The 143,351-nt window shown below is 47.2% G+C and overlaps 1 protein-coding gene across 1 annotated transcript; it reads left to right on the top strand.

The window, feature by feature from the left end:
* Window positions 1-23,565: 23,565 nt before the first annotated feature.
* On the top strand, window positions 23,566-138,362 carry LOC104054810 (protoheme IX farnesyltransferase, mitochondrial). Its single transcript, XM_054083314.1, has 7 exons — window positions 23,566-23,689; window positions 24,725-24,849; window positions 26,371-26,695; window positions 33,846-33,970; window positions 99,533-99,603; window positions 120,640-120,872; window positions 136,094-138,362. Exons 1-7 carry the CDS (start codon window positions 23,647-23,649, stop codon window positions 136,534-136,536), a joined length of 1,365 nt encoding a protein of 454 aa, XP_053939289.1. The 5' UTR covers window positions 23,566-23,646; the 3' UTR covers window positions 136,537-138,362.
* Window positions 138,363-143,351: the final 4,989 nt, after the last annotated feature.

Below are 143,351 nucleotides of genomic sequence, written 5' to 3'. Positions count from 1 at the left end.
GATGTCTAGCCTGGCCACTGAAAAGGCACAGGCAGGGAAGCAGAGTCTGTCTGTGCAGGTGAATGCTTTGGGATGTCTTTATGCCTCTGACATTCCAGTATGAAAACAGGAAAATTGGGGCTGTGAATGATGCTCAGTGTCTTTTTAGGGAGCTCTTTCGTTAGGGGGGACTACATACCCCCGTGGTAGGGATGATCAGAGTGTCTCCGTTTAACCTGCTTGTCTCCATTACAGGAATTGCAGTGGGTTTTTTGGAGAGACACAAGGGACCTAGTGCTGCTACACAGGGGAATCGCTCCAGGATTTCTTGAGTTTCCACCAAAAAGTATCACAATAGATAAATACTGGCAACAAATGCACTACATGGGTGGTTCTGGAAATACTAGTTCTTCATAATGAAAAGCAAAAGGCATCTCATCTACTTACTCAAGCATAGTGTGCATTTCTTCTGATGCTCAAATCATTTACTCACACAGGTGGAGGGACCCTCTGTGTCCACACTGTGCATCAACTGCTGGGTGACTTCAGTTCTTGTTCCCATCTCCAAACGGGTGAAAGGCTGCAAGTGACCTCTAGCATCTACGGCCAAGCGATCTATGAAAAAGGCCAACAAGATAGCATATCTTGTGAAATACATCCTAAAAACCTGAGCTGCAAATACTTGCAAGAACAGAACAGAGATGAATTTTCAGTTGATTATAAGAGTCTCATTCAGTCAGAAATGGATTTCATTAATCAAATGCATTTTTCACATAGCTTGGGACCTGGCTGAAAATGTTCTTTCTTTTTTTATTATATGGCATTTATTAACACAGCTATTAGTTATGTTAATGCAACCTCAGTGGTATTTTCATTGACTCCTAACAGACACTTCTTGTGTATACTACACAGCAAATGTGACCAGAAGGAATCTGACGCAACCAACCCTTCCTTTGCAATCAATGTTGGGTCCAAAACAAACCTCTGGGGCTTCTGGCATCACTGCCCAAGGAACCAGGCATCCTCCAAATAAATACTGAATTGCAAATCTGTGGCAAGTTGAGAATAAATCTGCTCCACCTGAAGCGGAAGAGAAAGCAGAGTTCAAGGCCACTACTGAATTGGTGGCCAAGTGCCAATACCATTCACTTCAGGGCAGTATAAAATGATTCATCTGACAGGATGGGCCAGTAGGCTAGGAAAATAAGCCCATATAACTTTCTCCTCTGCATCCCACAGCAGCGGTCCTATGCCCTTCTGAATGGCATCCATATCCCTCCACAGGCATTTCACTCACGCAGAGTGGTGCAGGACCCCAGCCACGCTTCCCAAATGCCATTATTATTCAGTGTTGTTGGTAGTTTGTACCTCCATTCTTCATTTGGGCATATCTCCCAGGGCTTATTCATTTGCAGTCTCCGAGTTCCTTCGCTTGCCTTTCCCATTTACATATTTTGCTTCACTCGGGTGCTTTTCAGTCTGCTTTGGGGCTGCTTTTTAAGTCTTTCTCCTCACCCTGTGTGTGTGCAATAGCACACCGTGCTTAGCCCCACAGCAGCAGCACGCCTGTTAGTTGCAGCTCTCAAACAGTGAATGAACTGGGTCATAAAATACACATGGGGAAGAAACTCATTACCAAATTGCATGCCAAAACATTTCAGATCTAGATATTTTTCAGAAGACACCCCCCCCCCCCATGCACTGGTGTGCCATCTTTGCGTGTAATTGCTTTTTGCCCCCTATTTTGTCCTTGTGGTAGAACATCTGTTGTCTTGTCACTAACTGTCACCACATGGCTTTGGTGTTTCTCAAGAGGATCCTGCACTGTGCTGATGTTGCAGTCTCTGGTATCCTCTGTGATCTTCCAGTGTCCCCCAGTTTGCCACTGATCACTAGGGTACCTCTTTCTGTGCCATTTCAACATCTTCATCTGATCCATTCTCCACCAGTCCAATAAAGGTGACAGCTTAAAGACAAGGTGTTGTCTTCTGGTAAAAACATCGACATTGCAGTCAGGACACCTACCTACGCTTCTGGGATGGGCTCTTGATCAGGGAGTGCAGGGATAGGACCGGGGGGATGGTTTTCAGCTGAAAGAAAGGACATTGAAATGAGATCTTAGGAAGAAATGTTTTGCTGTGAGGGTGGGGAGGCCCTGGCCCAGGTTGCCCAGAGCAGTGGTGGCTGCCCCATCCCTGGAGGGGTTCGAGGCCAGGTTGGATGGGGCTTGGAGCAATCTGATCCAGTGACAGATGTCCAGGGGGTGGAACTGGATGGGCTTTAAGGTCCCTTCCAATCGAGACCATTTTATTATTCTATGATTCAACAACCCACACGTTCAGCTAGAGACACTATGTGATTTCCCTGGGCAACCTGGGCCAGGGCCTCACCAGCTTTATAGCGAAGAATTTCTTCCTAATGTCTAATCCTGATGCCTAATGCCCTATTGCATCCCGTGATGCCAGGACAGCCTGTCCCTCTGCAGTTCCCAGGGCCTGATTTTATCATTTTACCTCTGAAGTACTTCCCACATTTCTATGTTCTCAGCCTACACCACAACCCCCCTCTGATTCTGCATCTGTCTATAAAGCTGGAGGTTCTGCTGTTTGTTTTTTGCAGGCACCTGGTCAGATTCATCCTGAACAGAGAGTGACTGTTCCCAATCTGTCCTCAGGGCTCCTCTGTGCATGGTCTGGCTTCAGGGCTTTACTTGCTGCTTTCCAAAACTGCAAAAGTTACTATGTTGGGTCAGACTGGGATCTGTCTGGCCCAGTATCCTGCCTGGCACTGGAGGTTTTGGAGTGACAAGAAACCTCATATCTCCATTTATAGGCTAGAACCCCCCTCTTCCCAAGTCTTGCCAGCAATGCGCACCAATTGGGTGGCTCTGTCCTGCTGCACGGCTATTTTTGCTCTGCAGTTCTTGCTGGAACTAGTTCAATTTTCAGTTTTAATCCTTGGATACTACGGATGCCGTAGTTCTCTTTGAAAAGATTTACTACTAATCTCTCCAGTGTCTGTGACAAAGGACAGTTTCTCAGCATCACCTCCAATGTTAAAATATTAATGAGGAGCGAGTTTGGTGGCTGGCAAAGGGCTGTCTTTGGGAGTTCTGGAGATAGACTTAATGATCTCTGTGCCTCTGCTACTGCAAAACGAACATCGTACACAGGAGAGATTAGACAGACCTGACACCTTTAATAAAATATAGCCTGTATTTCTACAGATGTATTTAAAGCCATTTAAATCCTTTAATGTTTTATGAAATAGCAAAGCTTTGTGTGAATCTGTTTGGAATAGTCTCTAAGTACCGCAATAGGTTTTATTTTGACCCAGCTCCCATTTGTATCGTGCTCACTCCTTATATCATGTTTATATATACATAATTTTTTTCCACACAGATGGCTTTTTGGAAGGAATAAAATGCTCATAAAAGGTGCATGGATGACAGCGCTATAGACTATAGCCAAGGGTTTCAAAATGGGCTGCCTGGGAGAACCCTAAATCTCCACTAATGGACTGGAACAAGCAGTGTGACTTCCCTCTGTGCTTGGCACCACTGAGCCCTGTCTCACCCAGGACATTACCTTGCACCAGGACATGGCCACCACGGGCATGGATGTCTTTGAAGAGAGAGTGGCCACCACCAAGCAGCAGTTGATGGCCACTTTGCCTGGGTCAGCAGCAGAAATGCTACCTAGGAGAGCCTGGGGGTCGTATCTGAACATCTATCTGTCTGTGTGTTGGCTCCTCTTGGTTTGGATGAGGACAACGGCGCTGTTATTTAAAACTCTGAATACTGTTTGTCTCCAATGTTCCCTTCAAAGTGGGAAGGTAAGGCAAGGCAAACATCCAGCGCCCTTCCGGCACCTCTCTGGCTTGCCCTGGAGTCAGGACTGTTTGGTGGGACATTATTTCTACCATAGCATGAAATCCTAGTAAGGTGGATCCCTGCCCCTCAGCTAATACTGGCAATCTGTTCTTGAACAAAATACCCACATTTCAGCTGCCCACATTGAAAATTATGGCTCTCCAAAGCACCAACAGAGAGCAGCAGGCTGCTCAAGGCAGCAGATGAGCCCTCCTTGTCACAGGCATGACCCGCTTTGACTCAGCCACCTCTGCCTCCATGGGTCACCCATTATCACCAGACTGCAGCAGGAGAGCAGGGAATGCCTGTGGGAACAGGAGTTTCAAAGTGGGCTGCAGAGAGGCAACGGCTTTTGAATTCAAGGATTTTTCTCGTTGCTGCCTGTGACAGGGTCCTGGTGCAGTTCTCAGCTGCAGAAGCGGAAAGGGAATGGAAAGGAAAGGGGCGGCATTTCCCTAGCAGGGCATTAAGGAGGGGAGAGGTAGGATGGATCTTCTCACCCAGGAGACAGCTCTACCCCTCACCCAAGGACCTGGGTTCATTGTCCCCACAGCGCTGAGCAGCCCTGCATCATCACCTGGGGCTCAGCTCCTCAGCCCGGTTCTGTGCCTTCTACTCTGTTCCCACAACACAAATAATCCTGCTTGCAAAAGGAATATCAAGTGCCCTAAAACCTGTGTAAAGGACAGGGAATCTCCCATTTCCCTACAGCAGATTAGGAACGTGGGAAGTCAGATTCAGTTCCCACGACTGCCTGGTTGCAATTAGAACCCTCTTCTCCCACAGAAGGCCTCCAAACAGAAGACCATTAATGCGTGCTTAGACAAGCTCCATCCAAGCCATCAGTGGAACCAGGTCCATTTATTGCAAAGTATTTACTGAGTTGCTGAGACAGGGACCAAAAGGATGTGACGGACCCTGCAGCCCGGTAGGTAGGGACTGCCCTAGGAAGGGAGTTATGCAGTGCAGATCCCACAGGGATAGGAGACCTGAGCTGGGGCTGCCCACATCCCTTGTAGGCAGTATAAACTCTTGAGATGTTGGGAAACCAACTCTCTATTTCCCACATACCTTTGAAACTCAATTTACATTCCATTTGCTTTTGTTACTGTGGCTAAACCCAGCCTTTTCATTCATAGAGGGAGCTGAACAGGGCTTTGCCCTACCACACATTTTTGGTGGATTGGCTCAGAAGAGCAAGCTCTAAATTCAACCTTCGGTTACCGCAGCCAAGAGCTGGGTTTCGAGTCCTAAGGGCCAGAGCTATGCCTGCGCATAGCCATACAGGCACATGGAGTGCCAGGATCTAATGCTGGAAAGAAGCTGAGGTCTCCTTTGCATATGGGCATACGAATGGGTCAAACCTTCAGAATTCTCACCCAAAAGCTTGTGTGATGGCTCATCACCAGCCGCAGAGGGCTTGACTAAAAAGAGCCCCTCCTGCCAGATATGCCACTCTTGTTTCTACATTTCCTGCAACGTCTTACGATAAAAATGAATATAGATATTTGCAGTTGGGCTCATAGAGAGCTGCTTTATGTAGGAGCAGTCTCTTTGCCGGCCGCAGTCTTCCAGACCAGTTACAGCACAGCCCGTGTGTTCCAAACGCCAGTGGTGTGGGGTAGCAGCTCTCCCTGTAAAACCAGCTCAAAGCCTTTCACTGTTGCTGTGCATTTAATTTCCTCGTTCAGAGCCCAGCGAGAGCAAAGGCGCCCTGTGTATGGAAACTTTTAATTAAACTACTAATATAGAGCAGAGTCATTTCTGGTGGAGCTTTAAGTAGTCTGTGGGAGAAGTGCTGAGTTGTGGGAGAGGAAGGCAGTGCTTGTCTCCAGCCCTGGAATTTGTCCATTCATCAAACCGTTGTCCCAGGAGTTGAAGCTGATCCAATTGCATGTCAACAGCATTGGCCATGCCTCATTAGAAATCAGTTGTAAAAAGTTTTTTAAAAGAGCTTTAATTCATCTTGTTTCTTTTTTTCCCCTTTTTGCTGTGGATTTTCATCACCCATAGTGAGAATTTTTGGGGAAATTGTTTCTGAATGGCTCTTTTCCAGGGCAGACAATTTCTTTTTTTCCCTGCCTCTGGTGGAAATTCAGGCCAGCCTTTTTGAAAATGAGTATCTAACATCAGGCTTCCAAACCACAGTCTGATTCTCAAGTTAAGCAACAAAAGGACATCAAAGGATCTCAGCTAGGCCAACTATCATACACTTTCCAAGGCATATCATCATGAACTCCAAATTCTTCCATTTTTATAGCTCTAGCCCAGCCTTGACAATGCAATAAACCATCAATAAATGGCTCAGTCTAGATTTCCTGAATTTCCTTTGTGACACTGACTCTTCATGGAATCATGGCTGGTTTGGGTTGGAGGGGACCTCAAAGCCCATCCAGTTCCACCCCATGCCATAGGCAGGGACACCTCCCACTGGATCAGGGGGCTTAGAGCCCCATCCAACCTGGCCTTGAACATCTCCATCTATGGGGCAGCCACGACTTCCCTGGGCAACCTGGGCTGGGTCCTCACCACCCTCATTGTGAAGAATTTTTTTCCTAATGTCCAATCTAAATCATCTCCCTTCCAATTTAAAGTCATTCCCCCTCATCCTGTCACAACATGCCCTAGAAAAAAGTCCCTCCTCAGCTTCCTTGTAGCCCCGGTCAGGTTAGGTTACCACTCGAGATGGTGCCGTTTCACTTTATCCTCCTTACGCAAGTATAAACGGATATGCCGACCATAAGGCCCTACAGGATGTGTTTGCAGGGCAATCTTTTGTATACCTTCTCACCTCTGTGCAAATGACTATTATGGGCTTTACACTAGCGTCTTTTCCCCACTGAAGATCTACTGACCACAGCAAAAGGGTCTTCTAACTTACACTATGGAGATCAGATCCAGCCCAAATTCATTGACATTTTATATCCCTCTATTAGCAGCTTATATTCATCCAAGGGGAAATGAATCCTCCTTGCATATGAGGAGGTCAGAGAACCTCATACTCCCCTGGCCAAGTCAAGGCACTGCAAGTGGCTGGAGGTGCCATCCAGCAGCATTTGTCTTGTCCAGCACTTTCTGAGGCTTATTATTTTATGTTTCATTCGTACTAGGATGAAATGGAAGCTTTCCTAATGCCTTGTATGGAAGGGGAAGTACAGCATGGAAGTTTTCCAGCCAGCAGGCTGGACCTCTATCTGTCCCGCCACAGAAGTACCACCAGAAAGAAATCGCTTTCACAAAGATGTGGAAGAAATCAAATGCCACCAAAATCTCCCAGTCCTGGCTCTGGGACATAGGCATCCACCTGGGGACATGCTGTGTCAGACCGCGAGCACTGCCGAGGCACTTCCCTACAGCTGAATTATGATTTACCATTCTTTGTTCCTGTTTATATCCCAGACCCAATGGTGTGGTTTTGTTAAATGGATAGTTGCTGCTTCTTAAAGAAAATATTTAAGTGCCTATAGCGAGTGTGTGCTCCTAGCACACCCAGCCCATCTGGCCACACACCCACATGTTTGAACCAATTTTTACTCAGCTAAGAAAAAGCCTCCTGTTCTTTCTGGAGCAGGTATTAATATTCTCTGGCTCTGGCTTACAGCTTATCTTCCTGCAGCAAAGAGGAGTTCAGCTGCTATCAGTTTGTTACTGGGATTTCTGAACCAGCCATGGGACACCTTGGCCTAATTGAAGGTCATCACGCCGAAAGTCAATTTGATTAGGAAGGGACAAACTAATTTTCAGCAGGATGGGGAGTGGATCCAAAAGAGAAATCTTAAACTTAAACAAACTGAAACCTTCCTGGAATTTCTGACATTCACAAAGTAGAAAAGAAGGGCTGGATCTGCTGCGAGAGTCAGGGCTGGCAGAGGTGGAGCAGAGGCAGCTCTCGCTATGCCGTATCGGGGTGCAGGCAGGAGGGCTCTGCGGGTCCCTCTGTGACCCAGGACAACTCACTTAAGGGGGATTTACTAAAGCTAAAGATTTATGTGAACTGTGCACGGGAGCTCAGCCATTAGAGGTGATTTTGAACTCCCCCGCAAATGTCTTCTTGTTTCACTTCCCTTGGTCTAACGGGAAAAGATATTTCTCTCTTGGCTCATCTGCAGAGTGTAAATGCTCTGGGACAGGCGCTGGCTGGCTGTGCCTTCTGTACCAGAACTGGGCCACCACGAGGTCCACAAGGACTGAACTAAATTGCAGTCATGCTAATTAATACTGAACAACTGCAACTGTTACAATACTGGTGTAGGAGAAGTTAGACCTCAGAGAAGGTGTTTGGGGGAGTCTGCTGAACACAGCGGGCTAGGAAGGACAATCTTTTCAAAAAGAAGGGTGAGCGATGGTTCAGGAGGAAGTAGGACGGAGGCAGAGCCCCACTCCGGTAGCCCAGAGCCCTGCCAGGGAAAGGGGCTTTGTGTCAATCCGCTCCCATTCTTAAGGATGTTTTTATATGGAAACAGGAAAACGCAATGACCAAAGAGCAGCAAACAAGGCAGAAAAGGGAGATGGTGAGAAAGTCTGAAACAGCACAAAGTTCTCTGGCAGGAAGGAGTAGTGGGTGAAGAAGCAAGCGTGTGTCTTGCTGAGGAGGGGAGGCTTTCAGGGAGACGAAGCCGAATGAGGCGACTGTTCCCGGAGGCCTTGGGAAGGCTTTTAGAAATATATCATGGGGACACAGAAGGCAAGAGAGAAAGTGGCTCTACCAATATATAAGAAGGAAGATTAAATTAATGGCGACTCCAAAATGGCTGAGCTGCTTATCCCCCCTTTTAAAAATCAGTCATTAACAAGAAAAATAAGGGAAAAAGGTACTGTAAGGGCAATCAATTAGGAGTTCCTGCTAGAGGAGCCCGGTGAGCTGTGGCACCTCACAATCCTCCCTCCTGTGCTCAGCCCCAGCTTAAAGAGCAGTCGTGCCACCTGCACTGCCCTGGGCTGGCCCTGCCCTCAGCAGATGGCTCAGGTGAGCTCTTTAACAGAGAAAATACCTCTGAGCCACCAAACAAACCAAGAGAGACGAGTGGCAGCCAGGATGAGAGACACCAAGCCAGAGCCGCGGGTGGTCAGGGCAAGTGACCTGCACTGCCCTCCAAGAGCTGCTCGCAGGCACCAGTGCTGATGGAGAGATGGTGCATGTGGCGCAGGGACAGCCCTGTGTCACCCGACACCCACGGCAGCGCCTGGAGGGAGAAGGGACGACCGACCGATGGCTGCAGAGCCTGGAGATGTAGTCTGTGAATAAACTCACACTCTTTGACTTTGCAAAGTATAAACAGAGGCGTCCTCTGAGGCTACTGTATTGGTAAATAAGTGGCTACCCTTACACATATTGAATATTGTACAAAACTCCGCATGTCCAGCTGACGGCTTTTACTCATAATATCTAGAAGAGAGAAACAATTACAAATGTGTGTAAAGACAAGAGATGAAGAAATGAACAGAAAGCGGTGTTTAAACTGCAAGGGCAGGACAGATCAGAAAGGTTTGTCCTCCCCTGCCAGCTGATTGAGCAACCCGATCCAATAGGAGGTGTCCCTGCCCATGGCAAGAGCATTGGAACTAGATGGGCTTTAAGGTCCTTTCCAACCCAAATCATTCTATGATTCTATGATTTGCTGTCCTGTCCTGATGTCTTTTTTTTTTGAGCATTCTTTGCACCCATGTTTGTGCAGGATGGTGAATCTGCGTTTGTATCCTCCAGCAGAGATGCACCTTGCAGAGGTTTTCCCTCCAAGATCCTCCTACATGGTGCAGTAATTTGCTCTGACACTGCATTTCTCCTTGAAGTCTTTTAGATATCCTCCCAGGCCTCCTTCCCCTTGGAGCAGCAATTACTCCCTCATTACAGAGACTGGTCTGCCTTCAATTGTAGTAGAGATCGTTTCACTATCTTGGAGATGCAGATATTTCAGGCTAATGTCATCTCCTGAGCTAGCCTGGCTAATTAACAACTCCTTGCCTCAACAAACTCCATCTTCCCAGGGCTCATGGGCATATGTGTGCATGAAGCACGTCTTACACTGGACCTTGTGCTCTGCAACCACCTCTACACTACACTAACACACAGAATTGGCATGTCTTAATGAGATAAATTATTATTTATTGCTGGTTCATTATTGGCTCTTGATGGAGTCCAACACAATGATGATTAAGCCTTTGGAGGTGTCAGGAGGTTGGTGGGGGTAAGCAGCCGGAATGGTGGGCTTCCTCCTGCCACCATTGCCACTCGCAGTCTTCTGGACTCCAGCGAGGTGCCGAGTCAGACCCTGACTGGAGGTCCTGCTCTCACATCCCCTCCCTCAGGTTCCCCACCATCGCAACACATGTTCCCCCTCTGACTGATGCAAACAGCCCCACTAATGAGGGAGGAAATCTGTCCTCTGAGCTTGGGCTTCTATCTTTGGTGCCTGAGGTTAATTAGTGTGAATGCTCCTTTCTCTGTGTCCTGGCTCCCCATCTGTAAAGCAATGATAACAGCGCTTCCCTTTTCCCTTGGTTTTATCTTCTTGATTTTACTTATCTATGGCCTGGGCTGCATCTTCTGCTGTATTTATACAGCACTGAGTGCCAAATGATCTTGATCTTGGCTAGAAGAGGTGGTAAGCTTTATTCAAGTAATATGTAAGAAGAATAAAATGAAGCCCCAGACAAAATCAGAACTTTAACTCCCAGATAGAGCCCACAGATCCCAAACTTGGATCTGCAGTGCATTTCATGAGTATTAAATTGTATTTTACTGTCATGAGATGGAGTGAAATAAGTGGAGAAGATTTTTTTTATTTAGAAAAGGAAAGTTTATGATAGAAAGCTGAATTTATAGTATAGTTCTGAACAAAACATTTATGAGGATTTTAAAAACTCAGAAAGCTTCCTTAATGCCGTAGAAACAAAGCTCCCCTAAGGGATTTAAACTATGCAGTAGCCAAATTCAGGTCAGATAAAGTTGTTGTTAATGACGCAACTCCTTCAAGTTTCCCCGTGTAACAAAATCAGTCTTAAACTTCCCTCATTTTTGTAGAAATAAGAAAGAGTTTGTTTGAAACTACCAACATCAAACTGCTTGGACTTCGTGGAAAATTACAAAGGTCTCCTGAAGGTGAATGTGACCAAAAAAGACCTGGACTGTCACAATGTATAAATAAGTCCCCTTGGTCTGTTTTAAAAACAAACAGTGCCTTTATAAACCAATGCAGGACCAGGTAATAGGCGATGCTGACCAGGCTGATCGGACTCAGTTTCCATATTTGCTACAGACAAATAGAAAATAGAATCATAGGATCATGGAATGATTCGGGTTGGAAAGGACCTCAAAGCCCATCCAGTTCCATCCCCTGCCATGGGCGGGGACACCTCCCACTGGATGAGGTTGCTCCAAGCCCCATCCAACCCGGCCTTGAACCCCTCCAGGGATGGGACAGCCACCACTGCCCTGGGCAGCCTGGGCCAGGGCCTCCTCACCCTCACAGCAAAATATTTCTTCCTAAGATTTCATCTCAATGTCCCTTCTTTCAGCTGAAAACTGTTCCCCATTGTCCTATCCCTGTGCTCCCTGATAATAAATAGATCTTTCCCTGTCCCTCTCTGTGGGACAGGGCTTAGGCCACGGATCTTCTGAGCACTCCGAGAGGCATGGGCTATTCCAAAGGTTGGTTTTACTTGTCACACAATCACCAGTTTCTCCACATCATCCAGGTACATCATGACGTGGTCATATTGACTCAGCCCTGGTTTCAGCAGGCTTAGGACATTTTGGCTTTATTTGGCACTGACCCTCTTCGCATCCAATCTACATTTTTCTTCAAATAATTTGCAAATCTATCCAACAAACCTCTGAATCTTTTTTTCTCTCTCTCTTTTCTTTTCTTCTTTTGTCCCTTTACCCTTAGAGGGTATGGAGGGTAGTTCTGAGCTGTCTTCAGTAGCTTCCTACACTCAGACTCTTTGTTTTATGCTTCATGCAACTGTAAAGCAGCGCTACGAAAACATTGTGCTCCATTAAGCCGCTGATCAAGGCTGCCTCAGCTCCCTCAGCTCCCTCCTCCCAGACTGTGGAGAGTGATTCCCCTTGAGAAAACAGCTCTCACAAACCAACTTCTGCAGGCCCTTACTTTGTTTCATGGCCACACAAATCTATCGTCCCCCTGTTCGGGTGGGGATTTGGCTAGACCCCTTTAAGCGAACAAGGACTGGACGTCCAATATTGCTTGTCACAGCACTAATCACAGCTCTTTACACCTCAGCAGAATCCTTAAATTATGGACTGATAGAGCAGCCGGGGAGAAACGTCAGCCTCTATCAGTGAATCAAAGCATTCATCTGTGTCCACTGTCTTACGTTTCTTTCCACTGGGTCAGGCCAAGCAAAGCCAATGCTAATCAGCTGAGAGGGCTGCAAATGTTTTGAAATACTGTGGATTAGGGCAAGTCCATGATTTGGGCAGACATGAATTATTGTGTGTAGATATAAATAAATATTGTTCCCGGCTCAGCCTCTGGCTCGTGTCCAACGTGCCACAGATTCATCGAAAAATGAATGGGTTAGTGTGTTAACAAGTGCCTGACAGAAAACAAGAACTGCCCGGGGGGTGCACATGCTCCACTTGACCAACTACCCTTGTCTGTCAAAATTAACCCTTCAAATATGGGAGAATATTTGGAGAAGAGAAGGCTGAGGGGCCATCTTATTGCTCTCTACAAATACCTAAAAGAAGGTTGTGGTGAGGCGGGTGCTGGTCTCTTCTCCCAGGTAACAACTGATAGGATGAGAGGAAATGGCCTCAAGTTGTGCCAGGGGAGGTTTAGATTTGGCTATTAGGGAAAATTGCTTTACTGACTGAGTGGTGAAGCACTGGCAGAGGCTGCCCGGGGCAGTGGGGGAGTCCCCATCCCTGGAGCGGTTAAAAGAACATGTAGATGTGGCACTTTGGGTCATGGTTTAGTAGGTATGGTGGGATTGGGCTGATGGTTAGATGGATGACCTTTGAGTTCTTTTCCAACCCTAACAGTTCCATGATTCTACTATTAATACAGCAGCACAGAGCAGAGCCATCCCACAGAAAAGAAGGCTGAAGTTGATGTGTGCTCAGGCTTGTCTCTTGGCAGAGTGCAGGAGATGGAAGGTGGGTGTAAGTTACAGAGAACTTTTCAATATCTGTGCGATTGCTGCCAGAGCGAAATAAAGAGTCCTAGGTGGAAATGAGCTCTCACCCTGATCAGAACAGCCTACCTTGTTATCTGCAGAGCAGAAGGGACAGAGCTGTGATAGCTAAAACTTGACTTTTAAAAACAGTGTTCTACATTACTGAGGATCTCAAAATGGCTTATCTGTAGGCTGCCTCTTTCATGTCTTGCTACTTTTAATAGCGTATTATGAATCATTTTGATGTGTTTATAAATGTTATCCTTTCTGCAAGTTCTTTGCTATGGTTGTCAACTGCTGAGGCCAATATGAACATGGATAGTTGGGCTGGGATACAAGGGCTTCAAGAAATGCCTGCTTGGCTGTGTGATTTATAATAACTCTGACCGCCCCAAAGGTCCATAAATAAGGAAAATGTGTATTCTGCTCTTCTATAATCTAGACATCTTCAGTCTCTGTTGTTTCATTGAAGCTCAGGAGGTTGCTCTGGGCCTGGTTTGTCTTTCAGGATGATGTACACCATGTGCTAAACATTCTCCAGTTGAAATCAATAACACAGCAACACTCATTTTAGAGGGATGAGGACCCACTGCAGCAGCTGGGAACCAGTACAGGCAGCCTTTGACGAACAGAACTTGTCTGTCACATAAAACCCCTTCCCTGTTGAGGGGTTTCTGCACAGTCCACCAGCCTCTCCATGAGATATGCTTCCACAGAGGCTCAAAGCAATGAAGGTGACCGGCATCGCTCTGCTGCTCATTCTTCACCCCTGCAGCCTCCCCCATGTCTCATTCCAACCACAGACCTGGTGGGATGAGCCTGCAGGCCAATGAATTATCCTGCCCAGGACAATCTTCTCCTAGAACCAGCTTGCTTAGGGCTTTGGATCTGCAGCCTGGAGGCCACAAACAGCTTGTGGAGTTTGCAGTCAGCAGCACACGTATGGTATTTCTCTAAAAAAGAGACTTGATGTGTCATGGATGTATTTTGTGATGTAAAGATTGACTGGAAACACAAGAAAGGCATTCATTTATTTTGGCCACCCAGCACCCCAGGCTGCAAGACTCTGGGGAAGGACATAGATTACTGCTAAGCACAGCAGGGTTGAGAGGTCTCTCCTACACCTCCTGTTGCCAGCTCTGGTATGGTTCTCCTAGATGACATTTTTTTCCTCAGAAACTAAATTGATTCATGGAACCATTAGAAAAATGCAAAACATTCCTCCTTTCACAGGGAGGGGGAAGACTGGAGATTCCCACTCTTCTCCCATGACGGACTTGTCTACCTTGATGACCAGGAGAAGGAGGGAAACCAGACAGCCCTTCCATCTCCTGGCCAGGGAGGGCTGTGCTCACCGGTGAAGAAATTACTGCAAGGAAGTGCTCCTTTCCAGGAGATCCAGAGCTCAACCGGGCAGCAACTAACCAGTGAGGATGGGAAGGCACAAGGGTAATAAGATGATGAGTGGTTATGACTGCAGTTATGTTCCACACCCAAAAGGCAAAGACTTCTGCCATACTGTGTCCCTGTTCCACGCTTGTGCATGGGCTCAGCGCTGACTCAGAAGGAAATGTGCCAGAGCTTGAGTCACCAGGACCACTTCTTGCAGTGCTGTGGGTTTTCCTTAGGGATCAATCTAAGTAATAACAAGACAAAGTTTTACTTAATCAGTGCGATGTGAGAACATGGAACCCCAGGCAGCTGGACCAGCTTGGCCACCTGCCATGGACTGCAGGTCAAGGCAGTAAGATCAAGGGCAAAGTGATGGGGATAAAGCCTGAGCAACCCTTGCCTGCAGCACATCCTGTCTCACCACCATCCTCTCCTTCTGTGATGGTGGTCAGTCTCACAGAAGTTGCCGAGAAGTCGCTAAGGACTGTGTTATTTACACCAGGATCTGCTGTCCCCGCACTCACTGTTTTTCAGGTGAGGCTAAGGCAGGCAGAGGAGCAGGCAGAACTCCTGCAGTCAGACAGAGCACGGCTGCTCCCACACCCAACAGGTCACAAAATAAACCAATATCATTTCAGCATGGAAAGTGGGCATTCAAGCTCTCCCTAACCTGACTTTGGGTGTTCTCAGAACTCTCCAAACTATAAAAAGGATAATTGATGAAATCCCTAGATCACAATACATAGCATCCCTGTGCATAATTGCAGAGCTCAGGAGTGTTGTTACCCTTGTGAGTCAGCCATTCGCACTGATGCGCTTGGTACTGCTATGACAGCAGAAGGAATTTTTGCTGAATCCAAGAAATTCTGCTACAGACCAACTGCCCAAACAACCCAGAGTTAAGGGGCTTGTGATGCTTCTTACATAAAAGCCTGAAATAAAAAGCACAGGGCAAGAGGAATTAGCACAGAATGGGAAATGTGCTGGAAAGCTGTTAAGTCTGTGAGACAACCAACATGAGGCTCTGAGCAAACTGTGCTGGTGGCACCAGAGCTACAGCTCCCATAGGAGAGGACATCTTGCACAAACCCAAGTGTGAGCAAGCACACGGTTGCCACTGGGGCTTCAGTCACAGTTTCCGCTGGGATGGCTGAGAAGCCACCTCCCCTCACCTCAACGATGCAGCAAACCATTAACTACGGATGTGGGAACGTTGGCAGGGGGTCTGGTTCAACTTCCATTTAAGCCAATGAAAGTATTTATTAATTAGGTTAAGTGATTGAAGGTTTGGGGCTTAAGTTTCAAGGTGGAGCGTAAGGATGAGCAAAAACTTGACAGGTTCTCTGAAGTTCAGCTGAATTATCTAAAAGTCCAGAATTCACAAATGACATGTAATTATTTGGCATAATTTGTAAATACCGAGGCGTGGTTGCACTGCTTTCTCACATACTGGTTTGGGCAGAAATTCAGTGCAAAGTGTCCTTCCCTGACTTGGGCAATGTCAGCAGGACCTACAGCAGCGGGAAGACTTAGAGTGCTGGCAAAGTTGTCTTAGGACAACCATGCTCTTCCACCACTGGGTAAGGATGAAGAGCAGGCCACGCAGGTGCCAGGATGTGTAGGGACAAGGTTCACAGTCATGTTGCAGATCATTTCTCAAGTCCATGCTCATCTTGTGGTGGCCTCATCTGAGTCCTTCAAGCTCACAAAATCAGCACACAGGCAACAAAAATGAAGAAAATTTGCATCAAATGAGCAGTAGGGGATAGGGTCTGCACTGAGATACAGGGGACAAAATCCATTTTCTCCCTCTTAATTTCATTTTGGAGAATCACAGAACTACAGAATCACAGAATGGTCTGGGTTGGCAGGGTCCTCTGGAGCTCATCCAGTTCAACCCTCCGCTAAAGCAGGGTCACCTTAAGCAGATTGTACAGGAACGTGTCCAGGCAGACTTGAATATTTCCAGAGAAGGAGACTCCTCACCTCTCTGGACAGCTGGTTCTAGGGTTCTGTCATCCTCACAGGAAAGAAGTTATTCCTGACCTTCAGATGGAATTTCCTGTACTCCAGTTTGGGCTGCTTGTCCTGTTGCTGAAAACCACTGAAAAGCATCTAGACCCATCCTCCTGACACCTGCCCTTTAGATTTTGATATACATGGGTGAGATCCCTTCCCACTCTTCTCCAGGCTGAACAGATCCAAGGCTCTCAGCCTTTCTTCCTAAGAGAGTTGCTCCAATCCCCCCATCATCTTGTGGCCTCCGCTGGACTCTTTTCAGTCATTCCTTGTCTTTCTTAAGCTGGAGAGCCCAGACTGGACTCAAGACTCTGGATGGGGCCTCACAAGGGCAGAGCATAGGGAGAGGAGAATCTCCCTCATCCTGCTCCCCACACTCTTATCTATGCACCCCAAGATAGTATTGGTGGTCTTGTCCAAGAGGACATATTGCTGGCTCATTGTCACCTTGTTATTCATCAGGACTCCCAGGTCCCTCTCCACAGAGCTGCTTTCCAGCCCATCAGCCTCTCACCTGTACTGATGCAGGGGATGGCTCCTCTCTTTCCAACTCTCCATTCTGTCCAGGTCTCACTGAATGGCAGCACAGCTTTCTGATGGTTCAGCTGCTCCTCCCAGTTTTATGCCATCAGTAAAGTTGCTGAAAGCGCACTTTGCCCCCTCATGCAGGTCATGGGTGAAGATGCTGAACAAGACTGGGCTGAGTATTGACACCTGGGACCACCACTGGCCACAGGCTTCCAACTAGACTTTGTGTCACTGATCCCAGCCAGCTCACAATCCACCTCACTGTCCACCCATCTAACCCACAGTATTTAAGCTTCCCCATGAGGATGTTATGGGAGACGGTGTCAAAAACCTTGCTGAAACCGAGGTACACAACATCCACTGCTCTTTTTTTTAATGAAAGAAACCATAAGAAACCACAAATAAAGTGGAGTAGCTACCTCAGTGTAAGCAGAAGTAAAACACCAGTGCCATGCCTGGATTTAGCAAGGGATAAGCAGCAAGATGCCTGGAGAAGTTTAGTGGGGTCTGGTGGAGCTGCTCAGTCCAAAATCTGCATTTGAGGAGCAGAGGCAAAGGCATCCAAATGATCACAATAAAGAGTAAGAATTGCTTCCAGAAGCTGGGGCCCACAGCAACTGAATTCGGACTGTTCGGGCATCGTTTGAAATGAGGAGGATGCTGGAACTTTTTCCTGGAGCTTGGCACAGGGGATTCCATCATGCTCAGTCACCCCACAGAGGGATGGGAGACAGGGACAGATGGGTGCTGCCATGCCTGTCACGTCTCTCAGCACAAGAACTGCCAGGGCTGAGTGCTGCCAGCCTGGGCAAAAATGCTGCCAAGTAAGAAAAATATATCAGAACTGGAGTCCTGCCATCATAGGTGCTGCTGGGTGGGGTTTAAACCAAAGCAGCAGGGAGCTGGATAGGAGGATGGGCTGATAGGGCTAGCAAAACACGGCCTTGGGGTGAGAAGGCAGGAGGGATGGGGCAGAGGGAAAGGACCATCCTATAGGTCTCACAGCATGCACACATCGATCCCGCTGAGTGCTGATGGAGGGCAAGAAGCAGAGAGTGACTGGCTATGCTGGGGGATACTGGGCTGTGGAGCTTGTAGAGCCTTGGTGCCTGAAGCCCCTCCGAGCAGAGCGGTCTGTCCTTCCCGAGCAGTAGGCCAAATGAGTTGATGGTGGGTTAGCGAAACAGCTTTGCATCTGGTGCTGAAATGCTGTGAGCATGAGCACTGGTGGGCTTTGTGCAACTAATGGCCATGTCTGCAGAGAAGACACACTCTGCAGCCTGCTGCCTGCCCTTCCTGGCCACTGGGCTGAAAAGTGCTTCCACAAAACAGTTAATGCGTGCGTACCGAGCACTTCCTGAGTTGCTGAGTATAGGAGATCAGTTATGCAAGCTGTTTCTTCAGTTTTAATCTGATTTCCTCCCTCTGCTCTTAATAAATCTTATTTTTATTAGATCTTTTGAGTCCTAGGCAGCTTGGGAATTTCACATAGATTTTCCAGGAAAAGAAAAACCTCTGAGAGAAGGTATGAAAAAAGAGAGAGGGGGGCTCTGGGGAGATTCAGGCAGCAATTCTCAGCTGAAAGAGCACGGGACACAGGTCCTTTTCTTCAGAATGTTGTTTTCAGGGCAAAGGGCTGCTGGAAATAGCTGTTGTTGACTCTGGCTGAGAACTTTAGGGCATAAGAGGTATCACTGCTTGTCAGAAACAGTAATGTCAGGGTGAGTTAAAGGGATGACTTAACGTGATGTGGGTTGTAGGGGGTTATGGAACTCCTTTGTGAATCTGCATGCCTGGTGCTGCTGCCTTAAGGCAGGTTTTGCTATGTGTTTGGGGTGATTCCCCTCATGCTGCCTTTGATAGGGTTCATCCCCAGCCATCCCCCCAACCTCTACAAGTTTTCACCAGATGCAACTCCAAATCTGAGCAACAGCTGAATTTACACCAGACACTCGGCCAAGCTCTACCTAAGGAAAGGCTGGAAGTTGTGTACTTGGAGTAAGCTCGTTGTCCAACGCAGGTGGGGAGCAAGAAACACAGGGCTTGCCAAAAAATGGCATATGGCAAGGTCAGCACGAGGCCATCTCTGACAGCTGGGAAGAGGCAGCAGCTACCAGCTCTGGCTGATTTCCTATGGTTTACTTCAATTATGTTTTGGGAAAGAAATCAGTCTGGCACACTACTTCAGAAAGGCTACTGAGACCTGATCCACTAGAACTACTGTATCATTTGTTCTTGGAAGTTTTAACTGCCATGGGACACTGGAATCAGGATGGTAGGAAGGGTTTGAGATTTTTGTGGGTTTTTTTTCTAGCTATTTCATTCCACTTGGCCTTAAGCTGAAAGAGGGGAGATTGAGATGAGATCTTAGGAAGAAATGTTTTGCTGAGAGGGTGGGAGGCCCTGGCCCAGGTTGCCCAGAGCAGTGGTGGCTGCCCCATCCCTGGAGGGGTTCAAGGCCAGGTTGGATGGGGCTTGGGAGGTATCTCTGCCCATGGCAGAGGAGTAGAACTGGGTGAGCTTTAAGGTCCCTTCCAACCTAAACCATTCTATCATTCTATAACTTACTTGCTCAGGACAAATCTTTAACAGCTTGGAATCGGCATATTTCTGTCTCTCACTCAGTACCAGAAGATTTTGCTGCCGGTTTGGGGGTTTCTTTAAGACCCAAATATATCTATGCTTCCGTCTTGCCCCAATTTAAAGCCTGCACATAACCAGTGCTGGCTTGTAGAAAATGGCAGAACCCCCAAAACCCATTACCAGTGGCTCAAGAAACTATTTAACAAGTCTTCAGGGTCACTTGGAGTTTCTCAAACACTGAATCTGGGACAGGCCCAAGCTCAAGGGCATCTCAGGATCTAACTGCGGTGGCACCCAGGTATTTTTGCTCAGTGTAGGTGCCTTAAGGAAGTCAATCAACTTTCCATCACGGCAGTTTGCCTTGGCCTTTAATACTGTCTGTTCTTCTTATCTGTTACTGCTGTTTCCGATGTGTCCCAGTGCCCTTTACTTTGGACACCATTTCTTCTCTTACACACTAGAGGTGGGCGTCCAAAAAGCAAACGCAGTTGGGGTTCTGCTGCCCATGGCAGAAGTGCACTGAGCCCCAGCCTCCCCCATGGTGTATTACTGAACTACACCACAGTCCCAGTCTGAAATGATCTGGAAAGGTTATCACAATAGCAGCAGGATGCCATCTTATTTATTTTGCACTTGGCTTTTAGAGTTCCCTATCTGAAAGTACATCAGGTCTCTGCGGAGCTCTAACATCAATGCCACATTCTATGAAGCAAGGAAAATATAATATTTTTACAGTTGGTCCTTAGATCATTTTCTGACAACAAATCAATCTTACAAGAAGCCTTGTTGGTGTTACAAGTAAGAGAAGGAGAGATTTGGAGACTAAAGTATAATAATAGTTTGCTGTCTCCACAAATTTGCCCTTTCCTGTATCAAACCATTGCATTCTGCTGCTGAGAACTAATTAAGCCCCACCAATCAGATTTATGATAGTGCTAATAGCAAAGACGATCGTATAACGCTGTTAATATGTGCTCGATAATTAACATTAATGGGGGTCGTGTGGTTAAATGCCCCTTGCATCACCCTGTGAATGGACTGGTAGGTGCAGCATTTGCTTTCCAGCCGTGGGGCAGCAGCGATAGAACGGAGCCATTGCCCTTCCTAACAATTAGCAAAAGATGTGCAGGAACCACTCTGCCCCAAAGCTAGGTTTGACCTTGAAGCCCTGTGACAGGAGATGAGTCTTCTCCTGTGACGCTTGTCCTTGGTGGTGCTGGGAGATTAGTACCTAGTCCTTGCTTGGCTGGATTGTGGGAGCTGAGTGGGGAAGGAACCATGGGCTCCAGGCAGGGCCGTTCCCCGTTGCCGGAACCCCTTGAAGCACCCAGGTGCTCTCCAGAGTCTTCAGTATTTCATTGGAACCAGCTTCTGCAGAATCAGCACTTTGCAGACCCACGCCCTTGGGAACAGAAGCCAAAGCCCGCAGAGCCATTTCAGGCTGAAACACAACATTTGGATATTTGTGTCCACTATAAATCCTACAATTTTTTTTTTTTTCTCTCTAGAAGGAGCTTTAGTGGTTAAACCCAAACGGGTACATGACATTCTGTGCCCTAAATCATCATTATTGTTTCACAAGGAGGAACTGCTTTGTCTTGAGGCCTATGGATAACATTTTCCTTAATTAGAAAAGTAGTGTTTTACCCCCTCTCTCCAGGAGGGCAATTTATTGCCCAAGTGAAAGGCAATGAAAATCATTAAACCCTAAATCTCTGCCCTGACACAGAGCACTAGACTACCTCAGCCTTTTCCTCCATGACCCAAACTGCCCTCAAGCCAACCACCCATTCCAGTCCTCTGGGTAACCATTGTGTGTGTTTGCTACGAGACGTTTGCTTTATTTTTGCAGGTGTAAATCGAAGTTGAGGCCAAATCTGTGGAAGTTACAAAAAGAAGAGGTGCAAACAGGAACTGCAAAGTGATAAATGTTGAGTGACGGGAACTCCAAGCGAAATAGGACATTAATTGTACCAAATGTGAAGTCCTAATTTCTTCCCAGCTCCCCAAACAGAAAGAGTGGAAATAAATGCTGCCAAGTAGGATATTCTTGGTGAATTGGAGTGAGTGTTTTCATTTTATCTCCCTAATAATGATTTAAGATTACTTGCTTGAATTTCAGACCTATAAAGAAATGAAAGCCTGGGAGGAAGATGGTTCTGAGGAAGATTTCCATGTTAAAATATTGAGAATGATTTTCAAAAGCATTTAAGTGACTTACAGTCTACATCTCCTGAACTTAAACTCTTAAAAGAAAACATTTTAAAGGTGCCTAGGGGTACAATTACGCTTTACAGCTTAAGCACTCCTAATCATTCCCTTCCCTTCTTGTTCAGACTCCACTCAATGCCCCTTCCCCCGTGCCTTGCATCACCTGTCAGACCCCGTGCAGGGTGAGTTCCGAGTGACATCAGCAAAATAAACATTTTTTCCCCTTCAGGTCAACAAGTGGAGTCAGCTATTCAAAGGATCTGGCCATCCCAGGACCTGTCTGAGGTGAGATGTCAGCTCGGTCAGCTCTCCAACCTGACCTCCTGCAACACCCAACTTCATCCAAGGCGTACAGAAACTAAGCTTTCATTTCCAAAAATGATCTTAGGAACTAAACATAGACTTTATTTAATTTTTTTACCAAGTCTTTGACTCTTTAAAGCTCATGTCCTTTGGGGAATGGGACTCCATGTCTTCAAGAACTCATTTATTTTTAATTACAAGTCTTATGAGGAGTGGCTGAAGGAACTTGGGCTGTTTAGCCTGGAGAAGAGGAAGCTGAGGGGAGACCTCATCACTCTCTGAAGCTCCTGAAAGAAGGCTGAGGCAAGGTGAGTGTTGGTCTGTTCTCCCAAGTAACGAGTGATAGGATGAAAGGAAACGGCCTCAAGTTGTGCCAGGGGAGGTTTAGATTGGAGATTAGGAAAAAATTTCATGACTGAAAGAGTGTTGAAACCCTGACAGAGGCTGCCCAGGGCAGTAGTGGAGTATCCATCCCTGGGGGTGTACAAAAAGCATGAGGCTGTCGAACTTGGGGACATGGTTCACTGCTGGATGGACTGGATGAGCTGAGAGGTCTTTTCCAGCCTTAATGATTCTGTTGATTCTACGATTCTAATTACACGTCTCTCATTTGCTTTACGTGTATTTCACAATCTCCCACAAACTCCAGGCCCGTCTCTCTCTGTGTCACAGGCACCACATCAACTCTGCAGCCACTGACTGGAGACAAGCTGGGATGCTGATGATAGGACGGAAGCGCTGGCAGGAACAAGCAGCTGTGGGGATGCTCTCATCAGCTTCTTCATGGGAAAGGCAGCTGGAGTCTCCTGCTCAACCCCAACACCCACCTGATGTCTGAATCCACCAATTCACCCCAAACCCGCACTTGCCCGTGGCTCGGCCCGTGGCACTTGGCAGCGGCTCACAGTGGGAAGCTGCTCTGGCATCAGCTCTGCTGCCCAAGGCTCAGCTGTGTCGTCACTGCCACCGATCCACGCAGAACCCCCACTGGAGCCAGAAAGCACCTCTGCCCATTCCAAAGCCATGAGTAGTAGGAGGTGGAGGGGCCACGCTGTGCGAGCCCTGCTCTGCTGAGCCAGGAATGGTGAGGCCACAGGAGCCTCCGCAGAGCCCGACACGGCCTGATCCCCACGAATGCAGCCGGGGACAGCACTGGGACAGAACTGGGACAGCCTAGGATAGCACTGGGACAGACTGGGACAGCCTAGGACAGCACTGGGACAGCCTAGGACAGCACTGGGACAGAGTGGGACACCAGCACTGAGGCAGCACTGGGACAGCAGGGGGACAGAACTGGGACAGTAATGGGGTAGAATTGGGACACAACTGGGACAGACTAGGACAGAACCGAGAAAGCACTCGGACAGCAGTGGGACAGAATTGGGACAGCACTGGGACAGCACTGAAAGGGCACTGGGATAGCCTGGGTCAGCAATGGGACAGACTAGGGTAGAACTGGGACAGTACTCAAAGGGCACTGGGCTAGCTTTGGGACAGCCCTGGGACAGGCGACCCCAGCCTGGCCCCGCCCCCACGGAAGTGCCGACCCGGAAGCGTTTCCGGTCCCCGGCCAAGATGGCGGCGCCCGTACGGTGAGCGCGGAGGGCGCGGGGGCCGCCATGAGCTCCGCGCGCCGCTGCAGCGCGCCCCGGGCGCTCGCAGGTACCGGAGAGGGGGCGGGAGGGTCCGGAGCCATCGTGCCGAGCGGGGCCCGCGGCGGTAGCGCCTCGGCCTGCCACGATAGGCCGGGAGTCACATCGCGCTGGGGCTGGAAGGGACCTTAGAGCCCATCCTGTTCCACCCCTGCCACGGGCGGGGACACCTCCCACGGGATCAGGGGCTCCAAGCCCCCTCCAACCTGACCTTGGACACCTTCAGGGATGGGGCAGCCACCGCCTTATGTCTAGTCTAAATGTGCCTCACTGTTTAAAAGCATTCCCCCTTGCCCTGTCATTCCAGGCCGTTGTCAAAAGTCCCTCCTCAGCTTTCCTGGAGCCCCTTTCAGTCCTGGAAGCTGCTCTAAGGTCTTTTCGCAGCCTTCTCTTCTCCAGGCTGAACATCCCCAACTCTCTCAGCCTGTCCTCGAATGGGAGGCGAAGGTCACAGAAGGACAAAGTAAAAATGCATCTCTGGGGACATCTGGGCGATTTGGTAGAGCCTCCTCTTCAAACCATTAATCAAGGAGTGGATTAAGTTATTTGGTTTGTTCTGGAGAAGAGGAGACTCAGGGGAGACCTCATCCAGGTCCCCAGCTTCCTCACAGCGGGAGGAGGAAGAGCAGGCGCTGAGCTCTTCTCTTTGTTGACCAATGACAGGACCTGAGGGAATGGCAGGAGATGTAGCAGGGCAGGGTTAGGGTGGACATTGTGAACAGGTTCTTTCCTTAGGGGATGATGGAGCACTGGAACAGCCAGGGAAGCAGTCATGGCACCAGAAGCATTTGGCCACTGCCCTCAGCCACATAGTGTCCTGTGCAGGGGCAGGAGTTGGACTCGATGATCCTTGTGGGTTCCTTTCAGCTCAGGATGTTCTGTAATTCTTTCCCTTGGAGCCTGCCTGCAAACATCTCCCCATCTGGTTCCCATCTACCAGGGTGTCCTGTTCCAGCTGGGAATGCACATTGTGGTCAGGGCAGGAGGCAGACTTAGTGGCAGAGGTGGAGCTGGAATCTTATGTTCTCATTTTATCTTTGAATAGGCTTATTTGTCTGGCATCTGAAGAACACTGGAGTACGGCGGATACCATGCCACTCTGTGCCCCTGTGCCGTGCGGGTGGTGAGAGGCTGATCACGTTTCAGTACTTTAACTTTCTCAAACGAATGGTGAGTCAGGGAGCACTTTTATCCTATGTTTCTCATTCTTGAGTTCTTTTTATCCCATGTGATGAGTCCAAAGGGAGATTAGTTGGTAAAAATTATATTTTTCATATCTACCAAGCTCAGGCATTTCTAAGTGTCTCAATTTGTGCATTGCATCTGAGTTAAATGTGCAGCATGGAAAACATTTCATAGAATCATAGAATGGTTTGGGTTGGAAGGGACCTCAAAGCCCATCTAGTACCAGCCTCCTGCCAAGGGCAGGGACACCTCCCACTGGATCAGGGGGCTCAAAACCCCATCCAACCTGGCCTTGAACACTTCCAGGGATGGGGCAGCCACCACTGCTCTGGGCAGCCGGGGCCAAGGCCTCCCCACTCTCACCATGAAGAATTTCTTCCTAGTGTCTAAAACTAAATCTTCCCCCCTCGCTAATTTAAAGACATTTCCCCTTGTCCTGTCATTCCATGGCCTTGTAAAAAGTCCTTCCCCAGCTTTCCTGGAGCCCCTCTCAGTACTGGAATCTGCTCTAAGGTCTCCCCAGAGCCTTCTTTTCTGCAGGCTGGACAACCCCAACTCTTCAGCCTGTCCTCATAACAGAGGTGGTCCATTCCTCTGATCATCTTGGTGGCCTCCTCTGGACCTGCTCCAACTGATCCATGCCTTTCTTATGTTTGGGATTCCAGAACTGGACACACACTCCATGTGAGGTTGGAGGACATTCGCTCTGACAGTGTCTGCTGCAGTGAGCCCTCCGCCTGACAAGGTCTTGCTGGGCCTCTGGAGCGGAGTGCTTGTCTGCTGTTGGGAAACATGAAATTAGATTATTTTCTAAAGTATTATTAGGTTAGGAAGCAGAAGCCAGGGGAAGCAAAATGCTCTTTTGCTTGCTCTGTACTTTGTTCTATAAGAGTCCTAAAAGAGGGAACGACTCTCTCCTGACACTTTTCAATGCATGTTCATTTGAACTGGACTGAAAATGTTTAAGTCCAGTGCATGAGCATTAGGTTGAGATGAGCAGAAACAGCCTAACGGTGCAGGTGGTTTTGCAGCATAGGAGGTTAATGGCATATCCTGGCACTTTTCTGATTTTCTTTTATATCTCAAAGATAGGAAAAGGGCAGTGCTTGTGTTTGGAGTCATTATGAGCACCCTCGTTCCTCTCTGCTTAAAGGTAAACTGGTCGATTGTGAATCAAATGGTATTGCCTGGTAGTTTTGAATATGCCTAAACCAGTGTTCACTCTTCAGACTACAAGGAAATGGTTTGATGCATAAGCAATTCCTCAAGCTTAAGTAAGCTTTGTTGATGCAGTTATGAAGTGAGAAGCTGCCTTTGTAGTATCTTGTCCAGCTTCAGGTAGTTTTCTGTGTGTGCAATGAGTGTTTGAAATTCAGGTTAAATCCGTGCTGTCATCACAGGATGCTCCGAACAACATGTGTTACATAGCAGTAAGGTTGTTAATAACGTGAAATGGACAGAAATATTTTCTTAAGTATTCATCTCCATGTTTCTCGTTCTATTTAGTATGTAACACAATACAACAAAGACCTCAGCCAACGAGCCAAACCGAAGTCGGACTCAGTTGCATCTCCTTTTTGTGAGCTTCAGCAACTGGATCAAGAAAAAAGAGTTCTACACAAGATAAGACCGATTTCACCGGTTCAGCAGCCTTTGTCTGAGACACCAAGCCAAAGTGAATTGCGAGAAAGAGAGTCAGCTGCAGAAGCTGAAGACTTGGTCACACCACTAAGAGCAGAATCCAAAGATGACAGACAGTGGAAAGAAATGAAGTTGCAGCTGGAAGATTTGCCAGGAATTTTGGCACGCTTGTCTAAAATTAAGCTTACAGGTACTGCTGGTCATTTTTTTTCACTTCTGTGCATCTCATTTAATATCAGAGTTCTTTTACTGGGGGGCATTGTGACAATCACTGACATAAAGTACCTGGGCCAATTCCATCAACTTTCTGCAGGGAAAAATTGTTTTATGGAAGCATTGGATAGTTTTCCCATTAAATTTGTTTAAAAACACTGAGGAGAAGCTTGCATTCTATTGTCCACTGCATTTGGGAATTATAAGCAAGCGTGAGTACAAAAAATATGGTGGAACTGGTTTAGAAAGTGAATTTACAAGCAGTGTTTTAAGTATTTAGAGTCATCTTGCTTAAGTTTACCTATGTTCTGTCTTATTTCCTTACCTTTCACTTTAGTGCTGCTAATTGAAGAATTAGCATTGAAAGTGCTAACAAAAGACAATCTAAATAATTTTATATCCAGTAAAGGAAGATGTTTTTCTGACCAATTAAAGTTTCTCAAATAAGATATAATTTACTTTTCTAGTCAATGGCAGTGTTGTATCTTCGCACCAGCCATTTGTTAAGCAATTGTCTTGTAGCTTCGTTATGTTTTTCCATTAGCTGGGGAGGGGCTTTTGATCAGGGAATGCGGAGATAGGATGAGAGGAATGGTTTTAAGCTGAAAGAGGGGAGATTGAGGTGAGATTTTAAGAAGAAATATTCTGCTGTGAGGGTGGGGAGGCCCTGGCCCAGGCTGTCCAGAGAAATGTTGGCTGCTCCATCCCTGGAGGTGTTCAAGGCCAGGCTGGATGGGGCTTTGAGCCCTCTGATCCAGTGGGAGGTGTCCTTGCCCATGGCAGGGATTGGAACTGTATGGACTTTGAGGTTCCTTCCAACCAAACCCATTCCATTATTCTATGATCTCAATACTTACCCACTATAAATCAGTTTTCTGCCAGTCGGTAGTGCTATATATCCCTATATGTCTAAGGACACTCTTAATGATCTAATCAAAGCCCTGTGTATCATTGGCATCAGGGCCGAGAAGAGAAATATGATTTCCCAAGTCCCTGCTGTGGGAATTGTAGTCTTGTACCTGTTGAGAAGGCGTAGAGGTACAGAAAAACCTTCTTCTCTCTCCTCGTTGTGCTGTGTTGGGTAGGGAGGGTGATCTGGGATGGGGAGATTTTATTTGAAGTAAAAAGTGTAAAGGAATAAGCTGGATGGAGAGGGCTTAGTATGAGAGGAGTTGTGTTGTTGGTCTTTTTTGGTCACAGGCCGCTGTAGGAGACAGGAACAGCAGCAGTGTGTGGAGCAAGGAAGTTGTGGCTTCACCATCCTTGGAGATGTTCAAGGCCATGTTGGATGGGGCCTTGGGCAGCCTGATCCAGTGGGATGTGTCCCTGCCCCAAACAGCTAATTCTATGAATTAGCTATTTTCCAACTTGTGTAATCGTTCAGACAAATTAAATTTTCTGTGAAGAGTATGGGGCTGTAGTTCTTTGATTTTATTTTTTTCAAAAGAAAAATAAATCCTCTGAGGTTGGTTTTTGAGTTACAAATGACACTACTCAATTCCTGTCACCCATGAAGTTCTGATAGATCCCATATCCTGTGTATTTTTGTTGGCAGACACTTTATTTATACTTTTTAGAGTATGAAATAACAAAACCCCAAACTCTGCATTATGCTAAAATGGGACTTCCTTGTGCCCTCTTCTTTCCCCGCTGCTGAAGTGGAGAGAGTGTTTGTTTGCATTTTGAACTGTAATTCACCTTTGAAAGGAAATGGCTTTAGCTGTTACCATACCCTCCTGCTCCATGTAAACTGCGGCTCTTTTATGCCATTAGAGCTCTGTCTTACCAACAGCAAAAGGCTTGTGTTTATATTCTTTTGCCATAGAAAACAATTAGGGAACTCTTAATTACTTGTCGCATAATCTTTGTGTTTAATTTCCATTGGTTCCTTTCTCTGCAGTTTTCTTTCTTGGCTGCTGTGAACAGCCGTGTCCCACCACTGTCCCCCCATGTCCCACCACTGCTGTGTCCCACCATCCCAGCACTCAGGAAGCAAATGCTTCTCAGAATTGTAAATGTCGTTGTTTTCAGCTTTATCCCGAAGTTCATGTGTAGCTGAGAACAGGAGAGTGAAATGCGAAGGTGTAGCAATAGGAGGAAATTCTAATTGTTTATAATGTAAACACATTAAGAATTCCAGGTTGCCCTATTTTCTTAAATTTAACTTCAAGGTTACATTTAAGCGACATTTTTGGTAGCAGTCGTGGATGAAAGCTAAATTGTATGCCAAACCACAGGAAAATTAGCTCTCAGTATTTAATGTAGGGGAAGAGGGATGAAGGCATGCTATGAGAAGTGCTGAGTATTCCCATTAGATATTTCTCTACGGTTTGGGAATGTTTTCTCATTGTTGCTCATGTAGTAAAGGATGTCCTGCATGTCAGCCTTTTGGAGAGGCCACCCAGCCCGATGTACAGTGCCCATCTGGGGGGTGGGTGCATCAGCATGGCTTGGGTGGGAACTTAACTGCTGGTTTCTGACCAGCGGTAGAGATTTTAACCTCACTTGCAAGCTCATTGAGGGAGGGGCTGTCCTTCAGCTGTTCTCTATCCCTGCTATGCCTGGAGGAGCGCAGTCCTGGCTCCAGGCTTCTCTTACATGGGTCTCCTTTGGAAAGTCATGCTGGTGCCCAATCATTTCAAACATTCACCAGCCCTTCCATTATCCTGTCTCTCAATGTGTTGCAGTTACCACTTTGATTTGTCTGCACCAACGTGTTAATTTGTGCCTAGGGAGTTTTCATTCACAGTTGTGCACTCAATGGTGGTTGTTTACCTAGAGATACGGGCAAAGTCACTCACAGTCTCTTCCGCAAAGTCTTTGTATTCTTTTATGACATCTCATTGCAAAGCACTTTTACCTTCCAGCTTTTCAGAGGTGCTGTAGAGTTTTGGTGGCATTTTCTTCAGCACGCATTCTAATGGTCAGTCCATTGATGAACATGACTATGCTGTTCTGATTGCTGAAGGCTTTGTTTCAGATCTCACTGGAGTGGTTCCTGCTCTTGGCAGCTTGCTCTGGTTCCATGTGCGTGGTATCCATGCAGACAGCAATGCTGTAGCACAACAATGCTGAACTGGAAATCAGAAGCCTGAGGCGGTTTTCAGTGACTTGCGATGGAGTCACAACCATCCTACTTCATCTCTGCCTGCTGCATGTCCAGGAAATGAAAGTGAAGGTTCTCCAGCTTTTTGTAATGACACTGGGTTATCAAACTGCTGTGTTGTGGAGTAACAAGGACTGGATAAGGTGCCTATATTGTGTTCACAGACTGAAAGTATGGCAACAGCCACTCCTGTAGGGAGAAAATCCATTTGCCTTAGTGGAGTTCCAGTACGTTTCCACTTTATCCTGGAATAATGACATTTATTATGGCCTTTATTATTTAAATGGTAACTTAAATATAACCAGAGACATTGACAAAGATTTATCAGGGTTCATTGTTTAAGTTATTCCTAGTCTCCATGTATTCTCAGTTCTGAATGTCTGTCAAAGTAGCTCTCATTTTGTGATGATTAAAACAGAAACTTCTCTTATGAAAGAAACAAAGCATAAGAGTGGCAGCTTTCTGTCCTTCTATTTTCCATGCTACAAGGAAAAGTAATGAAATAAAAATAAACTCATACTGCAGTTTATTTTTCGCAAAGTATTTTCAAATTGTTTGCTGGCACAAAGAATTGTCTAGTGTTTATAATGTTGCCCTGTTTTGTGCAAAGTTTGGTTGAAGTTATTGTCCCAAATCCGAGTGCCTCGGGAGTTTGGCCATTCATGTGCGTGTTATCGCTTGTAACACCCAAACAAACTGAAGTCTCCAAAGGAGACCTGGGTCAGTTGTCGCACCAATATTGATGCTACATTTTGCTTCCCAGAAACCACGGTCTGAAGACTCTGGAAGGGAAATTCCATCAGCTCTTGAAAAGCTGGTTTCCTTTAAGGTGACCAGAAATATTTGTAGTAAAATGGTGACATTGTTTCTTAAATTACAGTTTAAGTGCCTTTGCTTCTGTCCTTCCGTAGGTACCAACGTGTCTCCAGTACAGGGGTAGAAACAACATCTGAAGCCGAATTGGTTCTCTCTGCCTTTCCACGCTTTTATTTAACTTGGCTACTTTTCTGCAGGAGGGAAATAAAATATGGGGAAAGTGATTTGTGTGCTATAAACACAAATATAGGGGTTTATAAAGGCAGAGCAGAGCGCAATGAAGCTGACGAGGAATGTAGAGAATACTGGACGCGACAGACTTCTTGAATGGTTTTCTGTTCTAGAACCATCGTAATTCAATCTGTTTGTCACCGGTCCATTAGCCTTTTCTTTTCCATATGCGTTGAAGTTGGGGACAAACTTCCTGTGTTAACTAAATGTGAAAGACCAAAAATTAGGTTTAGGCTGAGATCAGTTTAAAAAAGTTTAAATACTGGCTTCTTTTTGAAGAATATATCTAATGCCAACCCTCGTCAGCAAACCTGGGAAGGACCGATTCCATCTATCAGGCCATCAGGTGAAGTTAATTTGGCCCCTGAAGCACTAAACTAACAGGGATTAAAAACCAGAGTCAATGACCTCATTCCCTTGATGGGATCTCAGTTCAATAAACTTTTCCTCCATGAGGAAGGTAGAAGAGTAAATGATTGCTTCCACAGGAAAAGAAAATAAACTTTCCAATCCAAAGGGAACATTTTCTTATTTACTCATGCTATTTTGCACTGGTATTGCTGGACACTGGGACAGGCAGGGAATGCCTGGTGTCCAGAGCGCTGCCCTAACAACTGGAATACCTGGCACAGTGGATGAGGGAGGGGATGTACCGCAACCCTTTTTCATGAGACACTGATAAGTCACACTGAAATGACTGCCTGAAATTAATCTGCAGAAATCAATGGGGACTTTAATTAGTGCTGTAGCTGTACAGTGGTAGAATTTCTTTGAGGTCAGCGTGGTGGTAATGTTACACTGACTGGCTGCCAGTCTGTTCCACCTTTCTTCTTCCGTAAATGAGCTGGTGTTTTCAAATAATAAATTGGTGTAAAGAGCTCTCTAAGATAAGTTTTAATTAAATTCTTGTCTAGAAGTGAATGGGTGATTTATTATGCAAAAAAATGAATGTAATCACTCTTAGAAATGCAAATGCTGCTGTTTCACCGTCATCTTCTCAGTGTTTTTAACTTTATCAGTTGTAAAACAATGCATTCCATGTTTTCTTGTCTGCTCTAATAAGGAGGACGCAGGAATTTTGAACCCAAGATGCTGTTGTATTTGTATAACAGAGGGGTCCAGCCTTTCAGCAGTGGCAGTCCCTGTGTGTCTGTTTGTCTGTCTGGTGGGGTGACAGACTCGGTGGTTGCCTCAACTGCTCACGGGGGTGAGGCTGTGCCGTTGGTTCACTGTTTGTGGCAGCGAGTGCTGAGCGCTGCCCTGAGCAATGCTGTTGGGGTGAAGTGCTGGCAGGGATGTGCCTGGCTGTGGGGAGAGACCCCGACCCGCTCGCAGCCAGCCTGGGGGGCAGCCTCTGCGCAGCACCCTGTGAATCCTGACAGGGCTAAATAGGTCATGGTGATAGGAGCATTATGTATGTTATTGTAATAATATTCAGCTGCCAACAGAAGTTAATACTTAGAGGAAACTTGTGATGAGCAGCAAGTTTTCTTCACTGTCTTTTTAGGATTAAATTCTAAAGGTTCTTATGCTGGCATGGGTCTTAAAATCTGCGCCTTGTGTGTGCATCCATGCTGGCAGGTCTCTACCATGACATTTAGTTTTTCATCTCAAGTAACACTGCTTAGTAGATAATCCAGGCATTTTCAGTCAGCAAACGTTATTTATTTGTCATTTAATGTCAGACAAATAGGAGACTGTAGGAATCGGGAAGATAAGAATACTTTGAGGCTTTGATTTGAGCTGGCTGAGGTCTGGGACATGGAATTACATGTAAAATATTATTTAAATGCTTTCTATTTAATAACTTAATTTTAGATTGTGAGGCTTAAGGCCATGAGCAAAGTATGCAGTAAATGTGCTGATGTCTAAAGTATCAGATTTTTTTTTGTGTTTCATTATTTGTTGCCAAAAGTGAAGTTTGTAGGACCTGTTATGTGGTTAACGGCAATGTTAGCATGGCGATTTGTGGAACTTTCATTTTACAGATGTGACTTGCAATACTGTGCTACACTTATAATTTTGGGTGGTGAAACTGAAATGCATTTTGATTGATCCACTGAAATGTCGAGGCCTTTAAATGTTGCTGGGCCCATCTGCTGAGGGGATGGTACCTCCTGCCTGAAGTGGGGAGCAGTGTGAGCAGTACCTGTACAGCGACATTCCTGCCTCACCAGCTGTAGCCTCCATGCCCCGAGGCTCTGTTTGACTTTCTGCACTGCTTGCTTCCTGCTGTAATTCCATACAGGACTTATCCCTCTTTTCAGGGGCATTTTACTGTTTGTCTTCCATGTTAGGCTTTATGGTGGTGTTGGAGTCACTGGAACAAATCATGAAATGGGTTGGGTTGGAAGGGACCTCAAAGCCCATCCAGTTCCAGCCCCTACCATGGGCAGGGACGCCTCCCACTGGATGAGGTTGCTCAAAGTCTCATCCAGCCTGGCCTCAAACACCTCCAGGGATGGAGCAGCCACAACTTCTCTGGGCAGCCTGGGCCAGGGCCTCACCACCCTCACAGCAAAACATTTCTCCCTGAGATCTCATCTCAATCTCCCCTCTTTCAGCTGAAAGCCATTACCCCTCATCCTATCCCTGCACTCCTTGATGAAGAGCCCCTCCCCAGCTTTCCTGAAGCCTCATATCTCATGTACACGTTGCATGAGGCAGTGGATCTATAGCAGCAAATCCATAAAATAGGGAAAACAGAGGCATAAGTTTTGTTCTCACCTCTTCTACTAATGTGCTGGTGCTTTTGTGTTTCTCATTTCATCCCTGACAGCTCTCCTTCTCCCCTTTGCCTTATTTCTGTAGAGTATTTGTGTTAGTTGTACTCAGCTTCTGGACCTGCTTTCATCCATAAAAGTTGGTTTGCAGAGGAGTTCTTTTACGGCTTAAAACCCTTAACTCTAGTGATGTGTAAGAACGAGTTGGTTTCTTGTTGGTGCCTTGAACTGTGCTCTTACTTGTGTTGCAGCTCTGGTTGTCAGCACCACATCTGCTGGCTTTGCCATGGCCCCGGTCCCTTTTGACCTGACCTGTTTCCTGCTCGCCTCTCTCGGAACTGGACTGGCATCCTGTGCTGCCAACTCCATCAATCAGGTCAGTCCATCTCCTCATCAGTTCCACCAGCTTGTGCATCCTGGCTGCTGAGACGCTGACAGGGCGTGTAAACGGGTGGCTGGGAGCGCTGTGCCGTTGACTGCCGCTAAAACTGACAGCGCCAGAGTAATATATCCCTGAGAATTAAAGTGTAGTTGCTAGGTACAATGCATTTATTTGGAATGGAGTTGATGAGGTTTTAAGCCTCCCAATAATAATGTTTGTCTTAGTAATACCGAACGTGGGTCACTAAAAATGACACAGGATGAACTGTGAAATCGGGGTGTAAGAATAGCCATTGGGTGTCCTGTACCTTATGGGCCTGGTTCCTCGGCTGTGTTATTGTGCGACCTTGTCAAATCTGTCTAAAGAACGGCTTGGAGCACGTTTCTAAATGTCTGTAGTAGGACTTTGTTGAGGTTTGCGTGCTTCTGTTTAGGCTTGGATCAGGGAATCCCTACATCTGTAAACCACACCAAGTCTTTGTCACGTGGTAGCTGTTTCTTGCTGGAGGTGTTCCAGGTGCCTGCACCTGAGCTTCCTTGCGTGTGTGAAAGTACCTGTGGAACTTGATGCTGATCTCTCAGCTCTCTTGCAATCCAGCTGTGAAGCAAAGTTGCTGTTAGACTCATCCTAGGTCCCAAAGGAGAGCCTGACTAGCGAGCAGGGAACACCACTTGTGGGGTTGAAGGGAGTTACAAAGTGGAGCAGCCATGGTCACTGCCGGTTTTAATTATGGCCTGGAAAAAGAAGCGGCAGTAGCAGTGCCACCTTTGGAGGACTTTATGGTTCCAGTAATCCCCTGAGAGATGGTGAGGAGCTGAGTCCTGGGGCCCCTGCTGATGGGACAGAGCATGGAAGTTTCCTGTGATTGACATCACCTCGATCAGGTTGAGCACTCTGATGTTTGCACCTCATCACACCTCAGCTGGAGGCACCCACTGTGCTTGTAAGACTGCACCCCTGAGTGTGCGTCTTGTGCACGCTGAAGTGTGGCTTTACTGTTTGTTTTCACTGAGATTAAAACTGGGGGAGGCAGCTGACTTCATGTCTGTCATCAAGAAAGACATCGAGGGGCTGGAGCACATCCAGAGGAGGACAATGAAGCTGGAAAGGGGACTGGAGAACGAGTCTTGGGACCATCTTAGGAGCAGCGACTGAGGGACCTGGGGCTGTTTAGCCTGGAGGAGACGAGGCTGAGGCGAGATCTCATTGCTCACTGCAGTTCCCGGAAAGGAGGTTGTGGTGAGGTGTATGTTGGTCTCTTCCCAAGTAGCAAGTGATAGGATGAGAGGAAATGGCCTCAAGTTGCACCAGGAGAACTTTAGATTGGATTTTAGGAAACAGCTCTTCACAGAAGAGGTTCTCAGGCACTGGCAGAGGCTGCTCAGGGCAGTGGTGGAGTCCCCATCCCCAGACGGGTTTAAAAAAAAACGGATAGACAAGGCGCTCAGGGACCTGGTTTAGTAACGAACAGGTATGGTTGGACTCGGTGATCTGCAAGGTCTTTTCCAGCCAAGTGATTCTGTGATCTCTGCCGAATGGGAAAGATGCTGCAGGATTTTTAGTTGCTTGGAAATATTTAGGTAGCCTTGAAAAATAATTGTAAAGAAGTCACCCTATTTTCTGAGCTACACGATTTGTTATCATGTAGGTGTACTTTTCACAGAAGGTGTGGGTAGAAAAGCTGCCATAACTGAGGTGAAGGTCTCTTGGGTTTGATACAGTTTTAGAGGTGTACTTTTTTCCCTCCTTTTTTTTTTCTTTACTGCAGTTTTTTTTTAATATCAAGAATTAATTTTGTGACATACCAACTCTTCAAAATATTTACTGTTGTATTTGCTTTCACCTTTGCTGTGGATGCTACTGGACTAGGAGGAGAATTCATTATTTCTTGTTTAGAGACTTCTTAGCAACTTGTCTTCCATGAGATTTTGCCAGATCTCCCTAGAGATTATATTTGTGCACAAATCTCTGTTTTTCTTTCATCTTCAGCTGTCCTGTATTGCTCAGTGTTGTGTTTGGTCTCCAAAGGAGCTACTTCTTAAACTCTTAGAAGTCACTTTATAAAACCTTGCTTTTTAAAATCTTGAGATACTCAGGAGTCCCCAGAATCCCATGCTATAATTTGGAGTTTGATACCTTTGAGGGCTTGCTGGGATGGGCAAGGAAAGTGAGGAGTGTAGTGACTGTGCTTGGGCTCATCATTCACTCTTTTCTCACTGCTGTTTTGCAGTAGGAAGCGCGGTTAATGTGCTCTTAGACAGAGGAGGTTATCCCAGCCTTATGAAGGGTAAAAGTCTTTCACAATCTCAGCTGAATGCTCCAAGTTTGCACTCTGTCTCCCATTCAGCCACTCATCTCTGTGGACAGACCTTTGCAGTGACTGCTCTTGCTAAGGAGAGCAAAGCAGCAGAGTCAGTAATGGAGCACAAGGCGAGAGCTGTGGTCTGTGACCTTATTTACCAGTAGATCTTGGTGAGCTTCTCTTTCCCGGTGTTGCTGGTTTTGCTGTGTCAGAATTGGCTGGGAATTTAATTTCTGGTAAATACTGTGTGCTCAGGGATCTGTCTCAACCCCTGGGAATGAGCACATTTGACTTGGAACTTCCTTTATTGCTACTTTGCTCTGTCCATTGCTCTCTGTCCGCATCCTCCTCCCTGGCAGCTCATGACTCATGTTTCCCTTGCTGGTCCTTGCTGTCCCTTGAGAACCTGTTGAGATGACAACCGTCTTTCCGCTTCCCATATTGCCATAAATCTGTATGTCTTTTAGGGTAACTCGTCCTTCCCACCCCTAATTTCCCTGCTAAATCTGTGTTTGCGATTTACAGCCTGGAGGCTGTCATGGGAAGGTGAAGTGTTGATTGTGTATGATTCTTCCCCATGATTTAGGACAGGATGTGAGGAACCTGGGCCTGTGAAAGTGTCACAGCCATTCCCTAATATTTGTGGAAGTATTGATACAGACTTGTAACTGTTCAAATTCTCTGGTTTGGTTTTTTTTTTTCCTTCTCTCAACTGCTTCATTTTAGCAGTCTGAGAGCTGAGGGCAGTTCACCCCCATTGCATTCAGCTGAATTAACTCTTTAAACTGAATTAACTCCTGAGGAAGGAGCCAGGACCTTCCAAAATGATGCACAGAGACCAAAGTTTGTCTAGAATAGGCTTTTCGTTACCTCTCAACTTCAGATGGCTGTATCTCATAGTTTATTCCTAACTGCAGTAGTTATGAAGTTACAAAAACTTGCCAGAGTGGGGGTTCTCGCCCCATTTTCGCTGTCCTTAAAGGGAAATCAACTATAAAACCCGATGGGAGTTGGCAATGTAGTTTCCCACTGTTTACAGAGTGCAATCTGGCCCATCATCAACCAGAGGCAGGTGTTTACAAACAAATTTCACCACCCATAAATACTGGCTGTACTTTCTGAGTGGAAATAATGGATCTTGATGACAATTCTGTGAAACTGGTAACTATTTTTAAGAAGCCTATGATTTATTTGTTTGCAAAATGACAAAGACAAGGTTATGTTTGGAAATATCCTAGGAAATACGGACAGAAGGTACTCAAACGTGGGCTTGCACTGGAGGAAGAACGGTGCCTGCTCTGCAGGGAGGTAATTCTAGAAACATGTGGTTAGAAAATGCCAAGAGAAGTGTCTTGGAATAACTGATGTTGGGCAGTAGTTTGAGGAAGACGGAACTGCTCAGGCTGATAGGAAATGTTCTGAGTTCTGGGGATCTGGGTAAATATCAGGGGATCCTGGGTCTTTCCTGCAGAGTATGTTGTGTCCGTGGGCTGTGAGGGAGCGAACTCCTGCTGGAAGGTGCTGGAGAAGTGTGTTTGATTTCTCTTGTCCTCGACCAGCAGTTCTGCCTCCACTTCGCTCCTGTGTATCACAACACTTCAGAGTCATACATGGCACCTAATCCAGCATTTTAGTGGCATGCTGATCCCTGGGCTCTTTTTGGCATGCTGGCTCCCTGGGGCTCTTCCAAATTACCCAACACCATGTTCCATCCCCCAGCGCAGTGGTGCTGTACCACAACATGTCACCACTCCTCAGCCCCACCTCCTAAAACTGCCCTGCGCTCTTTTCCTCCTTTTCTAACAGCTCTTGTTTTTTTTCTATCACTGAAGTCCCTTCCAGTGATTTAGGACAGGTGTTCTCTGTCAGTGCGCTATCTTGTCAAAATAATCAACATTTTACGGTGGTTTTCAGTTAAAATTAGTTACTTTATGCATTTAGCAGGGAATACACTGAAACACATTTGTCCTCTAATGGTACTGAGTGAGCCCAAACCACAGGCAAACCCCGTTAGGAGACATCAGCCTTAACCACTGCAGTCATGGTAAGGAAATGAGTACATGTTCTGGGATTTCATCTTGTAAATCTGCATGAATTAAACAAAGAATTGTTCCTAGCACATCACTTCTTTGCGCTGTTGGTGTTGTGCATTGGTGTGGATATACGAGAAGGTATTTTACTTCAGTGTTGGTCCTTATAAGTGACACAGAACAGTGCAGCATTGGTTTCTGATTGGCAAAGACCACTTTTGTGACTTATTTTTACTGCCACTGTGCTCAGGCTGTTGTAGAAATGGAGTGGGAGAAAATATTAGGAAGTTAGTTGATAATCTTCTGCTTTCTTGTAGCTCTGATTTTTGATGGTCTTTGAAAGCTGACTCCGGTTTGAAGGAGCAGAATCTTACATTTATATTATGGAGACAACATGTCATTTTTGAGACTTGTGAGATACTTGCCTCTGATTTATGGGAAAGGAGATAAAACATAAAGAGATGTTTACAGCACAATACACGGCATTAAAATGTTAAAGGGATCACACACACGTTTTATATGTCAAGCACATTCTTCTGTAACTGCAGGACGGTGAAAAAGTGGGAGAGTGCTTTAAAGATGAAAGCAGAATGTTTGAAATGGTTTGAATTTAGTAACCGAGAGATAAAACGATGTGGTTGGGTTTGAGTGATGGTACCTTGAAAAGGAAGCGGACTGGGCTGAATAGAGGTGAAAATAAGAAAGATATACAAATATGTTAAACAGAATGAGAGAACAAATGTAAGAAGAGTTACCATCCCGTCCCTTCAGGGTCTGACCTGAGGGCTGTGTTTTGTTCTTATTGTCATCCTCTCCTGAAGGTGATGACCCCTGCAAAGTGTGGCTGTCATGGCTGGGAAGGACAGGTTTGGGGTTAAAATAACAGAGTGAAATTCAGGACCTGGTTTCAGTTCCCAGCCAGTGGGCCCGGTGTGTGATCTTTTGTATTAAGACAAGCTGTCAGTGGTCATTATGGACATTGCAGCGATGGGCACCAGGCTGAATAAAGTCAGAATGGAGCAGATGAAAGATGTAACGCAGTGTTGGGTCATGTGGAAGAGACCATGGGACTCCCATTTTTAACCCACATACTGTACACAGCCAGAAGGATACCTGCACTCTTTACCTTTTATGATATTTTTGTTAACTGGTACTCACAAAACAACTTCAAATATGTTACAAAAAAAAAAAAAAAAAAGGATAAACCGCCTTAGAGAAGCAAATATTCTGTGGTATGGCCCCATTATCTAGAGGAAGTTCAGCTGGAGCTCACAAATGCAGTAGCATTCTGCGGTCTTTATCACACCTCCACTGCCTGTTGATGAAGCTGTGGTTTGCAGCGCTCATGGTCTGAGCTCAGAATTTGTCCAGTTGTTTTTGCAAACATGGGTTATTCAGCAAAACTTGGAATAAAATGGGTACGTTGATCCCATTTGGATAAACACTTTGTACCTACGGCAAAGCAACAGCGTCATCAGCTGAAGTCACGCTCATGTGCTTGTGTTCCCACGTTCAGTCATTTCAAGGTGATGTTTGCTATGCTTCTGCAGTTTTCTGAGCTACCTCATGTTTAACGCTGTGTAACAGGATGGAAGGAGCAGGGAAAAGGAAGTTTGAGGGGATTTGTGTATTCTGAAGTAAATGTTATGAAAGAACGGGTGGTGCTGTCAGAAGTCCCACCCCTTGTTCCCCTCTCAGGGTACATCCTCAGTTAACTGTTTCAGCCTGCTGGGCCAGTAAAAAATGTAATTCATTTTTCAAAGCCATGAGGAATCAGTTACTGAGAACAACTGTGTTGTCTGGAGGAGTAGGGAAGCTGGGAGACATGCTGCCGGCTCCCATGGTGGAATGGACCCTTCGCATAAACTCCGCGTTTTGTTTCAGGGTTGTCAAGCAGCAACAATGATGATTTTATGTGAGTGAGGTGCAGCATCTGAAATACTTTTCAGTGTTCACTCAACCCTTCTTTCCCTTTTTGCCCCCTGCCCCATCAGGCTGCTTCTGAATGAGACCTCACCTGGAGCCCTGCGTTCAGTCCTGGAGTCCTCAGCACAGGAAAGACATATATCTGCAGGAGTCAGTCCAGAGGAGGCCACGAGGGCTGGAGCACCTCCTGTACGAGGACAGGTTGAGAGAGTTGGGGTTGTTCAGCCTGGAGAAGAGGATCCAGGGAGACTTTAGAGCAGCTTCCAGTACTGAAACGGTCTTCAAGAAAGCTGGGTAGGGGCTCTTGATCAGTGAGTGCAGGGATAGGATGAAGGGGATGATTTTAAGCTGAAAGAGGGGAGATTTAGGTGGGACATGAGGAAGAAATGTTTTGCTGTGAGGGCAGGGAGGCCCTGGTCCAGGCCATGGGCCATGGGCAGGGGCACCTCCCACTGGATCAGGTTGATCAAAGCCCCATCGAACCTGGCCTTGAACACCTCCAGGGGTGGGGCAGCCACCACTTCTCTGAGCAACCTGGGCCAGGGCATCATCACCCTCATCATGAAGAATTTCTTCCTAATGTCTAATCTAAAGCTTCCTCCCTCCTATTTAAAGCCATTCCCCCTTCTCCTATCACTCCATGCCCTTGTAAAATGTCCCTCCCCAGCTTTCCTGGAGCCCCTTTCAGTACTGGAAGCTACTCTAAGGTCTCAGAGCCTTCTCTTCTGCAGGCTGAACAACCCCAGAAAGCTGGAGGAGACAACCTCTGTACGATCATCCAACCTACCACCCCTTGATGCAGGAGGTTTACCCTGAGGAATCTCCTCAAAGTTTTGGTTTGTCCAGATTTTGAGAACTCTGAAAGTTTATTTTCTTTGCTTCCCTCACAGGTTGCTGTGCTGCCAGGTGGGATTGGGAGAATTTGGTTTAAATCCCAAAAGATTTGTTCCCTGCGGCATATTTGAAAAATTGGATAATTGAGTGATTGGTTTAAAATGATTTAGAAATGGGCTAAAATGATTCCCAAGGTTTTGAGTTTCTCAGTGTAAACACTTCATGCTAATGGCGCCTTTCCTTTCCAGCGTGCATCCTGGGCGAACCAGATGGCAGGCGCTTACCCTTTTTGGCCAGGAATGGTGAGCGTGTCCGTGAGCTCGTACTCCTGGTTGTTCCATTGGGATTAACACCTGATGCATCTCCGTCTCTCCTCAAGTCCCCTTTGTTCTGATGGAGCTGCAGGCGGCCCTTCCTTTCATCTGCCCCCCTCCGGCCCCGCGGCATCCCGAGGATGTCAGGAGGGGTGATTAAACCCCGGTGGTTCCCTCTGGAGCGTGGGGCTGTCGGTGTCGGAGGAGCCTGAGCTGTAATTTACAGTATATAATAAATATCAGAGCAGTGCAGCGCCGGGAGTCTATCTTGGGCTCTGAAGTGTGCTGATAGATGCTGCTTTGATATTTTAACTGCTAGGCAACCTTCATTAGCGGTCCTTGAACATCATAACTTACGGCTCCGTCAGATGATTCGTAATTGCAACAGTTAGATGCAGTTAGCGTGCAGAAATCCTTGATATCGAGTGGGAATGGCTCGGCTTGTGAAGATGTATTTCACAAGCAATGAAAATGATGAGCACTAATGAGAACCAACCTCTGAAGGGCCAATAAATTTTAAATGCAGAGATTATCTTTGCAAAGCATGAATTATTTGACCTACAACTGAAACAGGACAGAGTCTTGGAAAAGTGTTATCAATTAATGCATACCATTGTTGGAAGGAATTCTCTTTCCGATATCCATATGGTGTGGGTATTGTACATGAAGAGTCTGCAAAAGAAGGTGGGTGATTTCCCATGGCCCTGGAGCGGGAGGCATATAGTCCCTAGTCACCTATGTGTGATGTTCAACAAAGAAAACGAAAACAAATAAACCAGCCTCACTTTTAGTTCTTTGCCTCCCTCTGTGGCATTTTTTATTGTTGTGAAGCTTCAAACTTCAGAGGAGTCTAGATCCAAATGTTTTGGGTTGATTCTTTCTCCTGTGTTACGTTTTCTGTATATTGAAATCCAACAAAAATTGGATAAAATGGAGTGGGTGAAAAGTTATATTTAATGTTGTACCCTTTGTTTATGGATCCCTGATTTGGTAAAGAGTTGGATGCGCTCAAGCAGCACCTCCTGTTGTTTGTTATTCGGTTTTCAGGGCAATCAGTACAAGTGTTGGGTACACACGTTCTCTTCCTGCTTGCGTTTGTTGGTGAGCAGATTCTGTCCTCAAAGAACACCAGAAAGTGGGTAGAGTGGGAAGGAGGATTTTACTGACGAGATGTAGCGAGGGAGCTGCAGCCTCCTCTGTGCTGTCAGGACATGGCAAAGGAAACAGCCCTGGGGTCCTGTGTTTTCCTTCTCCTCAGCTGAAACTGTCCTTTCCTCCTCATTAGCTTTGGTGATGGGTGTGGTCTGAGAGAGAATATGGAGACAATTCCTGTTGTTCTGAAACATCAGTCTGACAGGCAGGAACTTTCAGGTGGGAACTGCAGAAACTGCTGAAGTTGCCTGTGGCGCGGAGGGTTTGGAACTGGATGAGCTTTAAGGTCCCTTCCAACCCAAACGATTCTGTGATTCTAACTTGTGTGCATGCGTGAATCCCCAAGATGCCGCGTTTTGATGCTATGGGAAGTTTTGTCTCATCAGCACTGCACTGAAAGGTGAGGGAGGGGAAAAAGAATGAAACAATTTGCCAGATGATTAATTGTCAGGAATACTTCAGTGGTGTGGGGTTCCCTTTAGATCCAATGCCAGATTTCCCCTGGAAACCCTAATCACAGGCAGAACAAAGGAATTTCAAAGGACTGAAATGATGGAAAGTGGAGAGAGCACCAGACAAAAGGGAAAAGCTGGTACTTAACAAGATTTATCTGCCCTTTTGATCCATGGAAGTATTGCCTTTCAGAGCTCAGGAAAGAAAAAGTGAAAATAACTGGTAGATATTTCTTTTGTCCTTCTTTAAATACAGGTTTTGATGTTTTCCAAAGCACTGAGAATTTCTTCAGCAATGCAAGTATTAAGTTCTAATCTTATTAGACAATTAGTGAAATGTCTATTTCTGTTTGGAATCTAAACGGTGTTATAATCATCTGTTCATCACCTTGAGTTGGATTCCTGACGGTGTCAAAACTGGTGATTCTGGACCTCGCAGTATAGGAAATCATGAGTCTGTGGGGAAGTCTCACACTCATAAGGGTTAAGGAAAATTATATCCTCCTTCCCTGAAACAGCCTCCCCATAATATTTCTTTAGGGAATAGCTCATTGAAACACAAACCCAGAGCATTCCGACAATCCCTTGCCTTTTCAGTTCTTTTAGGATTTCTCTTCAAATTTCCATTGTTAAAAAATACTGTGGAAATGCTGTGAGCTCAGGTTCTGCTTTGCCTTCATCACGTTGGATAGGATTTGTGTGCAGTAAAATGCAGTGGAAGTCATAGAATCACGGAATGGTTTGGATTGGAAGGGACCTTGAAGCACACCCAGCCCCACCCCTTGCCATGGGCAGGGACACCTCCCACTGGATCAGGGGCTCCAAGCCCCATCCAACCTGGCCTTGAACCCCTCCAGGGATGGGGCAGCCACCACTGCTCTGGGCAACCTGGGCCAGGGCCTCCCCACCCTCACAGCAAAACATTTCTTCCTGATATCAAACCTAAATCTCCCCTCTTTCAGCTTCAAACCTTTCCCCCTCATCCTATCCCTGCACTCCCTGTCAAAAGCCCCTCCCAGCTTTCTTGTAGGGAAGTAGTTTCTTGTAGAAGGTCCCCTTTCTTCAATTTTGCATGACTGTTGTTGCTGTTGATAGGAAGTTTTACTCTGCTTTGCCTTTGTTTCGTGCTCCGGTTCTCCACAGGTGTAGCTGTGAGGGGCAGACCTTGCTCACGGGTCGTTGGCTGTGCTTTGTGACTGGCGTGGGCAAAGGCAAGCAGGGCTGGAGCAAGCGCTCCTAATGTTCTCATTTGTACGGGCTGCGAGACATTTATTTACCTGATGTGGCGTTGGACTTCTTTTTTACCAACGCTGCAGGCTTTTATGGGATGCCCGGGGCACAGTTGGTTGTGCTGACCCGATCTGCCAGAGCTCAGCTGTGGGTTTGGGGCAGGCAGATGTCCTAGGGGAATCCTCTTGTTGTCTGTTGCGGCTGAGCAGGGAGGAGGAAGAGGAGATGAGGAAGAGGACGAGAAAGGTCTTGGCATACCTTTTCCCAGAAAAGAGTGAAGGAGCAATTGCTATGGATGTTTCCCACTGACAAGGGAAAGGACCTTTCTTGTGCAGCTGCTAGGATGGCTGCACCTGTGAGGTTGAAGATACACGCTGCTTTATTAACAGTGAACTTCTTTTCTAGGGCCTTTTCAAGTTGGGAAGCTCAGGGTAGCAGTATTTCAGGTTTCAGGGGTCTGATGGGAACAGATGCAGTGTTTGGGTGACTGTCTCTGCAGCCCATGCAGTAACTCATAGTAGAAAATCATATAAAAGTGTAGGATGAATGTTTTAATTGTTTCAACTCTTCTTTCTTTGGCCACATTGATTCTTTTTAGTTATCTTTATATAGAATTTAACTGTCCTGGTAGTTTGACGCAGATACCACAGTGACATAATTCTTTTGATTTTTCCTTCGGACTCTGTAAGTCATTTGTTGGAAAAGCACTGCTCGGATTGTCAGGGTAGCCAGTCACCGGGAGCGTGACAAAGTGCTCTCCGACAGAAGGAGTGCCCCAATAGGTGGGTTTGTTTCCATTTTAAGAACTCCCCGTCATGTGCAATAGTGCTCACCTACTCCAGTGTCAGTGCTGTGGCAGTTAAACGTTGTGTTTTGAAGGCACCGTAACAGGTCTGTGAAATAAAGTCTGCAGATCCTGGCGGATGTGACTTACGGAGGTTCCGGAACATGAACCAGCAGTGGCCCAGGTGGCCAAGAAGGCCAACAGCACCCTGGCTTGGATCAACCATGGGGTGGCCTGCAGGAAGAGGGAAGGGACCATCTCCCTGGACACTGGGGAGGCTGCACCTCGAATCCTGGGTTCGGTTTTGGGCTCTCACTCCAAAGGACACTGAGGTGCTGGAGCATGTGTGTCCAGAGAATGGAACAGAGCTGGGGAAGGGGCTGGAGCCCAGGGGTTCTGGGAGTGGCTGAGGGACCTGGGGCTGTTTAGTGTTTAGAAGAGGAGGCTGAGGGGAGACCTCATTCCTCTCTGCAGCTCCTGAAAAGCAGGTTGTGGTGAAGTGGGTGCTGGTCCTTCTCCCAAGTAACGAGCGATAGGATGAGACGAAATGGCCTCAAGTTGTGGAAGGTTTAGGTTTGGATATGAGGAAAACTTTCTTCACTGACAGAGTGGTGAAGCCCTGGCAGAGGTTGCTCAGGGCAGTGGTAAAGTCTCCATCCCTGGAGGTGTTCATAAAGCGTGTGGCCGTGGCACTTGGGGACATGACTTAGTAGGCATGGAAGTTGCACACTTCAGTCTTTCAGGGCAGCATGGACAGAGGATTAAGAAGTGAGTTGATGACTCTGTAGAAATCAAAGGAGGTGATTATTCTCATGTGAGATGTAGTCTTGAATGGCAACAAGCTGAACATAGCATGTGAAAACTCAAGGACCATCCACTTTCTTTCTGGACGTGGCTTAACAGAACCTTGGAAGTGCTGGAGGAAGCGTTAAGATTTGCCAAAGCTCCTGTGCTGGTAGGGCTGCTCATAGCGTCAGCCTGTAGTTTACTAAAAATCATACACATCACATCCAGGGAGAAACAAGAAAGTCATTGAGAGGTGATTTGTGCTGATTAAAATTCTTACTCATAAAATGCTTTGTCATTTCCCCTGTATTTCTGCTCACGGATGAGGTTGCACCTTGCTCTGGGCACTACCAAGGTGTGGTGCTTGGATTTTGGAGGTGTGTCTACACTGTGCAAGAGGCTTACCATGCGTGACCCATCTAATTGATGGTATGACAAACACACATGGGATGCACAATGTTGCCAATGCATGGGCGTTCGTCCGTTGTCCTGAAAGCTCTTTTCTACCCACAGTTGCTGGAAGTTGGATTTTTTTAATTTAAAATTTGTCCTGCTTGAAGTCGATAGGCACGTGGCAGATGGCTTGGGAAAGTGGAGAGTGTCTCTGAGAATTTATCTAGACGTTGCTCCACGATTCCTTGCATTCTGTTGGGAAACGCGGTCCAAATTGCACCAACACCTCTGCAGTGGGATTGTAATCCTAGATGAACAGAAAACTAGTGAATGCTTTTAACGTTTTTATTTGTCGTGTTGAATAGCTATTTACCACTGAGTGACTTTTTAAGAGGATTCAAAGCGTAAGCTGTTTAATGAATGTGTAAACTGCAGCTCTGGGCAGGAATCCATTTCTTCTGCATTTATGAGATCTGTGGTATTGAGAATGAACCTCCTTCAGCTTCCAAAATCATTTGGTGCATTATCCAGATGAAAAAGCATGAGGCACATGAGCTAGGACAAAAAAGGGCTGAGAAGAAAGCAGAGGGACTTTTTACCAGAGCATGTAGTGATAGGACAAGGGGGAATGGCTTTAAATTGGAAGGGGGAAGATCTAGACTAGACATTAGGAAGAAATTCTTCACAGTGAAGGTGGTGAGGCTCTGGCACAGGTTGGCCAGGGAAGTTGTAGATGTACGTGCATGAAAACAAGATGTGTTGTTCAAGGCCAGGTTGGATGGGGCTTTGAGCTCTCTGAACCAGTGGGAGGTGTCCCTGCCCATGGCAGGGGGTTGGAATTGGATAGCCTTTAAAGGTCCCTTCCTACCCAAACCATTCTATGATTGTATGATAAGAAATACAGTGTGACACATGGATGGAAAGGTAAGAGTTATGGCAGCTTGATAATATACACTTTGACTTTAAACTAAACCCATTTGCAAATCTCTGGGGTTTAGAATTCCTAGGTTGCTGAAGGCTGATGCTGCCTGGATCTCTGTGGGTTATGTAAATTTTTGAAGTAAACCAGACTTGTAGAAGATGAAAATCTGTCTCTGTAATCCTCCTTTTAAGACTTGTTTCTTATTACAGTCAAGATTTATGGTGATGCTTCGAACAGTGACCTGACAATCCCTTCTGACTTCAGAGAGGATCATAAAGGTGATCGCGTTTGAAAGCAGGCTGGAAGCTCAGCCTCAAACCCGTCTTTATGTTCTGAAAGGAGACACTTGTAAAAAATAATCTTTTACAAGATGCATTAAGACTTAAAATGTCTTGTGTTTATTAAAGGGCAGTAAAAGCAAAATACTGTCTCTGGAGGGCATCCTTTATAAAAATGTTTATGTGGAATGGTCTTAAGCCAGGGAGGGAATGGAATGGGAACAGCAAGCACAGTTGCAGTGGGGTGGAGGGCTCTGCCGTAGTTAACGTGCTGTCTGTGCTGCCTACGGCTCCATTCATAGGGTTTCCACCATCATTTTCGGCAGTTTCCCACCAGCAGGAGCAGCCCCAGGTTCACTCGGGCTGTCTCTGCTCAGTTGAGTTTTCCTTGCTCCGAGGAAATTTTCATGAGTTTGTGGATAAGAACAGAGCAGCGTCTGGGAAGGACAGATGTGGAAAATCACCTGGTAGGGTTTCAGCCTTAACGGGTAGACGTTAAACTGCGATCTGTGTGTTGTATTCCCATTCTTCATCCTTGATTAAAGTCTTCAGAGTGAGGAGCAGTCCTTGTGGAAATCATTTATGCCTCCCCTGCACGATGACAGTTGACTTCAACTCCCTCCAGATCTGGATGTTTCTTTTGAAGTGAGGCCAGAAGGTGATGCAGAGGCTGATGCGTGGGGCCAGTTTTGGAGGGAGGATTTGGATATTTTATTGGGACTCCTGCTAGAGTTAGAGAAGACAGAGAACCTGTAGAGCACAAACCTTCAAGTCATTATGCAGATGTGGTTCCGTTGCTCTGGTGATGCCCAAAGTCACCCTGGGCTCTGATAGCTGGTGGTGTGCCAGGGTTTTGTAAGAGTCATAGAATCATGGAATGGTTTGGTTTGGAAGGGACCTCAAAACTCATCCAGTTCCAATCCCCTGCCATGGGCAGGGACACCTCCCACTGGATCATAGTGCTCAAAGCCCCATGCAACCTGGCCTTCAGCACCTCCAGGGATGGGGCAGCCACCACTGCTCTGAGCAACCTGGGCCAGAGTCTCACCACCGTCATTATGAAGAATTTCTTCCTAATGCCCAATTTAGATCTTCTTCCTTCCAATTTAAAACAGTTCCACTTCATCTTATCCCTGCACTCCCTGATCATGGGTCCCTCCCCAGCTTTCCTGGAGCCCCTTTCAGTGTTGGAAGCTGCTCTATGGTCTTCCCAGAGCCTTCTCTTGTCCAAGCTGAACAACCCCAACTCTCTCAGCCTGTCCTGGTACGGGAGGTGCTCCATTCCTCTGATCATCTTCATGGCCTCTGCTGAACACACTCCAACTGATGCATGTCTTTCTTATGTTGGGGGTTCCAGAACTGAACACAGGGTTCTACATGGGGTCTCACCAGAGAGGAGCAGAGAGGCAGAATCCTCTCCCTCGCCCTGCTGGCTGCGTTGCTTTGGATGTGGCCCAGGACACGGTTGGCTCTTTGGACTGTGAGTGCACATAGAATCAATTAGCGGGGTTGACACAGTGCTGTAATTAGTTCCCAAATAGCATTGAGTAGGTGACAGTCAGGCAGAGTGTGATGAAGGGCTCAAAAAACACAACCAGGAGGGAGATGTTTGGGAAGTGGTGTTTTACTCAAGACTGAGAGCTTTTAGCAAAAGGTAAGTGAAAACTGAACAGAAGGAGCCTTGTCACGCCATGTGCAGTTACAGCGAGGTCCTCACTGCAGAAGGTTTGGGTGATGAAGGTTTTGGTGCTGATGCTCATGTCATCTTTTCCATCTTTGGGATTTGCTTTGATTCTTCAGTTTCATTTGAATTACTAACAAATGGACTGACACTGAGACATCAAGGCACAATACCTAAAACAACAAAAAACTCACACACCCTCAACATGTTGCTGTGCAACAAATTGCTTTTCTGGCTCCAAACCCACGCTTTGGCTTCATTTGACTCCCAAAAGCTGCTGCTGTCACAGCTAAAACCTTGCTTGAAGAGCTGTAACCTTCCTTTTTGAGGCTGGATTTCACTGCAAGTGCTGGGGTGGATTTCTATCTCTTCTGATGCAGTTTGGGCAACCTCTGGGGAGTTTTGTGGTTGAAAAAACAAAGGTAGGGAAGGCTGATTTTATGTATCTGTCCCAAAGAGAATAATAAAGGAAGCAGCCAAGTGCTTAATGGCTTTGGAATGAAGCGTATTTATAAGGAATGGCTCTTTGCGTTGCTAGACAAGGGGAAGAAGTGATGCTTGGAGATGCTCTTGAGAGGATCTGTCCTTATCAGTGGGATCTGGAGCAGAACTAGGAGCAGAAATGGTTGGTTACAACTGAAAGTAGGCTTTCTCCCTGTATTGTATTTAAACTGCTGTTTCTGACAAAAGTATTGGATTTAAACTGTGCTTCAGGCAGTCCTGGTAGAAGTTTCCCCCTCGCTGCCTTGCTGCTCTTTCCAGTGAGGTCCCTCCACAGACCAGAACTGCAGAACATTTCCATGAGCCACACTCTCTGCAGATCAGTGCCTGCTCTGGTTCTGCCTTGCTGACAGATATTCCCTTGTGTGATTGTGACTCCCCATGACTTCCAAAGGAACTCCTCACACAAGTTATCCCATGGCCCGCTCACTGTGTGCTTTCCCTGGCTGTGGGTTTGCAGCCCCGGCGCAGAAGACATTTGCTCCTGCAGCTCCTGCGGCTCCATGAGGAGTGGTTGGAGCTGCCCGCGAGCTGTGCGAGCGCTTCTGTGGGCAACAGTCATTGTGTTTCAGCGTAGCATTAGTGGCGATAATGCAGCGCACAGCTCCTCTCTGTGAAATCCAAGTCTTTTTAACATCACCACCTTCAAAGACAATAAAAATTCCAGTCTGCATTTATCTATTCCCATGTGAGGCGTTACTGCAGTGGATATTGTATCGTTCCATGTGAAATTCTTTTGCTTAACAGTCTTACTTATGCACAGTTGGCCGAGGTCAGTTTTCCATTTTGCAGTTGTCAAACAGCTGTCAAATTAAGAGACCAGATCCCAAAGTTCATTTACATTTTCTGCCATTCTTTGGGTGCCTGTTTCATATCTTAATATAACTAATGATTTATCTGCAGGGCTTCGCCTGCTTTTTGCACTTGTTTTTCACAGATGTTCACATCCTCACTCCTCAAGAGCAGCGCTTAAAATAAACCCTATAACTGTTTTTACTGTTGTGACTCTTTGTTATGTAGTGAAGGGAAGGTGGTGCTGTACCTTCCGTGCCGGCAATGTCAGTGGAAACGGGTTAAACTCATTACTTTGAAAAAAATGAAGAGTTAAAGCAGTTTTTGTAGAGCAAAAACTGGGTTGCCAGGGACCTTAAAGGCCATCCAGTTACTCAGGTTTAGCAATGGTGATGAATGGAGCAGGGCCAGGACCAGTGCTCCCCGGGGACTCTTGAGCAGAATTCCCTCCCTCACCCTGCCCATGTCCTGAGGTTGCAGAGGAAACAACCAGCTTTCCTGCTGAGGATGGATGATCAGGGTGGGAGAATACAGCCACCATTTGCACTGCTTGTGTGGTTCCCATCACCGGCCATGGATGCCTCTGTCATCCCTGTTTTCATAGAATCCTTGACTCATGGAATGGTTTGGGCTGGAGGGGGCCTGAAAGCCCATCCCATGGGCAGGAACACCTCACGCTGGACCAGGGGACTCCAAGTCCCATCCAACATGGTTTCAAATATGTTGCTAGAAATTACAAAGAAGAAAATCTCTGTTTTGTTCATTTATCACTGGGTTTGGTCAATCATTGGCCTGGCTGGTGATGCCACCCTTTGATATCTTGTTCTTCAATAGGAAACCAAAATTAAAAAGGACTTTGTTCACAAATCAGCTTTGTACTAAAATGTAATCATTTTCCGTCCTGGGAATATCAGAAGTTCACACCAGAGCGAGAACAGGGAGACTCTATCAAATGCTGTTTGTAGGATGAGGATCCTTAAGTTGCCATGTAAATTTGTACAGGGAAGATGTAGGGATTGTTTTCTTCTTTTTTTCCCGATGGCGTAAGAGTGAAAGAAATGGCTCTGTGTGTGCTGTTGCTGTCTCACTGCAAAGCCCTGCAACAGCCTGAGGAGCCATCTCACCAAAATTCCTCACAGACAGGTAGAGCTGTGGGTGTTGAATAGCGAGCGCTGCACCCGGGGGTGTGCGGAGGGGTCGGTGGGGCACGGTTACAGCCTCGGCCAGGCTCTGGGCGTCGAGCTTTAAAAGGCTCTTAGAAAAGGAGTCTTAAATTATGGTCGCTGAGGGAATTTTACCGAGTGTGCTGTACCAGAGGGGTCCTGTGCCATTTCAACTCCTGCATTAACTTCACTAAGTGTAACTTAATTAACCCTTTCCAGCTTTCCTTTGTACAGACATGTTTGGCGCCTCTGGCATCCTGGAAAGAGATGGTTTAAAGACTATCGATGCTCCTTTCTTCCAGTCACTCAAAGCCCCTTTGGTTTGCTAAGTGAAGGGAAATGATATCGTTGCTGTTCGCTGCGTTTCATAGGCAATTATTAGTCTTTTCGGTCAATGGGATCTGCATTGGGAATGTAATAAAACACAAGTCGATGTGAAATTGGATGCAGACGAGGAGAGCAGATAAAACCAAGTGAAAATTAATGACAGATGTAGAAGTTCTTGGCTATAACATAGTCATCTTTTTACAATCTTTTTCCAAACTATATTTCTATTTCAGCAGATGTCGCTTGAAATCTTCAGAGTAAATCATCGCTTTGATTCTGATTATGATCTCAAATACTGAAAGTAGCTTAATTGTGATGGGTTCTGACTTATTTATGGCTACATTTTCACATGTGAGGTCAGAAACAGGTCCTAGGCTGCTGTGTTGTTCAGTAGGGGTCAGTACTGTAGGACGCGGAGTGCTCCGGTAGAGGTTCGTGAGGCTGTTTTTATGTCACTGGCAGTAACTGCAGGGTCTGCAGAGCATCCCGGAGGCTGAGGCTCTGTCATCGTTGCATGTGGGGCACAGAGAGCAGAGGGACTGGTTTGTTCAGTGTTCTCTAAGAAAAATGTGGGAAAGTGCAACTTTTCACTGCATTTTCAGCATGGAGAATAAACGGTGCATCTGTACACAACTAGAGAAAACCTTCGCTGGTTTTAAAACAAATGCAAGTTTAGTTTTTTAGTTTCCCACACAGGTATTTTCATCAATGACATAGACAGCGAGATAAGAGTGCACCCTCAGCAAGTTTGCAGGTGACGCTAAGCTGAGTGGTGCAGTTGTCACACCAGGAGGCTGGGATGTCATCCAGAGGGACCTGGACAAGGAGAAGTGGGGCTGTGTGAACCTCATGAGGTCCAACAAGGCCAAGTGCAAGGTCCTACACCTGGGTCGGGGCAATCCATGGTTTCAGTACAGGATTGGGGACGACATGATTGAGAGCAGCCCTACGGAGAAGGGCTTGGGGTGCTAATTGATGAGAAGTTCAACATGAGCCGGCAATGCGTGCTCACAGCCCAGAAAACCAACTGTATCCTGGGCTGTAACAAAAGAAGCGTGGCCAGCAGGGTGAGGGAGGTGATTCTGCCCCTTTATTCCTCTCTTGTGAGACCTCAGCTGGAGTCTTGTGTCCAGTTCTGGAATCCTCAACGTAAGAAGGGAATGGAGCTGTTTGAACAGGTCCAGAGAATGCCACAAAAATGATCTGAGGGCTGGAGCACCTCTGCTATGTGCACAGGCTGAGAGTTGGTGTTGTTCACCCTGGAGAAGAGGAGGCTTTGAGGAGACCTTATAGTGACCTTCCAGTACCTGAAGAGCCTCTAAGAAAGCTGGGGAGGAACCTTTTCCAAGGTGGAACTAGACGGACTGTAAGGTCCCATCCAACACAAACCATTCCATCATTCTATTATGGAATAGTGAATAGTGAATATCATGAGTGGGCCAGGGCCTCCCCACCCTCACAGCAAAACACTTTTCCCTACGATCTCATCTCAATCTCCCCTCTTTCAGCTGAAAACCATGCTCCCTCATCCTGTCCCTGCACTCCCTAACCAAGACTCCTCTCCAGCTTTTCTGGAGCCCCTTTCAGTACTGGAATCTTCTCTAAGGTCTCCCTGGAGCCTTCTCTTCTCCAGGCAGAACAACTCCAACTCTCTCAGCCTGTCCTCGTACAGGAGGTGCTCCAGCCCTTGCATCATGTCTGTGGCCTCCTCTGGACACATTCCAACAGCTCCATGTCCTTCTTATGCTGGGGATTCCAGAACTGGACACAGGGCTCCGGGTTGCGTCTCACCAGGGCGGAGCGGAGAGGCAGAATCCCTTCCCTTGCCTTGCTGGTCCCACTGCTTTGGATGCAGCCAGGGCGCGGTCGGCTTTCTGGGCTGCAAGCACATGTTGTCAGCTCACGTGGAGCTTCTCAGTGATGCTGTCTGTGCTGGGGGCTTCCCTCCCTCAACAGGCAGGTGTGTGTGTACACACATACCCACATTCTGTCAGTGAGTACAACTTAGAACAGCAAATTTGATTAATCAAGTCCTTAACATAATTAAAACGAAACAAGACCTCTCCGGACAGTAATTGCTCGTAGCAATCAGCTGTCACCACTGTGGTCCCTTGAGCTTTTGGTTTTCTTTTCTTTTTAGAATAATTCCTGAGCAGTGGCTGCCTCTTTCCCAGTCCCATCTCTCCCTGCTCTGCGGTGGCCTTTCTAAGGGAAAACAGCTTGGAGCTGATTGCTTTCTTTTCCACAGGTAGCAGAACATTTACGTTTGTCTGTACTGGCCTCGGCCTCTCATTTGAGATCTGCTCATCTGGCATTTTAAGGTGCTTCTGCAATTCCTCACCATCAACTTCCACTGTAAAGGCCCAAACAACTCAATAGGAAGGCTGAGTGGTCTGTCTGCCTGCACACATCCTGTTCTTGGCTGGAATAAGATATTGAGAATGTATTGATGGGAAGTAGGTGAACCCTCTTTCCAAGGTGGAATTAATCTGGTGTTGGGCTGTTACGAAGGGATAATCACTGCAGCCATCACGGCCTCCTGTTCGTGCTAAGAAAAAGCAGCAGCATCTTTTGGAAGGGTTGTCGTCTGGGACGGGATTGCTGACAGTGCCCATCAGCCCCGTGCAGGTAGTACTTGTCATCCAGTGAGGCCCTTCAGTCCCTAACAGGAAGGAGTTCCCAGTAGCATCCCCATTTCCAGCCCTTCCTGTTGGTTTGCTCACTTAAGTCCCAGCAAACCAGGTTGGGAATCTCATTTGGAGGGCCTGGAATTTGTTACATATTGCAGGGGCATTTGGGAACTTTGTGCAAACCTACAGTTTTTGCACTAGGAGCCATCTCTGTCAGAATTGGAGAGGAGTCACACACTTGGATACCCTACATTCTCGGTTTGGGGGTGTCAGTGGGAGCCCTGATCGACGTGGGTGAAGCTTGTGCAGTTTGTGCTGAGCTGCCACAGAGCCACCAGGGAGGTGGGAGACCAGGCTGCTGCAGAGGACACAGGCAGCTTTGAGCAGCTTTGCTCTAACAAGAGTGCCCCATGCTTCTGCTGCTCAGATTACTGATGTGTTGGCTTTGACACATGGGAACATTGATTTTTAAACCGCTGTCGTGAATTCAGAAGACTTTCAGCTGCAGTGGGTTGGAGGGAGCCTCTGCAGACTTCAGTGCCATGATTTCAACGTTAATCCATCATCTGAGGGGTCCAAAGTTTGCTCTGTCTCTGGCTGGAAGGGTGGGTTCTGCTTCTGAAATCATATTTTCTCCATGTCACTGCTGTCTTTTCCTTTGTTGGTGCCCGTTCTGGGAAGCTGATTGCTTGGGTGGAGGAAATGCAGATCTGCTTTAGCTGCTGGGCAGGGAACCTCTGAGTTTGCCCCATCTTTCTTGCCAGCGAGCTGTTTTTTCTCATCAGGCTCAAAAGAAGAAGTGCCCCCTCCCCTGCCCCGGCTCAGCCGAGCGGCTGCCTCTGCTTCAGCTCTGCAGTATTGCTGGTGTGCTCAGAAACTTGAGCTTTTTTCCTTCCCCCCCCAGACTATGTCACTTGCTCTGATAAAATGTTTTCCATTGCCCAGCAAATTGTCTGCTGTTCTGTAGCAACCTAAAGGCATTTAGGAATGCACTGGAGGTACCTGTCTTCCATACCTCTGTGCCTCCAGCACTTTGTTTGCCAGGCTGGTGTCCACACTACCCTTTTATTGCTCTGTTTAGACCAAATGCTCAAAACTGGAGCTGAATCCGTGTCAGGCTAGCGTGTGAACTGAAGGGCTGGCTTTTTCTTAGGCAGAGGAAAAGCCCGTACATTGTGGACCAGAGGAAAAATAATGAATGCATTAAAAAGTTCATACATGTAGGGTGGGCTGGCTGTATTTGTTATGGGTAATTACTGAAATAAAAGTTGATAGAACATTTTCTCTCCTGCTTCATATGGTTTGGCCCTGGAAAACCTGAAAATACATCAGACAGATCGGAAGCTTATAAATTATTTTTGCGCAGATTGTAAAATATATAGTACAATGCATATAAAAAGGTATAAATTGGAGTATTTATATGTTGTTTTTATGGCATATTAGATGGAATTATTTTAATGTAAATGGTTTATTTCAAGGAAACTGTGAAATTGATAAATAAATCTACTCTGTTCCAGTGCTAAAGGTGTGAAACGTAATCCTCCTGAGTTTTCCATCTGCAGGCCGGCGTCCTTGAGTTTGCAGTCGAATGTAGGTGCTGCTAACACAAGCAGCAGGTGCAGATAATTCAGCTGCAGAACCAGTCAAAATACCTTTAATTAGTTCATGTTAAGTCAAACCATATGGATCCATGGCTGCTGTTCCCGTGATATCCAGTCGGGCATGGATGGTGCTTTTGTGGACCCAGCAGTGGGATGCAGAAACAACCGGGCTGCTGAAACGTTTATCGTTCTACTCCAGAGGAGCAGCTGTAGGAGTTGTTCAAATTTGTTGCTTTTCTGTATGGGTGGGTTTGGGAGATTACAGGGTTGGGGTGATGCCCCAAAAAGCACAAACCTAGAACAGAGAGTTTATGGGACTGGGGAAACTTTAGCAACAGCGTGTGCTGGGCACGTAACCCAGGCTGGAATGCGAAGAGAGCAGGGTGCTCGTCTGGTTGATAGCTTGCAGCACAGGATCTTCAGTGATGTTTTAAAACAGATGCAGTAGAAACAACGCCTGAATATCGTGGAGAGCTGGAAGTGCACGCTGCACAGGGCCTTCCTCCAGTGGCTGATGAAAAATATTTGGAAATGCGTAGCGACTAGAAAGCGCCTTCACTGTTTTCTGGGGCACAAAAATGTTTTCATGCATGTAAATGGCGAGTTCCTCTCTTGTTGGTGTTACCAAAGAGCCCTTGGACCAGGGCAGGAGCAGATCTGCTGGTAGACTGGAAGAGCACGAGCATCAGCCCCCCCGTGCCGTCCACTGAGCAGTAAGTGTTTGGTTTCTCTCTTTGCAGCATGTGCGTTTCTGCTTTACATCGTGGGCAGGTATTTCGGTTTTGGGCTGCTGTACTCAGCACTTCTGTGCTCTGTTTGCTGCTGGAGGAGAGTTCTTTGGTGATTCCGTGGGGCTGTCTGTCTGGGTGGTCCTCCCAAAGCCGTAACCCAGGGTCACAGGGCACATCTTGTCAGCGTGGGGCTCAGAGCTGCAGATTTATCCTGTAAGATCGCACCAGCCCAAGCGCGCAGCTGAGGATCTGTTCAAGGATCTGTTTATTAATTGTCTACAATTAATAAACTCACTTTTGAAGCTGTCTTTTTCTTTCATAGTGTTAAACCAGTTCAGGATGTCAGGTTTTCGCTTTGAAGTTTAATTTTGAGTCCATCATCTGTGCTAGTGGCCTACATTTCTGCAGCTCATAGCCTCAAAAATCAGACGATAAATTTACTCTTGAGGCAATTGTAGGATTTTCCTTCCTGAAAGCTAACCTTAAATAACATTTAACTTCATCTTTGGCAATGAATAGCAAGCAAAGGCACACAGATAAAAAGTCATATTTAGAATAGGTGTGGCAGTACGTACACCATTAAATACCAAAATACTGTTGCAATAACTTTCAAGGCAGGTTTTGTACATTTTTTAACCTTCTACTTAAATTAAATATCTTCGAATAATTAATTTAACGACTTATTCTTTCTTCTGCTAATATACTATAAGAAACAAATGTTGACTGCTGTTATTTTCAAGAGAACTAACTTGGGAAGCTGGAGAAGGTATCCCATCTGGGACACTCAGGAGCTGGGCAGAGTATAACAGACCCATCACTGTAACATCTTTTTCATCAAAAAAAATCACATTACAGGAAAATAGGTTTTGTTGTTGGTGATAATGGTAACGCAAAAACAAAACCCCAAAGCCCCCAACCCACTGAAAGAAGGCAGAGCTGTATGCAGGGAGTGCGAGCGAGAGCGTTGGCATTTCTTTTATGCCAGTTGTGAAAGGATTTCATCTTTTTTCTGTGCCCTCTGAGAAACCTTCAGATCCAATGTTCTGGGGAGCAGAAGACATCCGTGCCTCTCCCAGCCTTTAACAGACACGTCAGCACTTAAGTCGGGTAGACAGCAGCACTAATCATGTTAAGCCCCGGCTCCAGACGCCCGGCAAATGCAGAATTAATGCATTGTTCGGAGGTGCGGGAGGAGGTGGAAGGCAGGGCTGCGGGCTGGGAGACCAGGGCTCGGCCACTGGGACTCTGCTGTTCCCTGCGCTCCCGAAATCCTGTTGGTTCCACCCCGAGTGGGAGCCGAGCTCTCGAGCAGCCCCTATTCAAGCGTTTGCCGGGCTGTGCTCTCGCTGGGACATTCAATGCTGATTCTGTGTCAGCTAGAGACCTTCCCGTTCCGGGGGCTGCGGTCACTGAGAGCTGCGCCTGGGGATTCATTCTGGGGGATTTGTGCTCCCTGTGCCTCGGCACCTCTCACCACTTTCATTTTTATTCTCAGCAACTTGAGTTGCTGTTCCATCTCCATTTCAGATGTTACTCCACAGTTTACTTTATGCCAATGTGCCTTTTGACCACCGGACCCAGTAAATCACAGAATGCCTTCCATTTACCCATCGAACTGCAGCGTCACCTCTGAGTTTGAGCGTTTATGGGTTTTTTTTGAAATTAGAATTTAATATTGCAGGATTGAGTGTTAGAAATGTGTGGCAAACACTGCTACAGGAATATACAGGCACCGTACAGATAAATCTGCTCCAGTCTAATGTGAATCCTGGTTGCAACTTGCCATTTCAGGCTGTGTGAAATGCCTGCGGCAGCTCGTTTTCGATATTGTTTTTTTTAACATGCCTATGAAAACATTGTTTCTCCCCGTTAGCCATGTGTTAACCTCAGAAATGTTGGTTTTATGGGTAGCGTTGCCCTCATAAAACACAAATGAATGGATAACACTTTAAAGGAGTCTGCGTAGGGAAAGGAGTTTGAAATAACATTTTACTCTGGCTTTTTTGACTAATTTAAACTCCTATTATATTTTTGGGTAAAGGTTAATGTTCCTTTAATTGCCCTTTTAATCGCACATCTGTGCTCGGTTGTTGGGGTTCATCCCGTCCAACAACACGCCCTTAGCGATCCTGTTTTTCCTAGTAGCCCTGGGGATTCCTTGTCCCTTTCTGGACCGTCTGATCTGAAATCACTGCCTCCATGCCTTCAACAGCTTTCTGCTAACAGATATCATAGTGTTTTAGGTAAATTAGGTAAATTCTAGCATTCTGTGTTAGGTAAATCGGGTAAATTCTGGCACTGACCATTAAATACTGTGAACAGCAGCGTGTCTGAGCTTTCAGAAGCTCTTGAGAGTGATTTAGGGGGAGAAGGAACTGTTTTCATTGGCAAAATATGGTTTTAATAAAATAGTTAAACAATATATTTGATTATATTTTGTTAAAGTTCTGAGGAAATGATGGATTTCTTGATGTTTCAAGTTTTTTCTGCCCCGTGCAGTGCTATGCTCCGTTCTCTCCCTGTGTGTTAGTTCATTGTGTTCACATTTTCTTTTGCCAAAGTCTGCTCGGACAGAAATCAGTGGTGGATTTTATGCTGTCTATTGCAGGGGTAGGATTTACCCTGCAGAGCTGAATATGAGTATTGCTGCATACTGCTAGAAACCAGGAGGGCAGGGAACCTCAGAAGGAGCCATCTCAGAGTGAAAGTGAATTTAATTCATCACCCATTGACATGCCTGCTAACACAGGATTTCTTTGATTTTGTGATTGGAGCAATCAGAAGTTCAAGGAGAGAGTGAACGTAGTTTGATTTTCCCTCCTCCTTTTCACATCTCTGAACGCTGAAGTGCCTGGTGCGTGGCCAGACTCGGTTTCCCGATGAGAAGCACAGAACTGTGTTTTCCATTTAATCGGGGAGGTCTTTCTTACATGAGTGGGGGCCAGGGAAATGCTGGAAAAGAAAGGAGCCGTGTTAGCAGGGAGTCGCAATGACTTCGTAATGCCTGAAATAGCATCTGACTGCCTTAATGCTATTTATCTGTTACAGAATAATCATCTCTCTGTAATATAATTAAACCATGAATTAAATCACTGTCTGTCCAAGGAGATGGAAAACTTGAGAAAACTGCGTGGTAATTGCTAGAAATAGACCTTTTAATTACAAAAAAAGTAGTTTGTGGTGTGTGGAATTTTATGCCTGGTAAACACCAAGCAGTTTCTTGTGTTGAAAACCTGAACAGTTCTGCTTTATCTCACAGATTTACGATTTGCTTTATGCATCTGCTCTGAATTTATTATCTGAATAACGAGATATTTATTTTAGTGAATATGGGGTCCTTTAAAATAAACAGTTTTCTTTAATGCAGTAAATAACGACAGCAAGAAAGATGTAAACGCATGTGGACATCTGTATGTTTGTGTGTGTGTTTATGCCCACACGTCGTGCTCTGGAACAATGCAGGACCGCTATTCCAAAGCAGTGTGGCCAGCAGGGCAAGGGAGGGGAGTCTACCCCTCTACTTCACTCTCTCATGGACCCCACCTAGAGCCGTGTGTCCAGTTCTGGAATCCCCAGCATATGAAGGGTATGGAACTATTGAAGTGGGTCCAGAGGAGGGCCACAAAGATCATCTGAGGGCTGATGGCATGATGATGGCTGATGATCTGATGACACCTCCCATCTGAGCAGAGGCTGAGGGAGTTGGGGTTGTTCAGCCTGGAGAAGAAAAGGCTATGGGGAGACCTTAGAGCAGCTTCCAGTACTGAAAGGGAAAAGTACAGGAAAGCTGGGGAGGAACTTTGTTGCAAGAGCAAAGAGTGATAGGATGAGGGGAGGGTGGCTTTAAATAGGAGAGGGGCAAGCTTTAGATTAGACATTAGGAAGAAATTCTTCAAGGTGAGGGTGGGGAGGCCCTGTCACAGGGTGCCCAGAGCAGTGATGACTGCCCCATCCCTGGAGGTGTTCGAGGCCAGGTTGGATGGGACTTTGAACAACCTGATTCAGTGGGAGGTGTCCATGCTTATGGCAGGGCATTGGAACTGGATGGGCTTTGAGGTCCCTTCCAACCCAAACCATTCTATGATTTCATCCCATATGTGTTCTCTGTCCACATCCCAGAGTGCCTGGTGCAGCTGTACGTCCCGTGATGGCTTGGTTCATTGCCGATCCACTACTGTGCGGTGTCTGATTTTTCTCCTGTGTCAGAACAGCCTCCAGGAAGCCACATGAAACGTCGGTTCCCCTTCCCACGAGTGTTCTTAATTTATTCCAAAGTCATGTTTCTAACAGTGGTCTGAGGCTCCAGCGCTGCGTGTGGTTTTTAAATTACAGCAGCAAACCGCAAAGCCAGAATGCCCATAGCCCGGCTAATGCAGCGCCTGGATTTAAAGTCGAGTGGCTTCCTCCTTCACTGCTGTGGAGAGCTTTGAAAGGGTTCTGTCAGAAGAACTTAGGATCACAGTCCAAGTTGTGGAGTGCAGTGGCAGAAGGAGTGATTTCTTGAGTAGTTTGGAAATCTTGGTTAAATAAATGTTATGAGACGCTGGGGTTTTTCCTTGTGTCCCTGTAACGTGGGTTGAGCAGACATTTGCAGAAGAGCATCCAGGACACGATTGGTTTCTGGGTTGTGAGCGCACGTTGCCAGCTCCTGTTGAGCTTCTCATCCTCCAGCACCCCAAATCCTTCTCCTCAGGGCTGCTCCAAATCCATTCTGCCCAGCCTGTAGTTGTGTTTGGGATTGCCCCAACCTCGGTGCAAGACCTAGCTCTTGGCCTGGGTGCAAGACGGCCTCTGTGGTCTCTGGCCTCTATGCTGAAGCAGACGCATTGTGCCGTGCCCAGTGATGCCAAAGGGCCTTTGTGCCAATCAGCATTTCTGGTGTGTGTCTTGAAATCACTGTATGGAGCCACATCAAATGCCGGGTCCTCCACTTGGGGCACAACAACCCTGTGCAGTGCTACAGACTGGGGGAAGAATGGCTGGAGAGCTGCGTGGAAGAGAAGGACCTGGGGGTGCTGGTTGACAGCCGACTGAACATGAGCCAGCAGTGTGCCCAGGTGGCCAAGAAGGCCAACGGCATCTTGGCTTGTATCAGAAATGGGGTCACCAGCAGGAACAGGGAGGGGATTCTCCCTCTGTACTCAGCACTGGTGAGAGCGCACCTTGAATACTGTGTTCAGTTCTGGAGCCCTCACCACAAGAAGGATGTTGAGGCTCTGGAGCGTGTCCAGAGAAGAGCAACAAAGCTGGTGAGGGGGCTGGAGAACAAGTCTTACAAGGAGCGGCTGAGAGAGCTGGGGTTGTTTAGCCTGGAGAAGAGGAGGCTGAGGGGAGACCTTATTACTCTCTACAACTACCTGAAAGGAGGTTGTGGAGAGGAGGGAGCTGGGCTCTTCTCCCAAGTGACAGAGGACAGGACAAGAGGGAATGGCCTGAAGCTCCATCAGGGGAGGTTCAGGTTGGATATCAGAAAAAAATTCTTCACAGTAAGAGTCATTGGGCAATGGAACAGCTGCCCAGGGAGGTGGTCGAGTCACCTTCCCTGGAGGTGTTTAAGGAACGAGTGGATGAAGTGCTTAGGGACATGGTTTAGGGAGTGTTAGGAATGGTTGGACTCGATGATCCAATGGGTCCTTTCCAACCTTGTGATTCTGTGATTCTGTGATCTCTGTGTGAGCAGCTGATGGCAGTGAACAGCATTACTGCCTGACACTTGCAGGGTTCTGCTACGCCCACATGGGCATAGATGGCTTGCAGGACTTTATTTTTCTATATTTAATTTATGGAAGTGCTCATCTCCACATATGGCAACATCTCCTCATTTCCAGGAACAGAGCGGGTTTGACTGGACATTGTGTATTGCGTTGTAGTCTGTACTTCTCCTTACAGCCAGCTGTTTATACAGGGTTTCTGCCCTGACTGGGACTATTGAGTAGTTAATTAATGATCTCAGTATTTGGTTTGGAGTCTGCTGGGAGGGATGGATTAACAGCAAAACCTTGAGTAATAGGTAGGTCTGTACGGAGCGAAGCACATGGCTTGAAATCAACAACATGAATTATCAGCTTCAGAAGAGAAAGTTCCTTCATCTGTGCTCTGACACATTTATAATAAGTTCATTTTCTTTGGTGAGAGATAGCATTGTAACGCATATGAGATGCACCTAAATATTCATTGTGCCGGCCAGGAGAGCATGGAATTTTAGATGAGTGCTTGGTAATCACTTGTTTCTTGGGCACAGCTGCAGTGTGGGAGCAGAGGCCACCTTGTTGCTTATTCAGCAATTTCCTCGTATCAGTTCAGTTTATAAAATCCTTACAAGTTTGAATTTACAGATATTTAGGAGTTCAGTCCTTTAATCACAGAGGAGGAGGAGGAGAAGAATTCTGAACATGGTTTAAAGTGGATTTTCGGTTGGGGCTGTGCGTGCACAAATGAACACTTGTGTGCACATTGTTCCAAGCCCATACATGTGCTGTAGGAGACAAGGATCCTCAAGGAGAACTTTGGGTGTACCCACTGCAAGAGCAGGATGCTGCCGACAGTTCATCCTCTCTCATTTACATCGTCTCCTCTGAGTGATGGGACTAGGAAGATAAGTCGCAATGGAAGGTATTACAGCTGACAGGACTTTCCAGCTCTGCGGGCAGGGTGAGCCGTGTCTGCTAGAGCCGCGGTGGGCAGGAGCGGAGTCTATCAGCACGGGGACCCATCGCAGCCCTGCGGAGCCTGGCCGTGCCTGGGCTGTGACAGCATCAGCTCTGCCCACCCCTTGACAAAGCAAGAGCTTTATTCCAAACATTTCAAACACTTCTAAAGCTTTGTGAGCGTGCTTCAACACTGAAAGCCAGATTGGCCAAGGACAATTTTAAACAACCATTTTGGAGCCCTTTGCAGGTTTCAGTAGTTATTGCTGTACCTTTGCTTCTTCCCTTTCTCTTCACACCTTGGCCTGGGGCCTCTGGGCTGTGGGCAGGGACACCTCTTTGTCTCCACTAGTGTAATTTCAGGTGAGAAAATTGAGCTGTTTACAGGAAAAGTGCAGTGAGGGTGTGTAGGGAATGCCGACTTCAGTATTTATTTAGTTCCCATTTTAATAATTACTTTAAGAATGAATTTGCTTTGAATTTTAAAGAACTTTACAAATGAATTTCACACGTTCTTGGCAGGGTGGCTGTCATCTGTATTGCGCTGCTCATCGTAGGGCGGTTTTTTCCCCTTGGTGATTGTTTTTCTCCTTTGGGAAGGGTTATTTATTAAGGATGAAATTTGAGTTGACGAATTAACTGAATCTAAGTTACTTCTGTAAAGAGGGAGGCATTGGCATGTTTTTAATGAATGTAGAAGATGCATCCTATAACTTAGAAGCTGTATGAATCTCCAGATTTTGACATCTTTAAAATAAACAGAAATCCCATTTAATCAGCCTCAGCTTTATTCGATATAAACATCCGTCAGGAAAACGGATTTTGTTCTTCTGTAGCTGTTGGTTGGGAGGTGTCGCCTTCTCTGCCATCTCCTGCTAAAGGTGTGTAAGAATGGAAATTTTAACCTGAGGTGTCCTCCGTTCTGTGGCAAAAAGCCGCAGCTCTTGCTTTTACTGGGATCAGGCCAGTGTGCTGAGCTCAGTTTTTAACTTGCTGGCTTGAAGTTGGATGTCCGTCTTCACTACCTCCACCAAGCTTTTTAGTATTCAGCCTGTGGTCCATTGACAACTGGGATGAAAATCCTGCTGGGCTTCAGGTGGCTTGGATAGCAGCTCGTGTGCCGTGCCCGGTCTCGGAGGCATTGTGTGTGTGCTGGGAAGCGGCAGGGGAAGTTTCCCAAGAGGGGAGTGGTGTTGAAGAGGCGTTCCATGGCTCTCTAGCGATGGAGATGAAGAGCTGTTTCCTCTCTCAGGTGCGGTGGAAGAGGTTCTGCTGCCGGGAGCCCGATCCTGCTTTGTGTGCATTCCACTTCAGAGGAGGTCAGGTCTGGTTTATGGAGCACCTTAGCACTGTATGTAGGAGTGGATCTAAAAAATGGACATATTTCATGCTCTGGAAAACAGCAGCGAAAATAAAATAGCCAGTGACTCAAGCAGTGACAAGTGTTCATGATGCCAGTTTGGTGGCCGGAGGAATTGTTCTGGGCATGAAACTGTTGTGCTGAGGGACCTGCTCCAGTCTGGGGAGGTGGGGGAAGGAAGGGGTCTTGTTTATAATTTGAGAGGAGAAAGGATGTCTGAAATCCAGCTAAACACTTTCACCAGCATCTGCTAATTGAAAATTTAACCCTGTGGCTGCTGCCTGGCTAAAACAGGAATGTTGGAATTGCAGCGCTGTGTTGGCCACAGAACGTGTTCTGTGGCAGCAGAATGTGTTCTTCATGGCCAGAGTAACGCACGTCCCCGCCTGAACCCTGTGCAGGTTTAGGTACAGGTGTTTTCACTACAGCTGATCTCTTGTGCCTCCGTCGCTCTCCCATGGTTACTCTGGAATAACGAGGGGGGTTTATCTCCATTCCCGAAGTCATGCACTGAGAACATCAAATGGAGGCGTTTGAGTAATTCTGCTATTGAACAATATTTTTCAGTCACCGAAATCTCAGTTTTGCCATCAATCCTCTCATCCCTGCTTCCTGCTGGATTGATGGGGCTGTTACTTTGGGGACAGGAGTCTCGGCCGTTATCTTTGGAGTGAACAAGTGATTGATTTTAGGCATTAGACATTCGCTGAGGCATTGTAAACATTTGCCTTTTCCTACTTCTACTTCAAGTGACCTAAAGCCTTTGCCAAACAGGTCAGTGGCCTCAAAGAGCTCCCAAAAACGTCTTTATGCTTTCTTTGACAGAATATTTTAAAGAGAGATGGCCGGGTGGTTTGCTGCATATAGTAACGTCCTCTCCTTGCCATGTGTGCACGGCCCGCATTGTACTTGTAGAATTACGTGTGCCTCGAGGAGAAAAATGGGTCCCAGGTGTCAGAGCTGTCAGGAATTCTTTCTTCCACTACATTGCTTTGCTTTCCTTCTACCTACAGGAACTCTGCAGTTTTTGCACCGTGTTATCGACTGCCCATCAAATGTCGCCCTTTCTAATCCCTTATTCTCAGCACTGCTGTGATGCTGTGAAGGTTTCAGGGGGATTTCTCAGTAGCATTGGGTGTTGCTCTGAAAATCCTGCTCTGCAACACGGAATTTCAGCTTTGATAGCAGGGAGAGAAGTCAGCATAGTAGGCAAAAATGCTATTTTTTTTTATAATTTGGTCTCTGTGTCTGAGATGTGGCACTTCTCCACTGCCCAACGCGTGCACAGAAGAGCTTCCCCCTCTCCCCTTTGTTTAAAAAAGTGACACAGAAAAATCTGAGCTATAAATAACAATCAGCTCTCCTAGACTGGTTTAAAAGCTATTTAAAATAGTAATATAAATAAAAAGCAAGCTGCTGTTTATCCAGCATCTTTGCCCTTGTTAGAGCATTAGGGGCCTTCTCAGACAGGAAGGTATTTGGGTAAGGAAGGTAGAGAGAGCTTTGGAAGGATCTGGATCCAATAGAGAAACGAAGCTCGGCAGAGGAGGAATCTGTTCCTGTGAGGGGGGCTCGGTCGGTGCATTCAGTAATGCACCATGGTTTGAATACTTTTTAAACTGTGCGAATTAGTGTAAGGCAAAGCTTCCTCTCTGCTGTCCACTTCCTTCAGTTTGCTTAAAGCTTTTATTGATCTGACTCAACTTTTTGTATTTTTCTCTTGTTTTCTTTGCCTTTCTTTACTTTCTCTTGCTTTTCTTTGGGAAAAGATATAATGGGAGTGGTTTGGATAAGCAAAAAGCATCTCTAATTCTCAGTGTCAGTACAGTTATTGATCTGAGTTGGTTGCCGGTGCCCCTTCTGCTCTGGTGTCAGGTGACAACACAGTGGGGACTTTTCAAGTTTCTTTGTCTTTTTCTTCTGATTTGACTCCAGAGTTTTGGGAACCAGGAAGAGGATGTGTGAGCTCCTTCTCTCTTTCAGCCATAGCTGCTATTGCCTGTGGAAAGGTGAAACCACCGTGTTTTCTGTCAAATCCAGTACGGGGAACTGACCTCGGTTAGGGTGGATGGTAGTAGGAGAAAATCTGTTCTTGACAGTGTTACCTAGTTAATATTTGAGATGGAACGTGGACTATTGTTTATTAAATGCCTGGTGTGCTTTGACTACTGCATTACTCTGATTTAATCCTGCTTTTTTGTGTTTGTTTTATAATAATGATAAGCTTTTACTACTTCAAAACCCTTCCCAAAAGGGGCTGTGGTTTCCCTGGGAGGGTAGGGAAGGTCCTGGCACAGCAGAACCCAGCCCTGTGCATCCAGGCACTGCCATCAGCAGTGGCCCCAGCTTTATGAGCAGCTTGTTGCTCAATGAATGGAATGAATTAATTTCTGAATCTCTGTGAATACTTGATGGCAGCGGAGCTTCGTGTGGCATTAACAGTTGGTGTTCCTGGCCAAGGTGTGTTCCTTCAGCCATATGCAGGGTGAGCAGCACGAAGGGTTTTCCAGAAGTTGAGGTGGCTGGAGGAAACCAAACTCACAGGAAAATCAATATATTTCTTGCCCTTAATCATTTCCTGGAAAGGCGAGAGGTCACCCCTGCTGTAATAGTGCTAATTGATACCGAGAGGGGCTGCATTACCATTTTGCAAGTAAGCTGGATTGAGAGGAAAGTAAATCTAACAGGAGGTTTTATGGAAATGCAGCAGTTTCATACAAATAAAATTCTCTTTTCTTTGTACGATCCATGTTAAGGCTGTGTCTTTAACTGCTGAGCGCTTGTTGGCCAGTGAAGGGGTGAGGAATCCTGCTGCCGAAGGAAAACAGCCTTGTGTCAAATGAGCTCCTGCATGAGTGCCGGCAGGTTCGAGCCAACCCATGTTTAATGACTGTAAACTGCCGGGAGATTCCATACGTGTTACAAGTTAAATATGTGCATAACACACATGCATGATGTTATAGATGAGATTTCTGTATCAAAGGCGCTGTACCTTAGGATGACGGCAGCAGCCCGTGGTTTACATCATTGTCTGCTCCAACTCAACAGCCACAAGAGAGCACAGGGATATCAGAGCAGAGGGTGGATTTAGTCTTCCAAATGCAGTGACTGTTTTTTTCTGAGAGAGGTTTTACTACCCAGAGTTTATTCCGACAGTTTATGAACATGGGGAAAGCCCAAAGTTATTTTCTGAGGTTTGATACCCAAAACCTGTATAAGAAACTAGAGAACTGAAGAAAAAAAAAAAAAGCTTCAGCTGCCTTCCCTGTTAGCTGGTGTGAAGTTATTTCCATTAGTTTTCTCTAACTTGAAAATGATCGTTTCCATCTCTTAGAGCAAACCAGCCAGTGGTGTTATTTCAGCAACACTTTGCCGTTCATCTGTTTTCCTTCTCCCTTTTCTATTGAGGCATGCCTTAAAGAAGCCCAGGATGGAAGCAGGGATGCGAGTATGTTTGCTCCCAGTGTAGGTACTTCTAGAAATTATGGTTTGGATTTGTGTTAATAAAGCTTGCAAAATCAGAGCAATTCAATCAGGAAAGTTACTGGGTTATTAGCAAATTTATTTTACTGAGGGAAAACTCCCACCACTCTCCCTTGTAAGCAGAGATTAAAAACTGAGAGCAAAGTTCTACTTTAAGACTTGGGCCCTTGCGACGTACAAAGCCTCCTGAGATCAAGGGGAGGATTTTGTTGCCTGCAGTTGAGTCATCTGTCGTGTAGCATTAGATGAGTTAAATCAATATTCCAAATCCTATAGTGCAGTATAATTTAATTAGAATGGTAAATAATTTGATCTAAATTATAATTCATTGTCAGTGCATTAAAGTAGCGACATGTATGAAAAAGATCTATAACTATAGATTCCTTAAATCCAACCGTCCGGTTAGTGGACTGGATAATTCTGTTCTGTGTCTTCCCTGTCTGCAGCTTGCAGCATTTCTCTAACATCTCTTGAGAAGCTGCTGTTCCTGTTCAGGTCGGGTGCTGATCCCATTCTGCTCTGATGTCCACTGCCTTTTCTCTGTGTGTGTATTTCATGGTTATGGTTATACACAGGGGTTACAGTCGGTGTGGAATTGGGGGCATTGTTTTCCAGGTTTTGTAATTGTGTTTTAGGGCAAAAATCACAATTCAAAAGGAGTCCATTGTGATGTCTTAATTGACTTTTGAAGTGATCTCTTAATTGACTGTCGGCTTTGAATTCTTTTGTCAATGATGGCATATTGTTGCTATCACTGTCCCAGCCTGTCCTGTTGGCAGTCAGAAACTGTTTCCCAGCTGTCTAAGAGAAAGAACTTCTCCATGCTGAAGCTGCTGTGGGTTTCAGATATTATTTATTGCACTGATCAGTTTTTCTTTGGGCTGTTCCACGTTTCACCTAATTGCTTTTTAGTTTGAATCCAGGATTTAAGGTTATTACACTTCCTACAAAAGAAAAATTTCATCCATCCTTTTCCCTCGCCTCATAAAACTATTTAAGAAACCGCAAAGAGTTGGCCAAGAACCCCGAAATAATAAAATTCATTGCAAGATTAGAGAGTTTATCCAAATCTACATGTTGGTTTTTAATACACCTAAATTAGATCCATCTTTTTGTATTAACAAGAGAAATCTCCGTGCCTGCCACAGCCGCTGCTGTAAATCCCTCTCCACCCGTCTGGCCAACACCTGATGGCACATGCTATCCCCAGGAAGGTTCCAGCACTACTCTGGATTATTTCATGATTTAAATGCCTTTTTTTTTTACCTGCTCCCAAGGGCCAAAAGATTTATAATCCTTCAGAGGCTGGTGGAGCTGCAATATTTCCTTTCACAGTTGCTCTACTCCGACTGTGAGCGATCCTTGCAGGGTAACCAATATTATTTCCTCCTCCCACACTTTCCTTTTCCTGAAGCCATCAGATAACTGCTTGTTTGTTCTTCTGGGCTCTCACAACGCGCTCTGCAGTGCTGGTTTCTCAACGGACCGGATTCTCTTTCAGTTTTCACATGCTGCTTGGTTGGGGAAATCCCGGTGGGGAACTACTTTAGAGATCACGCTCCCTCTTTATCCTAAGATCTCTCTTTCCTGTGCCTCACTCCTTGGCAAAGGGTATGCGGGAGAGAAAGCTGGCTGCTGAATCCTTAAAAACTTAATGCAATTAAAAAATCACTAGGAAATAGTCCTCATAGGTGAGATTTTTTTTAGTAAATCACATGTTGCATTGGGAATTTTTGAGGATTTCTTCCCTGCAGTTGAAAATTGGGAATGTGATGAGCACAATCGTAGTTGTTTTTTATTATTGTCTTTAATGACGTATCTACAGAGCTTTACATTAAGTAATTGTCAGCATTTGAGTCAAATAATAGTGCTTTTCACTATTTCTGTAAATACATTAGGAATATTTATGCAGTGGGATCCCATACATTACAGAGCTCTGGACACAACCATCAGAGATTTCAGCGATCCTCTGAAGATTCATTTAAGATCCTCTGCCCCTTGTGTTTTATATAAGGTCTTTCAAAATGAGAATGAGAAAAAAAATGGAAAAAATGTGAGCAAAAGTAACATAAACGTGAATGTTCAACTTTGAGATTCCCTCTGGGAGTGAAGTGTCGTCTCCTGACAAACCATGTGAGAGCAATACAGTGCTACAGAGCTGGACACATTGGTGAAGTGTTTCAGGAAAATAAGTGCAAAAGAAATCTTGTTTCAGCTGAACGATTGCTGAGACTTCCCTTGGAATGGCTCTAAATATAATGTCAGCGGTTGAACACAAACGTACATTATCCTTAAACCGCGACTGCTTTGCAGGCACAGGAGCGCAGGGATGGCTGCAGGGCTGCCATGCTGCAGAGCAGAGGAAATATTTGTCTGTAATAAGGGAAAGACTTCAACATCCCATTAGACATTTTCAGAAAGGAAGTTTTCACCAAAAGTAATTGTGAATTCAGTCAGTTTTTTCCCTTCTGCATCATTCAAACACATCGTTATTAGAATCCTGAAGCTCATGGGTTTGTCTGACACAGCTTCACTCTTCTTTTCTTTAAATTTTCAAGCTTGTGAGCAGCAATGCACGTGATCCTCTTTGATTTGTGTTAATTTAGCACTCAAACTTTGTTCTGTTCTCCTGCTGCTCCACGAGCCACTCTCCTTATTCTACGTCATGACGTGGATCCAACCAAACCTCCCTCTTGCAGTCATTTTTAATTGATATGAATTCAAAATACTGGAGTCTTAAATGTTGTTTTTCGTAATTGGATGACATAAAAAGCGTGACTTATTAAAGAATTCCCTTCCTTATTGTGTTACACTCCTATATAGGGGTTAATGTGTTTTTTCCTGTGGATTTTTTTCCACCGCTTATAAATGTAAGCGTCAGTGTGTGGTGCCGGCTCAGTTTCCTCATAGCTTTTATGGATTTAATTACATTCTGGGGCTTAATTTGGTTTAAAAAATCCTGGTTTCCACACTTGTGGAAACTGAAGAAAATCGATTTTTCACAGTTTCTGTTCCTTGCCCGAACTACTGTAGTGTCCAGGCAGACGTTCTGGAATCCGGCTGAACCCTCACCCGCCCGCATTTCCCTGTCTCCATCGCCAGTGTGTGACTGGACTACGGGATGTGCATGTGTGAGAGCATCTTGGCCAGTTGCAAGGAGAATCTGAAATCTCGTTTGAAGGAAGTATCTGGAGCCTGGGATATGAAAACCAATGCTCGGATTTTTCAGATCTTGATTCGCTTTCCTTTGGGAATGGCAGGGATGGGGCTGCTGTGGCTGGCCTGAGGCTCTGGGGTAGTGAGGGGTAAACACAAGCTCCCCTTGGAAAGATGAATTTAATTGTTTGAGGTGGTTTTGATTTCTTTTCCACTCTGAGTACCAGAAAAGCTTTTCCTTGCTGTACTGATGTTGCCAAGGTCCCGAATGAGCAGGGAATTCCGTAGCTCAGGTAATGCACAGCGTTATGAAGTTGGTTTGGATATTGGTTTTCCAGCAGTAAACTGTTATTCTGTTGGGTGTGTTTCCTCTGTTGAGGCAGTGTTTGTGTTTTGATTCTTATATGTGGCATTAATTAAAAGGTTCACGTGCTCTATTTTCAAGCACTCAAAAACTCAGCCTTTGCCTCTGGACCAGGATGGCAGCAGGACCGTCTGCATCCTGCTGCTTCAGGCAGGTCCTGCTGTGAATGCCCAGCTTGCCCCTGCTTCCCCTTGTTATTCTTGCATCGTTCTGGAAGGTGGCAACATACAAGCAGTTCTTTCAAACTGCAGGAAGCTCCTGATCCCACATCATGGTATTTCACAGGGAGTTTTTTCTCTTTTCTTTTTTCCCCCTTTTTTGAGAAGCAGGCAGCAAGTGGTGCGCAGGCCCACTGGGGTACCGGGCAAATACTCAGCATCCCATCCATTATGCATGGAGAGCGTCCTTCATGCTGTGGGACGCATCAGCGGTTTCAACCTTTCAGCAGCTCCTCCTGTGGTCCCACTCTTGCCCGTCTGTCACGCAGGCTGCCAGGGTTGCCCCATCTCCCTTTCATTCGATATGGGCTGGGAATGACAGGAGGGCGTGTGGGCGATGGCAGCCGTTGGCAGTTGGGACGCCTGGTACAGCTGCTGAAAGCTGTCAGGGTCTTGCCTGGTCATCCCCTCCATGAAGATCTTCCATCATGATCTTTCTCCATGGCTGGAGACTTTTCCAAATGCACCATGTGCTTTTCCAGAGGCCCTGAACAGAAGCTACTGTTCTCAGGGATGAAAAGCATGGCAGAGGTTTTCCTTTCGGCACTCAGAGTCATCTCTTGTCTCTTCCCCTCACGCCCAACTATTGTTTGGAGCCTCTTCGTGCATCCCTTTACTTTGGGCTCTCACAGTTTGTGCTTTTATTATTGCGCACCCTCTATGCTCTGGAAAGTTTCCCTGGTCCCCTTGGACAGCCACGCTCCGTCGCTTTTACCCCATCTCTCCCCAGTCCCCTATTCCCTCTTTTCTCAAAGCACAATTCCAGGTGGGCTGTAAGGTGCTGTGAGGTTTCCCTACCACTTCCCACACATCCTGGTCCTGTTTTTGTGCAGTTTGCCACCCTGTTCGGGAAAAGCTGTCTTCTCCTTCTCTTTAATAATGAGTAGAATGGTGGCAATGGCGAACCTTTCCATGTTGCCAAGAATAGTGAGCATGGATTGTAAACTAAAATTAAGAATAAGGCAATTTTTTTTTTCATGTAGAGTTAGGGATGTCAGTTATTTTTTCTATTGTAATCCAAGCGATAGGAGCTGGTTACGTGCATGCAGCTTCCTTCTAAACTTCTGATACAGCCACGGGAGTTTTAATTGCATTTGAAAACAAACCAAAACACAAAGTTCCCCCCAAAGGTTCCAGCCTCTGCGCTGTGCCCATCCACAGGGATCTGCTGTCGGATGGCCGGAGAATGCAGAGTAGGGTGTGGAGTTCTCAGTCGGCCACAGTGAACCTGACTAGAGGGATCCATAAAAAGGGATGTCTCATCACAAGGCATTTATTCATTAAATTGCATTTATCCTCCCTCCCCTGGTCCTGCTGGAGAGTGAGCTACTATGCAAGTTGTCCTATTTTTAATAGCAGCATTCATAACTAAAGTGGCCTCGGGGGAGGTTGGAGAAGAGGTTACATCTGCGGTTGGAGATGACACTGAGTTTCGTGAGGGCGGGATTGGGTTTTGCTGCTTGGTTCTGTGTTTCCACAGAATGCACAAAAACCCTGATGGCTTCAGCACGGAGGGAGCCTTGTTTTGCAGCTGGAAATCCTGATTTAAAAGCCTTGCAGGACACAATTGTGCACTTTTGCTGGAGAATGGGCACTCGGTGGAGGATTTTCCTTCCCTGCGCGCCCCAAGGAGGCGATGCCATTGCCGATGATGAACCCAACAGGTGCCAGGCCGGTGGGCGCTGGGGCCAGTTGGCGCTGTGCCGGCCGCGCACAGTGGCTATATTGTGTCCCTGGGTTTTGTGTGCTTCCACGGCCTTGTGAGGGATGGTATAACCCAGTTGAAATACATACTTCAACTCCTGAGGGATTAAGTGTGTTTCCTTTGCTTTACAGTTCAGAATTTTACAGTTTCTTTGTTTGGGGGTTCTCAGATTCCTTAATGATTTTCCCCCCCAGTTTGCCCAGATGTGGATAAGAGCAGTGTTTGAACCTTATAGGTTTGCCAATTTTATTGCTCAACATATGGTATATCCTTTTATTTTTGTCTACTATATCATTCTTCTGCTGAGAAATCCCTCGGTACATGCCTTTTCCTTATTGTTCCTCAGTTGTTGGATTTGTAACTCTGCTCTACTCCGAAATCCAGCTTTTTGCTAGTGATTCAAGGAGGCAAAATGTCAGATGTTTTGCTTCTGTCTGAAAAGTATTGTTTAAGCTGTCATTTCTTGGGAGTGTAGCAGTAGACTGATGTTAAAATAACTCCTTCACCCCCTCCCCAGTAACTTGTTGCTTTCTGGTGTTGGAGAAGAAGCCGAGGACAAGGTGGTGGATGGGGCGGGTGTTGCTGTGCCGGAGCAATGGGCACATCTGAAACCCAGGAGCTCCGTCTGTCACTGGTGATGCTGGAGAGCCCAAGCTTGCTAGCTAAGAAGATGAGCCCGTACGCATCTGCTTGGGCAGTGCTGGGGGTGGTTGGGGCACACCTTCACCCCTATCCCCTGGATCCCTCTTCCCCTCTACCTCTAAGATGTTCTCAAAGCTTGGACTCGTCTCCTCTAATCTTGGCCACGTGGAGAAGTTGGAAGTGCAACTCACTCAGGCAAGTGTGGTTTCCGTAATGTAAAGATACATCCTTTGGTCTGAGCGTTATATGTGCATCTCAAAGTTGTTTATGGGTACATAATATTCTGCCCAGAGCCCTGCGTGATGGCTCATCACTGCATCTTTGTTCTGTACTTATAGTGACCAGCATTTGCAGGGAATGTGAGCTGGGATTGTTTTCCTGGTAAGCTTGGGAGTGGATTTGTTTGTGGTTTACATCTCTATAACTCAATTAAATGGCATTAGGATTGACTTACATCAGCTGAGGGCTGAGCCCAGGCTCCAAATATAATTCTCAATAATGATGGCTTTACAAGTGATTTTTCTTTATGACTTTTTATTAGTGTTTTCTCCGAGCGGTTTCTTCAGCTCTCCTTGCTCTGTAGTAGAGGCTGCCCGTGAGAATTCAGACTAAGAACATTCTGCTTGAGCGAGGCAGAGTCTCACACTGATTTGTAGCCCACTGAGGCTCTCCCTGATGTCCCATCCCCATGGTAACTCTGGTGCAAGCTTCCCAGTGAAGACACTAATCACTCGAATTCTATAACTGGTTTCACCCACAATGGGAATGACACACAGCTTTGTGTTCGCAAAGGGGTATCTGGGTTTGGGAATTACGAACAGGGAGACCCAGGTTGGAAAAATCCTTTTGTTTTCTATTGATATACAGAGCAGGCAGAAGAAGATGCCTACTGTGCTTTGCCATGCCAATATACATTATCCAAACTCTGATAATCATGGATTTTGGCTGTGGGAAGGGGAGCTGTTGCGTGGGGCCCTGTGGATTCGGGGTGCGAGTCACTGTGTATCCTCACACTCTGGTGCTGTCACTGCATCCCTGAGGGACCGGGCTTGTGCCGCGCCGTGTAGCCTGGGCTTAAGGAGATCCTGGCACGGTCATGTAACACTCAGAGATGAGGTTTGGGGTATAACTTGCTGCCCAGAGGACCCGTGACAGGGACCCTCCTGGAGCCCAGCCTGTCTGCCTCTCTGGGATGCTGGGATGAGCAGCTTCAACTACCCACGCTGGAATTTAGCCGCTGGCTTCCCTACATGTCCAGTTATTTTGGAGCTGCTGCTCAAGCCACTGAACCATCTTCTCCAACGTAATTAGTTCTTAACCTCGGCTTTCGGTTGCCGTACGTGGGTTCACCGGCTGGCCATTCCTGACCTTACCGCAATTATTTCCACAGTGGACACTTGGCATCGTTTCCTTGCCAGGTTTTTCTTTCCTACAGGCACTGAGATTGATGTGGGTGAGCGGGGTGGATTGAGCACAAATACTCGGGATGAGATGAGCCATAAACACAAGCGGTGGGGTGCTGGGTAACTTTTTTTTTAGCAATAATTCAGGCAAAGGACTTGATTCCAATGTGTATTTTACAATAAAAATAGGCCTTTCACAACAGCACTGTCTTGGGGCAGCAGAACAGTGTGACTGTGAAATGTGGGTTTGTGGTGGTGATAAGTGAGAAGGGCCAGCATTGCCGTTTCCTTGGCTCCAGTAAAACCTTCGCGGTGAAATTTCTTTCTCAGCATTCCTGCTGGCCTGAGAAGTTTTGCTTGCCCCTAGAAAGGCACCTTGCATGTGTTGAAGTTAGGCTGAGTGCAGAGCCTCTCCAGAGCCGCAGGCGCCTTCCTCTCACCCCTCCGATCCATCTGGAGACCCACACCGAGCACCTGATGGAGACTGCTCTTACAGCCCAAGCAGTTTTGCATTACATGAGTGTCACAAAGGGTATATTTTTGCTCCTATAACAAGATAGAAGATATTTTACACGTGTTCTGTGTTTAGTGCAGCAGTTGGGAGTCCTCCTGCCTAGCTCTGGGAATGAGAGAGGGCTTTCTCAGCTTAGAACCCTGGAAGGGCTCATCCTCCGAGGCTGGCAGCAAAAACTTGGGCAGCACCCATGCTCCTTCCTGGCTGTTGCCGCCCAGATTCTTTTTACTTGGTTTGAAATGGTAAAACCAATATTGTTAGTGCTTAGAATTATTAAATTCAGACCCGATTCACTTTAATATAACTCTGTATCTTCTACTCTTGTATTCCTAATTATAAATGCATTGGGTGGGGTCCTGGTTTGGGTTGCAGTTGGTTGAATTCTGGTATGGTTTTGTGTGTGCGTCAGTGAAACCTGTACGAGCCATGCTCCCTGCTAGGGGCCCTTGAATTCCTGTTGGGATATTGGTTGGCAGGATGGAGTTTGTCTCTGATAAGCTTGATGGTGTATAAATAAAGATGCTTGGATCTCATGTGCCCTGTGGCGAGGCTGGAAGGGTTAGATTACTCTGCCAAGTGTACACCTAGGTAAGAGGTTTGTTTCCATCACAATATATTTCCCTGTGAGGATTCCTGGCCCTGACCGTCAGCTTTTGTAATTTATAAAGACTAAGGAAAAATGTCCAAGAAGATTCGTTTTCCATTCTCAATTCCATTTTTAGGAGGGGACAGCGTGCTGCGAGCCTGTAGTAATTCTACCCAGCGCAGTCCCCATCCCTGCTGGTTTTACAGCAGCCCTTGCAAATCACCCGGTGAATTTATGTCTCCCAGAATCCAGCTTTTCTTCTCATTTTCAGTGAATTTCACACCCACTGCTGGCTCCCCAAAGATTGCTCAGGAATGGCTGTTTATGGGAATGGTCACAAAAATCATAGAAAGCTTGCGAGTTCCTGCCAGTGCCGTCTTACTTTGCTGTGATCCCATATGCTATTAGCAGCTCTCTCGTTATTTCCCAGTGCCACCCCATCCCACGCATACTTGTGTGCGTGTGCGTTTGTGGATACCAATACAGTAATGGAAACCAGTACAATAATCGAGAGCTTCACTGTCCCATGAAACTTTGCAGCCTTGGAGACAAGGAGATTTTTCCAGCCACTGTCAAGATCCATAGGAAGTACTGAGATGATTTAGGTGGAGGTGCTGCTTGTTCTGGAGTTCTGGATTTACACAGGTAAGGGTGGGAATTAAAAACAGGAACACAGAATCACAGAATCATTGTGGTTGGAAAAGACCTGTAAGCTCATCCAGTCCAGCTGTCAGCCCAGCCCCACATGCCTGCTAAACCAAAGTGCCATAGCCACACATTTTTTGAACCCCTTGAGGGATGGAGACTACTTCACTGCCCCGGGCAGCCTCTGCCAGAGCTTCACTACTCTGTCAGTAAAGATGTCTTTCCTAATATTCAATCTAAACCTTCCCTAGCACAACTTGAGTCTGTTTCATCTCATCCTTTCACTTTGTTACTTGGGAGAAGAGACCAGCACCCACCTCACCAAAACATCCTTTCCAGGAGCTATAGAGAGCAATAAGGTCTCCCCTCAGCCTCCTCTTCTCCAGACTAAACAGCCCCAGATCCCTTAGCCTCTCCCAGAACCTCTGGGCTCCAGCCCCTTCCCCAGCTCCGTTCCCTTCTCTGGACATGCTCCAGCCCCTCGATGTCCTTCTTGGAGTGAGGGCCCAAAACTGAATCCAGGATTCAAGGTGCAGCCTCACCAGCACTGAGCCCAGAGGGACAATCCCTTCCCTGCTCCTGCTGGCCACCCCATGGCAGATCCAAGCCAGGATGCTGCTGGCCTTCTTGGCCACCTGGGCCACTGCTGGCTCACATTCATCTGCTGCCAACCAGCACCCCTAGGGCCTTTTCCACCAGGCAACTTCTTCAGGATCTTTCTGTGGACAGTTAATACCCGACCAAGGGTGACAGCCAGTTTTTTTGCATTCCAGTCCAGGGCATCATCTGCTCTTCAATCAGGTCCAAAGGCGTCTCAAGCAGAAAGAAAAGAAATGAAATGAAATTTTCTCCTTTTCTTAGAGCATGGCTATACCATGGTGTGTGACTCTCTCAAGCCCAGCTTTTCCATGGAGGCAGGGAACTATTAATGCCATTAGCTGATAGGCATCTGGGAAACTGCCCTGCTCTGCTCTCTTATGTGCCAAAGGAATTAATTCAGGTGGAAGCAGGTGCTGAAAAGGCTTTGCTGGGGTGGGGAAGGACTGACGGGCCAGGTAACTGATGGGTGATGGAGAGTTTGGCTGCATGGCCTGGCAGGACCAAAGCTGATGTGGATGCGATTGCTCTATAAACACAGCACAGGGGTGGTGCAGGGAGGACAAAGACCTGCTTGGGCTGTGGGGTGGTGTGAGTGAAAGGACAATTGGCGTAAATAGCAATGTGTGAACTGAAGCTGGAAATCAGGAGGTTTCCAGCTATTGTAAACTAATTAGTGCTCTCTGAATGGTGATCCCTGTCGTGTTGCCGGGGTTCCAGAGGCAGTGCAGCCCCCTTGGCTGTGTTTGCAGCAAGGTTGGGTCACCTGCTCCAGGTTTACATCCATCTGTGTAAAACAACCAATCTCCATTAAAGCCTGGCCCGTTGTGTTGTATTTTACTGCAATTGCCAAGGAAGATTGAAGGTTGTTTAACAGAGCCATTGTCTGCTCATTTCTCGAATAAATACTCATTATGTTATGAAATCTTGTATTTGGGGATTTTTCCCTGTGAGTGGCCTTGTCTGAATTTAAGATGTGACATATTTACATTATGTAGCACAGGAGCTGCCTTCTTCATCCCAAGGAGCTGATAGACCCGTCCAGACCAGGACAGTGAACCTGATGGAAACACTGAGAGCTTGGAGAAGCACCTTGAGGCCTATTCATGTTGTGCTCTGGGTCTCACTATGGGGTTCACACTCCTTCCAGATCCACAGCTGCTGCATTGGAGGAACCTTGGGCCCTGGCAAAGCTTGGGGTAGAAGCCCATCTCTGGAGGCAGCCCTGGTGCCTCCTTAGCAGGCACAAGATCCAGCGGCTACTGCTTGGAGAGCCCTGAGTAATCGATGGTGCCACCCAATTTGAAATTGCACTTAAAGCCTGCGATCACTAATCAGAGAGAAAGTTGGATTTTGTTGACTTTTATTACTCATTCCACTCTGTCTATATTAGTTACAGGCATAATGGGATTGCTGTTCCGCTTTGCCGATACACGGCATTCCCAGGGGCCCCTCCTCACTAAAATCAAGATTTCTCCTTGCAGCTTGGCAGGTCACTTTTTGAGCCATGGAATGGAGTTTAATTCTTTGTAGTTCTTAATGCAAGAAAGCTTTTTATTATTTTCGTAGGTGAGGATGACATAAATGTTCGAGTGCCTCCTGTTACTTGATACTTAATTATGGAAGCATCCACTGGAAAAATAGCATGAGCCTGGTGTAATCAACTCTGGAGCAGACCCGCTAATCTTCGTTTGGTCTAGACGTCAGGGGTGCTTTGTACTTGGCTGGCTGTGCCAGGACAGCCTAAGACCTCTGGACTAAAAGTTTCAGGACACTTTATGAAGGGAAAAACTCCTCCATACCCCCCTTAGGTTTGCATATTCCTCTTTCAGCTGATAAATGCCTCTTGGATTAGTTCATGGTAAAGGTATTTGGGTGAACCTGGTGGTGGAGGCTGCTTGGCTGTTGCTGCCCTGGTGGCTCGGGGAACGGCAGCCCTGGATGCTCCCAGTCAAAACTGAGCTGCTGGGCTCAGCTTTGTGGGTGCTGTGAACTCGCACAGGTCTGGTTGAACAGCATTTCTATTTCCCTGTTACTCTGTAAGATTTTTTTTTAATTAGATGCATTGCTAACAAGATCTCCAGGCCCTGGCTTTTATTCGGAAGTGAAGAAGGTGTTTCCTTGTGCTTTTCTCCTTTTCCTCATTGTTGAATTGCAAGGATTCTCTTATTTTAAGACACTTCAAAGATTCTAAATAAACACTAAAATAATCCCCAGTGCTCTGTTTTCCCAAACCTACCCACATTCTTCTTTCTCATGCATCACAGCCCAGTTTCAGTCTGTGTGATGGTTTCTGTTAGCCCTTAGCATCTCTGATTCAGGAGAGGGTGGGAGGGCGTCAGCAGGAGAGGGAGGGAATCCCCGTCGCCGGGAAGATGCATTGGGAAAGTCATTTGGGATCAGAACAAAGAAATCCCGCCTCTTAACAGTGGCCAAACCAGAACGCCTGAGGAGGAGTATGGGAATATAAATGAGCTCTTATGTATTTGATGAGTATTTTAGTTCTTTACATGGAGGAATTCAGATTTTATCTCCCCTGGAAGGATTTCAGTGCTGTCTAAAGGAAAATCACTGTCTGAGGAAAACCACTGTCTGGTCTGGCACAGGACTGGGAAGCACTGGTACAGCTCATCCCTCGGGAAGTTGCGATGACATTACTGCTGGGATAGACGGAGCACAGTGTTGCCTGAACTTGTCCTTGCTGGGGCCAGCCCAGGACGAGCTCCCGGCGTGCCGGCGCCAGTCGCATTGACCTGCCCTAGTGGAATAACAGTGGGATAAAGCTGAAGGCCCCTGCAATCTCTGGTGCTCCCTTAGAAAGAGGTGACCAGGAGATTAAGAAAACAAGCTGCAGGCAAACACTGGGATTCTGTTTTCTCCTGGATGTGAAGGCAAGCCCTGAATGGGGCACTTCTGCTGCTCATTCGCTATGTGCTGTGCACACACTGCAAATCTGTGCCAGAAAGGAGATTAGAAAGGCAAGTGGCTGTGGTGGGGACACGTGGATAACCCTGATGGCTGGTCAACCTCCCGATGTCCCTTGGTGCTGCTGCTCTACAATAGCAGGGATATTCAGAGAGTTTCTGAGGTGGGAACACACATCTCCCACATTCCCTCATGTGTTTGCCTTTTCTCCTCCTGCAAAGTAACATCTTTTGTAAAATGGCTGTGATCACACATCAGTGCTTGTGAGGAGGAAAGGCAAGGGGTTACCGCAAAATAAAACAACAGGGAGGGGGGGTCTCTTAATTGTACTTTAAAGGATTTAACAGGAGAAATAAACCTTTTAAAATATCTCTGCATGGAATGTATTTATAAACAAATTAAGAGACTTCTAACTTCATGGAGCAATGTTTTATTTCCTTTTTTAATTGAAGGCTTTTGTCTGTCCCGATCGGAGCGGTGCTGGGTGACAGGACAGAGGAGATTTGGTTTGACTGAGGTAGAATCACAGAATGGTTTTGGTTGATAGGAACCTTAAAGCCCATCCAGTTCCACCCCTGCCATGGGCAGGGACACCTCTCACTGCATCAGGTTGCTTAAAGCCCCATCCAAACTGGCGTTAAACACCTCCAGAGATGGGGCAGCCACCACTGCTCTGGGCAACCTGGGCCAGGGCCTCCCCACCCTCACAGTAAAACCATTTCTTCCTAAGATCTCATCTCAATCTCCCCTCTTGCAGCTGAAAGCCATTCCCCCTTGTCCTATCCCTGCACTTCCTGATCAAGAATCATAGAATCATAGAATATTTTTGTTTGGAAGGGACCTTAAAGATCATCTGGTTCCAACCCCACTGCCATGGGCAGGGACACCTCCCACTGGCTCAGGCTGCCCAAGGCCCATCCAACCTGGCCTTGAACACCTCCAGGGATGGGGCAGCCGCAACTTCCCTGAGTAACCTGTTCCAGTGCCTCATTACTCTCATGGTGAAGAAATTCTTCTTATGTCTAGCCTAAATCTGCCCCAGTTTATACCCATTCCCCCTCATCCTATCACTACAAGCCTTTGTGAACAGTCCCTCCCCAGCTTTCCTGTAGCCCCTTCCGGTACTGGAAGGTCACTATAAGGTCTCCTCGGCGCCTTCTCTTCTCCAGGCTGAACAACCCCAACTCTCTCAGCCTGTCCAGGTAGGGGAGTGTTCCAGCCCTACAGTGATATTTGTGGTCTCCTCTAGACCCATTCCGACAGCTCCATGTCCTTCTTCTGGAGGGGATTCCAGGACTTGGCACAATACTTGGGAATGTGATGGGAAGCATCCTAAGAAAAGGCCCAGGGCTTGACTAGGTTCTGCTCTGACTTTTCAGCGGCAACAGGCCACCATGCCTCATATCTGCGCTTATCAGCTCCCGGTGCCAGATTCTCTCCCGCCAGCCTTCAGAAGCTCAGCTGGGCTGTCAGCAGCTTGGCGGCTGGTGGGCACAACTGTTCCCCATCAGGGTTGTGGGAGAAAAGCATCTGGAGATGGGGGATTTGGAGGGAGCGCCTCTGGTGAGGCCTGGCTGAGAAACCCTCCAGAGCGGGAGAGGGAACTGCGGAACCGTCCATGTTTACATAGGGAACGCAAATGCTGGTGTGTAAATGCAGTGCATATAAACCCTGCCAGCAGCTTCCAAACTTGTTGTGTGTGCGGTTTAGTGCAGAAAGTGTATTTTAAACCTTTTATTTGTATCAGGGAACCTTTAGAGAGAACCTATCAAGCAGCCGGATCCGCAGCTGCGTTTCCCTGGAATGAGGCACTTGCACTCCAAGTTTCCTTTGCCTGCTTGCAGTTATTTTATGCTTATTCTTCTTTTCTTCTTTCTGGGAGCACAGTTTGGGGCGTTTTGCACTTGGGCTGTTTCTGCAGCCATGAACAGATGAGTGTTTTGCAAAATGAGATGGTTTTTTCCCTGTTTGTTGTAGTAGAACTGGGAGTTTTATGTTGTATTTGTACCCTTCCACTCGGTTTAACCAGGCGCTAAAGGGCACAGCTAAGCAGAAAAATGTATTTACTAAATTGCACAATTATTTTCATGATGAGTTCAGTGTTTAAATGACTTGTAAAGTGTATTTAGAGTTCTTTCTGATTTTAATACCCCTGTTATGTGGATTAAATAAGCTAAGCTCTCCCTGCTGCAGGTGTCCTGGTTCCCGGCCATTCCCAGCTCCCAGTGGCTCTTTTCATACCTGTCTCTTTTTGTCCGGTACAGCACACAGACATGGTAACCATGTGCTTTTTTTAGTTTACTTTCATGCTTCCTCTTTAAATCTCCATTCTTAAGAAGCATTACTCAATGTTGCAATTCATTTCACCACTTAATGATTATCAGGGGAGAGCGTCTTGGGATGTGCCAGCACAGGAACCGCAGCGTAATTAATGGGAGATTTTCGCTTAAGGACTTGCCTGCCCAGGGAAATTCATTTGAATTTTAGTAGGATGTGAATTTTAAAGCAGATTTTTTTTTTTATCATCAGGAGTGTCTTTTGTGGGTACTTTAGTTTTGGAATAAGAACTGTTGCAACTTTCTGTTGCAAGCTTGGGTTTGGAATTGTGCAGTTGCTGTTTCTCAGGTGTTTGCACACACTTTCCTCCCTGGAGAACTTGAAATCTGGCCCAAAAGATGGTGTTTAGGCAGTTCATTTCTTTATCGTAGAAATACTACAATATCCCTCTTAGCTCCAGTGAGTAATGATTTTTTTATTATTATTTCAAGTTTCCATGAGAGGGGTGGATTTGATATTACAGTCCCTGCTTAGAGGATAGCGTCTGATTTTGTGATTTTATGCACTTTTCCAGACATGAGCTGGGGTGGGCGGCATCATACACTGGTCTGAGCTCTAGAATGGGTAGAGTCCATGGTTTGTCGCCAACGGTGACAGCCTGCTCTCTTCAGTGGGATCTCAACACTGGGCTTCCAGCCTTCTGTGTCCTCATGACGTGTTCCTGCTTTCCTGAAAGAAGGTATTCCATTGTTGATCCAATACTGGATCTGTAAGGCAGCACGATTGTCACAGGGAGACTTAATCAGGGTTAGTTCTGTGGAGAATGAACACAACACCAAGAACTCCATGACACGGAGTCTGGCTTTAACCCCTCGAATGAAGACCCTCACTCAACTCTCCCATGGAGTCCAGGAATATTTTCTTTTTCCCTCGTGGCTGAGTAAAGCACTGATCCCAGCTCTCCAGCTTCAGTCAGGCCTGTTTGATCAAAGCTTCCACATCCTTGTGCTGCACAGGCAGAAGGGAGTTTGGAACAATCCCCAAAAAGCCCTCGGGTGGATCCTGGAGCCCAGGGAAAATAAGGGCATCAGGGTGCAAGGCTGATGATTTTTTTTCCCCATAGATACTCAGAAAACTTCATATTGGACCTTCACTTTGCAAACAGCAGTGACATTTGAGGCACCTGGAAGACAAATGTGACACGAGTGACATTTCCCTCTCAATATTAAAAGGCTCCTGCAAGTTCCTGGCTAGGCTGAGGCAATATCCATTGTGAAGCTGCCGGGGCTGGGCAGGAGTGCTGAGCCCTTTGGGTGGCAGGGAGCTCCGATAACCACCTTTTCATGAAAGAGTTGTGCAGTTTTGCACACTGGCATCACTCGGTCGCTGCTTCGATGCTCAGAAGTGCTGCCGGAGTTGGGGGCACTTGGGAGCAAGAAACTGTTGTTGGGTTGAAGGGAATGGAGGCTGCCCCAGGTTTTTTGTAGAAAGCAGCAGTTTATCCCAGCCTATCGATGCTCAAGCTGTGCTTAGGACAAGTTTTGCTTATATGTCATTGTGTTTCTTATTATTGTTCTTTTATTTCAAGAAGAGCCTTCTAAAATAGAATTCTTCTGTCTTGTCCATATCTTTGACCTCCTTTTGGCTGAAATTTTCTTGTTGCGAGAAGCCAGAACTGAAATGGCTGGTGTTTAAACTTCTAAAGCATTTGGAAGGATCACTGTCACAAAATAAATAAATTTAAGCAAGTGAACAGGTCGTTCTACCTTACAAAGCAGGGGGAGGTAATGCTGATTCGATGTCTTAATTGGTTTCCAAGCTAAAATTAATAGCGTGTGGAATCCCTCTTAGTAACATGATTCAGAACTATTTATTTTTCAACTCCTCTTTTAACTCCAGCTGAGATTGATGGCTGTGTTATCTCAGCATTTGGGAGATGTAGGCAGTGCTGGAATGACAAACATTTCTTGACAGCTTTAGAAAGATGGATGATGTGATGCCCCTGCGACAGGTTTGGGTGTTTGGGCTTTCAAATGGGTCATCGTGAGACTTGTGCTTCACTTTCATTCTTAATGAAGGGGAAGGAAAGGTGAGACCTCATTATTGGTCTGAGATGTCTGTAAGTTGATGACTCAATGTACAGGCTTGTCATCAGCAGAACGGTGGCCATCTCCATTCATGGCCCCGCTTGGTGCATTTTGCTTTCAAAGAAGAAAAAAGTAGATTGCTACCAGATTCTACCTGCCAAGCTGATGCTAAGAGACAAACTACTAAATACACCTGGGATATCTGTTACTGAATTGTACCTCACTGCCATATCGGGCAGATCTACCCATTCTGCATAAAAATATGGTTTTATGACGCGAGAGAACTCACCCAAAATAACTCACTGTGGTTGAAATCCTTAGACTTGGCCAGAAACATCATGGAGTTTTTTAGCATCTCTCCCATGTCACTTGATCAGCAGAGCTGTGATAGTTTCACAGCGGAGGAGAATCCCTTGGGAGCAGCCTGCTGGGGTGCTCATGCAGCTTGCTTCACTTGATCGTCCTTAACAACTCCCTTGGGTGCAGTGCGAGGACCCTGGGGTGAAACCCATACCTCCCAGAACCACAATCTTGTCTGTAGCTTTGGAGAGATTTGTAGGTGTTTTGTTCCTCAGCAGAGACCTGGCTTTCCTTGTGGTCTGTGAAATTAATAATATAAAAGTACATTTCTTGTACCCTGATAGCTTTCTGTTGAGTTCTGTGAAGATGGGAGAGAAGAGAGTGAGTTCTCTTCACCTGCTTTATTACCAAAAACCCCAACGTGGTCATACGGAGTTACAATCCTGCACTCATTAAGGTGCTCATTAACATTCCAATAACAAACCAGACTCCTTTGGGCTCTGAGAGCACATGGTGGAGGGAAGGAATGAGGCTGTGCTCTTGCCAGTGAAGTGTAAATGATTGAATCACCTGCAGAGATTTGATGCTCCCTTTTCAGACATCAGAACAACAGCAAAAAGGGGGTGTTATAATTTCATTGTCAAGAGGGTACTTGTAAACTCTCCTATTGAAGCATAGAATTATTTGGGTTGGAAGGGACCTAAAAGCCCATTGAATTCCACCCCATGCCATGGGCAGGGACACCTCCCACTGGACCAGGTTGCTCCAAGCCCCATCCAACCTGGCCTGGAACACCTCCAGGGATGGGGCAGCCACCACTGCTCTGGGCAACCTGGGCCGGGGCCTATCCACCCTCATGCTGAAGAATTTCTTCCTAATGTGCAGTCTAAATCTTCCCCCTTCCAATTTAAAGCCATTCCCCTGTCTCTGTCGCTCCATACCCTGGTAAAAAGTCCCTCCCCAGCTTTCTAGGTCCAGTAGATTTCCTAAATGTGCCACATGTAAAAATGTGACTTGAAACTCTTCCTGATACCAACACTTTACCAGAATAACTCTTGAGGAATGACTTTATTAGTACAAAGATCTTGGAGCAGTGGGGGTAAGGCCAGCAGATCCGTTCTGTGGCACTTGGGCAGTGTTACTGTTTGTGTTTCCAAGACATCAGGTAACATTGATCCCACTTTGCGTCCTTATGCAATTTTGGCATTTTCTGGGATTTTTTATAATGTTTCCAGACTTCATTCAGTGATGAAGTGTTGAGGTTTGGGTTGAGAGGTTTAATTTATTGACCAGAAGAAGCTGTAGGGTTTTCTTTCGCTAAATACAGACGGATTGACTGGGGGGTGCGGGGAGAGGGTGAGGGTGAATGTTTTCAGCTGAAAGAGGGGAGATTGAAATGAGATCTTAGGAAAAAATGTTTTGCTATGAGGGTGGGGAGGCCCTGGCCCAGGTTTTCCAGAGCAGTGGTGGCTCCCCCATCCTTGGAGGTGTTCAAGGCCAGGTTGGATGGGCCTTGGAGCAACCTGATCCAGTGGGAGGTGCCCCTGCCTATGGCAGGGGGTTGGAACTGGATGGGCTTTGAGATCCCTTCCAACCCAAACCTTTCCATGATTCTACGAAATCCTTATTCACAGGTGCCAGTAACTGAGTCAAAAAGTTAATTCAATTCCAAAACTAAAAGATGGTTTGAATAATGTCTATGTATGCAACTCCAGAAATCACCTTTCCCCAGCCGAGAGCAGGCGAGCCTGCTGCTTTGTGTGCTTTTGAGTTTTGTAAGAGAAAAAAGTATCACTAACAGGATGTGTCAGCCGTGAGCAGTTAATGCGAACACACCCATGAGTGATGGAAGGACACAGTGCATGGATTAATATTCAGGAGCCTAGCAGGAAGCACATTGCAGTGGATTCGTATTCCCATCGTTTGAGTGACAAATTATACAAAGCTGATTAAAATGACCTGAATCCTGGACACATGGGCTGGAGCCAGAAGACGTGTGGAAGTGATTTAAACCTCACCTTTCCACTTCCTTGCTTGCATCTCCTGGGCAAGAAGAGAGCAACAGCAAGGCCACTTTATTTTATGGTGCTCTTATAGTCACAGCCAATACCACATCTGGAGGGCTCCGTAGCTCCCTGCCCCTTCTCCAGCTGCCCTGGCTGAGGCCAGGAGCTCAGGATCTCTCTGTGGGTATTGGCTTTGTGTCTCCATTAAACCAGCTCCTGCCTCTGTCTGCTTGCACTTGTTGTCTGGAGGAGACACGCGTCTCCTGGTTGGCTCTGGATCTCCTTGCACTGGGCTGCAGAAATACTTCCCCAGAAGTTCCTGAGTAACAGTTTTATTCCCCCCCAGGAATTTGTCTAAGCCATCTTCAGTATCGGATTTTATCTGCGGTATTGCTCAAAACAGCTGCACAGTGTCCAGAGGACCTGGCTGTGTGTATTTTAGGACAATACAGTAACTTAAACCGGAGACTGACCTTGTGCAATTCCTGTCTTCAGCAAAGAGATTCTTATTTGAAGTTTTGTTTGTTTTTCAAATTACATGTTGCGCTCATGGCATGTTGGCATTGCGACAAACATGATTTAATGCAAAGGAATCTCTTCCAGAAAACGGCTTTGTGGAGTGATTCAGAGCTATTTTGGTAGCCAGAAAGGCAATATTTTTCTTCAACTCTGATAATTGTTCCTAAAATATGTAGAAATAAAATAGTTTCTGAACAGCAGAAAGTAGTGGACCTCTGCACCCAACATCTACTTATAAGTAATCAACTAGCAGCAGTTGGGCTGCTGAGGTGTAGCTGGCTGGGCTACATTCTCCCTTATCACACGAGGACAACAGAGATTAGTGTCTTCATTGTCTCTCTCCATCAGCTGGGATAGAGGGAGCAGCTTAAGCCCATGATGCCTCCAGGAGAGCTGGGGAGGGGTTCTTGATCAGGGAGTGCAGGGATAGGATGAGGGCGAATAGTTTTCAGCTGAAAGAGGAAAGATTGAAATGAGATCTTAGGGAGAAATGTTTTGCTGTGAAGGGGGCGGGGTGGGAGCTTTCCCAGAGAAGTGGTGGCTGCCCCATCCCTGGAGATGTTCAAGGCCAGGTTGGATGGGGCTTTGAGCAACCTGATCCAGTGGGAGGTGTCTCTGCCCATGGCAGGGAGTTGGACCTAGGTGGGCTTTGAGGTCCATTCCAACCCAACGCATTCCATGATTCTGTGATTCTAAATGAGAAACACACTCGTGTCACTACTCCTGCCCTGGTTCCATGCTGCACCCACTCAGTGGTGAGAGCTGAGTCACAACTTCACCCTTTCCCACTCCTGGTTTCATCACCTCGGTGCACTGGGCCAGTGACACAGACCAAAGAATGAAGGGATCCGGGGGAAATCAGCTATGTTTTTGGCCACATGAGGTCATTCTGTGGGTGCAGTTGGGTCAGCACAAGGGAAGGGCATGAGACGTTTATCCACCTGGGGCTCAGACTTGTAACACATCTTTTAGAGATGTTCATTTTAAGATGAAAAGCCAAAGTCCATTAGTGACAAAGTCTCTGTCCAAAAGCAAAGGATGGGGAGGCCTTCAGTGCAGGATGTCCCACATGTTGGAAGTTGCTCCCTTCGGTTCAGTGAGCCCAGACACGCTGATTGGCAAGTGCCCTCCTGGAAGAGGGGATGGAGGAAGGCTTGGAGGAAAGAGCTTTGTGGATGCATTAATTATGTGTGAAATAACAAAGACGTGGTGGTAAATGTTTAATATTATCAGAATTCTTTGGCAGCTGGCCAGAAACCGGTATTTCTTCCCGTGAAAGCTGTTTCTCTGAGGTGGATCATATAAGGTGAAAGCCTGTCTGTGGAATCCAGCTTGTTTCCCCTGAAGCCATGGCTGCCCTCCGTGCAGCCTCGGGAGTGTGCTGTTTAGGTGGCTTGCGATGTCAGCACTTTGCAAGATGGAACAGCTTTTAGAAGAATGGCCTGGGTTTGCTTTTATTATTATTTCATTTTTCTTACAATATCTTCAGAACAAAGTATGATTTTAGTGGGGAGAGCAGGGCCTGTCAGTAGTCTCCCAGCACATTTGCTGTTTACTAAAACAGGAGATTCCCATTTTTCTCTCCCATTTCAGATCTTGGACACCAGGTGTGTTGGAAAAAATGAGATCGTAGAATCATGGAATGGGTTGTGTTGGAAGGGGCCTCGAAGCCCATCCAGTTCCATCCCATGCTGTGGGCAGGGACACCTCCCACTGCATCAGGTTGCTCGAAGTCCCATCCAACCTGGCCTTGAGCACCTCCAGGGATGGGGCAGCCACCACTTCTCTGGGCAGCCTGGGCCAGGGCCTCCCCACCCTCATTGTGAAGAATTTCTGAAGAATCTCAGTCTCCCCTCTATCAGCTGAGAACCATTCCCCCTCGTCCTCTCCCTGCACTCCCTGTTCAAGAGCCCCTCCTAAGCCCTTTTCAGCACTGGAAGCTGCTCTAAGGTCTCCCCAGAGCCTTCTCTTTTCCATACTAACAACCCCAACTCTTTCAGCCTGTCAGTATACGGGTGGTGCTCCAGCCCTTTGCAACAATCTTTTTTTACCTTAATGCATTGGTGCTAGCAGATCAATTCAAAGATGAAGACGAGACAAATGTTGTATGTGGGGGCTAAAGTAGCTGAAATCATTTGGTGCAAATGCCCATTATTTCATATTCATAAAACTGTGGACCGCATGTAGTCTTTAATTATCTTTCCCTGCTTCTTTGATTCCTCGCTCACTGCAGGATGCTCAGATGCTCAGGGTTGCTCTTTCCACCCTTGCTGCTCTTATCCAGGTGAATGCCACAAGCCCATCCATGCCTGCAGATACAGTGGTTCACCCAGATGTGCTATACCCAGCTGTGCTTCATCCTTCGATGCTTCCACAGCTACAGGTGTTGTGTTTCAGGATGCTCTGTCATCCTCGCCTCCATCCCAACTCCTTGTTGTCGTGACGGCACACGCAGGCAGTGTGCACTTTGATACCCCTGAGTCTTAACGCGGTCTTGGGCTTTCCAAGCTCCTTGTGATGGCTCTTCTGATATCGCCAAAAGATGTAGTGTAGCAGGAGTTCCGTGACTGTTCGTTGTGTTGGTCAGAGCCACTGAAAGGATTTGGATGAGCTGATACCAAACAGAGCGTGGGTTGTGAGGGCTTGGAGCGCTGCTCCAGCGAAGCGCAGTGCGTGCAATCAGACAGCTCCAAACAGATAACTCTCAGGTTTGGGAGTGGTGGATGTCCCTGGGGATCCTTAGAGAAGTCACACACTTGGAAGTGGCAAAGGAAATAGGAACATCACCTCTTGGGTGCTTGAAGCAGAGCCCACAGGCAGGCCATTAATCTGGGGGGAGAAATCAGTGCTCACTGAAGTCGAGAGTCTTTGCATTGTTCATCCTGAAAATACATTTCTGAAATGACAGGTATCAACATTTTCTCTGCAGTCATCTCTTCCCTATAAGCAGCCACGGGCTTCTACATTGTGGCTGATGAGAAGAATGTGCTGTTAGCAGAAGCCTTTAAAATCAAATAATGAATTGAGTTGTAGCAGCTGCTGTACCTGGCAGAGTTTCCCTGGGTTTGCTGGGACACGACAGGTTGGGGTTTTGCTGCCCTTCTCTCTCTGTAAGTAACATTGTTCAGGCTTGCATCAATCTCATTTTTAATTAGAATCCTCTTTGAAATGGAAAATATGAAAGCAGCTTTCTGGCCAGGCTGGGAACCGCAGAGCTGGGGGGGTCAGATACCGCCATAAAAAAAAAAGAGAAAAAACCCCATTTCTAATCCTTAAAATATTTGCCTTCCTTTATTTTCATATCTTGAAGACAAACAGGTGCTGTGTGCCCTTTATGATTCTCAAACATACAATCTCCAAGCCAGCGAGCTCTAAAGCCTTCCCTTGTTTGTACAATTAGGGGGGATTTTCAGACTCGCTTTGTGTAGGTCTGTCCCTGCTCTCACTGAAGTCAATCTGGAACCGACTGCAGGGTGAGCAGAGTTAGAGCAGTCCATGAGCATTTTGAAAAATCCTTCCCATCGCCTTTTTCTTTCAGTCACATCTGTGTACGTTTGAATAAAAAGACCTTTGTAATAGACTTTAATTATTCTTTGTTGTTTTCATATAAAAGTGATTGAAAGGAAACCAGAAGAAACTCTATAATAATAATCTTGACTTTGATCTTATTTACCATAAATTATATGTTATGTTCTCCTTCTCCTTTTATGTAATTATACATTACTTTATCACAATGTAAGATAAATCACTGAAGACATGAAATCAGAAATGATGAGGTAATGTGGAAGGGAAGAGCACCGTCAAAGGAAGGAACTCGGCTCTTCAGGGTTAGGTGGGTTTCCAGTGCTCCATACAACAACTTTCATTGAGACATAGTATGTCGTAAGTTGGAAGGGACTCCCCAAGGATCATCCAGTCCAGCTCTTGTCCCTGCCCAGGACACACCAACATTCACACTGTGGGGCTGAGGGCATTGGCCAAATGCTGCTGGAATATTATCAGGCTGTGACTGCTTCCCTGGCGAGCTGTTCCAGTGCTCCACTAACCTCTGGATGAAGAACCTGCCCCTAATGTCCAACCTAACCCTCCCCTGGCATCTCCCTGCCAATCCTTTGGATCCTGTCATTAGTCGCCAGAGAGAAGAGCTCAGCACCTGCTGCTCCTCCTCCCTTTGTGAGGAGGCTGCAGAGCATGATGAGGTCTCCCCTCAATCTCCTCTTTTCCAGGCTGAACAGACTCCACTCCTTACACGATTTCCCCTGTAAACCCTTCACCAACTCCTCTGGACACTCTCCAGAAGCTTTAGATCTTTTTTATCCTGTGGTGCCCAAAATAGCACCCAGTGCTCGAGGTGGGGCCGCTCCATTGTGGAGCAGCGTGGGACAATCCCCTCCCTCTCCTGGCTGGAGATGCCATGCTGGATGAATTTTATTCTTGTTTCTGAGAAGCTAGTGCTAAAACCTGATGAATTGAGGCTGCATGGCCAGCTGCAAGGAATGGCTTTCAGGATGTCACATTCCCAGGAAACCTCAGGCTAGTGTCCAGGTATAGTCCCCTCTGCCACTGCAGTCCCCACCAGGTGTTGGTCCACTGTTCGTCTGTGATTCTTGAGCCTTTTTGGTTTCCAGTGTGTGTTTCAGTGATGCTTCTGGTTAACTGCTTGCCTGTTGGCAATGCTGAAGAAAACCAGAGAGGATCAGAAATAAGATTTAGACTGGATATTAGGAGGAAATTCTTCATGATGAGGGTGGGGAGGCCTTGGCCCAGGTTGCCCAGAGAAGTAATGGCTGCCCTATCCCTTTTCAAGACCAGGTTGGATGGGACTTTGAGCAACCTGATCCAGTGGGAGGTGTCTCTGCCCATGGCAGGGGATGTGGAACTGGATGGGCTTTGGGGTGCCTTCCAACCCAACCCTTTCCATTATTCTATGATTACTGCAGCACAGGGGAATGGGAGAACCCCAGAAGCATTTAATTCCACAAGACTGGCATTTGCAAGAGTTGCCCTGTACAGCCTGATTTCATCCCTGACATTGAACCAGTCCAGTTGCACTGGTTGTTATTTACATTGTGTTAAAAATGCTTAAAATGCTTGCTTGGGTCTGCAGCAAGAGATTTTAGCAGCTCCAGCCACCACCCACTCCCATCCCCATAGCTCGTCTCCACCTCCCCAGAGCAGCGCAAGGCATGGAGGATTTTGGAGACCAGCAGCACTTCAGTGTGGGAGGAGGTGACTGCTTTTGGCAACAATCTCATCTTCTCATTTGGTCATTTGTGCTGTGCATTTACCTGAACTGCCCTTCAGAGAGGCTTCAGAGCGACATACACACATTGAGGGGGCAGTTCTGCTGCCAAAAAGCATGTGAAATCCTGCTCAGATGCAGGGGTGGGTTTGCAACGGGAAGACCTCTGAGTTGCCTTGAATTAAATCGTCTTTTAATAGCAGGGTTCTGCTCCATCTTTAGACTCATGGGATTATCAGTTCAGATGTAAATGCATGTTTAGCATTAGAGGAAAATGTTATGTCAACACAGGGGAGGCCGGGTGCCTATTCCAGCCGCTGCTGTTTCCACCATGTGTCACAGATTAGAGCTGGCCCCGGACGGGGTCGAGCTGCAGCTAGATGCACTCTAAATCCGGAGCAGTGAGCCAGAGGTGTTTACCAGTCCAAGTGTGGGTGATCCACTTGATAAACTATGTGACATATTGTTCCTCGTACTGTGCTCTGTTTATGGTTTCATATGACAGGAGTAAAGGTATTGAGCTGTCTCAATGCAGTGATTAAAAACTCTCCTGCAGGAATGACCGTGGATGACAGACACAGCCCACGTTCTGGGCTTTAGATGAATCATAGAATCATGGAATGATTTGGGTTGGAAGGGACCTCAAAGCCCATCCAGTTCCAACCTCCTGCCATGGGCAGGGACATCTCCCACTGGATCAGGGTGCTCCAAGCCCCATCCAACCTGGCCTTGAACACCTCCAGGGATGGGGCAGCCACCACTGCTCTGGGCAACCTGGGCCAGGGCCTCCCCACCCTCACAGCAAAACATTTGTTCCCAAGATCTCATCTCAATCTCCCCTCTTTCAGCTGAAAAACCATTCCCCCTCATCCTGTCTCTGCACTCCTTGATCCAAGAGACCCTCCCCGGCTTTCCTGGAGCCCCTTTCAGTACTGGAAGTTGCTCTGAGGTCTCCCTGGAGCCTTCTCTTCTCCAGGCTGAGCAACCCCAACTCTCTCAGCCTGTCAGTGTATGGGTCATGCTCCAGCCCTCGCATCATCTTCATGGCCTCCTCTGGACTCGCTTTCCATCTGTCCCACTGGCTTCCTTAGCTTCAAGCAGTCAGGCACCTTGACAACTGCATCGGCGGTATTAGCATTTAATGGAGGGTATGAAAAAGGCATGGGACAGTCTCCCAGTCTTTCCATATCATCCAAGTCCTCAAAGTGCCAGCATAGCGTAATGGGGTCGGCATCTGCAAGGTGGAGCTATGGGAATCTTGGCTTAGCCCAAATAAACTATTCCTCTCTGTGTCCCCAGGAGGTGAGAGTGGTCAGGTGTCCTCTGCACTCTCTGCTTTTTCCAGGAGGTGGCTGGAAGAACTCAAACAATCCTTAATGTGTCAGTTAAAAAAAAAGTGGAAAACAACATAAAGAACCTGAAGGAAAGAAACCCCTGCGTGTCAATAGCTACAAACAGACAGGTGACAGCAAATCTAAGCATTGTTAGATGTTCAGGATATAATATCCGTGTATTAATTAGATGAGATCTGCACACAGAGCCTGATGAGCCTGCCAGAGGAATAAACCACAGAGTGCGGGCTGCCCTGATTTATTGTTTCCCATCACCACGATTTAAATGTTCATTTATGCTGATTGAAAATTAGGTTGGGGTCTTGAGAGCTGTTGCCAAATTTTGTAACTCAGGGGCATTGGGGTGCTGTGGACTTAACCCTTTCCATCCTTTCAGTGGCTGGCTGCCTGCGTACCCGGGGCAGATAATGTTCCGCCCTGTCCCACTGAACCAATGCACTCAGACTTCCTGAGGAAGAAGCCTCTTGAGTGCTTCTAAAATATTTATTTATCCAGGGTTCCTCTTACCAAGTGTCCTCCAGCAGCAGGGCTGTGCTGGCCTGGCATACGATGAGCTGTTTGCGATCTGTCTGTCATTTCTTTGGATATTTGAGATCGACATTTTTGTCATTTTTTTCTGGAATATCGGGGGGAAAATCATTCCAAGTGGAGAAAGAATTTCACTGAACATCTGGAAGCAAAGTGGGAAAGGTTTGATAAATGGCATCTTGCTGACATGGAATAGCAGCCACCTCAGTGAAGGAATCCAGGGCATCGTGGGTGAAAGGGGTTCTTGGCTGTGTTCAGTCGCAAACGTGGCTTCATGCGCATGGTTGGCAATAACGGATTATTCACATTGTCAAGTTTGAAACAGTGGAAAACTTCAGGCTTAAGTCATGCTGTAATCTGAATTTCGGGAACAGCCATGTCTGAATACAACACAGAGGGACTGTTTTTCGCTACTTAAATCAAGAGAAGTTTCTTGTTCAAGGTTTATATTCCATTCAGGGATTGGCTACTCTGTTCCATATATGGAGATACTTCATGCAGTGATTTGGGCATTGTCAGAATACATTGATAACTCAACTCCGTAAGGTGAGATTCTGCCAAGCACTGAGTGTCCAGCTGTTCTTAATTCCAGTCATTTTATGTTTGAGATGCACAGGGTTTAAAACCTGCGCATTATTTTTATGTGTACTCGCAGCCTGTTGTGCACTCGCAGCCCAGAAGGCCAACCGTGTCCTGGGCTGCATCAAAAGAAGCGTGGCCAGCAGGGCGAGGGAAGTGATTCTGCCACTCTGTACCTCTCTTGTGAGACCTCATCTGGAATACTGTGTCCAGTTCTGGAATCCTCAACGTAAGAAGGACATGGAGCTGTTGGAACGGGTCCAGAGGAGGGTTACAAAGATGATCAGAGGGCTGGAGCACCCGCCATACAAGGACAGGCTGAGAGAGTTGGGGTTGTTCAGCCTGGAGAAGAGAAGGCTCAGAGAAGATCTTCTAGTGACCTTCCAGTACCTGAAGGGGGCCTACAGGAAAGCTGGAGAGGGGCTATTCGTAAAGGCTTATGGGGATAGGACCAGGGGGAATGGGTATAAACTGGGCAGATTTAGACTGGACATTAGGAAGAATTTCTTCACCATGAGAGTGGTGATACACTGGAACAGGATGCCCAGGGAGGTTGTGGATGTCCCATCCCTGGAGGTGTTCAAGGCCAGGTTGGATGGGGCCTTGGGCAGCTTGATTTAGTGGGATGTCCCTGCCCATGGCAGTGGGGGTTGGAACTGGATGGATCTTTAAGGTCCCTTCCAACCCAAACTATACTATGATACTATGATTTTGATGTTTTCCATCGCACATTGTTACCCTTATCCATGAGCTCAAACACTCCATGGGTCAGCATCTCCTCACGTGCCCAAATTGAAACTGGATGTCAGCTCAAAGCAGTCAGACTTTGTGAACAGAAATAAAGGGAAAACAGTGCCTTTAAAAACCAAAGCCAAACTGAACAGAGCCTGGAATATTTTCAGCAGAGAAGGCTTCAGCTCCGCAGCATTTTTCCCATGTATTGCTCTACCAGACTGGTGTCAAACAGCGTTTTGTCTTCATTTAACATAATTGTCTCTGAAGTCTAACAGTGAAACAAGCCATTAGCAAAGTGCTGAGCTGTCAGAAGCAATCACTGCTCTCTGCCCCTTCTCCAAAGGAACTCGCTGTGGTTTCCTACAGGGGTGCTTTGTGAAGCATCCAACACTTCAGCCAGGCAGATCCTGTCCCTCCGAAGCGAGCGGCTGGGCTCCCTGCACTAGGGCTCGTATTGCCCCACGCACTCCTCTCTGCTTCTCTTCTAAACTGGAGTCTCCATCAACTTCGACGGAGCTGGGAGTGACCACTGCTGCTGTGGATCGAGCTAAACAAACAGAGGATGGGAAATAACCTATTCCCTCCCTATTTAAAACCAAAGGAATGAGGTGCCTGGTGCTGCACCAGAATCCTCTCTCAAACTGGGGGAATGTATAAACAAACCTTTTTTCTTCCTCACATCCCTTCACCTTCACGTGAGTAGTTCTCAGCCGAGCAACCTCACTTTGCTTCACTGATATCCATAATAAAACTGGAAGGCTTTGAGAGTCGGTCGGAACTAGAAGTGGGATGGGAGCTCCATCCCATTGCTCTGGCTAGAGGCACCCCAAGAGCAGCCCATCCTCAAGCTGCGCAGCCCCAGATGGAGGTGAGAAATCATAGTGGATTGGGTGTGAATTAGTAATTAAGAGCTGTGTCAATGCTTTTGATTCCTATGCTTTGATATGCCTTAACTTTTGAACATTAAATCTGCAGCGTTTAACGCAGACCGACAAATGCAGGGTTCCTCCCCTGAAGAACCATGTGTGTGGGTCAAACTAAAGTAGAATCAATATTCTCACTTCAGCTCAGCCTCGTCTGAGTAACTTCATTTTCTGGGAGTTACCTGCATGTTTGTTGACAGTGTCCCCCTCTGGGAGGGCTCACACGGGACACAGGGATGCAGAAAGGCCATTGCTTACACTTATCCCTGCAGAAACCAGGGCCATCCTGGAGCTGGGGGAGCCGTAAGGGAAAGGGGCGGAAAACAGAGGTACCTGTAGGGATGGGGGAGGACAGGAGAGGTGACCCCAGAGTGACCAACAGAGGATTCCATCCCATACTCAGGATAAACTTGAGAGATTATGAGGATCTCTCTCTCTTCTTCTATGGCCGATGTCCAGTGAGGCCCTTGTCTGTCTGTTTGCCCCTGATCCTAATCTGTGTGTATCTGAATCCAGTGCCTGAGCCCAACTCCCTCCTGCACATGGGCCCTTGCTCTTGTGTCCGCTTTGAAGCATCTGTCATGACACAGAGTCATCGAGGGGCTGGGTAGGAATGCAAGTTTATGTATTTGTATATATTTTATTATTTTTTCACTTATTAATAGTATTTTTATTTGTAATAGTACTATTTCATTAAAGCTGTTTTTCCAACTCACAAGTCTTTTCCTCTCATTTCCCTTTCCCTGGGTGAGGGGGAGCCCAACTGCTGGATTTTAGCTGTGTGATTGGTGGGGCTGGGGCTGAACTGTGACACCGTGGTAGTTTGGGATCCTTCATAGACAAACTGAAAACTCAGTGCTGGAGCCCTGGTGGCCCTGTCAGCTGGCATTCACCTGGCAATGCTGCCCCAGAGGATGCAGGCCGGTACCGTGGCACTGTTGGAATGAAGTTGTTTGTTAATTTTGTCTTTTATTGTGTGAAATGTTACACCAGCTTGCTGGAACAACAGAGGGTTTCTCCTTTGGTCACCTCAAATCCACCTGCAGTCTGGTTGCTCTGAGCTGTCAGTCTGCTTTGAAGTTGTAGTTGGTTAGGGTTCTTTTCTTACATGCTCACTAGAATTGGCATCCTACCCCAAAACCTCAGACATAATGTCAGGAAGGATAAATACATCGACAAATACATCCTGCTCCTTCTATAAGTAAAGATATGCTGATTATTTTTGTTGTTATTTTGCACATCTGAAGTTAAACACCTGTACAGTTCACTGTGTGGCAAAGTGTGCTCTGCTTTGCCAGTTACATCCTTTATAAATCAGATCACACCAAAGCTTGCAGGGATTCTTCGTCTGAAGGCAGTGTGGCCTTGATTCTCCCATGGGTAGTGTTTGAAGTCAGGCTGAGTTGGCACATTAAATCACACCTAACAGAGCGTTGAGTCCCCACTGCGAGTGCTGTGTGCTCAGCACTGTTCCGGTCATGTTTTACGTGAGCTGAATGATTTGGGGTGGATTTTGGGTTCTTAAGAGTTCGATGGTCTTGAAAAGAATCTCATGCTTTTCTCTTAAATACCAGGAACCCAATGTTTGCAGGGGGTGTTTGTGTTCATATGAAACTGAGGGCAGGGCTGCGTGTCTGTGTTTGGAGAACAGCAGTGTCAAACCTGCAGAGAATAGGACTCTGAATCAAACTGCACTTCAAATGAGTAACTTGGGAGGACTCGCACAAACTGGATTTGTCCTCCAGGTAATTTTCTTTCTAAGAGGATGCCAAAAGCATCAAAGCTTGGTAAAAGAAGTTTGCAGTTTTCGTAGTATTTCTGAACCTTCAAAACCGGAGATGAAAGCACCTGCAGATGCAGCCTGCGCGCTCCACGCATGGCCTCCTGCCCAGCATCCTTTCATTTTCGTTCTTCTTTTTTTTTTTTCATTGCAGTTCTTTGAGGTTCCATTCGACTCAAACATGAACAGGACAAAGAACAGACCGCTGGTGCGAGGACAGATCAGGTAAGGCTCCGCACCCCGCGCCGGCTGACGGGAAAGGAGGCCTCGCGATGCTTTCATCTATCGCCAAGCTCCTGTCTCTCTTCAGTTGATGGAAAATAGCACTGCCAGACAAAAGACTTAAGAAAGACATGCACCTCTCTGTCCTTCGCTATTTTTTCCTGGTTTTAGCTGTCATTGAGGAGTCTGAGGGATCAGCTGCCCTCTAGAATTCTGAATTTCCCCACACAGCTCGTGTTGTGTGTTTCTGCGTGTGCTGACTACACAGCGTGGTAGCATGTGGTCGCGTTCCACTGAGCTTTTGCATTAGTTCAAACGTTACATCTTAGAACAAACACAACTATGTAAATAATTTCTGGAGGCCACATTTATCTGTTTGGTTGTAGCCGTCCATTGGGTACCTCCTGGCAGAGGTGTCTGCAGCTGATTTTGTAGTGGTTTTGTAAGGCACTGTGTTGGCCTTGCTTTTCCTTTAGCACAAAGATGTGGTGAAAACTCAAAATGGTGAAAATACAGGACAAATTTGTCATCATTTAGTTGCTCATCATCCATATGTAAATCCTTCCCAAAGCCAAAACTCACCCTGTTATTCGCAAAGGGATTCCCTTTCAAGAAACCCTTCCTTCACTCTGGTTTCTGGATTCTCCATCAGTGCGGTTTCTCCAAGGCTGTTTTCCAGCTGAAACACAAAGTGAGAGAGAACATCAACAAAAAACTGCAACTTCTTTGCAAACTGAAACTGAAGGCCCCATTCATAAAGGATTCAACAAACAATTTTAGTATTGCGTTTCCACGAGTTGCGCCAAGGATTATTTATAACAAAATTCTGTTTTCCCTGAGGCATCTGCGAGCAGTTGGTCCTGTTTAGGTCTGTGCTTTATCCATCACCTTCAGAGGGCTGAAAAAAACGCAATGGATGAAATTACAGGAAAATTGAGACAAAATACTAAAGCAAACCTTGGGGGTAACTTCCCTTGCGTTGTAAATAGTGCGAGCACTTCAGTAAACTTGTTGTGATTGGCTCTTGAGGACAGCGCTAATTACACATTCCTGAGTTGAGTTAATTTTATTTAAAAGCATCTTTTAGGGGGCACTGCAGTGAGGGCAGCTGTCATACACACAGTAAGGACAGGGGTGAGTGGCTTTAAAGTGAAAGGGGGAAAAATTAAACTGGGTATTAGGAAGAAATTCTTCATGATCAGGGTGGGGAGGCCCTGGCCCAGGTTTCCCAGAGCAGTGGTGGCTGCCCCATCCCTGGAGGGGTTCAAGGCCAGGTTGGATGGGGCTTGGAGCCCCTGAGCCAGTGGGGAGTGTCCCTGCCCATGGCAGGGGATTGGAACTGGATGGGCTTTGAGATCCTTTCCAACCCAAACCATTCCATGATTCTATGACTTTTTAAATTGTTTTTCTTTATCATAGTCCATGAGCAGGGCTTGCAGTGCTTCTGGAGTCAAAACTATAGCCAGGAACCTTGCTGTCAGCTTTTGATTTAGAGAAAGGGATTTGTTTTATATATTTCCAGTGTCCTTAAATGAACTCCACCTTCATCTGACTGCAGCACGGATTGGGAAATCCGCATTTAACAGATTTTCTTACTTGCCCCCCCTTCATATTTGCTTTCACCACAAAATGGTAATGTTGGGGACCTGGGGTAATTGCTCATCAATCTATCTACCTGGCTGTCAACAGCTCATTTAAAGTTCTTTAAAGTGTCACTTAGCTTGAGTAATGCTGGCCTTGGTCCCCACAGACGCTGAGCATGCAGCCCTTGGCCAGGGTTGTTTCTGCTGCAGAGTGCCGGAAGAGAATTTTCCTGTGTAAGGAATGCAACCTGGTTCTCTTTTGCCACATATTTCCTGGTGTTTTTTGAACTTTTCTTCATGGCTGCTTAAATAAAACCCATAAATAGTTTTGCTAAAACAAGTCAGAAACAGGCAACACAGAGCCGAATAAATTGTGTGGAAGAAACTGGTATCATGGCTCTGGGAGGGAACACAGAGAGCTTAGGGTGTTTGCAGAGTTCTGGCCCAGACTTTGTCTGGCATTTGAGTTTTGACATTCTCCTGTTTTCAGCTGCCTGACATCATAAAATGTTTGGTGTGTTTTTAATTCTGCTGTGTTACGTCTATGATATCCAGTGCAAATGAGGCATCCTTTTATGATCTCCCATCACTACACTGGCATGGGGGTGCTGCGGGATGAGAAGGTCAACATCAGCCGGCAACATGCGCTCACAGCCCAGAAAGCCAACTGTGTCCTGGGCTGCATCCAAAGCAGGGGGAACAGCAGGTGAGGGAGGGGATTCTGCCTCTCTGCTCCGCTCTGGTGAGACCCCACCTGGAACCCTGTGTGCAGTTCTGGAGACATCAGCACAGAAAGGACATGGAGCTGTTGGAATGAGTCCAGAGGAGGCCGTGGAGATGATCCAAGGGCTGGAGCACCTCCCATCCAAGGACAGGCTGAGAAAGTTGGGATGGAGAAGAGAAGGCTCCAGGGAGACCTTAGAGCAGCTTCCAGTACTGAAAGGGGCTCCAGGAAAGCTGGGGAGGGGCTCTTGATCAGGGAGTGCAGAGACAGGATGAGAGGAAATGGTTTTCAGCTGGAAGAGGGGAGATTGAGATGAGATCTTGGGAAGAAATGTTTTGCTGTGAGGGTCGGGAGGCCCTGGCCCAGGTTGCCCAGAGCAGTGGTGGCTGCCCCATCCCTGGAGGTGTTCAAGGCCAGGCTGGACGGGGCTTTGAGCATCCCGATCCAGTGGGAGATGTCCCTGCCCATGGCAGGGGTGTGGAACTGGATGGGCTTTGAGGTCCTTTCCAACCCAAACCATTCCATGATTCTGTGATCAGTGAGGATCTTTTTAACTTTAAAGCTGAAATAGTTCCCTAAAGGCTCAGCATACCTCTCCTGTGTGTATTTTATATCATTTCGCCTGGACCAAACCGTACTGGCAGTGACACAATGGATTCTGCTGAGCGGGGGCTGCTGAACATAGCACAGGAGGACATATACCTGATCTGCCGCCCCCGAACCCACCGCTGATGCCTCCAGGGAATATCCTGACCCTGTCGCTAGCTTTGTGGCAAACAGCAGATCATTTAGTGACCGCTTGCTTTGTGATGTCCTTTTTAATTTGTAAGCCTTGAAAAAAGCATTCCCTTTGAGCAGTGAGACATAACCATCCTTATTCTCTGTCCAGAGAATAATCAGAGACATCCTGTCACAAAAATAACCTGAGTAGACCCAAACACAGTGTGCACCGAATGCCATCCATCATTCCAGCCTGTCCACATGTCCTGCTCCCCCCTCTGACCCCTCCAGTTGTGTTTGGAAATGCAAACAGCTCGAGATGTTCCTCATACTTTGGCTGCACGGTTGAACTCATCGAGAGTGTTTGCTTTTTACATTAGAACAACAAGCGATGTTATTTTTCCTGCTAGGAATTGTTTTGGTGTCATTGACGAGGAGAAATTTCATGTGCCCACTCAATCTTAGATTTGACTGAGATGATGCAGCTTTTCCCGCTTTCCTGTTAGGTACGAGTTATTCCCTTGCGTTCTAATGTAATGGATTTAATTTTCCTGCAGATGAGTTTGAATAAATCTATGCATTATCTGTGTGAGCTTGGCCTCGAGAGTGACAAGTGTCCTGCTTCGTTGTGTTGTACACCAAGAGCAGCACACACTCTACCAGGAGCAGCACACACTCTCGTTAGAGAGCGGCTGGTTTATCAACTTGCAGTCCTTCTGGATCTGCTGTGCTGCACACTCATAAAACGCTTACTGGTTGTACAGGAACAGCATTTACTCTTCAAAAAATTAATTCATCCAACACCATGTGCAGAAGAACTTGTTCACAACCATGTAGACACCTTGCCGTTCTGCTCTTGTTGTATTTTTAGGCTGGTTTCTGTGCCACCTCCATTGGCTTTGGTCTTAGCAGGGCAGCAGGGTCATCTGGGAGTGCGGCTGGGATCTCTCCCTCGTCTTTCCTCTGGCATTCGTGTCACGTGGGCCATGAGGCATGGCACGGGCAGCATCGGAGGATGGCTCTGCCTGGAAGGGACCCAACGGGCAGCTCTGAGGTTAGACCTGGCTGCTCCAGCCTTTGTCCAGTCTTGTCTCAAGAATCTTCAATATAAGAATAACAGCTATGGGATTTAATGATATTTTCCTGATGCAGAATATTTGTGCTCTTACTCTTGCTTTTCATCACGCATTTGAGAAGCTGAAGGTGGCATAACACAGGTAACTCGGTGCTTCAACCTAGGGTGGTTCAAAAGAGATAGATTGTCATGTTGTTTGGTAAATATTTATAGCTAGAATCCCGTTAACCTCCTCACAGAGCAGTGCAGAAGGAGCTATGGTCTTTAGATGAGCTTCTGACTTCTTATAGATACAGTTGATGATGATTGCAATTAATGGAGACAGCAGCGCTTTCCCTACTGCGGACATTTCAGAGTGGAGCGCTGGCTTTAGCCAGGTTAAACTATGAGCCAAACTCATGAAGAATCAGACCAAAAAGAGCTCCTAGGCTAGAAATGGCTCCACGGATGTCTTATGTCTATGAATTGTAGTTAGAATTGCAAACGTATCTTGGATGTTCATAAACTGATATAAAATAGCAACACTTCTGACTTCCCCTGGTGATTCACAAACACATTGCAGCTCAAGATGAGTTCACCTTAAGCTGCGTTTTCCACTGTGGTCGACCTTCTACTGTAAACTGTAGTGAAACCGGTCCGTGCTGAGAATCATGTGCATTTAGAAGAAATGCCCCTATAATCACTGCTGATACCTAGAATTATGGAATCTTAAAGCTCATCCAGTTCCAACCCCCTGCCACAGGCAGGGACACCTCCCACTGGATTAGGTTGCTCCAAGCCCCATCCAACCTGACTTTGGACACCTCCAGGGATGGGGCAGCCACCACTTCTCTGAGCAACCTGCGTGTAATGAGCATGATTCTCTGTGTGCCAACACTGGTGTAAATCCAGAGCGTTTCTGCTGGTGTGAGCAGAGTGACACTGATGTGAATGAGAGGAAACCTACGTCCTCATCTCTTGCTGAACCTGCAGAAAGTGTTTGGCCAACCCCCCTTGAAGCCTGTGGTTTAACCTTCCCAATTTGTTCTGGAATGACTGTGATTCCCGCTCAGGGATCAGGCCCCTCCGAGCTGGCGGCTCTGCTCCCCTGGGTGGTCATTTCAGACAGGTTTCATTCGGCTTAAGTTAAAACAAATCAAACAAAACCTCCATAAAGTGACGGTGCTGCAGGAATGATCATTGTGAAGGGATCAGATCCGTGTTCCCTGCAGGGAAACATTCCGGTATCTTGTTTAGAAAATACCTCATTTTAGAGGGGCTGCCCTGAGATCTTTCTGAATGATAACGATGTTTCTTTTTGCAGTGGGAGCCTTTCCTCTTGTTTAAACAGGGCACAATTCAAAGCAGACCCCACCACCGCAGCCTTTTCAAGCAGTTTTTTATCTTGCTTGTATTCAGTCAATGCATTCCTTCCCCACCACCACCCTCCTGCCTGCCTTTTTTTTCCACCCTGTGTTTTCCAGAAGCTGTCATTAACTGTATTTGGTAAACAAGAAATTAAAAAGGCAGCTTTATATTCTGGACGTGTACAATTGTGTGTAAAAATGCAATTCTTGCCTTTCAATCTGCAGAATATTCTTTATTTTGTTCCTGGCATGGCCACATCAGGGAGAGCTTGGGGTGGGGTGTGGGGGGGTGGAACAGGAAGAAACCTTGAGGCTAAAACAGAGTTTAATGAGGATAAAACCCACATCAAAGGATGGACTAATGGAATGATACAATGCTTACTGTGTCGCTTTCCCAAAGGGGATATGGATGACAGTACTTATATTTCAATTATCTCTTCGCTGCCTGCACGGGTTGTTGATTAAATGGTTCGGAGGTATTAGAGTCCTTCTGTAGAATCTGCTGAGGAATGAGGATGCTGCACATTATCCTGCGATCAAAATGCGTATTAGCAGGAAATTATACAGCTCTAACTGCACATATATTTTGTTTCTTTGGGCAATAAAGAGGGTTGCTTTAATAACTCTGACATTACATTCAGATTCGTTTCAGTTGAAATGAAGGAATTGCTGGCTCTCCAGCTCGCGCCTTCAGCTCCTTCCTCCTGCCTGGACCCACTTCTGCCGCAGGTCCGTGGAGCCATTCCTTAGCGGGCGTTTCTGTTTGGTAAACACAAGTCCTGCAGGGACACTTGACCCCTCACGCCTTGCTGCCTTTTGGTTCAGCTGAGGAGCCTTCACTGATGAATTATTTACCTAAATCTTTAATTGCACGTGGGACCGTTAATAAATCAAAATGCATTGTACGCTGCCCCGGTCAGAAACCATCCCAGATGCTCCTGTATAAAGCCGGAGTCACGGTGCATTTGGTTAAAGAGCAGCTCCATCTGCTTGCGGGGAGCGCTGCAGAGTAGCGATATGGGTTCCTAATGGAGTTGTCTTATCCGCTCATGTCAGCTCCTCACTGGGGGGTAGAGCCCCGTGAGCTGGAGGCAGCCCAGCCACTAATCCGTCCATCTTTGTGTCCGGTATCAGCGGGCCCCGGTATCAAGTTGTAGCCATTGACTCCTTTATTTTTTAACTGACTGGTGATGAGTTGTTTTCTTCAAAGTTGATGTTGAAGTGAGTTTTCCCCTTTACGCTGTACTAACAGTACAATTAAAGCTCAAAGCCCGGGATCCTTTCCCCATCCGAGTGCAGTGTTCTCCTGGTGGCTCTTCCTCCCTTGTCTGTCAAACATTTCTGGTCAATGTTTGTAAATTTTGGCTTAATGCAATCAAAATCCTCACACTTTGTTTCCTGGATGGGTACTGAACCTTATCTGGTTTAACCGCCGCAGCAGCATTATTCAACACGAGCCGAGTGTTGTAGGCAATGTCACCACTCAACAAGTCCATTACGGAGCTGCCTCTGATGGGAAGCTGCTACGCCCTGAGATCTGTTTACAGTGTGTGGTGTTGGAGGTGCATTTCCTCCTGCAAAGGACAGAGTTTATCAGGTCTTATACAAGTTATAACTTACACGTTATCAGCTTCACAAGTGAGATATGAAAGAGGTTTTCCTTGCAGCTTAATTAGCTGTGCTAACACAGATGCTTGCTTTATGACTGGAAAAGCTGCATTCCTAGAGCTGAGATATGTGGAGAACCTTTTTTATATCTTTTATTTAAGTTTTTGCTAGGGACGTGGAATCACAAGGAATATTGTGTTATAAATCATGCAGTAAAGGACTGTGAGCCACAGCAACTTGTATTGCTGCCCGTGTGTGACAGTGATTATGTTGTATTTGTGCACTTTGATGGTACATGAAGGGATTTTTCTGGGTTTTGATTTCTTTTCTGCCAAACATTTCTAAAATATATCTCCAGATGCTGACTGGGGGTAAACTACCAAATAATAACGCAGAAATCCCGAAACACAAGCATCCTCATCCTCTTCGCCTCTCAGGTGAGACGTAGCAACTTTATAGAATGTTAAAATGATCTGAATATTGAATGGGTGCTTGCGGTGTGGCAATGGGCAGGAGGGAGCTGACTTCAATTCACAGCGTGAATTGTGATCTGCAATTCACAGATGAATTGCACAATTCATCTGTGCAATTGCTCTTCCACTTCCTGGGGTCCAGAGCCTGTCCCTCCTTCCAGCACATCAGTGCTGAACCATCTCCGAAGGGCAGGGGTCAGGAGGATGGGGCCAGACTCCACTTAGAGGTGCCCAGCAGCAGCACAAGGGGCACCAGGCACAAACTGGAGCCTGGGAAGTTCCATCTGGACATAAGGACAAATTTCTTCCCTGTGCAGTTGATGGAGCCCTGGACCCAGCTACCCAGGGAGGTGTGGAATCTCCTTCTCTGGAGATATTCAAACCCGCTTGGGCACGTTCCTGTGCGGCCTGCTCAAGGTGACCCTGCTTTAGCAGGGGTTGGACAGGATGAGCTCCAGAGAGCCCTTCCAACCCCAACCATTCTATAATTCTCTGGTCTCACTGCAGACCCTTGCTTCTTGTCCTGCTGTCTGTGAGTGTAAGGAATAACTTGGTTCCTTCACTGTCATTACTCCTGGGAACATATTTGGAGTCAGTGATCCTGTCCCGGGAGTGGCTGGACTCTCTTTTCTCTTTTCTGTTTTTGAATTGATTGATAAATACTCCAGAACTTCAGTTTTCTCCCTCTTAATGAGATCGAGAACTGGCCTGAGGCTTCTTTACCCACTGCTCTCTGCATGCTGGCTGAGGGCTCGGCAGATTTCCCTGTGAGACTGGATCACTGTCAGTCATGGAAAGATGTTTCTGGAGAGGCCACGTTATCCATCCTGTTTGTCTGCTGGTCCGTGGTTCTTAGAGAGAGGACCGGGAATTTTAATCTAATGGATGGCTCACTTAACTGCTGTGCTCTAAGGGTTTGTTAGGTTAAAGAGAAAGATTTACTTTAAATATGACGGGGGGCATCTTTCACATTTACTGTGGGTTTGTCCTGGAAGCACTTTAGAAAAATATTTACATTTGGTGACTGTGAAGGCAATCGTTCATCCCTCGCTCCTGCCTAACAAAGCCGTAACAGGGAGCGCGCTAACACCGTGGGGCTGTTGGGGCTGTTAGGATCAGCAGCCTGGTGTGGACAGTGGGGGAAAGAAGAGCAGAAACAGTTTGTAGGGGAACATTTTTAATCTTTCACTTCAAACACAGTGGCGAGGCCCAGCTGGAGCTGCTGCTCAATACCAAAGGGCGGCCTAAAATGTTTTGTTTCTGTTTGAACACATTGTTCATGAAAGTGGTGCAGATGACACCAAGCTGAGTGGTGCATTTGAGATGCCAGAAGGCTGGGATGTCATCCAGACAGACCTGGACAAGCTGGAGAAATAAGCCCACGTGAACCTCAGTAGGTACAGTAAGGCCAAGTGTAAGGTCCTAGACCGGGATCAGGGCAGTCCTTGGATTCAGTACAAGCTGGAGGATGATGTGATTGAGAGCAGCCTTGCAGAGAAGGACTTTGGCTTCTGGGAGATGAGAAGCTCAACATAAACGGCAATGTGCACTCGCAGCCCAGAAGGCCAACTGTATCCTGGGCAGCATCCAAAGGAGTGGGACCAGCAGGGCCAGGGAGGGGATTCTACCCCTCTGCTCTGCTCTGATGAGACCCGACATGGAGCCCTGTATCCAATTCTGGAGTCCTGAGCACAGGAAGGACGTGGAGCTGTTGGAGCGAGTCCAGAGGAGGCCACAGAGATGATCCGAGGGCTGGAGCACCTCCCGTATGAGGGCAGGCTGAGAGAGTTGTTCAGCCTGAGAAGAGAAGGCTGCAGGGAGACCTTAGAGCAGCTTCCAGTACTGAAAGGGGCTCCAGGAAAGCTGGGGAGGGACTTTGTTGCAAGGCCTTTTGTGACAGGACAAGGAGGAATGGTTTTGAGCTGCAAGAGGGGAGATTGAGATGAGATCTTAGGGAGAAATATTTTGCTGTGAAGGTGGGGAGGCCCTGGCCCAGGTTGCCCGAGTGGTGGTGGCTGCCCCATCCCTGGAGGGGTTCAAGGCCAGGTAGGATGGGACTTGGAGCAACCGGATCCAGTGGGAGGTGTCCCTGCCCATGGCAGGGGTTGGAACTGGATGACCTGTAAAGGTCTCTTCCAGCCTGAAGCATTCTATGATTCTGTGTTTCTAACTGCGAGGCTCCCCAGGGTTTGCTGAGCTGTCTCACCCCAAACCTGTGGTTGCTTTGGTGTCAGCAGACTCTTGAACCCATGAACAATGAAGACTGGATCCTGTCATCGTTCCTGTGAAGTTAGGCTGGAAAAAATGAGGGCAGGATCTGTTTAGGAAAAAGCTCTATGCTGAGAGCAGAACTCCCAATTCCTCTGTTTCCAGAGGAGCTGAAATTCCTCTTGCCCCATCTCAGCATTCCTGTCGCGTCTTTGTGGAAACTTGCAGCAAAATTGATCAAGTCAATTTTGATTTATGCAAACGTAAAAATGAGAGATGTGTCCCTTTCGAGATGAAACAAGTCTTTTAAATAAGCCATGATTGTTTATGATGGTTTTAAAGCCCCTCGCTCTGACAGGGGAGGCAGAACATCTGCAGCTCAGGTTCTGGAGGAGCGAGGGGAATGAAATGCCTCCAGTTTGGTTAAAATGCTGTGTTGGTGATGGTTTTATACAACATAACCGTGGCAGCCCACACATGGGCTGTTTCTTCATTGGGAGAGAAATGAATTGACACCGACACAGGATATTTTATCCCTGTCTGTACTTATTTACACTTCTAAACAAGTCTATTAGGTAGCAAAGCCAGAGCTGGGCTGGCCGTTCAGTGGCGGAAGGCAACTCCATGACGAGACACAGCCGATTCTACGTGTTTTTCCATCGCTGAGCTCCATACGTGCCAGGTTCTCACTGTCTGACATTCCGTGGGCGATTCAGACACCACTCTCACCTGCTGATGGGCTGGATGTCATTGGAAACCACAGCAAGGTGATGATGGGCCTGGCTGAGCCCTGTGGACAAAGGAAAGGTGTTTGGGATGAGTGCTTTCTCAGATTTACGTCTTAAAGAGGTTTATTGAGGTTCATGTCTGTAAACATTTTGCCTGGTGATGAGTTCCTGATTTAAGTGCACTTAAGTTCTGCCTGGTAATCCGGTTCAGAAGGTTTTTTGGGAGCACCAACAAGTCTCACACCCCCTCCTAGCGCTGAGTTCCCCCTCAGCTCCCATTTTGTGTAACAAATTGGGTTTAGAACTTTTTTTCCGTGCTATTTTGTTTTAAATGTGGAGAAAAGTAGTGTCCAGTGTGATATCATCAATACTTCTGGCTTCGTTCTTACCGGAAACCAAATCACAAAAAGACAGTTAAAAAGCCATAAGCAGGCAGAGCTGCAATGAGTGTGTTCTGGCGATCTGAGAAACTGTGCTACACTCAGTTAAAGGGAAATTGATATCAAATTCAATACCTGTAGGGCACGCAGAGCCCAATCTGCCCCAGCAACACATTTTCTGAGGACGAGATACCACGCTGACAGAATGTGGATGCTTCTTCACCTGGGAAGGCAAAGTTAAAGAATTCATTAAGAAAAAAACCCTGAAGTCTTGACAAAGCTTCCCATTTTTTTGTGCTTCCTGAAGACTGTCTGTCAGTCTTCAGTAGGGAGTGATGGACAACCGTGAATTCTAATATTTGGAGTTGATGGGGGAAAATTGAATTCCCAATTAAAAGTGTAATTTAGTTTCACGTTTTGGTTTTAAAATGCATCATCCTTCATCCTCGTCAGGAGTTCTGGACTTCCTTACATGACTGAGAGAGAATAAATGAATATACATTAAGTTATTTCTCTACAATTTTCCTTAAAAAGAGCACCAGTTTAGCTCATTGATAGAAATAGAATTCTGGTGATTGGCAGGATTTGGCCTCAGCCAGCAGGTTTCTGGGCTTTCCCTGATGTTCAGTTGCAGGGCACCGGTGGAAGGTCATAGAATCATGGAATGATTTGAGTCGGAAGGGACCTCAAAGCCCATCCAGTTCCACACCCCTGCCACTGGATCAGGTTGCTCAAAGCCCCATCCAGCCTGGCCTTGAACACAGTCAGGGATGGGGCAGGCATAGCTTCTCTGGGCAACCTGGGCCACTTTCTCCCCACCCTCACAGCAAAACATTTCTGTTTAAGGTCTCATCTCAATCTCCCCTCTTTCAGCTGAAAACTGTTCCCCTTTATCCTGTCCCTGCACTCTCTGATCCAGAGCCCCTCCCCAGCTTTCCCGGAGCCCCTTTCAGCACTGGAAGCTGCTCTAAGGTCTCCTTGGAGCCTTCTCTTCTCCAGGCTGAACAACCCCATCCCTCTCAGCCTGTCCTTGGATGGGAGGTGCTTCAGCCCTCAGATCATCTCCGTGGCCTCCTCTGGACTCTTTCCAACAGCTCCATGTCCTTCCTGTGCTGAGGACTCCAGAACTGGACACAGGGCTCCAGGTGGGGTCTCACCAGAGTGGAGCAGAGTGGTAGAACCCCCTCCCTCCATGCTGGTCCCACTGCTTTGGATGCAACCTAGGACACAGGCTCATTTCAGGAAAGTCATCAGTGATGCAGCTCCATGTGCACGCGACACTGTTGCAGTTTCAGTTTCCATTAATGACGTTGCTGTTGCTGTAGAGCTTTTACAGCTGACAGTGGTCATGAATATGTTTTTTATTACTGGATATATACATATGCAGCCTGAAAGGCTCTGTGTGGAAAGCTAGAATTTCATTTCACTCTTGGTAGATTGCCATCATCCCGTTGTCTGCTGTGATTACTGATTGAGTTTGAACATTCTGTGCCTTACGTTGAACTTCAAAGCTGTACAAGTAGTTTTCTTAACCTCCCAAATATAATTTCAGGGACGGTACTGTTGCTGTTTGGGACAAAATGTGCCTTTTGCAGCCTTCTGGCTCAGTTGTCACAGCCAGTGGACTCTCTGCACTTGGGCCAGGAGCTGACCTTGCCACCACCATCGGGCATTTGTCCACTGGGGGAAGCAGGGCTGGAAACTACACCAGTGCAATCCAGATGTCTGCTTGGAGGAGAGGGGCTTTCTTCCCCATGACTTAAGTCACAGGAGCAGGAAAGGTTTCTATACATACATACATTGCTGCAGTGTGTAATGTCCTCAGCTCCTTGAGAGTCTTCCAAGTGGTATGGAGTTGCCTGGTGTAAGTTCCAGGGTTGATGAGATCCCCTGGTTTGCTTGGTGGATCTCTAAAAGCTGCTGAGGAGGCTTCAGTAGATCTTGGGTGCTGATCTTTAAAAAGATGTATCAAAGTTAAACAAAATCACTTGAGTGATGCTCCTTCGCCTGAGAGAGGTGACCAAGCCATAGCTCAGTACCATATGACAGTCATGGTGATTCCAGGCTCAAGTCTGACCCTGGGACTGGTTTTCAGCAACTTTTGGTGTATCCTGGCTGCAGGAATTGAGAAGATGCTGGAAGGTGAGCCAACCTGTAACTCAGCAGCTGTGGAAATCATGGGTTGGGTGCATTTCTGTTGGGGATCTCCATGGATCCTCCTCTCTTGGAATGGCCGTGGGCTTTCATGGCCATAGAACCCCTCAAATGGATGTGACTTGCACTTCAGTCTGTATAATCTCTTGTTGCTGCTGGAAAAATGTCAAAACCTTGGGCTGATGCTTTTGTCTGAGCTTGTCAGTGGCTTCAGAAGCCAGAATAACTTACTGATGACCTGGAAAAAATTAGGAAGATGAGAGGGCTTCCTCCAGCAGCCTTATACAGGCAAGGAGTCTGGGGACATTTTTAGTACCTCCTGATTCCAGAAATAATGAACAACGTATGATGCTTACTCCCGAAATCTGATTTTAATTATTGCTTTGGAACAGCTTTCATGCACTGGACTCATGTCTGAGCCCGCGATGGCAGAATCAGATTGCAGGGATGTGGATCACACTCGTGTCCTTTGTCTGCCAGGCAGACAAAGCTTCTTCTGAGCTCCCACTATTTTCTACCCGTCTGTGTGTGAGCTGGTCCAGGTTGCTTCTCTTCTTGTTGTGACAGATTGTTTTGACCCTGTATGCAGATGGAATTTGTGCCTAAATTAGCAATATTGGGATGGATCTGCGCTATTGATCTCACCGGTATTGTCTCGATGCTGTTTACCTGGACGTGGGAGATGCTGGAGTCAGGGATAATTTAGGACCATTTCTGTGGGCAGCAGCAGAAGAAGAGTGTGTGAAGGAAGTGTGGTGGTCTTGCAGAACCTTTGTCTTGAAGGAAACAGAAAATTCTCCAGATTTAACCAAAACCATCAAAAAATAAGTAAAATTGCAGTTAAAGGATCGTCTGTGCAGAATATTTGCCGTTATTAAATCCTTTGTAGAGGAAAGCGGGGATGCGCAACTTGGCTTTATTTGGAAGTGGAAATGACTCTAAGTAAGCTCCTTCTCTTCCTACCTTCTTTCTTCCCTCAAGTCCTGGCTGTGGAGGGCGAGATTTGGGGAGGTGCAGCTCGGCTGGGGGTGCTGGTCTCTGTCTGCCCTTCCCCGTAGACATCGCCCTCCACACTTCATTCTCCCCTAGCCCTATCCTGCTCCTTTTTGATCCTTATCCTGCATCTGGCAGAGCACATCCCCGGCCTCGGGGCGCAAGGAACAGTTGTCAATAATAATAAGGTCTAACACAAAATAATCAACCAAGAATTTCCATGTTCCGATCCACTAAGGTTTTCTGTACATGCTGCGGTGAAACTAAAGAGCATTGTTGATTGGGTTGTTTTTTAGTTGCGCTTTGAGAAGTGGGTAATGTTTCTACAAAACAATTTTAACAGACAGAGAGAAGACAGAATTTGTTTTATTACCTTTTGGATTGGGCTTTGAATCTAATTTTCAAGCATAAGCACTTACGCTTCAGCTGAATACAACGCAGGCGGTCTTAAGTGGCCACTTAGGGTCAGGCTTACGCTTGTATGTAAATATGGTTTGTGAGCGCCGTTTCCCATTAACACAAGGTCACAAATTAAGTTTCTTATGTATTTACAGAACATGGGAACATGAATTGTATCCAAGTGCGGATGGCGTGAGTGCTCATGTTTGGGGTTCGTACAGGCTCTGTCTGTGTGAGGGTCAGCACGGTCACACAGAGGTCGAAGCGCGCGATGCCCATACAGCAATTCCCTGTATTTTGAAACGTTGAATGTTTTCAGGTGCCGTTACGGGTGCAGCCCCAGCCTGGCCAATTTAGTCACCTAAAACTGAACTCTTAGGCTCCTAATTCCCTTCCTGCCACCCCAGGGGAAAGGGAAATAAGAGGAAGAAAGACTGGTGGGTTGGAAACTAAAACTCCAGTTTTATTGAAAAAATAATAATAATAATGAAATACTCAAATATAGTCAGTTATATGAAATCACCCCCCCACCCCCCGATGACCACGTCCCTACAGACACTGCAGAGCAGGCACAGGGAAAGGGACAGAGGCCAGGAGGGAGCTGGGTGCAGGGATTGGATTCAGAAACAGATGGGTCCAGGATCAGGGACAACCAGACAGATGAGGTCCTCACTGGGTGTCCGCCATCAAAGAAAAGAGAGGATACCCTTCTGATCTCTCAGTTCTATACCAAGTGTAATGCATATGAGATGGAATCCTCTGTTGGTCACTCCGGGGTCACTTTTTCTGTCCCCCCCCATCCCTGCAGGTACCTCTGTTTTCCGCCCCTTTTCCTTACGGCTCCCCCAACTCCAGGATGGCCCTGGTTTCTGCAGGGATAAGTGTAAGCAATGGCCTTTCTGCATCCCTGTGTCCCGTGTGAGCCCTGCCAGAGGGGGACACTGTCAACAAACATGCAGGTAACGCCCAGAAAATGAAGTTACTCAGACGAGGCTGAGCTGAAGTGAGAATATTGATTCTACTTCAGTTTGACCCACAACACATGGTTCTTCAGGGGAGGAACCCTGTATTTGTCGGTCTGCATTAAATGCTGCAGATTTAATGTTCAAAAGTTAAGGCGTATCAAAGCATAGGAATCAAAAGCATTGACACAGCTCTTAATTACTAATTCACATCCAATCCACTGTTATTTCTTGTTCTCGGGGTGCCTCTAGCCAGAGCAATGGGATGGAGCTCCCATCCCACTTCTAGTTCCGACCGACTGTCAAAGCCTCCCAGTTTTATTATGGATATCAGTGAAGCAAAGTGAGGTTGCTCGGCTGAGAATTACTCACGTGAAAGTGAAGGGATGTGAGGAAGAGAAAAGGTTTGTTTATACATTCCCCCAGTTTGTGAGAGGATTCTGGTGCAGCACCAGGCACCCCATTCCTTTGGTTTTAGATAGGGTGGGAATAGGTTATTCGAGCAAAACTCGAAGAAGAGAGAGTGACCCTGGTGATCCCTCAGCTTTATCCTGGATATGACGTGTATGGCACAGAATCCTCCGGTTGGTCTGTTTGGGTCACCTGTCCTGCCCACCCCTCCCTGCAGGTGCCACCCTTCTCCACCCCTTTCCCTTACAGCTTTGGTTTCTGTAGGAATAAGCACAAGCAATGGCCTTTCTGCATCCCGGTGCTCTGTGTGATCCCTGCCAGAGAGGAGCACTGTTGAAAAACATGCAGGTAACACTCATAAAATGAGGCTGAGCTGAAGTGAGAACCTGATTCTACTTTACCTCAAACCATAGCAGAAGGAAATTTTGTCCAGCTTCTTCATTGTTTTTTCCAAACAAAATTGTCTTTAAAGTTTTTCCCTTTTTCACACTGGTTTTATATTGTGGTTGGAACTGTGCTGTGACTGTCGTCTTCACAAAGTGTTTTGCCGAAGAGACCATAGAGAAGCTCGCGTGGCAGTAGTGCTGTTGATCCCTACAGGCATTAGAGGTGCTACTGCTGCTGGGAAATAGGTGCAATAATTCATTAATCTTATAGATGGGCAAATGCTCTTATTTGTTTTCCCCTGTCAGTTTTTCCAAGTAATGCTAGGAGTCAATCAGTGCTGTTATCCATGGCTCTGGAGCCAATTAGATAAATATATCTCATGCACACGTGTGTAAGATCATTCTATACATGTAACCAGCTCAGCTGTAAAGAGCAACTGGATTCAGAGATTATGCAATTGCACAGGAATTAAAAGAGGTTGCTGCATTGTCCAGAGTTGCTGTGAACGCTATGATGAGTGAGGGTCCACAGGTACGCCTCGTGGTCATGGGCGCAGGGCACGTGTGAGTATCAGCCATGTGGGATTCCTCCTGCCTGCTCCCCATTCCCTCCTGACAGCTCGGGGCTGTCCTTGAGGAGCCCTCCCCAGCCTGACTGGCGGCATAGAATCATGGAATGGTTTGGGTTGGAAGGGACCTCAAAGCCCATCCAGTTCCACCCCCTGCCACGGGCAGGGACACCTCCCACGGGATCAAGGGGCTCCAAGCCCCATCCAAGCTGGCCTTGAACACCTCCAGGGATGGGGCAGCCACCACTGCTCTGGGAAACCTGGGCGAGGGCCACCCTCAAAGGAAAACATTTCTGTCTAAGGTCTCATCTCAGTCTCCCCACTTTCATCTCCACAGACACTCCTGTCAGCAAAAGCTTTGAAGTGAATGACAAGAAACCTGAATGTCTCTTCTCCTCCTCCTCCTCTTGGATGCTCTCAGTGCAGTGTAACTGGGGAGGGTCCGTCTTGGGTGAACTCTGTGGGAGGGAAATGTCAGCACGTTGTCTTTGGATCAGGAAAGGTTTGGTTATTCACTCTCCATGCTGAAGTTCTTTCAGCAGCTTTAAGCTGACTGTGAACGTCTTTTAGCAGCATCACCAGGCAGACTCTTGCATGTGGGCTCTCAGTGAGGGAGAGAAGGACAGTGAGGCAGAACTACCGGTTTTTGGTTCTCCTTGAGGAGGTGTCTGATGTGGTGACATATTGGGTATTTTAGAGCTGAAATTTGAAGAGAACTCATTTGGCACTTGCAGTATTTTTCCAAAGTCTGATTTTAATCAGCCAAGTAACTGAAACCAACGCCTCCTAAGAATCCATCATAAACCCTAGGTTCTTACTCAATGTTTGCTTTCTGAGCTAGTTCCTTGGCCAGTTTTCCAACAGAATATTGCCCTTCTTTTCCCATGGGAGCAATTTCCTTGGCAGAACCCAACACTCACCTGAAATGAGGTTTATGTACCATCATCTGTCACCAGCCTACACTTAGTGCATGGGATGGTTTAAGGGTGAAGGAAACCAGCAGAGACCCCACAGTCTGACCACCACGTGAGAATTCCCCAGGGTTGTGTTACCCACAACTGATGCTCCTGTGCTGCACGCTGGACTGTATGATGGAACAAGGCTTTATTGGGAGGAGCTGCATTGACATAGGTGATGGAGGAAATCCAGTGACAGCTCAGCATCACAGCCTTTCTCTTGCTCCAGAAAGAGATCCAGATCTCCTATGCTCCTTTGGTGAGATACAGGCAGCCCAGCAAAGGGTTCATCAAATCGATGAGCCTCACACCACATGCCTGGATTTTGAGAGACCTAATCATAGAACCATGGAATGGTTTGGGTTGGAAGGGACCTCAAAGCCCATCCAGTTCCACTCCCCTCCCACTGGATCAGGTTGCTCCAAGCCCCATCCAACCTGGCCTTGAACACCTCCAGGGATGGGGTAACCACCACTGCTCTGGGCAACCTGGGCCAGGGCTTCACCACCCTCACAGGAAAAACATTTCTTCCTAAGATCTCATCTCAATCTCCCCTCTTTTGGCTTTAAACCATTCCTCTCGTCCTGTCCCTGCACTCTCTGATCAAAAGCACCTCCCCAGCTTTCCTGTAGTCCCTTTCCATACTGGAGGCTGCTCTAAGGTGTCCCCACAGCTTTCTCTTCTCCAGGCTGAATGACTCTCTCAGCCTGTCCTTGGATGGGAGGTGCTTCAGCCCTCAGATTGTCTCTGTGGCCTTCTCTGGACTCGCTCCAACATCAAGGAGGACTTTGCACTTCCAGCCTTCGCCTTCCCTTCCTATATGAGGGGCAAGTGTTTGCCACTCCATGACCAGCGCATGTGTAGTGTTCATTTGGATTGGAGACGTGGGAAAGTGTATTCATTCTTGATTAGTGACAAAAGTGCTCGTTGCATTTAGTCAAACTGCATCTTCATTTAGGTCTGTGAGCCCAGGGGGAGGAACATGGGCAGCCCAGCCCCATAGGGTCACGCTGGTCTTTTTTTTGCCTCTGGATGTGTATGGTGTAAATCTGACTGTATTTTATTCTGGAATCAGTCAGGATGGATTTGTGTCACCAAACCCAGTCAGGCTTTGCCTCCAGAGGGACAATATCTCCGAAGTGCAGCGTTTGTAGTCAACGGTGAGGCAGCTTACAACACTGATTGTGTTTTAGTGCCTTTCTGCAAAGAGCGTTGTGAGCTGCAGAACCCGAGGGCACGGCTCCATATGCGTCCTTCCGTGGAGTGGCTCCCAAAAACATCTCAATGTCAGTGGGTGGCAATGAGGTGCCCTGCCCCTGTTCCTGAGGTGACACCAAGGCTTGCGATGCTGGTGTGTGAGCTAGCTCTGTGCACGCCTCGTAACCCAAAATCTGCTGTGGGCTTTGAAAAGCTGGATGAAACGCCTTAGTCAATTTAATTTAAATTGAAGGCAGATCTTGGATGTGAGATTTGCTCATTTTTATTTCTTCCAGTTCTTCCGGATCTCCATACCCTATTGGTTCAACAAAGGTCTTAAAAACCAGTATCTAAATGGGATTTTTTGCTGATAAGACTCCCATAAAATTCATCCCCACCAGCAAATTTTTCTTAGCAGAGTTGGAGCTGTGCTTGCAACACATACTTTAGGGTTAAGGCTTTGCCCAGAGGTCAGAGGCATTGTGGAATACAAAGGCAAAGTAGTCTTCAATTAGAAAAACATGTAAAGCTATACTTCACACAGAGGCGTTTGTTGCCAGCTCACATGTTCTGCACTGACACTGACAACCACAAGTGTGTATTGAGCCACAGAGGTTTTTAAATGCAACTCAATGAAAGGTATTTTCATAGAATCGTGGGATCACTGAGGTTGGAAAAGACCTGTAAGATCATCCAGTCCAACCGACAAATTTTCTCCCATCCAGAGGTCTCCCACACCACATTGTTTCATAGTGGCATTTCGTTCTCACTCCCCACTACAATGAACACCCTCAAAGAAACACGTTTGAAGAGATCTCCACACATTGATCTTGTGCGAGGGGGTCACAAATAAAGCTTCCTGCGGGGTGCATCACGGTGCTGCCTGTGAAGTGCAGGAGGAGGCACCTGGAGCTCAGAGGAGGCTGAAAGGAGACCTCATTGCTCTCCCAGCTCCTGGAAAGGAGGTTGTGGTGAGGTGGGTGCTAGCCTCTTCTCCCAAGTAATAAGTGACAGAATGAGAGGAAATGGTCTCAGGTTGCACCAGGGATTGGATGTTAGGAAAAATTCCTTTACCCAAAATGTGGTGAAGCCCTGGCAGAGGCTGCCCAGGGCAGGGGTGGAGCCTCCATCCCTGGAGGGGTTCAAAGAACATGTGGCCATGGCAGTTGGGGACATGGTTTAGCAGGCACGGTGGGGTTGGGCTGATGGTTGGACTGGATGGACTTAGAGGTCTTTTCTAACTTTGATGATTCTGTGATTCTAAGTGTGGCTCGGGTCACCAAACAAAAAATGCTTTTTCATCGTATTTGGATGTTGGTGGTGGAACACGTTAGCAGACATTTACATGGCTTCAACCTCTTTCTTACATATCTTAGCAAGAGTTCCTAGCCTGCCCCAAGCTCGTAGCTGATGGACAATAGAAATCCACAGAAATAATTTTGCATCTTTTGTGTTTGCTGCTTTTGGCCAAACCCAAAATTACTTCAGTTGATTCCAATCATACTTAGACGATAATAAGTTTTAATTTGGATTCAGCATTACTGGTGTGTGGCCCCTGCTTACAGCAGAGCATGAGCTAAGGGGAATGTAGAAAATTCAGCCTTTTTTTTTTTAGTGAAGCCCGAAAATACTTTGGTTTTGTTGACCTAATTTCAAAACTCAAAAACTCGTTTCAAAAATTGAATGTACTCTTTTGCTTGTAAAAGCTTCCGATTTTTATGTCTAACCCTGTTGCGTTTCAATCAAGGGATCCTTTGGATAATTGTAAATAATTAAAAATTTGACAAGCTACTGCCATTCTCATTTGCTCTGAGCCGTGAGGGCTTTGTCTAGAGCTCGAAATTTGTTGAGATTAAAATGAACAAGAAAGGTCTGCTGGCAGCACCAGTACTCTGAAAGAGCCCTTGACCTGCAGAAGCTGAATTGATTTGATGGACGCAGTGTTCACCAGATCCAGGATCGTGATTGTTGCACACCTGTAGCAGGATTGTCTTAACTTTTTAGAATGGCTTTTCTTGGGATGGGGGCTCAGATGGGAACATCTGGGCTGGGCAAGTGAAAACAATAAAAATCCAATCTGAAATTTTGGGAGGACATGAAAGTAGCAGGTGGGGTTCGTTCTTTCAGGCGGATTCTGGCTCAGCCTTGCCTCCTGCTCTCCCCACAGCCCCCTGCTTGCCGTCTGCTTCGCTGCTTCCTGTGGAGTCCCTGGAATCGCCCTGCTGACGCTGGGTGTAAACCCTCTCACCGGCGCCCTGGGAGCCTTCAACATCTTCCTGTACACGTGCTGTTACACGCCCATGAAGAGAATGAGCATCGCCAACACGTGGGTGGGAGCTGTCGTCGGGGCCATCCCCCCTGTCATGGGCTGGACTGCAGCCACGGGCAGTCTCGACGCTGGTGAGTAAGGAACGCACGTGGTTGGGTGAGCAGCTGGCAGCGCTGTCTTTGGGATAGTGAAAAGCACCTACTCCAAAGGTAGCAAAACTTGTTCTTTAGGCTTGTTGACCTGATACTACTTCAGAAGCAGATAGATTTGTGATGTCATCGTCTGTTACAATGTGGTATGATAAAGACCAAAAAAGTAGATCTCAAACATAAGAAGGACATGAAACTGTTGGAACGGGTCCAGAGGAGGACACAGAGATGATCCGAGGGCTGGAGCACCTCCCGTACGAGTACAGGCTGAGAGAGTTGGGGTTGTTCAGCTTGGAGAAGAGAAGGATCTGCGGAGAACTTAGAGCAGATTCCAGTACTGAAAGGGACTACAGGAAAGCTGGGGAGGGGCTCTTGATCAGAAAGTGCAGGGATAGGACAAGGGGAATGGGTTTTCAGCTGCAAGAGGGGAGATTGGGATGAGATCTTAGGAAGAAATGTTTTGCTGTGAGGGTGGGGAGGAAGTGGCCCAAGTTTCTCAGAGCCATGGTGGCTGCCCCATCCCTGGAGGTGTTCAAGGCCAGGTTGGATGGGGCTTGGAGCAACCTGATCCAGTGAGAGGTGTCCCTGCCCATGGCAGAGGGTGGGACTGGATGGGCTTTGAGGTCCCTTCCAACGCAAACCATTCCATGATTCTGTGATTGTATGATTTGATCATTCTCCTTATGGGGGCCTTTCAGGAGGAAACGTGAACTGATAAAACACCTTATCCTATTGAATGTGTGTTTAGGCCATCTTAAAAAACAATCTAGAAGAACAATAGTGTCTTTGGCGTTACCGTGGAAGAGAGTGATGTAATTTCAGTGTTAAAACCATACCCAGTATGATCCAGTGTCCAAGTCAGGAGGTTTCCTCTGGAGAATTCCCAGATGTGGTTGTTACTGTCTCTCACAAGCCAGAAAACATCCAAGGAAGAGAAATTTACTGTTGTATTTTTTAATTGCCCGATTCTTAACTCCTAAGTTATAAACGTTCCTTCCCCTCCTCGTGAAAAGCAAACAAAGGTTTCTATTTTAGTGACTGTGAACCATTTTTACACCCCTCATAAAACACTGATCTCCTCAGCAGCTCTGACACAGTTAAGGCCTTGGTTTTCCTGCCAGCTTGAAACTTCAGAACCCAAGTGGCTCCACACGGTCATTTTCTGAAGAAACCCGTGAAGGTCAACTAACAGATCTGTTAAGGATCCTTTTAGCACACACTCTCCCCACTGTCTGGCATGTTTAAGGCTTGAATGAGACTTTCCACGACAGGGCTTTTAACCAGAAGTTATTGGGATCCGTGCAAAGGCCATGGTGCCATTCTTCGTTCATGCCACGGGCTCCCTGGAACAGGCAGTCAGAATGAGCTTTGTGTGCATGTGTTCAGATTTAATCTGGAGCTGGGAGTGTTTAATCCTGTGTGCTACTTCAATACAAACGTTTACATCTCTGAATGGTTTTCTTCTATTTAGGCCCCTAAATGTTACCTGTGTGTGTGTGTCTCACGTTAGCGCGTGCGTACCAGACGTTGTTAGCTCTGTATTTCTAAAAAGAAGAGAATTAATTAAAACCACAAAACGTGTATTTTTAAGACTTGTATAATTCTGGCTGCAGATGTTTAGACCGTGGATCTCGTGTAGAGATGTCTGTGTTGGTTTTGGCACCTTATTGCAGAGTTGATGCTGTAAGGTGGCTTGTGTGTGCCCATGTGCAAAGTCCAGCCTGGAGGAGCTGGGGTGAAGAGCTCCCTGCTGCCAAGAGCCCTTGTTGTAGAGGCTGTCACAGTTCAACTCTTCACTCCCGATTTTACAGTGACAGCCACACCGCTGCAGTGAAACCCCAGCACAGGAAAGTGAACTGGCGCTGGTTTGCATAATCTGTGGGGTTACAACTTGCTCGTTGAGACCCATTTCACACAGCGCTCAGCTGGCCCTGCAAGGCAGGTGGCAGAGAGCACCTTCTTGGTCCCGAGTAAGATCTTTCCGTCTAATTTCAAACTGAGACCTGCTTACACATCCCTTTTCTGTGGAGGGGATAGTCCTGGCAGTGATGCCATCAGTGGAAGATGAGAACTTTAAACGAGCCGAGCAGACTTTGCCAGAACACAATGGTCTGCACTGGTGCTGAACCTTGTGTTGTGCTGTTTGTGCTGGGGAGCTAAAACCTTGAACAGTCACCTCCCCATCTGTGTCAGGGAGGACAGGCAGCTGGTTAACAGTGAAAGCAGTGGTGTTGAGCTGATACCACTCTGCTCTTCATGACAGAGCAAACCTGGGGAGTGTCGAGAGAATGCTGACCTGAATGGAATATCTGAGTGCATTCAGTATTAATAAAAACCACACATCACAAACTCCTTTAAAAAAAAGAGAGAAATAAAAGGAAAGGATTGCACTGTAAACTATGATTTTGAGTGTTGAACATTCTACACTCGCAAAGGAGAAGAGAGTTCACTGGCAGCAGCAGACCCATGCATAGGACAAGCCTGCATCAGAGTGCAGACCCGCACCCCTCTCTACCACAGTTGATGAACTCATTAATAACATGTAATTAGCTTAGAGACAACCTGGTTTTAAGCAGAGGTGTGAAAATGCATTTGCACCTCGTTTAGTGAAAAAAAAAAAGATTGTTCCCTCCACCCAGTAACAAAGGGAGGGAGAAAACCAACAAGAAGGAAGGTTCTCACCACTTCACTGCTGTTTGTTTGGGTTTACATTTTCTTGTGGGTGTTCTATCCTTGTAATCTTCCCGCAGCAGCTGCGTTGTTGTAGGTGCTGCTGGTTGTAAGGAAAACAACATCTAAGTGTGGATCTTGCATTCCCATTTGAGGGACTACCAGGCATGACACCGCACCGTGTGGAACCCCAGGATGGCTGGGTCTGCACTCGGCCGTCCTGTCAGGAGTTCAGCAGCAGCTCTGGCATAGTTCATCGTTAGTGCCGCGAGGTCGTTTGAGTGTTGGACATGATTCCTTTCATCTGATTCCAAAGATAATAACCAAGTGTCTCACAAAGTGTAGGGATGCCATCCAGGGGGGTCCAAGACAAGCTTAAGAGGTGAAGGTGTGAGCGAACCCCATGGAGTTCAGCAAAACCAAGTGCAAGGTCCTGCACCTGGGTCGGGGCAGTCCCAAGCAAAAACAGAGGCTGAGCAGAGAATGGATTGGGAGCAGCCTGAGGAGAAGGACTTGGAGTGCTGGGGGATGAGAAGCTCAACATGAGCCGGCAACGTGCACTTGCAGCCCAGAAAGCCGGACCAATCTCCTGGGCTGCATCCAAAGCAGTGGGACCAGCAGGGAAGGAGGGGATTCTGCCCCTCTGCTCTGGTGAGACCCCACCTGGAGCCCTGCAGCCAGTTCTGGAGTCCTTAGCACAGGGAGAACATGGATCTGCTGGAGCGAGTCCAGAGAAGGACACAGAGATAATCTGAGGGCTGGAGCACCTCCCATCCAAGGACAGGCTGAGAGAGTTGGGGTGGTTCAGCCTGGAGAAAAGAAGGCAGCAGGGAAACCTTAGAGTAGCTTCCAGTACTGAAAGGGGCTCCAGGAAAGCTGGGGAGGGGCTCGTGATCAGGGAGTACAGGGACAGGACAAAGGGGAAGGGTTTTCAGCTGAAAGAGGGGAGATTGAGATGAGACATTATGGAGAATATTTTCCTATGACGGTGGGGAGGCCCTGGCCCAGGTTGCCCAGAGCAGTGGTGGCTGCTCCATCATTGGAGGTGTTCACGGCCAGGCTGGATGGGGCTTGGAGCAACCGGATCCAGTGGGAGGTGTCCCTGCCCATGTTAGGGAGGTGGAACTGGAATGGCTTTAAGGTCCCTTCCAATCCAAACCATTGTAGGAGTCTATGTACTTGCCTTCATTTTGTTTATAACTTTCTTATTTATAAAAATTAACTCCTTGACAGTTTCTTGGATAAGAACCAAATCTCGTTTATTTGCAGACAAAAATCTGGGCCTCTTGCATTCCCAGTGATGCAAACACCACTGGTATTTCTCACACTACCCATCCTTCGCAGATCTTACAGTAATTCCTTGCTTCCATTTCTGCCCTGATTCGTAACTTTAATTAAAAGCTCCTAAGCCTCATTGAGCATCCTGCCCCCAGCCCTACATTTTGTGCACACGTAATTTAGGGAAGACCTCACAGTTCAAAAGGGAAAGATAAGGTTATCTCTGAGATGATGTGGAATTCTTTGTTGTGGGCTTGGGGGGGCTACGTGGTGGGGTTTTTTTTTCACTGGCATCTGTTTGAAGCTGGTGAAAGATGGGGAATGTTCCGGGGTCTTCGTGGGGGAGCGAGTGCAGGTGAGCTGGTCAGAGGTGTGTGATAAGTGTGATCTATCATGGATATCACTGCCCAGATCTGGGTATGAACTGAACTGCCAGCCTGTGATTCGCAGCAGTACGTTTGCTTCCTTGAAAGCACATTTCATTCCTCCTTCGTGGTCTGATTCTTTTCTGAAGAGGTTTGTTTTTCTAGTAAATCTAGACACCCTCAAATGATTTCTCCTGATTCTACAAAGGAAGGACTAGTGGGAAAATAAGGAAATTCACTTAAAGCCTTAATGGCATAAAGCTGGGCCGTGTCCTGTTCTGTGCCAGACCCTCCTGAGCAGGATCCACGTGCGGGTGAGCTCCTGGCCACGGCACACTGCTCCTGAGCCCGTGTTAGGAAGGAACAGAGCTGTTTATTTTGGCTTGCAGAGGCACAGCATGTACATGCTGTAATTACTCATGGTTTGCTGGTTGTTCTCCCCATCTAATGCTTGTTAGCGATGTTTGTTGTCCGTTTAAACTCATTATTTGTAGGAAAAACGAATTGGGGATGAACATTCCCCAGTGCCATATCCTATATTCTCCCTGATGTGTTCAACACTTCTCCCGCCAACCTCCCAGTGCAGCGACGGCTCCATCCCAGCCAGCAAGCAGTGTTGGTGTCTCGGAACGGAGCGATTCAGTGCCTGGCGTTGGGATAAACCACTCAGTTAGATGGAAGTGACAAGCAGGGCTCCTCAACTTAACGTGCTTATCAGCCACGGGGATTTATTCGGAGTAGGTGGTGGTGGCATAGCCGATAACAGCCTGACAGCGCAGACAACATCCCAGCCCCGGTGGCCTGGAGCCGTAGGTATTAGTGCTCCAAAGAGTGTTTATCTCAAGAGCCCATTTAGTTTATCTCAGATGCTCCACTTCTGGTCTCGCTTTCCTGAAAGACATCTTGGACTGATTTTCATTCATTTTCCGGAAATTTAAATAATTCCTGGGGCTATGGAATTTATAGCCTGAGTATCAGTTGTGATGTGGGGAGGCTTACTGCTAAATTGCCTTTACTTTGTAATTCAAATTGTGTTGTATGGGAGACATTAATTATGTCAGCCAACATCTATTTACAAATGGGGATTTAAAGCCGGGGCAGTTCTTATCAGCTGGTGACATTGGGCAGATTGATGGGATCAGTAACAAAAAAAAAAAAGATCAGGAAAAGGGGGGCTGCCCCCAACCTGTCCGGCTGGAGGCTCTCACTCCATCCCTGATGGAGCACTTGGTGGCCAGGGGGAGGGAGAGCAGAGCAACAGCTTTATCACAAGCAAAATGGGCTTGGAGATCTTTGTGCCCCTTCCAGTGAAGCACTTGGAGCTTTCAAAGCCCCTTGAGGTACGAAGTGGGGGGGTGAAGGAGGGGGCACCCTGCTGGGGAGCACAGGGGCTCCAGCCATCAACTCCTGTTGGTGAACTCCACTTGTCAGGGGTTCACTGCCCTGATGAAAGCCAGCAGAATTTGTGGTTATTCCAGAGGAAGCAGAGGTATTCATGTCACTGACATGTGAGCGTTGGAAGCTGGGGGCCCAGGAGTGGGATTTGTGGGGATGAAAACAGTAAAAATTCAGGGCAAGGGACAACGCCGGTAAGCAGCTGGTCTGCATTTAGGACAAAAACCAGTGGCGGACTTTTTTCCCTATTTCTATCTTCAGAAGAGACAAAAGGAATGAATGGCAGTGCCACTGCTGGGACCCCTTTCAAGCTAAGTCCATGAATCCACAGGGAACAGGCGCTTACCTGGTGCCCTGCACCACACGTGCCACTCAGGGAACAGGGGGGCGATGGGGCTGTGCAGCCGACCCCACACCCTGGGTGTGTGACACAGCACCCACAGGAGGGTCTGCAGGAGGGACTCCCACCATTGCGCTCTGCGAGAGCCCCGGAAGGAACCTGGAAGAGGCAGTGGATGAGGAGCCCCTGCATGGCACTGCAGGTTTCAATCCTTTGCTGGGTCTGGTTCTTTGCCAAACACTTCCTAAACATATTTGCACTTAACAAATGGTCTCTGCAGAGATCATCTTTTTCATCTTACCCAACAGGCTTGGGGTTCTTTATGGCATTTGTAGCTTGGATGAGCTCAGATGAATGATGTACGGCATTGTTGTTTTTCTCCACCTTGCCTGTATAATGGAAGGTGTTTCCCTCTGCGGCTTGCAGCTGTAATAACCTGTTGTGTGTCGTACCAAAGTGTGCATGCCTGTGTGTATCCATATGCACACAGCTTTTCTCCACATGGCGAGTGTACCTGAGGACATCTCGTTTCTTCCTGCTAAAGGCAGTGGCCAGGAATGCTCCCTCGAGGTGAAAAACCCACTGCCAACTTCATTTCCCTTTCATTGTGGACACCCAGGAGCATCCTTTTGTTTGGCAGACAAGCCCTATCCTCGGCCAACATCCCCTTCCCTTTATGCGCTGCCACAGAGGAGTCTATTGCAGCCCCAGACGCTCCTGTTCCATGAGCCTTTTGTACCGTCCTTCAAAAGAACTGGCCATTGAAACCCATGACCATGAAGCTTTTGAGCTTTCCAGTGTTTTCCTCCTTGCCCTTCACTTCCATGACTGTGTAACCTTGATGGCGCACACTCAGGGCCGCACAGGGCCGTGCTGCCCGCACTGACAGCCGGGACTATTGTTTGCAGCCTGGAGACCTTGCGTAAAGCTTTAGAAGCGATACTTTTCCTTTTTTCCCTCTCAAGGCTGCTTAGCCGCTCACGTGGCATCCGACACAAACCATAGCATCAGCTTTTGTTTTCCAGGGGAAGCAGAAGTGCCGAGTGTTGTCTTGCTGTGGTGCTAATGTAGGAAATGCCCCAGTGGTAAATGAGGGGAGAAGAGCAAGGCCATCAGTTTGGTTAAGGTTCATGACTTCCCAAATGCCTTTGTGTCTGAGAAGGCTTCATAGTCATAAACTGACATTTACGTTTTGTGGTGTTAATCCCTTTCCTACTACCAAAGACAATGGGAGAAATTAAATAGCGTGTAATATTTTTGCTCAGGAGCAATCAGGGCAGTAACTGGAGCGCTTGGAACCAGAGGTTGGTTCATTTACCCTACCTTCCATCACTGGCAGAAGCAGAAGGAAAGGCAGAAGTCACTGCACCTTCCAGCTCTCCTTCACAGCCAGAAAATGCCACCACCAGCTTAATAAAGCAGCCTTTACACATCCGGACAGTACGCCTGTGTTAAGGACATGACTCTCCAAACCACTCTGCATACTGGTACCAATCACATCCAAAGCAGTGGGACCAGCAGGGTGATGGAGGGGATTCTCCCCCTCTGCTCTGCTCTGATGAGACTGCACCTGGAGTCCTGCATCCAGTTCTGGAGCCCTCAGCACAGGAAGGACATGGAGCTGTTGGAGTGAGTTGAGAGGAGGCCACGGAGATGATCTGAGGGCTGGAGCACCTCCTGTACAAGGCCAGGCTGAGAGAGTTGAGGTTGTTCAGCCTGGAGAAGAGAAGGCTGTGGGGAGACCTTAGAGCAGCTTTGAGTACTGAAAGGGGCTCCAGGAAAGCTGGGGAGGGGCTCTTGATTGGGGAGTGCAGGGATGGGAGGAGGGGAAATGGTTTTCAGCTGAAAAAGGGGAGACTGAGGTGAGACCTTGGGAAGAAATGTTTTCCTGTGAGGGTGGGGAGGCCCAGGCGCAGGCCCCCCAGAGCAGTGGTGGCTGCCCCATCCCTGGTGTTCCAGGCCAGGTTGGATGGGACTTTGAGCCCCTGATCCAGTGGGAGGTGTCCCTGCCCATTGCAGGGGTGCGAATGGATGGGCTTTGAGGTCCCTTCCAACCCAAACTGTTCTGATTCTGTTCTGTGATTCTAACTCCTGCAAATAATCCTGTGGGTGCTGTTGAATCTTTGATGGGCAACAGGGCTGGGATCAGACTGCCAAATCTTTCTCTACTCCATAACTGGTTCATAGTTAGAAACCCCCAGAGAAGAATGCAGGTTCTAAACTTCTTGTGAAAAAGCACAAAATAAAAACTACAAAATGAAAGTTTTGGGGATGTATCCAGTGTGTTTCCTGCAGGCATGACATCCTGTAAAGGTGCCAGGCCGTAGTGAAAAGTTCTGCACTGGCTGTGTTGAATTTCCTGTAGGAAAGGTGAAGAACGCGGTCTGAGCAAGCACAGTTGCTCGCAAGCAGGTGGATACAGCTGGCCCAAGTCAAATCTCTGAGCTCTAATCTACCTTGTCTGGATTAAAGAGGAATAATTTGTTCAACATCTTTCCAGGGAGGAGAGCCAGTTGTGTGCTATCAAGTAGAACGGTGTGTGGTTGTTTCCTGACTTGGATCCATTAAAGCCTCAGCTTAGACTACCAAAGCCTTCCCCTGCTGACAGCAGCCAAGCTCCTGCCCGTCTCCTAGAGACAAAGGCCGGTGCTACCCCTGGTTTGTAAGTAATTTTAAGGGTCTGGAAGTAATTTTAAGATTCCTACACATTATTCAAGGCAGAGGAATTACTAAAATTGTGCTTTAAGCAAAACAGCATTCAGAGGCTGCCAAGGCAGTAAACACCGGCTTTGGGAAATGCAGGACGATTTCAACATCTGTTTCGGAGCTGATATTTTAACCATTCCATGTTTATTTTATTGCCTGTTGGCCATTTCCCAGTCATTCGTAAGCAGCCCCAAAGCAAAGGCAGAAGGAGCGAGTCCATTCTTGAACTGGTGCTACACATCAGCTCCCCCTTCCTTTTGTTGCTGAAGCCAAAAGGTGTTTGTCCTGTCTGGAGCTGGGAAGTGATACCGGCCAGTTGTGGAACACTGTGTAGAGGGAAGGCGCTGTGTGGTGTCTACAGTTCTGTGGGAAGGGTGAGAAGAAATAATAAGCTGTTCATCTGCAGTGTGTTTTCAGGAACACCATGTTGATGCAGCAGGCTCTGTAGATAACCTTGGAGCTATTTGCCTCGACTTGTGCTGACAGGCCCACGTCCAGCTGCCTGTCCATGCTGCTTGGATCCATCTGGCTCTGCTCTGGAGGCTGGTGCTCCCACCCACCCGTGATGTGCTCCAGCCTGTGCCCCCTTGTAGCTCAAGTCCTTTTCTGCCCTGGAGGAACTTGTCTTCACAGTTTCTTTGGACAGTTTCAATTGGATCATCCCAAACTGCTGTGCTTTGTTTAAGGAAGAGAGCTGAAAAAATTCAGCTACAGGTGGAATCTGCACCAGTGCTCCACGTGCCAACAGTGCGAGCCATAAAGGGCTTTGGTGATGAAAGGTATTGCCAGCATGAGAGGTGCATTGCGAATCGCTGCTTCGGAGAGGGGCACTGTCAGCATGAGACAGTCAAGCAGGTTCCAAACATTGCTTCTGCCCTTTAGTGGATGAGAAAATAGGCTTGCAGTCCTCAGGTTGCTACATGTGAATGAAACGGTCTGCTCAGAATGGTGCTGTGGGCATGATTTTTGTTGGCACTGATAACTCAGCAGCTGAATGTGCCCACACTTTCTTGAGCAGGCAATGTACAGACTTCATTGAACAGACACTGTATCCTTTACAGGACACGAGGGGGTTGGAGGACTTGCACTGGGGTCTGGAGCTTTTCATCTCTGGTCACTGATCCCAGTGCAAGCCCAGGGTGGACAAGAAGCTGTTGCTACCTGAGCTCTGCTCTCCTCTCTGTGAGTTCAAACCTTGCAAGGGCTTCCACTCCAGTTTCCTGCTTTCGGGTGCTCTTCTTAGCAGAGAGGCCAAGGATTCAGGGGGCTCAGGTGCTGACATTGCTCCCTCACCTGAGATTTGGAGCATCCAGCAAATGAGGTCATCACAAATTGCCTCAAAAGGAATAAACCGTGAAATTTTAATCTAAGTTTAGAGGTACCACATGGCCTTCATAGAATCATAGGATGGTTTGGGTTGGAAGGAACCTCAAGGCCCATCCAGTTCCACCCCCTGCCATGGGCAGGGACACCTCCCACTGGATCAGGGGACTCAAAGCCCCATCCAACCTGGCCTTGAACACCTCCAGGGATGGGGCAGCCACCACTGCTCTGAGCAGCCTGGGCCAGGGCCTCCTCACCGTCACAGGAAAGCATTTCTTCCTAAAATCTCATCTCAATCTCCCCTCTTTCAGCTGAAAACAGCTCCTCCTCATCCTGTCCCTCCACCCCCTGATCAAGAGCTCCTCTCCAGCTTTCCTGGAGCCGCTTTCAGTACTGGAAGCTGCTTTAAGTTCTCCACAGATCCTTCACTTCTCTAGGCTGAACAACCCCAACTCTCTTTTCTTGACACTGTGAAGAGCAATATTCCATAGGGGGATGCTCCTTGATCTTGTAATACTGAACATCAGCCTGCCAGCTGCTGCAATTGCCAGCCCAGAACCACTCGTTGCTCTGGGAAGTCTCATCTCACAATTATTTTCAAGTCTTACTCAAATTTGTTGAACCTCAAAACATTTGCCAGTTTCCAAATGGCTGGGGAATTCAATGTCTTGTTTGTTTTAGGAAAAGTGCAGTTTATAAAGCTTCACTGTGTCACTAGATAAAAATGTATTTACAGAGAGAAAGAACCAATTTCTGCCTCCTTCAGTGCCTGTTGACATTTTAGCTTTATCTTAGATATTTAAATAAAATGAAAACCTCAGCTTGTTCTGGTTTATTAAAAAGAAGATATATTGCTATTTAAACACTTACAGAAGAATTTAAGAAAAGAAATAATAGCTTAACCTTAAAATTAATTAAAACCCATTAGTTATCCTTAACTGTGGATGCAGCAATACCTACCTGACTCTCTGCAATCCTGCAATTTTGAGATGATTTAAGTGATTAAACAATAGGATCTCAACAAGAAAACATTTTATACCTATTTTGCACTCTACAGTGGAAGAATGGAGACCTAGATCCTGTTTAAGCTGAAAGAAGGGAGATTTAGGTTGGATATCAGGTTGCCCAGAGAAGTGGTGGCTGCCCCATCCTTGGAGGTGTTGAAGGCCAGGTTGGATGGGGCTTGGAGCAGCCTGACCCAGGGGGGGTTGGAACTGGATGGGCTTTGAGGTCCCTTCCAACAAAACCATTCCATGATTCTACGATTTTCAAGCAGGTCTTTCTCCAGGGTCGGTCTCACTGTAACCTTGCTTAAAAACACTGCTGGCCTAATTATGACATAATTAACATCCGTCTAGAAATGAATGAGTATCACAGCGCCTGCTTTGGGTTGGAGAGGACTCCTGCTGTGGGTATGCGTGATGCCAGATCGCACTGCACCATGTGCTGGGCTTTGCCCGTTGTCAGACTCAAAAATCCCAGACAACCTGGCAGCCTGGGCAGAGGAAACCACAGGATGGCCAGGGCATGCGGGAAACAACCAACAAGGTCAGGTCAGTTAAAACCCTCGTAATGGGCTGTTTACTGCGCAGCTTCTCTGTAAAATATCAATTATCTCAATGGCTGTAATGTAATCAAAGTAATTAAATTCCAAAGGCTTGCATGTAAAAACCAGAGCTTTGTCAGTGGGAATCCAGCCTGGAGTGCTTTGGTTGGTCTGTTTGTGTTCAAGAGTTTCTCCAGATGACTTTTTCTCTTTCCTGGTGTTATGGTTAGGGAACTGTTAAAGGGCTTTGTGTGTTTGAGGTTTCAGGTGTGTTTTTAGCTTGGCTGCACACAGTGTTTGAACAATTGAGTAAGTGAAGCCTGCATTACAGCTGAAACCCAGAGACGCAGCTGAAAAGCTGCCTGTCCACGGCGGAGGGGAGCAGGGACAGCTCTGCTCTGTGTGGTTGGTGGAGGATTTAGAGGGAAAGTTGTATGAGGAGTGGTTGAAGTCAGAGGGTCCATTCAGCCTGGAGGAGACTGAGGGGAGACCTCATTGCAGTTACAGCTTCTTCACCAGGGGATGGGGAGGAGCAGGCGCTGAGCTCTTCTCTCTGGTGACCAACGACAGGACCCGAGGGAATGGCAGGAAGATGCCAGGGGAGGGTTAGGTTGGACATTAGGAAAAGATTCTTCCCCCGGAGGTTGGTAGAGCACTGGAACAGCTCCCAGGGCAGCAGTCACAGCATGAGGCCTGGCAATATTCCAGCAGCATTTGGCCAACACCCACAGCCCCACGGTGTGAACGTTGGGGTGTCCTATGTGGGGACAGGAGTTGGACTGGATTATCCTTGAGTCCCTTCAACTCAGAACATTCTGTGATTCTGCATCCTGGCCATGGCTCTATCTCCTGAAGGTTCCTCAGGGAAGGGATGATTGTGGCTGTCCTTCTCTCCCAAGTCCTGCAACATGACAGGGTAACATCTCTGAACACTTCAGATGTGAAACTTGAAAGCTATTCCTGTCTCAGGCTGATCACAGCCAGGCTCTCACCTGCAGGGATGTGTTTCACAAGAGGAAAGAGCTAAGGAATGTCTTATTACAGGAACATTTCCCATTGTTCCTCCTGGTGCAGGGAGAACAGCACCTCAATTAATTTTTATTTCAGTTTATTCCAGTAGAGTTGCTCACTTGGGTTTCAGCAGAACTGAATCAAATCCTGGTTTGTTAGGGCCAAAATTGCTTTTGTTGCCAGAGTTTTCTGAAATTAATGGTAATTTTGGGGTGCACCATTTTCCACCATCTTAAACAGCTCTCATTTAGAGAAGGTGCTACGCATATACGCCCTGAAAGTTGACTTCAGTGGGATTGAATGGCAGGATTTGCAAGTGCTTGGGGCTGTAGTCCAGGAAATCACCTGTAATTCATAGCAGGCAAAGTCACTTTGAAAGCTGCATGTCCAAACGATGAGAGTTTGCCTCCACACTTCGTGTAAGCACTTTCCAGAGGCAGGTGCTCACCTACTGGGGTGTTTGTTACTCATTCTAGTAAGTAATGAGAAGGGGTTCTATACCAGTGCTGTATCTTAAAAGCAACTGGAAATTCTCTTGAAGTGCAGCGGGCCAGTTCTTCGCTGGGTGGTGGGGCAGGGCAATAAAAAGTCTCTGTTGTGATCTTCGATTATTAACACTTGTGTGACAACAGCAGTGCAGGGGATGCTGATGATAGAAGAATTGGACATGCACAGCCCCAAAGCGTGTACAGCTGGAACAAAAGGAGGGAAAACATGAGCCACAGAATTGTGGAGTGCTCTGAGCTGGAAGGGACCTCGAAGCCCATCCAAGTTCCATCCTCCTGTCATGGGCAGGGACACCTCCCACTGGATCAGGTTGCTCAAAGCCCCATCCAACCTGGCCTTGAACACCTCCAGAGGTGGGGCAGCCACCACTTCCCTGGGCAGCCTGGGGCTAGGGCCAAGGCCAAGCTGCTCAAAGGTCTTCCCACAGCCTTCTCTTCTCCAGGCTGAACAACCCCAACTCTCTCAGCCTGTCCTTGTACGGGAGGTTCTCCAGCCCTCAGATCATCTCTGTGCCTTCCTCTGGACTCGCTCCAACAGCTCCATGTCCTTTCTGTGCTGAGGATTCCAGAACTGCACACAGGGCTCCAGGTGGGGTCTCACCAGAGCGGAGCAGAGGGGCAGAATCCCCTCCCTCACCCTGCTGATCCCACTGCTTTGAATGCAGTCCAGGACACAGTTGGCTTTCTGGGATGCAAGGACACCTTGCCGGCTCATGTGGAGCTTCTCATAAACCAACCTCAAGTCTTCAGGGCTGCTCTGAACCTTGAAACAGTTCAGAGGAGATGGTGAATGGGTCTTTGTTAGAGCCTGAGCAATTGCTGGGGAAGAAGTGAGTGTTTGGGGAAGAACTGAAATACATTAACCTGTGTGCAGATAAAGGTTGGTGTTTCTGTCTCTACCAAGTCATTAAGAAAATGATAGACTCTTGGCTCCAACTGGGAAGTAGTTTTCATAAAGAATGAGCTTGTGGAGGCAGGGAGATGCAAAGAAAGTGTTAATGCCTGGGCACAGTGTTTGGGAGCTGGGGAAACAAAAGGAAAATCCAGGAATGCTCATAATGTGCAACAGCCTTGAGGGATTATTGTGTCTTCAGATGAAATTAGTGACGGGAGTTTCATCTGAGAGCCTCCTTGAAGCTTGCTGAGATCAGCATGTAAGCTGCTTCTGTGTGGAGAAGCCCTGTACCATGTCCCGAGGATAGCTGTGAAAAGTGTGCTTCCGTAGCTCCTTTTTAAATGTAAAAAAAGCAAATTGGTGTGAATAGAGCTACTCCATCAAACTAGTTACAAGTCCCTCAAATTGGTTTGAAGGAGTAAAACGTTCTTCATCTTCTGTCGCCTCATCAGCAGCTTCTGCCAGTTCTGCTGCCTGCCTGAGGTCCATGATCCCGTGCCATCAACAATGTCCTCCCTTCACGCAAAGGGCAAACAAAGCTCAGCCATGCTCCAGACTACCAGGCTGCGGGCATTTTCCTAGTTCTCAGGAGGAAACAACTTATCCTCCTTGTCTGCTGTCATTGAGCAGGCTTTACTGTGTCTGGTCAATGTGACACTGCTCTGGATGGTCCTGGGATCAGCAGCTCAAGGCTCCCAGAAAAACAATCTCTTAGAATCATGGAATGGTTTAGGTTGGAAGGAACCTCAAAGCTCATCCAGTTCCAATCCCCCTGGCCACAGGCAGGGACACCTTCCCTCAGGTCATCAGGTTGCTCACAGCCTCAACTCTCTTACCCAACCTTGCTTCATTTCCACCCATGCTCTCTCAGGTAGATACTGGGTTGGTGCAGAAACCCATTAGCAATGGTTCATTAGGAGGACACGACTTGTGGAAATACTGTTCAAACTAAGTGCTCCAAAGCCAGAAGAGCCACCATGCACAACGCTGTGTAAATGCCATTAAGAACAGAGCCTGCCTTATCTTACAGAGCATTCCTTGTCTTCCCCCCTGTATGGTGTAAAAGGTTCCTAGTGCCGCTCTCCTGCAAAAACAGCCCGAATCCACAGAGATCTTTACATAGAGGTGGCCTTCTAATGTGAGTTTCCTTCTCTGTCATCCTCTGCAGGTGCGTTACTGTTAGGAGGAATCCTCTACTCTTGGCAGTTCCCTCACTTCAACGCCCTGAGCTGGGGTCTGCGGGAAGATTACTCCCGAGGAGGATACTGTATGATGTCCGTCACCCACCCGGCGCTGTGCCGGCGAGTGGCTCTGCGTCACTGCTTGGCCTTAATCGGACTCTCAACCATGGCTCCCATTCTTGACATCACCACGTGGACTTTCCCCATCATTTCACTCCCTATCAACCTCTACATCTCCTACCTCGCCTTTCGGTTCTACAGGGATGCAGATCGCAGCAGCTCCAGGAAGCTCTTCTTCTGCAGCCTATGGCATTTGCCAATGCTGCTGCTTGTCATGTTCTCCTGCAAGAAATCGTTCCTAGAGAAGGAGGACAAAGGTGATCTGCGCAGTGGAAGTCACGGGAGGGCTATGGAAATGAGATTGCCTTAAATGTCAATTACTTGTCGTCCTCGTGACACATCAGGTAGCATGGTTTAGTAATTAAAGGGGGAAACCTGTGGGGGTCTGTTTGAAGAAGAATCATTTGTGCCTAGCGACCACTTCATGCGATAATTTTTTGTTATTTCCTTCTGAAAGGGAATAGACTTGAGAGCCTAAAGCATTCACGGGCCTCTGGCTCACTTGCTCCTCACAGGTTAAACTTTAGCCTATGTCAGAAGCACCTCACTTTGGGATGGCCTTCCAAAACCTCTGTGAGTCATGGTCTCTCGTCTCGTGGATTGGTGTTCACTCAACGCGTCACATGCGCACACTCACTGACCAGCCAGCACTGGTAGCCTTGGCGAAACGTCAGGAAGCGACAAATGAATGATTTATGCCCCCTGCTCCCCAAGCATCCTTCCCAAATTAAGCTTTGAGGCACATGGTGGGCTGGGTGAACTCCTCTGGTCTCAATCCGTGCCGTCCCTGCTCTGATACTACATAGAAGCCTTCAATGGCTGAAGCTTTGCTCAATCAGTTGCTTTTCCCAAGGGTCCCTTTCACCCCAGTAGATTTTTAGCTTTTGCACAGCTGGCACAACTTCAGAGTAAAGAAAACGGTCTTTCAGCCCATCAGCATTCAAGCAGTGTGCAGCTGACCGGCTCTCCTGTAGCGCAAACGCTGACCACGCTCAGAGCCGCTCTGCTGCGCATCCATCATGGGGAAATTTCTGTCTCCCAGGTGGTTTCATGTCATTGTAGTTGGAGCCCTGGGGATCAGATCCTCAGCTGGTAGGAGTTGCCATCACTGCGTATGTCAGCACGGCTTCAAAAAGGCACAGGAGGTCAGAAGCAGATCTCAGTCTGGGAGTTTTAAGGCATTTCTGTGCTGATGTGTCTTGTGGCAGCCCGTTGGGTCGAGCTCTGGGCTTGCATCAACAGTTTGAACTGTGTTTAATATCACACCGTGGGCGCAGTATCATTTGCGCCGTGCAATAGGTAAGGAAACACATTTTACAGAACAAAAAGGTTGGGATTTTTATCTAATATTGTAATGTTCAAATTGCTGATGCAGCCAGTGTGTCTTAAAAGCAGTTATTGAGGATGGTCACACTAGCAGAACACTTTATCTTTGTTAACTGATGCGCTGAGGAACAGCTCTAGCCATAGTCTGCTGTGCCTGTGACCCCCCAGGGCTGTGGCTGCCCCTCAGCCTGCCCGGGGCTGATTCTGTCCCGCTGGGATGATTCCAAACACAGCAACATCCAGGGCAGACAAGTGTTTCAGTTATTGTGGTGCCTGTTAGGACTTGATGTGTTTTCACGCCAAGATTCCTTTCCCGTGTGGAGAGGGACTGGGCAGCACGGTTGTGCATCAATCCAAAGATACGGTGACACCTGAAATGGAGACTCTCTCTAATCTGATCCTCAGTAAAGCCCGTCAGGAAACATCACAGGTCTGCCACCACGTGCGTATCATGCTGACATAAATTCTTCAGTGGCTACCTTCATGCTCCAAGCCCAGCTTCTGGTCTCGGTTATGCTGGTGTAGATCAGGAGGACACGGTTAACCTCTGCTCTGCTGGCAGAACTGCTTGCAGGAGCCAAGGCTCCTGGTTTACACAGCTCTAGAATAACCAGTTGCAAGGTTTTCTGCCTCCCTCAAGTAACTGCAGAAGTCAGGGTTGAGCTCCCTCTCACTGTTTGTCCGACGGACACCGTTGTACTCGAATTACTGTGGGCTACACCTCGCAGAATTGTCTGAAAACTGTGCAACTCCTGAATTTGTTTTCAAACTGCATCCAGTCTGCTCTGCAATAAAGTGTGTTCTGTACAAACCCCGAGGTGAGTGCTCAGCATGTGTTTTAACCAATTTGCTTACGACGGCAGCTCTGGTGCAGTTGAGCTCGTTGTGAAGGTATTGGAGAGTTTTGTGGCATTTCTTGCGGCAATGATGATGTTCTCGATCACTGCAAGAGCAGAGGCAGCTTGTGCAATGCTGGTTCATTGTGCAAAAGTTACATGTGAGCGGGAAGGGTTTGTGCAGAAGGAAAGCTGGGAGAGGAACCTGAAAAGAGCAAATCACACCAAAACCCTCGCGTTTTGCTCAGAGGCAGAAAGCAGCGGTGAAGCAGGAGGGCTGTGGTTTTCTCCTGAGTCACTGCAGGCTCTGCGATGGCCTGCGAGCTCGGGGCGCTGTCCTGGCAGAGTCAATTCTGATTAAGGGCCCCAAGGGAAATGCCTGTGGTTCAGTTTTGAAGGGCCATCTTCATTTCTTGGGCCAAAACATGTCACATTCACAGAGTTTAGGGCCAGGCAGGAGCTTTGTAATCATCACCGACTGTCTGCAAAGTGCAAGTCACAAAGTTGCACCAACAGCTCCACACCCAGTTGCTCTGGTCTGGAGAGGAAGCGTGCTTTGGAATGAGCAGAGCTGGGATCTAAAGGTAAGAAATCCTCTTTTTAAAAAAAATAAAAATAAAAAAGGAGCTTTTTTTCACCTGGATGGTGTTCTCTGCTGTGCTCCACAATGGCCAGCTGTCGAGTACAGATGGAGTCACCCACTGTCATGTTACTGCCTTTAAGAATTCCTGATGTTGCCTCTGGTTTGAGAATAAAAACATTGCCAAGCGGGCACCTTGGCTGCGGACAGACAGGGCAGAAGGTGCTCTCAGGTGTCCTTTTCGGTATCCTGGTGCCACTATGGAATTGAAAGAGAAACCTCTGACCTGCCTTCATCCAGAGATGTTTGTGGACCCCGCATGGGTTCACGCCAGTCGTCCCCTCTCCAGCGCTGCCGACACCGACATCCCTGCCTGTGGGGAAGGGGCAGGGGAGGCGTGTGAGGAATCACTCTGCACAGGCAGTGTTGGGAGTGAAACCTGGGCCTTCTGCCTCTCAGCCCTGGGCTCCATGGATCTGCAACAGTGGTTCCTACATCAAATTGACATCTATTTTCCATCCAGTTCCAACCCCTGCCATGGGGCAGGGACACCTCCCACTGGATCAGGGGACTGAAAGCCCCATCCAACCTGTCCTTGAACATGTCCAGGGATGGGGCAGCCACCAGTTCTCTGGGCAGCCTGGGCCAGGGCCTCCCCACCACCCTCATGATGAAGAATAGAACAGAACCCTAAGGCCCAGGGGAGCTTCATTCTTTCGAGATACCCATGGAAGAAAAGCGCTCCATCTGTGAATAGGGATAAGGACATTTTGTCTTGTTGCACGAGTAAACAGCTCATGTTTTTGTCAGCCCTGCACCCTGTGTTCTGCACGGCCCTGAAAAGGCTGGTGATTAGATTGCACCCCATGTCTGCTCTTTGCTCTGACCTTCAATGCATCTCTGTATCTCAGCACAGGGCTCGCGTGGGGAGCTGACTGCATTGGCGAGGAGATGAGCTGTTTGCCTGTGAATCACCCTGAGCTTTGGCCCTTGTGAGGAGCTGAGCTATGAGACCATGAAGTGCCCCAGTTCGGTCACTGTCGAGGAGCTGAGCTGCTTGACTGAACTGCCCCAAGTTCTGGCCTTTGTGAGGAGCTCAGGTATGTGACATTGGTCTGGAGCTGAGCTACACAGCTATGAATGACCCTGATCTCTGGCATTGTGGAGGAGCATGCAACCATGAACCACCCCACCCTCTGGCCATGGCGAGGAGCCCCAGATCCTGCATGAAGCCACTGGTGGTGCCTCAGTGGAGCCAGGCACTCGGAGAGGCTCTGCGCCTTTTTCCAGCATCAATGAGGAAACCCAATCCCTGCACACACAGCTCTTTCCCTTCTCATTTTCCCCTGCTGGGGTGTTTTTTCTCGCTTCCTGTATCAATCTCTGATATAATCTGCCCCAGCAGAGTCACACATTCACACTCTCCTGGCTCCAGCAGCGTTTCCCACTCCGCCAGGCCACGGCATTTCAAGGCTTACACAAAACACACACATCCCTCTCCATTCCAACGATCCCACGAGAGTAGGAATGGAAACAGAGTGATGCTGTTAGAAATCATTATCATTACAGCTAGAAAGCACGTTGTCCTAGTTGGTCTCCAGAGGTGATTAGATATTCCCTTTTCCTTGGAAATACAGGCTGTCTACAGAACACATTGCTTTCAAAACAGAAAGATTGGCGCTGTTTTCCTACCAAGCAGCTCTGCAGGAGGTGGTAATACCAGAGGCTCCATCGCGGGCTGTCCCTGATGGCGTTTCTAGTCATGGTATTTGATAACCAGGCAAAGCGCCAGCCCCAGCAAGGGCTCCTGGGGTGCAGGATCCTCTCATGCTGGTGAGGTACCTGTGGGTCAGTTGTCCTCTCCCAGTCGTGGGGGAGGTCAGTCCTGCAGGGCAGGGCTTGTCCCTCGTAGGTGCACGTCCAGCACTTGGCTCTGCCCAGGACAGTCTGGTCCCAAAGTTCATTGTCTCCCAAGCAACATGTTGATAATTTGGAGTCGAAGACAACAACTAAGCTGTGATGCGAGAAGTTGAGGAAAGCTGTGGAGGTGCTTTTTGTCACAGAATGCAGGGATAGGATGAGGGGGAAGGGTTTTCAGCTGAAAGTGGGAAGATTGAGATGAGATCTTAGGAAGAAATGTTTTGCTGTGAGGGTGGGGTGGTCCTGGCCCAGGTTTCACAGAGCAGTGGTCCTGTGCACAGCTGTGCAATCCGTGAAGGTGTTCAAGGCCAGGTTGGATGAGGCTTGGAGCAACCTGATCCAGTGGGAAGTGTCCCTGCCCATGGCAGGGGGTGGAACTGGCTGGGCTTTCAGGTACCTTCCAACAAAAACCATTCCATGATTGTATGATTCCAAGTGTCATTGGTGAAGACCATCCTGTGAGAGCGCCTCAGACTGTGACTTGCAGGGCAGTTCTCACTGAAGGTTTTTAGTCCTCTCTGAAATGAAAATATTCCAGGCTTTTAGGGCTTCAACACAAAGTTGAGCAAGCTTTGGAGCTGCCTTCCTAACCCTTCTGCTGGCTGAGCCTGAAGCATTCCTTGAACATGAGAGTTATTGAGCTCTGCTGGAGCTCGTGTTGGTCTCGATTGCCATGTCACAAGGATGCCCACACCTCCAAATGCTGTTGTCAGGTCCAGAGCAGTCAAATTCTCCCTGACCCAAGGTGAAGAAGGTCTGTTGAGCACAGCATGTGTTCAGTGTCCCAAAGCCACTTAGACTGCCATCAGGACCTGTGTTTAAAAGAGCTGGCAGGAACATCTCGCACCATCTCTGCCTTGTACACTTTCTGTCACCTCTGCTTTTCTGCTTCCAGACTAACTGTTCGCGCTGAAGATTTTCCAGCCCGGGTCAGTGCCTTGGGCTGGGGTTTCATTTCCAGTGTTTCACAAAGGCACAGTTCAGCTGTTTCACAGAACAAGGATGGCAAAACAAGCTTTTTTCTCACAACGTGGAGACATTTTTCCTACTGCTCCTAATCAGTTCTGGCACCTCCAGGCCTTGGAGTGAGAACTGACAACTTGGCAGCAGGCTCATGTGGGTTCAGGTTGGTGCATTTATCTGTTCTGGGAAGGTGCCACATGTTTCCCAGTGCATGTGTAGCCCAGAGACCACGGCAGTTTGGTGGCTGAGGACTTTTCCCCTGGATTTGCTGTCCAAGATGGATGCCAAGGACCTTTCTGTCCCCTGCTCCCCTTTTTAACACTTTCTCTTGTAACTACAGCTTCCCTTTGATGCAGTTTTTTCATGAAATACATGGTACAAAACGCATTGCTTCTCCACCTGAGCAGCACGTACTTTTCTTAAACAGAAGCACAGACTGTGGGAAATTGCCCGGAGTGATAAGAGACAGAAAGGCTCTGCTCTGTCCATACCAGCAGAGACCCGGAGAATTGGCGTTGTTCAGCCTGGAGAAGAGAAGGCTCCAGGGAGACCTTAGAGCAGCTTCCAGTACGGGAAAGGACTCCAGGAGAGCTGGGGAGGGACTTTTTACAAAGACATAGAGTGATAGTATGAAGGTGAATGGCTTTAAGTTGGAGAAGGGAAGATTTAAACAAGACTTTAGGAAGAAATTCTTCACAATGAGGTGTTGAGGCCCTGGGCCAGGTTGCCTGGAGAAGTGGAGGCTGTCCCATCCCTGTTCAAGCCCAGTTTGGATGGGGCTTGGAGCCCCTGATGCAGTCAGAGGTGTCCCTGCCCATGGCAGGGGGTTGGGACTGGGTGGGCTTTGAGGTTGCTTCTGATTCAAACCATTCTCTGGTTCTATGATTCACCTCTTCCACCAGTGGGAAAGGGGCATCCCTGCAGGCAGGGTGGGGTAGAGATCACATCATGGTGACAAGGGAGGACAAAGCTTCCAGCTGGGCAGGATGGGCTCTATCACCAATCACTGCATCCCCATGCATGGGAACCACCTGCCCAGAGGCAGACGGGCACACGGCAGTCGATGCTCATTCACAAAGAAGTGGCTGACACTGGGACTCGTGTTCTGAGCAATGAGAAAGATCAGGATTTGTGCTGCCGAGAAAGGCTGGGAGATGTCTGGGATTTTTTTGTTTGGCTGGGGAGAAGAGTCCCTGTATCAAATTAAACTTGTAACAGAGATGCAAACGAGGTGATTAAAGAATTTCCACTGTGCTTCCAGGGGAGCTGCTGGGCGGCATCCAGACTGGGGAAGGGAACAGCCTGAGTTTATCAGCTGAACTCAGAGGTTGGTCCTGATCCTCACACTGCAGAGCAGCTGCAGGGCTCGTTGGCCAATGTGCTGCTCCTCGAACATCCCTGCACAGAGCTGCTCCCAGCTTCCCAGGAGAGGAAACTGAGGCAAGGACGGGAGGCAGGACACCTGGGGCAGCAGAGAGAGGAACATTAGATCTCCACATC

The sequence above is a fragment of the Cuculus canorus genome, chromosome 18 (assembly GCF_017976375.1).
Source record: "Cuculus canorus isolate bCucCan1 chromosome 18, bCucCan1.pri, whole genome shotgun sequence".
Lineage (NCBI taxonomy): Eukaryota > Metazoa > Chordata > Aves > Cuculiformes > Cuculidae > Cuculus > Cuculus canorus.
Note: the sequence above shows the minus strand (reverse complement) of the source record. Positions and strands in the feature narration are given on the sequence as shown.

Coding starts and splice junctions, on each gene's coding strand:
- LOC104054810 (XM_054083314.1), top strand. CDS start 23,647: ATGAGCTCCGCGCGCCGCTGCAGCGCGCCCCGGGCGCTCGCAG. Junction 23,690..24,724: donor CGCGCCCCGGGCGCTCGCAG/GTACCGGAGAGG, acceptor ATCTTTGAATAG/GCTTATTTGTCTGGCATCTG. Junction 26,696..33,845: donor GTCTAAAATTAAGCTTACAG/GTACTGCTGGTC, acceptor CTTGTGTTGCAG/CTCTGGTTGTCAGCACCACA.